Below are 121,283 nucleotides of genomic sequence, written 5' to 3'. Positions count from 1 at the left end.
TACCTCTTACTTATTTTACTGTCTTTTATGTAACTTTTAGTGATATATTTCACAATTTCTACTTACCTTATATAACTAATTACTTCTGTTCTCTTACTTTTTCTATTTATTTAAAGGGGCGGCAAAATTTTTTTTCGAAAATTAATCTGTTATATTTTACATTACATGCCGAAAATGGGAAAACGTGAAAATATGGTTCTCTTAGAATTTAATTATTAGACTGTCATATAGTGTTTTTTTTTCGAAACATCGAACATGCAATTCAGCTAAATTGATATTAAATTATCAATTTCACCAATATAGAATTCACCATAACTTACACATTCTTAAAGCTATATTACGATCTTAGAATTGCTATTAAATCAACTATTAATTAAAAAATTCTTTTTTTGTATTCTTTATTGTTTTGGTTATGTCCAGGTAACCTAATTTAAGTAAAGTCCAGTTCTTAAACAACTGGAAATACATTATTTAGAAAAATAAATTTATTTAGGTTTATTCAATAATCTATACAAATTTTATGTCCTCTTAATGATAAGGTAATTTTATTAGCTTTGAATAAATCATTTTTTTGTTTTTTTACCTACAATTTGTTTTAATTGTGTATTAACAAATGAAATATCTATTATATATTTATGTATTATAAATCACAAGAAAAGGTATAATATTCTATTGAGGTTTAGTAATCTCTCTGTTTTAATGTTTTTTTTAAGCAAATTTTATTCTTAGTAATTTCAAAAGTTTCTAATATAACCTTTTCCAGGTTGTGATATTGTACTAAAACGTTTCTTAGCTCTAATAATCTGTTATCCCTCGTTTTTATCATTGGAAATCAAACAATATGATACATTTGCAAGGTTTAAAAGAACATTCTTGGGAGGGTTACCAAAATAGTCTACATATTAATGTGAAATTGTGGGTTTATAAAATATCTCACACTTTCCTTCTCTGTCGAAACACTTATCAAGCAATCCAAAAAGGACATAGCTTTATTATTTATTTCAAAGGTAAACTTAATATCCTTGTTTATTTAATTTAAAGTTCAAAAACTTGTTACTATCATGAGTAGACTTCCATGTTACAAAACAATCGTCTAAAAGTATTTTCCAAAAATGTTTTATCTTCAAAATTATTAGGTAGTACATTAAATAACTGTTTTTCGAAAAATCACAGAATGGTATTAACATAACTTGGGTCCAGTATTACGAGGTGGTTAGGGTGTTCGACTCGTGATTTGATGAGGGTCACGGGCTCAAAACAAACAAACATAAACTGGAGCAACTTTAATGCCCATTGCTGTACCATAAATAGTTGTTCCTCATAAGTAAAAAGAAAAAACAAAAATAAATTTAGACAATATCTATACACACATGCATAAATATACAGATGAATAAACGGTTGTGAACATGTTTTGGTTGTTTTGTATTTCGCACAAAGCTACATGATAGTTATCTGCTCTAGACGTCCCTAATTTAGCAGTGAAAGGATAGAGGGAAGGCAGTTAGTCATCATCATTCACCACCAATTCTTAGGCTATTATTTTGCTAATGAATAATGAGATTCACCGTCACATTATAACGCCAAACGGCTGAAAGAGCGAGCATATTTGTAAGAGGGACTGGAACCTACAACCCTCAGATATGTTAATACCTCTGTTTCATTAAATTAAAAACACCTATTTTCTCATTCTTACTATATTGTGAGTTTACAGTTTAATATATGAGGAGTTACATCCTGTATTCCATTTCAAGCATGTAATTTGTAAATTGCAATTTGTTTAAATTGAATATATTAATTATAATTGTACTGGGTCTCAATTGTGAAAAAGCCGTACAGTACATGACATAAAATGTCTTTATAAATGCATATGAATAAAATAGTGAGGAGGAAATTTATTAATTTCTTATCAATTCTATTACAGAATAAAATTCTATAAAAAACATTTTTAGGTTTAGGGCATTTTCTCTATCATATTGAGGAAATATATGAAGGAGATAATTATAAAATTTAAAACTAACAATACATAATTTTTCATTTGTTTGACTAGTAGTGTCATCTTTCGAGATGTTTGTGAACGACATGATCATAAATGCATATGCACACACACCATGTATGTTGAAAATTACTGTTTGTTGTCCTCTTTCATCTTATAAGGGTGTGATGAAATACAAAATATACGTATATATATAATGCAAGTGTATAAAATGAAATGGTTGAGCTATGTAGTTATCTCATTCATGGTACAACTGCTTATAATACTGTTTTATTATTTTGGTATTATAAAAATTAGCATGTTTCTTCTAAAAATGCTCCCTAGTGGCATAGTGGCATGTCTGCGGACTTACACCATTAAAAACCGGGTTTTGATACCTGTGATGGGCAAAACATAGATAGTCCATTGTGTGGCTTTATGCTAAAAAATAAACAAAATCTTCTATAAAAGTAAGAAAACTGAAAAAAAACATTTTGAAAACCATTGTATAATCTTTTAATAAACACAATATGAAACGTCTAATTAATAATAAATATTATTTGTTCCCTTCAAATGTACCTTACTGTATCAATTAATATAAAAGGAGTACAATTATATATTCATATTTTTATACGTATAATTTAAGTTCAACAATGGACTTGTTAGTCCATATAGGACACACATCATCCATTAAACTGAGATTTCAACTAAAAATAAAAAAATGAAAGCCAGATTTTACTATGAAAATACTTATTAAACCTTCTCTTAAAATTCGTTAAATTAACAGTCTCTACTACATTTGAGGTAGAACAGTTCAAAATGCCAAACACGTTGTTAGAAAAATAAAGTTGTCTCAGCTCGAGATGGTTCCTATCATGACTAAATAGAAGTTTGTGTCTCCTTTTCTTACCTTTCTCACCACTAAATGTGAAAACATGATGATGCACCAATTCTCTTAACAATCTTAAACACCTCAATCGGATCGCCTATAACTATTCCTTTTTCCAAGAGAAAACAATTTTAGATATCTTAAGTTGTCCTTGTGTGACAAGCCTTCCATCCCGTGTATAATCCTGGTAACCCTCATCTGTATCCTTCCCAACAGTTCAACGCCCATCCAAAAGGTAAGGAACCCCAGGCTGAATACAATATTTCAAATTTAGTCCAACTATTATCCCATACAAAGGAACTGGAAAAATATTTAGACTTGTATTCAACATTTATGTAAGTACGCCCTAATTTCCTATTTGTCTTGCTGCCAGCAAGGGAACATTGTTTGAATGGCTTAAGTAAATGATCAATTAGACCACAGTATCTTTTTCCATAATACTATTAAATTTGTTTTTATTAAAATTAAAATGAAATTAAGATGTCCCACGTTCATTACTTTCCATTCATTATAATTAAAGGTCATCTGTAATTTCTTCACCAAATCAAACAATTCAAATATTTTTTGTAAGACAACAGTATCCTCCTAATAGCTAACAACATTTAAGACCTTGATATGATCAACAAGTGTAAATACTTTATTGACCTTGATATGATCAACAAGTGTAAATACTTTATTGACCATTTATACCATCGTTGTAAAATAAACAAACCACAAAGTTGAATATAATTCATAAACTGTTTATTTTTGCGAATGTGAAATGATTTTGAAATATATTTGGGTGCTTATGTACGGGTAGTTCACACACAGTAAAACTAACCACAGAAAGAAACAGTTAATATCAGTGGAACTACAAGAAGTTGGTATTATTAGAAATACTCCATACATTAAACAGTAATTTTTTACAAAATTTCTATAGAGAAGGAACTGTAATTTGTAACTTATTTACATAATATAAAGTCAGATGAAATAACATATAACTTCTAAGCTGAGAAACTTGGAATACATTGATGAAAATGGTCTGAACCAAACGTAATCATCAAAAGGAAAACAATGCTATGAAATGAAAAACAAAGTTATATAACTATATCATATCTTCTGCGGGATAACGTGTTAAAGATAAGCCTTGGAGCTTTATCGAAATTTCCTGTTTTACTTATGCAGCTGTCTATCGTTTTTGACCACTATAAATTTGAAACAAGGCATCACAGCACAAACTATGATTTTATATGTACCAGAGTTACGTTCCCTATTATCCCAGAAAATTCAAAGAAGGTAATATCGGAGACGTACCAAAATCAACGTTTTTCAATACTGGATATCCATTAAGTAAGTATTCACTACATGTATCAGTAAGAATAAATTATGCAACTTAAAGAATTGGTCCTAAAATTCTCAAGCGGTTTTTGAGAGCTTTCGAAACATGAATGGCGTCATAAAACAAAGGTATATATTATGAAATCGTAAACAGTTTCTTTTAATGACTATAAAACTATACAACAGAAACCACAGAATTATAACAAAATTACTCCTCCCTAAAAAAATCTGTGGAGGGAATAGAGATTGATACTGCAGTGAAGAAACTAACATATAAAATTCTAAAAGTAAAAGCGATCGTGCATTTTACCAACAAACTGTTTCTATTCATGTATTTATTATTGTTTAAGGATAAGTATGTAAACTATCAACTGACGAAGTGACACTTGATTTGATGCTCTTCACAGAACCTGCTAAATATCAACCTTCAATGAGGTTACAACATCTAAGGCAGTGGTTCCCAACTTTTTTTATGCCTCGCACTCCTAAAAAATTTTAATATGTTCTCGCACCCCTCAGTAATTATTTATTTAAGAATAAAGGTGAAAGTGGCCAAAACAAATGTTATCTCGCACCCCCTGGAACGCTATCTTGCACCTCAGGTTGGGAACCACTGATTTAAAATTGCATATACTAGCGTAAAATACCAAAGGTACTCTGTGGAGTTCGAAGGAGTCTTCATGAATCACAAAATCTCCAACGTAGCGATCAAATTCACCCATTGTTCCCACGCACCCCTATAATTACTCCAAGAAAGATTTGTATTCACCCTAAAAACCCTGTTAGGACACCCATCCATGACACCTTTGGTTCCGCTACTTCGTGGGTGGGGATGTAAAGTAAGTTTGGAACATTCCGGGATCCCGAGGGACACAAAACTTAAAGATAGGATCCCGAGGGAGGCTAGGGACACAAAACTTAAAGATATATTCGGGCTCAGCAACCGTAGAAACTCATTTTAGACGTCATAATACCTGGATAATCTCGGGGGCAAATTTTATCTTCCCTTACTTAAGTAAATGATAAATTTGCTTATTTTGCTTAAGTAAATATAGATAGAAAGTCCGCCTACCAAATTTGGTCCTTCTGCTCCAAAGTTGTGAGATGAGTTAACTGCACATTCATACAAAGCTACAAGCTGAATTAATTTAGAACTGAGCATTTAATTTGAATATGAAAGAGGTTGACAATATAAACTTGTGACATACTTGAATGCACCATGTTTTTCTATCTTCTTGTAGTGATATAGTATTTATTCTTTTTTCTGTATATTTGCAGGTTTTCGTAACATATCGTTGAGAAAACCTTTCATTGATTTCATTTTCGGCTTCCTTTGCCCCTTTATTGTTATTAGAAATGGATAATAATGTCCAGAAAAGGTGTAAAAATGTCAGTAACGTACCCTTCAATGGTTGTTCAAGTGATATCTGAAGATGACAACCCCATTTATGTTGTAACCAAAATGTCACATAAATGGAACCCCATTTATGTTGTAACCAAAATGTCACATGGATGGAACCCCATTTATGTTGTAACCAAAATGTTACATGGATGGAACCCCATTTATGTTGTAACCAAAATATCACATGGATGGAACCCCATTTATGTTGTAACCTGAATGTCACATGGATGGAACCCCATTTATGTTGTAACCAAAATGTCACATGGATGGAACCCCATTTATGTTGTAACCTGAATGTCACATGGATGGTGCAAGTTTTACATCTGGAAGATTTTTTGGTTAGTATTATCGAGAACTTTATTTTAGTAATCAATCCTGTGGTACAGTAAAGGTAATTCTCCTTTGTAAATAGCAGCATGTACTCACACTTTGTGTCTAGTGTTGAATAGAAATTATTTATTTTGTGTTGCACTTTTGTTCAAGTCTTGTTACTTTAGTTTACATCGACTTACTTAGTAAGAGAGTTGGTACTACTTTTAGTGAATATTCTATTATCTAGATGTTATATCACCTGAATATACCACAGAGTAGAGAAATAAGAGAAAATGCTGGTGCCAAGACCACAAGATATTGTTATTGCAGTGTTTTCTCTATATACTGAATGAACTGTTTAAAGTACCATACCATTCTACCACCTTGAATCAAAGACCTAGTGTTCATCACAGTTTTAAGGTCCCTAATGTTAAAAACATCTCAGTGAAGTGATGGACAGGAAGTCAAGGAGGAAATTATTTGGCTGTGGTCATGGTTCCTCATAGTGAGGCAAAACAGATCACTCCATGAACACTTAGAGACACAAAAAAGGAAGATTTAGGCCATTTCCTGAAATGTTTCAGGTAGTTAACTGTATGGAATTGCTGGACTACGGGATATGCTGTGCAATGTCTAGTTCTGCATTTAGATTGTCTGGCTCTAGACTGAATCGAGCACTTCATCAAGGAACAGCTCGTGTATTGCAAGAAAATCGTTGGTGAGTTACGCTGGAGGTTTAAAACAATAGAAAACAACGTAATCTATCAGAGCACTGCAGAAAACTCGGCTGTTTAACTACATCCATACGAGCTGAGTCAGTTTGACTAATATTGGAACCACCATGTAATTGTGAAATTATATATATATATCTTATATAGCTCTGGGTGTACTTTCACGAAATTTGTCAAGCTTTTAGTAAACATTACGATTCTGTTGTACACAAAAGTTAAATTTTTATAAAATATTTTACTAAAGATTTATCTGTGATTTATAAAACCTTTAAATTATTTCTTTTATTCTTAAAGTTTTCGTATTTCAATTGTATTGCCTCTAGAATTTTCGAAATGAATAACAATAATTTTTGATGCATCTTTATATTCTATATCTTATTTTCTTTACCCTAACACTAACTGCAGTAAAATCATCGAATAACCAGACAAAGCCCCTGTGGTGAAGGGCGATATTGCCTGCTGCACTGCCTCTCTTGATTTTTTTCAAAGTTAGAGACGGTCATACCTAATCATAGGGGTCTCTGACCTAACTATCGGACTCGCGTATGCATAACGTTGAAAATTTTTTTACAACTCGAAGCTCTTTCCTTAATTTACGATTCATTTCAAGCAACGTAAGTAGGTGTTATTCCTCAGTTATGAATTTGTATCATAAATCAGTAAGCTTCTACAATCAGTTGGCTAGTTGCGTTGAAAAACAATTATATAAAGTATATACTGATCATGTGCATATCGTTTCAAGAAGTTGCGCCAGTTAGCACAGTACTCTTTATTTGTCAACATTGTGTCATGGAGGTTAATTTGATGTTTTCCTTCCCTTTCGTTTTATTTACAGTGTACAAGTTGAAATGGTTAATGGACTGACCAATGATTCCTAACAGATTGTACGAATATGTGCGTACCAAACCATCTTATACGAAAAGTAATCTACGTACACTCCTTTATGACGTTTCAACCTACTTTCAGTTAGTTGGATAAGTACGTTCATTGATATATTCAATTAATGAGTAACACATATAAAATCAACATAATTTAATGTAACTATGGTATAGATCAATTTGTACATATTTATACGATAATAACACGGCCAATGTGGTTGTGATATGTATATGAATTCAAATTTTTTAATTTTTCCATTCGAAGACTCTGATAGTTCTTTCCATTTGTTTATATTATTAAACTTGTAAATAAATGTTTGTTGTTCTATCTTTCTCGCCCCACGCTAGTACAGCGGTATGTCTTCGGATTTACAACGCAAAATCAGGGGTTCGATTCCCCTCGGTGGGCTCAGCAGATACCCCCGACGTAGCTTTGCTATAAGAAAACAAACAAATCTATCTATCTGCTTATCACATAACTGAATATATAAATGTACGCGAGCGTGCGTGTGTTGCGTTTTTACAAGTAAAACAAATCGTCTAAATGATATAAGAGAAATTTGACAGAAAACTGTGTCACTAAAATAATTTAAAAAATAGTTCGTTGTTGGCAAGGGAACGACCCCAATTTTGCGAAAGCGTTATCAGTGTTGAAATAAACTGCTAATCTGGAGTTAATGCCATTTTATTTAGTGATCGTATTTAATTGTTAAGTGGACTTTAACCCACACTTTAAATCTGGCTGTATATACACTGTTCTTCAGATTTGAAATAATATTATTGTAATTTTTTTTAGAAACACTATTTCAGCAAAAATTTTATTCATCGTTTGCCCACAAAGAATCTTAGTAACTTATGTAACTTCGATGAAATAGATAATATAAACCCGTGTGTGTATATGCACAAATATACATATATATATGTAAGCAAATGTGTTTATCTATAAGATTACAAATGTTGACTATGCCTCCAGTAAGCTAAAATGGAACAGTCTTAGAATTTGAGAAGAAACTGAAAATATCAAGTAATGTTGGTTTAGGGCCGGTGTTTGATCTATGATTCTGTCTTCAAGAATAGCTCAGCACGTGCTCTCAGAGCGTGATGTCGCAGCCAGTCCTGACAGTTTCTGTATCGTCGTGAGCAGAAATAAAAGAAAGGAGCAGCTCGTCAGAGTGTCGTAAATGTAAAGGTTCGACTTTTTTTTTCTCCCCGAGCAATGAAACAGTTTCAGTTTTTTTCCTCACTAAAAACAAAATAAATAAGATATGACTTAAACGAGGCATTTCTTCAGAATTGATCAATGCCATAAATGAATTTCAGAAATGAACTGAGACATTCTTATGATTGCATACCTTTTTTGAGTCATCATTTGAGCTTTCAACATCAATAAGTGGTCATTTTAAATGTTTTGACAAAGTTTCTGCGCAAATTCTTATTTCTATTTCCCATCAAGTGGTTCCAACGTTATTGATCTAATGAGTACACTTTTTTCTTTCGCTTTTTCTTTTGGCTTTGTTTATCCGAGTGGCCGTCAAACGTCACATCCTGACGTAAAGGTCTCTTGCTATAGTCTCGAGAATGCAACGCTGGCGTCTTGTAGCGTTTGATGGATGACGGGATTAATTAAATTTACGTAAACACCAGAAATAGGGATGCCACCCCTAACCGCGAGTTCTCACAGTGGGTCACAACCATACTGTAGCATTACACTAATCCACGGTTCATCCCGTCCCGTCCTGCTACCAGATACCGTACAGCTGACTGTTCCACGCCTCGTTCGTGCACATGAATGCTTGAGATTCACTTGTTTCTTTAACAAATAAACATACTCGCACAAGGCCTAAGACAAACAGATTAGAATTAAGCGTGATGCTCTAGGAAACAGCGAATGAACAGACTCTGTGGTTGTCTGTTACTTCTTCAAAGTGTCATTTATCTTTCTTCTTTTGTACTTTAACACTATCCTTTTCTGACTTTACTAAGTCTAGTTTAGGTTAGTTAATTTATACATTCAAAACAAGCTCTGTATTCATCAGAAACGTCGTTATTTTAGTGACATTTTCAAAGTTTATGTTTGGTTTCAAAACCAGCTCTGTTCACAACAAGATTCTTATGTAAATTCATGAAAGTATAGCAAAACAGAATACAGGAATATCAGTATTTGGTGATCTTGGATCAATAACTATCTCACAATTATAAACCAACTGGCTTCGTGTACCCTGTGATGTTCAATATAAGAAAAACCACTAGTACTTCTATCATTAGTCGAGTCTTCATCATTGTTCTAATTTGATACCATGATATTTATACTTGAAGAGCTTTCTTTTTTAGTAGCCATTGTTCTTGTGAATAATTTTATTTGTCGGTTTGGGTAGAAAAACCTACTATACATATATAAATAGATATGTGAACGACTTCTGACCACGCTCATTATACGTTAAAATGTATGTTTATATTACACTTTTAAGTTTATTACAGCTCAATTATACACGTACGTGGTTAGCATTTACAAGTCTTTAGTTAGGTTCTAAAGGTTTTGAGCGATATATTTCTAAGGTAGGAGTTTCTATACATACGAAACTTATTATTATTTGTTTTTTGTAAATGAAAAGTTAGACTTTCTCCACGTTCTGGTTAATTAAGGACAGCGAAATCAAGCACTAGCTTAAATGTCAGTAACGTACACAGAGAGATACAACCTACCTTTGTGACCTTATGCCTCAATGCCCTTTCTCCCAGTCATAAAATTATGTCCTAACTTACTCCTGATTACGTTATAATCAGGTTTTGTTCTGTTTGGACTAATGTACAAACATTTTTTCATATTTGAAAAATAATATATATACGTTCACTTTTGAGCAGAGATAATATGTGTTTTCTTATAGCAAAGCCACATCGGGCTATTTGCTGAGACCACCGAGTGGAATCAAACGCCTGATTTTAGCGTTGTAAATCCGTAGACTTACCGCTGTACTAGCGTACGGCGAGGAGACATAAACTTTGTTCCAATCTTTACTCGTAGAAGTGTGTAAGACATCGCTTGTGGGAATAAACATTGATGTACTTTTAACTTTCGAAGTGCCTTCATCATTTGTTTTCGATAAAAGAATGTAATGACGAGTTACACGACTTAAATTAACTTTAAACTTTTTTTTTTCGAACTTGAAAATTATACATCAGTTAAACTTATTTTATTTCACCAACGTTTACTTTCATGTTCCAAATACGATAGAATATCTTAACCGTATTTTACTCAGGGAATTATTTTAATCGACTGGTGGTGACCTCTGTGACAAGGAAAGTGTATGAAAATGTAAGTTTATGCTGTTTATAATTACACGTTTGTTTTATACTTGGCTTAGCAATAGCTTCAATTTCTTGTTTAGAGTTGTTCAAGTTTATCTCACTAGATAGCAGCACTAAGCAAAAGTTGTTCAGAGTTGAGTGTTTACACAGCGTAGTTAGTGTTAACCAGTTTGTGTGTGTTTTTCGCATAGCAAAGCCACAAAGGGCTATCTGCTCAGCCCATTGAGGGGAATCGAACCCCTGATTTTAGCGTTGTAAATCCGGAGACATACCGCTGTACTAGCGGGGGACTAACTAGTTTGAGCGAGTGCAATTATATTTTTTTCTAACATACATCAAAAGTTTATAAATCTGTTGGTATCTGGGTAGAAATGCCAGATAGTAAATAACAAGAGAAAAATAAAGTTTTTTTTTTTCCATTGGAAAACTTGTCTTAAGGTTGACATAGACCATAGGCGTATTATAGACTACAGGATTGGGTATGTTATATTGAAAAAACAACTTGAATATGCAAATAAACAGAGAACATGAAAACCAAATCGAGATAAAAACGCATTTGAACGTCACGTAGTATAACTACATCTTGATATTGCTTAGCGCACCATTCTTAGTGTGATGACATGAAAATGAATTGCTTTTTGGAAGGGTATGAACGCAAAATATTCATTCAATCAAATTATAAAGCTGCGTTTAGATTTTTAAATCGAGGATTCATAGTTTCCTTAACGGGGATATTGCTTGTGTTCAATGGCATTGTAAAACAAAGGAATGTGGGTAAAGTTGGGGATTGGGACCTTTCTGAAAGAGACCTTCAATAAGTCGAATATCTAGCGTGGTAAGTAAAGTTTAGCATCTAGTAAGATGCAAGAATCCACGAACATAGAGGTCAGTGGAAAAACCATCCACGTATCCAAGGCGACAGTACGTAATATCATGAGAAAGGATCTCTGTTGGAAGACGAAACAAACAGAATATGAGTTCATCAAAAAACGCCTTTTAATCATACTTCATGTTTAACTGTCACATATCTCATATAACTATAAAATGAAATGGGTGTAGGAGACACATCAGTTGAGACACCTGTGGATTTTTCTGGGATCGGAGTGTTGAAACAAGCACTGAAAAATCGTCGTCCTCGTACACTAGATGGATTATGAAAACCTAAGAGGGAGGTGTGATCTGTATAGTTTGTATACAGAGGTATGAAAGAAATAGATAAACAAAGTATTGCATATTTTTGTTTCTTTAAAATGACCTCTTATGGGTTAGTTGTACGCTAACAGATTTACAACGCTAAAAGCTGGGTTCGATGATAAACAACCTTAATTTTTTATAGTTAATTAAATTATCGTGACCAATAAAAAACAACAAACTAACAAATACACAAAACAAGTGTATTTGCTATCAAAGCCTTTGCCAGTGTCTAACTGTCTCAAAAATACCATCTGTTCTTTTGAGAATTTTATGCAAAATTTAATTAAACGCAGTTAATCACGAGAAAATACATATTTACACTTAAACGTTGAATTATAAGCGCTTTACGCTAACTCTTGTTGTATTGATGTTTTTTCACCAAAGTTATATAATCTATATACAAAAGCACAAAAACCTGTGCGTCTGTCTGTTTGTCTCTTGTCTAACTACTCCTAAGTCGCTGAGCCAATCTCAATCAAACTTTGTGTAATGATAGTCTGGAACAAGAAAAATGTTAATGAACAGTTTACAATCTTTTCCACCCCTACTATTGCTGTTATTGCGTGTTTATTATCTTTGACATAAATTAACGTTAAGTACATTCATATATATAGCGCCACGTTTTTACACCAAACAAAATAAATTGATTAAATTTTTCATCTCCTGGTGGGACAGCGGTAAGTCGTTGGATTTACAATGCTAAAACGAAGGGTTTGATTCATCTTGGTATTGACACAGCAATTAACTAGGTGTGATTTTGATATAGGAAAACTCATACACACACACTATTTACAATACAACATACACACAGTGTTGAGGTGTGGTAAACAAGGAATACAACTAAAACATGGTCACCACTATTGCAGTAATATATAAATTTAGATGAAGTTGATACGATAACAGCTACATAATGCTGATGATATGAAGATCCGTTTCTTGAATTATACCCACTTCCTACACTGATCCCTGACCTTATAACTTCATCCAATAACACACACTTGCGGCCAATGACCGTCAATGAATTAATAACGTGAAACAGTGTGAAAAAACATTAAGAGAAAGCACCTCTACTGCTACTCTCTTGACAACTACCTTTTTGTACAAAGACACACTGACACAGTGTATACCATGTTTTAAATATATACATACTTAGTTCTTAGAATTTTTATAAAACTTTACTTGATAATAATTAATACTGTAATAACATGTTATATTGTAAAAAAAACTATGTGAAGGTTAAATTTTTTGTATTATTTATCATAGCATCCAGTTACACATTTTTTACGCTTATAACTTAGTCAAAAGGCGGGTACACCAGCTTGTATAGTATAATGGCGTTTTTTAAGTATATGTTATAGTTTATTAGTGGATGTTTTTTTTAGTACAAAGCAGCAGAATGAGCTATTTTTGCTCATGGCCATGGCACGGAATCAAACCCCGGATTTTGACATTACATGTCCAGATATTTGCCACTGATTCATCGCAGAAGGACGTTATACCTAAAGATACAGTCCTTACTTTGATTGAGGTTCAAACCAGAATGAAACTAATAACATCCTTTTTGATTTTCAAAATGCTGATCTTTGAAATATAGAAGTGTTTAGCTTTAAAACTTATAACTAAAAGTGAAATATCTTCGTAGAAAGATATGCAGATCAGCCACAATCTTAAACCTATTACAACAGTACGTAATGTATGTTGATATATATAATTACTTAAAGTACACAGTTGAAATAAATACATCTAATCTGATTTTTTGTTGCAATTCAATATGTTATATATATTAAAATTAACAACACTGTAACTCTAAATAAGAGTGTGTGTGTATGTGTTTTTTTATAGCAAAGCCACATCAGGCTATCTGCTGAGCTCACCGAGGGGAATCTAACCCCTGATTTTAGCGTTGTAAACCCGTAGACTTACCGCTGTACTAGCGGAGGGCGTCTCTAAATAAGAAATGGTACTCAAAAGTTAGATGAGAAAGCCACATTGACTTCAAATAATCAAGGTTAGGCGTTTAAACAGCATATGGGCCTCGCATGACCAAGTGTGTTAAGGTGTTCGACTCGTAATACTAGGGTCGCGGTTTCGAATCCCCATCACACCAAACGTGTCTGCCCTTTCGGCCGAGGAGGGCGTTATAATGTTACGGTCAATCCCACTATTCGTTGGCAAAAGAGTAGCCCAAGAGTTGCCAGTGGCTGGTAATGACTAGCTGCCTTCCCTTGTACTGCTAAATTAGGAAAGGCTAACGTAGATAGTTCTAGTGTAGCTTTGCGCGAAATTCAAAACAAACCAAAGAGCGTACATAAAATAGTTATTTTGACCTCCAATGAAACTGTTATAAGATATCATATTTTGTAGATAAAGTAACAAATGTTATTAGTTTATTTAGTAATAAAGATTATAATTAGAAGAACCATACACAGATGAAATTCGACTCATGCTGTCTTATCTCTGAAGAATAGTTTCACAATAACTTTTCTGGAAATTCCACGTATAGTATTAGTATGTGTATTATTTTGTTGTTGACTATTGTAGTGGGTTTCAACAACATATGTTTAAAAATACAAACTCTAAATAAACTACTATTTTAAAGATAATTAAACTTATTAGAAATATGCCGGTTTAAAATCTCTAACTTAAATATCTTACCAATATTACATCGTAGATAAGAGTTAGATTTTGTAATGTTTTTAAGTAGGTTTCTTTGTTCGTAATTAATAATTATGCACAACTCTACACAATAGTTGCTTTGCCCACCACGTGTATCGAAACTCGGTTTCTAGCGTTGTAAGTTATTACAACGTTATTAAGTAGGATATGTTTTTGTTTGTTTGTTTAATTTCGTGCAATGTTACACGAGGGCTATCTACGCTAGCTGTCCCTAATGTTGCAGTGTAAGACTAGAGGGAAGGCAGCTAGTCTTCACCACCCACCGCCAACTCTTGGGCTACTCTTTTACCAACGAATAGTGAGATTGATTGTAACATTATAAGGCCTCCACGGCTGAAAGGGCAAGCATCTTTGGTGCGATGGGGATTCGAACACGTGACCCTCGGATTACGAGTCGAACGCCGAGCCTTAACTATTGAGTATGATAATTTAGATTGTTTTATTTTTGTTTCAGATGACCTCGCAAGAGTATGGAAAACTGAAAAAAAATCACTGTACCCTGATTCTGAACTTAAAGGAAAGACACCACAAAGAGAGTATCCCATAATATCCCCTTAAAAAAAATGACTAACCGCTGCGGACAGATAGACCATGCCGGATTTCATAAGGCTGGATTCTTTACACTAAGGGCATATAAGTTGTTGGCGATAAATTCCAACAGTAAATGGACAGCACACAAACCAGTTGATTCAGAATAATATATTCAAAACAAGTCAAATGCATGTACAAACAAAATTCGATACGCTATTGGTTATCACAGTTGTATCCAGAGCTTTAAATAATTGTTTTGCTTTCGTCAAGGTCAACACGTTCTGTTTGGATCAGTTTATAAAACTAATTAACAAGACAAATTCTTCTTCTTTATTTCTATTATTATAATACACACTGTGAAACTTTCAATTTAGAAATTTTTCGTTACGGATAAACTGACAATTACCCAGTCTAGTTTCAGTTTCACTAACTTAATACTTACTTGGTCGCTGTATCAGCACATATTTATGACACGCGATTGAAAAATTTAGAAGCTTCAAGTAAAATGACGTCAACAATATTACAAAATCCTAGTATAACAATTTCATACACAATATACGACTCGTACACAGTTATGTAACGAAACTCGTCATAACTATCGCTTTTAAATAAATTTACTTTCAACACTAAACTAAACGATCATTAGTTATTAAATCACTAAGTAAACTAAGTAATAACTCTTAAATTGAACAGTTTTGTATATTCAACAGACTATTGTGTAGCTTTGCGCTAAAAAAAAACACAGAATACTCTCTAACTGTCCGTATAAAATGTTGAAATCTATTGTAAGGAGAAGGAATTAAAATATTAAACTGTTGTACTGGAGACATTTATCTATTTCAAACAGACAAAGAGGGAAAAAATAGTCAACCTTTTGCTTAATAATATTAATTAGGTAAACAGAAAGAAAATAGCCAAAATTAGGCCTAATCATCTTCAATAGGTAGAGGAAGAAAAAATAATTAAAATTAACTTATATTATAATGTGACGGACGTTGGTAAAAGAGTAGCCCAAGAGTTGGCGTTTCTAGTCTTAGAGCAAATCCGATGAGTAGATCAAAACAAACAAACAAACCGTTTTCAGAGCAAATCCGATGAAGATCATCAGGGAAAGCTGGCTATCATCCGTCTCTTAACAACTGTAAATTTTAATTACATATTTTTAATATTGTCAGGTTATTATGCTTTAACAACATTTGTTCGTTGCATAAATTTCTAACAGTGTTTCGTGTATTATAAGTACAATAACAAAAGTTTGAAAAATTACTTAAACCACGCGTGAAATAAATTCCGAATAAATATGGAACCCAAGTACATATTTATTTATCTATATATGTAAAGACCCGAATATCATATAGAAAAAAAAACATAGCACCACAGCATCGAATAATGTATTACAATTATTAACATTAAAAAACAACAACTTTACATTAGTTTGATGAGAAAGCTTGTTGCTACTGTTTCGTACTGTGTCCTCTTATGGTAGTTCTAGTTTGTTGCTAATTAATTGGTTTAATGAACATAGCAGCTTTTTATTTTAGGAGATTGAAGAAATAGCATGATATGTAACAACAGAGTTAATACATGAAATATTTTATTACCCGCAAGTATCCTACATGGAAGTTAATCATAAATAGTCGCAAGGAAGTAAGATTGAGAGATAGATAAATTCTAACAGTTTCTAGAAAGAAGCTTAAATAATCACAGTAAGGTTGTTGCAATCGAACATCAATCATTAACACTGCTATAGGCCACATGATCACTTAAGCCTAACTATTACTTAACAAAGTTTTGTTATGCTAATTAGAAACTAGTTTAATCATACGTTTCGCTTGCTAATCTGCTGCTATATTCAGAAAAGGCTTAAGCGTGTACATCTATGTTATACTAGCTAGAATTTGGTCCCGAACCTTTATGAAGCATTATTCAATCAATTAGAATAATGAGATGCAAACCATGAATCCTCAGGTTCACATTTTAGGCACACTAAAGTCTTGACAACACCTTACACTTGCTAACAAATATATTTATCTCTGAAAAGATACAGAGGATATAAAGTCAGAAGCCACAATGCAGTACTATCACAGTCATTAAACACCAAACCACATAAAGATACAATAGGTAGGATAAATACTATCTATAGTATCTTCTGTGAATGTTTATTCCAGTATATTGGAGAAATAAAAAAGATCAACTTAATTTATATCCATAGTTATAATAAGACTCAACAGCCAATCATATCAGAGAAAAAGACCATACAATAAATTCGAATAGTACTAAAATAATAGATATTAACTACAAACTGAAAAAAATAAGAGAAAGCCTTCGGCCTAACACAATCAGATTAGCAAAGAATTCAGCAAAACGTCTTGAAAGCATTCAAATAGTTGAATTAAACTTTAATTTATTACAAACTAATGAATATATTTAGCTGATCGTACGGGATATTAGCCACGACAACGAAAGAAGCTTAATAAACGCACAACATTGCCTGGTAGTTAAATATACGGTTATAAGCAGATAAGCTTGATAGATAGACAAATTAAACAGCTACAAGCAGAGAAGCTTGATAGTGAATAAATAAAAGAGTCTCAATTTTAGAAACACGAATCCGCCCTGAAGTTGTGTAGTATTGCTATAAGAATAGAATTGAACGGATACAAGGAAGGCGGGATATTTTTCTAGCCTGGTACTATTAAACTGCTATTGGTTTCGTACGTCAGGGTGGAGCAATTGGGTTCGGTCACAGATAGAGGGCGTGGAATGTGAGCTTTCTGGTGATGACAAATTTGAGTCCCACCTGTCCTCTTAGTTGTATATAGCCCCACTAGGGGGCGTATGGTAAAGATTGCAGCTGACGCTATAACTTACCCTGTGGGAGGTAGGTGATGATAGGGAAAAGCCGGGAGCATATAAAGTACTTTTTAATGACTTTGTTATGGTTGACAGTAAACGAGCTAAAGTACAATACATTAACAGAAAGTATACATATCTCTGCCTACCTTCTTCGCATATTTTGTTTTAGGTACTTAAATAGGTGGTGGTGTTTTTTTAGATTAACTCTTAACTTTTACAGTTGTGATTAAGAAACTATGCTAGATGTAATCAGTACAAAACACAAAAAAAAGGCGTTAATTGAATATTCCACATCCTTTAGCTGAATCTTCTACATACCTAGAAGTAGAACTTTGAAATGTTTTGACATACTTCCATGTACCATGTTTTCAAGTTTCACTGATGTGTTATTTGGACTTATAAATGGAAACGATTCCGGAAGATTGATCACTGCAGAATTCTCGGTTTCTTTACAGGAAGCCGTTCGTTCCTTACATACCTGTAGCGTATTTTTAATGGGCGTTAAAAATAACCATCGAGTGTTGTTTATTTTCGAAAACTATGTCTTAGTCGTTTACTATTCCCTTGATTTCTTGACGTGATGAGTATTTTCTTGTCAAAGACAAACTTACTTCTCAGTTATCCTCTCAATAAAATGACTGCATATACCTTCATCTCTGAAACAGCAAGTCTATCTGTGTATCTACATTAATTTTACCACTGAATATCTACATTTAATAATAGAGGAGAAGACCACGTTATAATAATAATGAGACATATTTATATATTTTGTCTTCTAACATAACATCTAAACCTGAATATGGAATTTCGTAAGAATATTTCGTACAAACAGTGAGTCGAATAGAGTAACCCTTACCAAAAAGCTCGTGAAAGTGTAAATAAGGCTTACCGCTAGGATAAAAGTTTATGACTAAATCTTAAAGAAACTGACTCTGTTCATACAAATGTTTTCAACAGTATGTACGTATTATTTTTTAAGATTCCTAACGTAAATAAAGTCCGTATTTTAATCTACACGATAAGTAAGTTTTATTAAAATATTCTTTCAAAAAAAAGTATTTTTAAGATAAAACATTAAGAGAGTCTGCAGAAACTACTAGATTTAAACCAAGATGAACTTTAGAAACACTTCAACTGTAAGTGTTTCTGCACAAAATAGTTTTCATAAATATACAAGTAGTTTAACTGTATCGTGCAATGTTTTTTAAAATTGTGTACAAATATTTCGTCTGGACAGTATTTTGTCACATTACTTACAAGTCAAAAACCTGAGGCGTAAATTTTGTGTGCGCTTTTTTAATATTATTATTTTAAGTTAATAAACAACCGAAATACAGTAAAGACCTTCATTCAGAATCACATTAGACGTTTATATATAGTAAGAAAAAAAAGAGTTTATAAGCTTAATGTACTGAAAGAAAAATAGTAACATTTTCAGATAAAATATCACCACGATCACAAAGTCTGCAAGGTTTTATATTTTAAGGTTGATGATACAAAACTAAACCTTGTATTGTTTGTATTTTTGTGGAATAACAACAATTATAATTCCTACATGGAAACTATGGACTGTGGATGTTCAGACCTTTCACTTAGACATTAATCTTTCCGTTTTTTGTGTGTTTAAGTGTAAAGCTGTACAATTCGAGAACTTTTCGCTATATCTCAGGGTGGAACCTTTCTGTTGAGTGTAGTAATTCAATTTAAATTGATCCATACTAATAAAAATAACACGATTAAATATGAGTCCTCCAACCTTAATAATATTATAAAACCAGATTATTCTATTTTCCTATATTTTCAAGATATCCTTTTCAATTAGGCTACAAGGTAACTTCCTAATCTACCTCCTAAAATCAACAAACGTAGAATATACTTAGGACTTTATGAATGTCAGAACTAGATTTTTTGTTCAGTTTCTTCAATTAATTTCCAATCATATTTTTCTTGAGTGTAATAGAATTTTTGGATTCAAAATATCACAAAGCTTTGTTTCGTCTCATGAAGAATACTTTGTAATTTTTATAACAATATCATTTTATCTATTATTGACACATTTTGAAAAAGAAAGCAAAATGGTTGTTTTGTTTTGATTAAATACTTATCTATAGATATATACTTCTCTCTGGTTTATAATTAGGAAGAGAAAAACAACTTTGAGAATATAACAAAAATTCTAAATATTGTCATGGTTACGCTTGTGCTGATAATCAATTTTAGTGTTCATTTTCAAGACTTATTGCATGTTATATTTATCCCAAATGTTTCCTTAACTTTTCATAAGAGTAGTAGTCCATGGATGAGTTCATTATTAAATTCGACTTTCAGTAGTAATTGTACTGGTAAGATTGAAAGGAAATTTCGATTTCAGCTGCGATACCTTTGTACTGACTGACTATATTTGATTTTTATTTAACACTTCCTAACGTTTGTTTAGTACTGTATAGAAGAACTAAATAAACTATGATAGTAGCTAAACATGTTTGTTATGAAATCATAGTATTTATTGTAATTGCGTTATGTATTTTAACTAATTTTTAACAAACTTTCCAAATATGCAGTATTTCATATTGTCGTCAGTTTACTATTACACCTTAAATGAAACCACTGTGCATATCAGTTGTTAAGTGATTCTAAACGCATACGTGTTTGTAGCATTTACACAGTGTTTCTAATATGTGAGAACTGCAGACTGGCATGATGAAACCCAACATCGGAAGAACCCAACTCTGTCGTGAGAAGGCGTTCCTTCCCGCCCCCTTTGTTTCAGTTGCAGGAAGAAGAAGGTGACAAGACGGAGGTGTCGTGTAACAAGAGAGAGGAGCCTTTCTGTAGGCACCCTGCTGATACTTCTATAAGAAACTACGCAGTTTCGTTAGGGCTACAGCCCGATACAGATGGAGAGAAGTGTTGACTGTCCCAGCTAGAACTACACTTCCCGGAACTCTGTGGCCGGACACACTCGAGTTATGACGAGAAGTGAGCAGCTTGGCTGGCTCCTGTGTTGCGTGTAATTATCACTCCTACTGCAGTACGAGAGACAGTGTGTGGTCAGGGCCGATCGTCTACTGGTTTCACGTTCAGCTGACCTGTCAGCGCACATTCACCATTTAGATAGGTTCCAATCTGAGAGGGCGGAGCTTCGAGGTGCACTCGTGCGCTTCCTCCTCCTCCCTCTTGATACAGTCTGCGCGATGCACTTGAATCTTAAAACAGTCGTTTCTGATCTCTGGATAAATATGTATAACCCGTTAGCTTCGAGAACGTGTCCGTTCACCATCAGTTCCTTGATGACTACAACCGCTCCAGACTCCTACCTCACTATCACGAGTCAGCAGCCGAGCTTGACTCCGACAGGATCTGTACCGGGAGCTATTCCCCGAACATCAACTGGGGACTGTTGCTACGACTGGACCACTTCGCCTCTGCAGCCTTCGCCGACCAGCCATAACTCCACTTCTCCGGTCAAGGATATGGAAGGTAAAAAAAAAAAAAGTGTTATCTTTATCTTTTTTATTACAGATCTGTCTGTTTAACTTTATCGACAAACAAAACACCTCTTAAAATCAAAGCTACCGCAATCCGACACAACACTGACATCAAGAATTAACAAAGAACATTTATATGTATAGAGTATTTTTTATTTATACTCGCTGCCAACTTCTGTATATATGTTTCAGTTAATGGCTCTGGTTTTAATTTTTACAATTTTAATGTCTTACTACCTATTAAAAACACGTTTATTCTTTTATATTTTCATTGTAAAAACAAATAGTTATCTAATCAGAAGTTACTTACATACATCGTTAATATGACGTATCAAAGAAAACAGCAGTTGTTTAACCTCTGTAACAAATTTCATCTACTGCATAGTTTGTTTGCATTAGGGTCTTGCCAAGGGCTCTCGTTGTTAAAAGGGTTGTGTTCTTAACAGGATAGTTTAATTTGGTAACATACACACTTAGACCAACGTGAAGAAAATATCTAAATTTTCACAAACTAGGCAACAGTTAATTTATTTTGTCAAAAGCATGCACTTATAAAATGATTTTGTGAAACACTGAACATTATGTTGAAAGCATGCCTGTATTTTATCTTCACGTTTAGCAAGAAGAACAAACACTATGGATTACCAAAAGTTTTACTTCAAAACACGAGAAATTGTATGAGCATTGACTAATGTAAAGAGCAAGAAAGAAAGCAAACACTATACTTGCACTGGGATTCGCAACTTTTAAATACGTTTACAAAAGTTAGAAACTATTTTATTTTCTTCACGTAAATACAGGGTGATGCAAAAGTCGTACACCACTAAGATTTCTCGAAGCTTTCCGAGATATGCACCACTAATATGACGACACAAATATCACAAGAGAATCAGTTTCACATGTTTTTCCAGAACTTCTGACATTCCACACATAATTATTGAACATAAAAAGAGACATATGAAACACAAGCATGACTCAGTAAAATAATATAAATATGGAGCTGCCTAACTTTTGTATCACCAAGTTTCAAAGCATTTTACTTAACTTTCAACATTACATTGCCACTAAATTGTTTGACTTTTATTTCATTGGAATTATTCGATGTACAATATGCCTTTTTTTGAAGATATTTCGATATTCTGGGCTATCTGTACTTTGCCCATCACGAAATCCAGTTTTTAGCAGTATAAGTCTTCAGACGTTCCACTATTCCACTGTGGGGGGGATAGAAACTCTTTATCATGTCACACTTTTAACCATTGTCTTACAGTCTAACCTGTTATGACTACATTTCAGCCTATAAGAGTTCAAACAGTAACATTTCATGTAATTTTCTGTTTTGTTTTTTACTATTTGAATAGGTTCAATGTTTATTATTTCATTTCTAAGTTTTTGTTTTTTACTATTTGAATAGATTAAATATTTATTATTTCATTCCTAAGTTTTAGTTTTTTTTGTGAGTTAGGTGTGCCCTAAAGGTTAGCCTGCCCAGACTATGGATTATAGGGTTCATTGCCCGCGTGCCATTGCCGCAAAAACGCGTTTCGCACTTTAAGGTTGTGGGTGCGCTATACAAGTGACGATGAAACCTAACTGTCCTACCGGCTAAGAGTTTGGGGTGATGTTGACTAGCTGCCTTCTGTCTCATCCATCAGTTCAAAATTAGGGACAACTAGGCGTAGCTAACTGTTGTGTATAACTTGTGCGTTAAATTCTCTACCAAATCAAACGCATTTTTGTATTTTGACCAATTTTTGTTATTCGAACTGCAAAGAAAGCAAAACGAATATAGAGATGCTTCTAATTTACTACATAGGACATTTCCTTGTTCGTTGTTAAGCGCAAGATTGCATGATGCCTTATCTTCGCCGTGCCCACCTCAAGAATCAGAACCTTATAGGTTGTTTGCATTGTCCTGACATCAGAAATGCGACACAAATATTTAGCGTTAGAAGCAATTAAGCTTGCAGCCACCGAAGATGATATTTGTTACCTGCTTTCAGGGTTAACTCAGTTGTGACTATAGAGGTACTCGCGTTCTGAAATAAGATGATTATCAGCTGATTTACTGGTAGATAATCGAAATTTGAGAATGGCTATTATAAACTTGGTACTAATTAATACCACGAAGTTTATATACGTGAAAGAAAATTGCAATATATATTGTATTACCCGAACCATGAAAAAGAAACAACATTTTATCTTGTTTTGTGTCTTAAGAAGTTGAGACTTGATCTGATAATAAAAGACAACAATATTGAATCAATGTGTTTTTTTATTTAACTTTATCAGGACTAACATAAACGTCAATTTATCCTGAGTGAAACAGTAACTGTTTCCAATAAATTTATTATATCTTGAGCAACAGCCCTGATTTTATTTCAAATATAAAATTATAATGTCTCATTTGGTTCAAAACTTATGTTTAAACTTTTTAAAAATATTTTGTTAGTGTTCTGTCTGTGGCAATCATTATGGTTTATTCAAGTGAACATGTTATAGCTTCAAAAATGGTTGGATTTTTTAAACTTTAAAGTTTGGTTGGGCACACACACACATATATGCATGTGTGTCGCACGTATATGGTATTTAATATTCGTCCGTAGAATAAACCATCGTTAGATTTAAAGAAACTTCACATAAACACGAGATTGAGTAGTTTATACTTGTAGTTGAAACTATAGAAATTATGAATTCTGTAGTTTAGTGTTAATCAACTCTCAGACTAGAAACTGATTTTAGAGTTGAGTTGAAACCAAAATATAATTTCGCGCGTTAATTTGGAATCGTATATTTTGTAGTCTACGGTACAATTAAACATATTTCCTACAGTATCATATTTTTATATTTGGTAGAATGTTTTTACCTGTGTGATATCACACGTTCAGATTCTTATTGTTGAGCCACTAATGGGGAACATGTTTCTTAGAACAAGACATTGACAATGGTAACAATGTCATTTTGGGGCAATGTTCTATTCTGCCCTTTCTTTTTATACAAAATTAATTTAAAACTGGTTACTCTAACGGTATTTTTTGTTTTACAGTTATTGCTCTCTGACAAGTCTCGCTTACTTCTTTAACAAATATGCATTCTTCTATTATTGGATGTATTAAAAACTGATTCTCTCGAGTTTAAGCAGACATTCATCGCAGAAATATTACTTGAATAGATGATAATTATTCGATGTTTGGTGTCAAAAACCGCATTGGTTTAAAATTTTCAATATAATTGAATTTGAATCTTGGAAGTGACAATCTGTTCTGTACACCCACTTGTTATAATAAGACCATGATATCTTTTTTTTTTTTAAGTTTTCTTATAATATTGCGTTTATCTTGACATTGTGGAAGATGATATGTGTTAAATATTAACGCAGCTTTAAGTTTATCTTATAACGACCTGTCAGCGAGAATAGAAAAATTAGCAATGTTAATAAGTAATTTTGTCAACATAATAATTCTATGGCCGAACAGTTCCTTAAAGTTAATTATAAACTAGTTCTAAAAACAAAATAATTAAACTTAAATAATACTGGATATTACTCGCAGTTCGCGAACTCCAGGAGCACGAGTTTCATTGCCCCGTGTATCGATTGCAGAGGTTGTGTTAGTTTAATGAGTCCATTTGTCCTCAATTAGGCTTAGTTTGTATTAGTTTTTTGTTAAGGGTTAAGATCAAAGTTAACTAACATTTTTAAACAAAGTATTTTAAAGTATATCAGAGTCTGTTCAAATGAAAAAAGTAGATTTTTTTTTTCAAACAAGCTATGCTAATCAAGATACCTTTTCTGCAAGTGTAAGGACGGTAACTCTTATACCGATTTAATGAAAAAAATATAAGTAAAAAAATTTTGAATGTTGTCATTTCACAATGAATCAACGCTATGGAGTTAAGCATTGTTATGTTTAAAATCATAACTCGTTTACTGTAAAATGTACTCTTATTATATTTTTAAATTAATTATTTAGTTCATTTGGCTCCTCACTAACTATTTAAGTGCAATTGATGTTTCGAATACATATTATATTGATTCTATTACACAATAAAATTATGTGGAATTAAACATATCAGTCACTTTATAAAAGTCGTTTTCGCATCAAGAATCAAAATCTAAATTTATGCCCTCAGCGGTAAGTCAACAGACTTAAGATAATAAAATTTAGGTATCAATACCCATATGGGCACAGCACAGTTTGGTTTGTTTTGAATTTTGCGCAAAGTTACATGAGGGCTATCTGCGCTAGCTGTTCCTAATTTAGCATAGTGGAAGGCAGTTAGTCATCATCACTCACCGCCAATTCTTAGGCTATTATTTTGCTGATGAATAATGGGATTCACCGTCATTATATCACCAAACGGCTGAAAGGGCGAGCATATTTGTGACAGGGACTCGAACCTAAAACCCTCAGGTGTAAACATACGATATTTTTAAGCTTGTACGGCCACTAACTTTAACTGAGCGTTTACGAATGCGGTAACACATAACTTTAGAGTTGGGTGGTTATTTGTTTTTAGTACAAAACTGCACAATGGTCTATCTGTGCTGTGCCGGCCCAGCATGGCCATGTGGTTAGGGTGCTCGACACGTAATCTGAGGGTCGCGGGTTCGAATCTCTGTCACACCAAACAAACTCGTCTTTTCAGTTGCGTGGGCGTTATAATGTGATGAACGATCTCACTAGTCGTTTGTAAATGTGTAGCTCAAGTGTTGGTAGTGGGTGGTGATGATTAGTTGTCTTTCCTTTAGCCTTACGCTGCTAAATTAGGAACCGCTAGCGCAGACAACCCTTGTATAGCTTTGCGTGAAATCTGTAAACAAAATAAAACAAATCAGCTCTGATACTTTGGGAAAAAGGCCTCGTTAGTGCTGAGTATGACAGATGTAGCGATATATTATAACATTCTTACCTTTACGTTTACTCACGGATACTTAGCATTACTATCATTACAATGAACTAATTCAAGTTGAAAAGAAAAGCTATTATTACGCATATTTGACACTATGTCAAACACTGATAAAGTTTAAAAATATGATAGAAACGTCTCACTGGCAGTTGTGGTCGAAACGTTTGGTTTTAAGCTTTGATAAATGCATATTTTAAATAGCTTTAATTTGGTGCTTTCTATTTTTGAAATGAATCGTATTAACTGATATCTTACAATTTTTTCATGGAAGTATAATTCAGTTTTCAGTACGTGCTGTAAAAATACTTCGAAAGACCTCTTTATTTCTACTTTTTTGTTACCTATAAACTGAAATATTGTCATAATAATTATATCATATGACAATTATATAATGATTAACGAATAAAACGTAGTGCCTGAAAAAAACCAACTTGTAATAAGAAAATTACAAACAGTTATAGCACTTATGTGGTAAATGTTTTCCTTTATTATCCAACATTACGACCACTAACAATAAAAATAAAACTAAGTTTTCTTTATTTTAGTTTGCATTTTAGGTATTTGATGTTACCAAGGCTAAATGATAATAGTATTAATTTTTAATAATAAAGAAAAATATAGAGGGTTTAGTATAACATGAATCGCTTGATAATAAGATTTTTTTTTTCAAATTATGCTCGTAAACAATCGTAAACAAATGAAACTGTTGGCCATAAAGAGAAAATGTGTAAGCGATTGGTTTTTCAAGTGGTTCAACTGTTTACTTTGTAACCTGTATAAATAAGAAAATAGAGACGATTTCTACCGTTTATCAAAACTTTTATCGTATAGAAGAATGAGGTTAAAATAACATGTTATTTAAATAATTCACACCCACATATGAAGACGATGACGAAATCCTAGTATTACACCTTTTTCACGAGGAAAATTTTAGTATTGTAGGTAAATGATACAAACAAAATTTGAATACGTTAAAAATTAGTTTATTTTAGGTTATTGTATATGTACATATAATTGTGACTGTTAGGCAAAATTAAAATTAGATTTTAGCCCTAATTATTTTTTAATGTTATAATTGTTTGTAGTTATAACCCTAATTATCTCTTTTTTGAAAAATGTTTTAATTTTCTTGAAGACGACACTAAAATGTTTTTTTCCAAAAGTTAATTAGGGTTATAACTACAAACAACTATAATACATGTATGTTATACATATAGTTTATACACATGTATGTCTGTCTGCGTGCTCTATTTTCTGAGTGTGTTCTTGCCATCGCTATCAACTTAATATCCTGCCACGAAGCTATTTACCGATGGGTAACTGAATTGTAAATCACACTGGATTTTTCAAACCAGTGAATAAAATATCATACGAAGGTTAACAATTAGTTTGATCATGAACTTGGACAATGTTTCTTGTTTGTTTTTTTTTCTTTTTTCTCTCTCTTTGATCTAAACAGTATCGGAACAGTCCAATATGGCAATCAATACTGTTAAACGTTTTAATATGCCTGGAGAGAATACTATCACCAGTCATACAGCAGTTCTTTATTATTATCCAAGAGTACGAAACGTGTAGTAATATTCTATGAAATTCTTCGAGTTTTGTTTGCTGTTCATAGCTGGACAAATAGGAATTTCCAGATGATACCACATTAAGCACCATTACCACGATACCACTTTAAGCACAGTTACTATAAAGTAAAGTAATGATTTTTCAGATGTGAGTATGACGTTGGATCTTCTATTTCAGCATTTCTTCTAAACGCGAGCACGGAGAGACCAAGCTTAGCGGAAACCTATCGGGCAACCACGGCCGACACATTTGCCGTCCAGGATTACAAGGATTCAGGCAGTAGCTCACAGTCTCCGGTTCATCCTGACCCTTCGTACAGCCCGAACAAACCCCTACATCCGAAGTTGGTGAACGTGAACTGTAGCTTAGAAATGAAGTCTCTTTGGGAAGAATTTAATCAGCTTGAAACAGAAATGATTGTTACTAAAGCTGGAAGGTAAGGCAACTTAGTTTCAGTGTAAGAGGTGGAGGAATGTACGTTCATCTAGTAAAATTTGAAAATGTTTTAATATAATGCAGTAATGTTGACATAAAAAACTTCCAAAATGGCTACTTGCTTTTATGCATCAAACGACACACAGATTTGTTATTCTTACGTCTGTGCTACAGCGGTACATCTTCCTTGTAAATCTCCTGGTGGAACAGCGGTAAGTCTTCAGATTTACAATGCTACAATCAGGGGTTCGATTCCTCTCGTGAACACAGCAGCTAGTTTAAGGTGGCTTTGTTATATGAAAACACACACATATTTCCTTGTAAGCTGTATAGACCTATACAGAAGTCAGTGGTACACACTTCCTGTAAGCTTTATATAGAGACCATCCATGGGACTGTATTACACTTTTCTTGTTAGTTCTATAAGCAATCAAGGGGACATTGGTAAGTCTTTCTTATAAACTGTATATATCCTCTAGGGGACAGTATTTTGCCTTTATTTTAGGCTCTATAAACCATCCACAGGTAAGCTTTTCTTATAAACTCTATGAACTATCTTGGGGACAGTGGTACACCTTTATTGTAATCTCTATAGTCCATCTTGGGGACAGTGATAAACTTTTCTTGTAGCTTTATGGACCATATAGACAACAGTGGTAAACATCTCTTGTGGTTCTATAGAGCATCCGTGGGACAGTGACACACCTTTCTTGTAAACTCTAAATCATCCAGGGGACAGTGGTACACCTTTCATGTAAACTCTATAAATCATCCAGGGGACAGTGGTACACCTTTCATGTAAACTCTATATATCCTCTTGTGGATAGTGTTTCACCTTTATTTTAGGCTCTTTTGACCACCTTGGGGACAGCAGTACACTTTTCTTGTAGTTTTACAGACTATTTAGACGTCAATGGTACACCTTTCTTGTAAATTCTATAGATAATCTGGAGGACAACGGTACACCTTTCTATAGCTCTATAGACCATACATTGTACAAGGTGAATTTTCTTGTAAGATGTTTACATTAATCACAGTGTCTTTATTACCAAGACTATGTACCCTACCTTATCGCCATTCTTGTGAACTTTTTCCATTGGAGTATTTCATGAACCACGTTATAACTGTGGACTCTATAAACATGAAGATTTTTTAATGATTTATTTTTCTTGTAGATTCTATATTCTGATGTACTATCATTACATGAATTAACTGAGATGTGTTTAATTACCCATAATTAAGAGTGTTTTTTTTTATTCTTGTCAATTCTCGTAATCTCGGTGAATTTTGTACTGATGACAGAAATCACACATCTCGGTTCTTTTTCATTTTATATGTTGCTGATGCTGTAAACACATACCTCTACCATAGTTTATCGATAGTATCTTGAGAGATTCTAATATAGCAAAGGAAGAAGCAGAACAAATTTTTATATCATCTGCACAAAATACATGGTTCTGAATTAAAAGTTAATAGAACCTTGGACAGGGAATTTTTACACATATGGTAACAGCAGTTTTCATTTTCAACTGAAATCCTATTTTAGTTTATGGTTATACAAGTTATATTTGTATAGTCATTAAAATTTGTTGTTTATATTGAAGATGATGTGAAGCTTTTATGTATTTTTCATGAATAATTGGTTCGAAAATTAAGCCCAATTTTTGAGTTTTAAAAGTTTTTTTTTCTACAAAATGTACCGAAAACTTACCGCCATTTTTTTGACCGGTAGGTGGTTAACTAATTAAAAAAGTATTCTTCATTAAGCTTCTAGATTTTCCTAATCCGACGTTACAGTTTCTTTATTATAGCTATCATATAGGTAGCTGATTAGTGCGATGTAGACATTATCTGGTTTTTGATACAAAGCTTGAGATGTTTAAGCTTATATTGTTGTTTCACTTATGTTATACATACGAACAGGCTTAAAATTACAAATACATTGTTTCTTCCAGTGTAGTGCCATATAAATACCGCTATACTATCTTGTAATACTAGAAAACAAACAACCCAAAATTGTACCGATTAAAATTCCTGAACACAAAACCGATGAACGATCACCTGTATTTATTTCTTTGAGTATTATTTTGAATTTAAAAGGTGTTTGAAGAGACAACACTTTTCGATATTTGTTGTTAATATTTGGAAGGCTCTTTCATTTGCTTAACATTTAATATTATACTACTGATGTCAGAAGGAAGCCAACATGTAACATTATTCGCGCTCTCAGAAGGAAGTACCCATTTTACATTACATGTGTTGGTGTCAGAAGGAAGCCAACATGTAACATCACTCGCGTTCTAAGAAGGAAGTATCCACATGACATCACATATGTTGGTGTCAGAAGGAAGCCAACATGTAACATCACTCGCGTTCTAAGAAGGAAGTATCCACATGACATCACATATGTTGGTGTCAGAAGGAAGCTAACATGTAACACTACTCGCGCTCTCAGAAGAAAACACCCATTTAATATTACGTGTACTGGTGTCAGAAGGAAGCCAACATTTAATATTACACGTACTGGTGTCAGAAGGAAGCCAATATTTAATATTACACGTACTGGTGCCAGAAAAAAGTCAACTCTTAACATAATGCCCCCCAGTGGGTCAGCGGTATGTCTGCAGATTAATAACGCTAAAATCCGGGTTTCGATACCCGTTTTGGGCAGAGCACAACACAACAACTTAACATCATAATAATCAAATAAATAAAAACAAATAAATATATCATCACTTTTTAAATAAAGTAAACAATGTTGTGTTTTTATTTCGTATTCTATAAATCTTATTTGTAAATATTTTAAATAAACGACTAATAATTAGATGTAACTTGTTTAATCTGATTCACACCGTAATGTAAGTTGTTCACGAAAATTGATGATATATAAAAGTACACGATATTTCAAAAATACTCTCAGATTCATTTACTCAGGTTGTTGTGTCCCAACCAACTTAGTGGGTCCTGCTGCAGTGTGAAAGGTCTTGTCGGCATTAGCTTTCAAGGTATAATATGGTTAAAATGCTCCTTTGAATGTTTTCGTTCATATGTTTTGTTTTATAAACATACCTAAATTTATGCCAAAAGGAAAGCAACTTTTGGCACTGCCTGTACTGGTATTAAAAAGAGATGAAATTCATTTTCCATTTGTAAACAGCAGCACATTTTAAGTGTAAATTTCATTAACTAATTTCTCTCAAAGTACATGATATTTCAAAAATACTCTCATCTTCATTTACTTAGGTTGTTGCTGTTGGTTTAAATTAAGAGTGTTTGTTTGGTTTGAATTTCGCGCAAAGCTACACGAGGGATATCTGTAGCTATTTAGCAGTGTAAGACTAGAGGTAAGCAGCTAGCCATCACCACTCAACTCTTTGGCTACTCTTTTACCAACGAATAGTGGGATTGACCGTCAAATTATAACACCCACACGGTTGAAAGGGCAAGCATATTTGATATGACGGAGATTCGAACCTGCGACCCTCAGTTTACGAGTCAAGCGCATTAACCACCTTACAATACCGGGCCTAATTAAGAGCGACAGTAATATTAACCATAAACATAAATAAAATAATCATTAGTCAAATCAACAACTGAAGAATGATTAAATCAAACTCGGTAAGCTGCTGATTTAGCTTTGAATGTGAGAAGACAGCTTTTGGACAGTTAATTATAAATTAATATGTGTATACGGCATTAATAAACAAAATATAAGAATCGAATTACAGATACCGTCGGAATAATATTCACTTTAAATTGTAAATTGTGCCTGAAATAAAATAGGCAGTTAAACAGGCATGTAACTTACTAAAGATTAAAGCAAGAGGAAATTACTATTTTTAGAAAGAATTCCATGAAAAATTACTGAGTTTGGAGTAGGTTGGCTGTATTGTAGAATTCTGGATTTCGAATCTGGTGCGCTATAAGAGTACCAGCCAATCTCTTAACGTGGATTCTTGGTGCCTTACATCTGGACAGTGGCTCAAAATCAGAGACTGTAGCAGATAGCCTTAGTAACTTTTCCTTAAATTAGAGACGGTGGCAAATAGCCTTAGTAACTTTGTCGTAAATTAGAAACAATGGCATATAGTAACTTTGCCATAATTTAGAGACGTTACTGTGATATTTGTAACGGTCCGGTTTCACAGTCTGTTTTCTTGTTTGTTACAATAATTAATTTGGTTGTCATTATCTTGTTGTGTCGTGATCTTTAGTAATCAGACGTTCATTATAGAATATTATTAGAAAATGTGAATTTAAGTTGCAATTGAAAGGCCAATTTACCTTCATCATATTAGAAATAAAGTATAAGATATTCAAAATTTCAGAGTTAACAATTAGAACTATGTCTTACCGTAGGCATTTTTGTTCTTAAGAATGGCATACGGCATGTTAGTTTGTACCTTGGAAAGGGCAATGTTGTTTATCATTTTTTGATATTGGCCAATTTTTAAGGCTTGACATTCGAAATGTCGTTTATTTTTCTTGACATTTTATGATGTATTTCCTTTAAGAGAATTGTTACGTTTTATATTTTATCTCGGACGGATCTCTGATTTATTATATTACTTACGTTACGTATTACGATTTCAAATAAACGGAAATTTGAATTTGAATTTAGAATTTAATTAAATGTGAATATGTATTAAATGTACGATATTTGCCGACAAGATCGAAACAGACAACTTTCACTCCTAACACAAATATACTTTAATATGCAAATAACAATACAATTTATAATAACGGTTATTACAAACAATGATTTATATACAACAGTTTTACAAACCTACAGGCTATATCGAGTCTTATATCCGGTCTACAACTGAATATTTTATCGACAATCCAGATCCATGATGAGCAAATTAATTCTGAGTCGTCCATAAGACATGTTCCCAGCAACGGTCAGTTGCAAATTCTCTTTGTTATCATGAAGATGACCTAAGAGAGTTGAAACGTTGTTCTGTACTTTTTTCCATAAAGTTTTAATACCCATACCATCAGTCTTATGAATACTTAATTCTGATTTGATACTATCACACCTCGCTTGAGCTAGCTAGCTTGATTGGCCTCACACAACTGATTTTTTACCGAAGGAAATGTTTAATATCCTGGTCGAAATACTAACGTACGAATTTAGCTTTGTGAAATTGAACAGTGTGTAATGTTCGAAGTCTGCAAATATTTCTGGTCAAATTCATTAGTTTTCCGATTAATAAAAGTTAACCACAATTATAGCTTCCGAGGCCTATAGAACAGAGTGTAGCTGACTAATAATAATAACACTGTCTCTTGACGCGTTGGTTTATGTAGTTGAAGGCGAGATTCTAGAACGTTGAACAATGTTCAAACACGCTTGTGTTTACGTGAAACAAATATTGTTGATTCTTACTTTCAAGAATTTTCTACAAATTTAGAGAACAGGCGAGACTTGCGCAATACACTTTTAACGATATACGTCACCTGCATAAAAACTACTGAAAAAAACGTAGATATTAAACTAAACGAAAAACAGTAAATCCGTTACAAAATTTAAAATCGAGGAACCAAAAACGAAAAAAAAAAATACTATTCAAAACACTAATTGAATACTTTATTTTTGAAGAAATGGTTGATATTTGTTTCTTTTGTATTTATAAGTAGCTAAATGAAGCTTTTTGAGAACAATCAGTTGTTAACACAATGCTTTTACTTGTAGTATTTTTTTAGATGGATTAAAATTCTCAAAAACTCGGGTATTAGTGAGTGAAAAGATTAATAAGAAAATTGCATTTGGCCAACAGCCAAGATTAAAAAAAACAAAAAACTCTAGAAATGTTTTGTCTGTATAAATATGAAGCACTGCTAGCGTTTGAAAAAATATACGACATAATTGAAATTGTTGATATTATTAATTTAATTAAAGTGTATGTTGAAAATTATTTTTTTAAAGTTAATGAATAGTATTATGAACAAAATATTGGAGTAGCCATAGGTTCCCCTCATCTATTCGATCTCTATATGTGTAGTTTTGAGCATACTACTTTCGATAATACAGGGTGTTCCAAAAGTCACTGTGCAGTTTTGTAATCATATGTCTATTCAGTCTATTTCAAGCCAGCAACTGATAGCGGTGTTTAGAAACAAAATAAGAAGGATCCAAGCCTGTATTGATGACAACAGGGGTCACTTTCAATCTTGTTTATAATTGACATTCATATTTAGCTCCTGTATTCTATATGGAAACATGTCTGTTAATAAATATATAAGTGCACAGTGACTTTCCGAACACCCTGTGCTTTTTTAAAAGCCTTATTTTTGTGCTGATGACAAGTTCTTGGTCTGGAGGTATGGGAATATTGAGTTTAAAACATCTGTCGATTATCTAAATAGTGCTGATTCTTCTAAGTATATTCAGTTTATGTATGAGATGGAACAAGATAATTGTTTACCTTTTTGTTGAAATAAATAATAATGGAACTATTTCCACAGCTGTTTATTTGAAACCACATTTAGTCTCCACACCGCCTCATCAAAGATTATGTCATCCACTTTCTCAAAAATTAGAAACTTTTCGTACTTATATAGTTTGTTTCTTTGCTTGTTTTTGAATTTAGCGCAAAGCTACACGAGGGCTTTCTGTGCTAGCCGTCCCTAATTTAGCAGTGTAAGACTAGAGGGAAGGCAGCTAGTCATCACCACCTACCGTCAACTCTTGGGCTATTCTTTTACCAACGAATAGTGGGATTTACCGTCACATTATAAAGCTCCCACGTCTGAAAGCGCAAGCATATTTCGTGTGACCGGAATTTGAACCAGCAACCCTCAGATTACGAGTCAAGCGCCTTAACCAACTTGCTATAGCAGACTAATTTTAATTTGAGGTAGAAATACCACGTTTATTCGTTATAATTTCAACTTCATACACTAAAGCTAACCTAACATGGCGAACTCCTTGTTGTAATAAACACGTTGGTCTACTTCCTATGATTTGTTTGGTTGGAATTTCGCGAAAAGCTACACGAGGGCTATCTGCGCTAGCCGTCCCTATTATTCCAATATAATACTAGAGGGAAGACAGCTAGTCATCACTACCCACCGTCAACTCTCGGGATACTCTTTTTACTAACGAATAGTGGGATTAACTGTCACACTAACGACAGAGTTTATAATGTTCATATAATTAAACGTACAATACAAAGAAAATACAATTCAGTTTTTATCAAACAATCTACTAGATTAAAATGTGTCTATAATAATAACATTGACAATGAGTAATATTACGATATATATATACAAGGTATAACTTGCCAATGTTTTCATAAGAAATACTTTTATTCATATTTCAAATCCATTTAACAAAATTAAAATATACTTCCTAGTGTCAAAGATAAAAAAAGACATTCTAGACAAAAAAAAGGTATATAACAAATTAGGTGTGAATGCAACAGAAAATATATTGAAATATCATCTTAATGAACAGTTATGTGAATAATAAAATTATGCTAATTGTCCCCTTACTGAATATGTTGTTCAAACAGGTCATGTGGTACAATGGCAAGAAAGAATGACTTTAAATTAACCTAACAGCCCAACTTAACTAAGTATTAGAAAATCAATATACATTTTGTGATGTAAATTTCTCCTGATGATATTAGCTTGTAGCTAACGAAACATGTATTGTTTTTAATTTTGGCCGTCGGTCAGATAAATACTTTAATTTTAGTATTTATTAAACGAGTTGCCGTAATTGAATCTTCAGCATTAATAAGATTTCGGTATTTTTAATACATTCACTTCTAACTTCTCTAGTAAAGAACGTCTTGGGATTGTTCAGTATTTAATTGGTTCAACTAGTTATTTTTTAACAGTTTTACACGCGTTGTTTATCCGAAGAATCATATAGAGATCATATTATATTGGCATCATTTTTATCTAAAGCATCAGGATAGAATATCCGTCTAAAAACCCTCAAGTTTCTGATGTTGGATTTGTTCTATTATGAATACATGTTTAAAATGATCTGTTAATAGTTTTGTTATTGTAATTACGATAACAAAGTATTTTTTAAATTATTGGTTGAATGTGTATTCATTCTCCTTAATTCACCCATTCTCGTTAGATAGCATGGGGATTACGGACAAAAGCACCCAACACCCAACTGATATTTCAATTCGATCTTACTGTTGTAGTTTTTAATTGTAGTATTGATTTATGACATTAAGCATTTGTAATCAACCTATTGTACCGAACTGTCTTCATTGATGTATGTGCCACTTTTCGATGACTATATTTTATTTTTATGTGTATAGCCAACTTGTCTTTGATTAATTCTTAATAATTACTTTACAATATTGCACACTTCATATTACGTGTTTCTCATTTTTGTAGAACTGTAATAGAAACGAAGTGTTTAATCTGAGTTAATATGCTGGGCACGCGAATAATTTTGTTTCTTTGTGAAGTTTCGATTCCTCTCGGTGGAATTAACAGATAGCCCGATGTGGCTTTGCTATAGCAAAATACACACACACACACTCGTTGTGAAGTAACAAAAAGAAAAAAAGTGGGTCAGAGACGTACAAAGATGGACAGAATAGAAAAGAGTGACCAGAGAGTGAATGAATCCCAAATTTTGTAACGACGTAGAGGTAACATATCACCAACAAGAAAATGTATGTTGTATAGGTGTTTTATTTAAGAATAAACACACGGTAAAACTGTAAACACCTCATAATGTGTGCTACATTTATTTATTTATTTTCTAAATAAAAAATATCTGCTCTAATTTCAGAGTCAGTTTGTCATAACTGTGTGTTTTATAATGTAAACATAAGTTAGTTATTGACTAAGAACCGGTGGGAAGGCTAAAAAATATGTGATTTATCACTGTAAATCAACAGACGGGTATACGCTTCTTAAAATACAACTTGGACATTACTTACTCTGCAGATGTTTGTGTGCAGGACGTGTATACATCAGAAGTAATAAATTAAAACTTGATACTTGAAGAACCTGTGTTACATTTATAGGAACTACATGTTTTGTTTAGATTACGTCCTTCAAAACAAAAATGAAATTCTTGGATTGCTAGAGAACACCCACCCTGAAAATAGTCTGCTCCAATAAACAGTTTAAACTTTCAGTTGACACAAGAAGAAACTCACATCATTATAAGTAGATTAGTTTGGACATTATATTTTATTAGCCATACTCATTAGTAGGTAAATGTTCCCCGATGGGACAACGGTAAATCTGCGCATTTACAATGGTAAAATCCTGGATTTGATTCTCAGTGGAGTACAATACAGATAGCTCGATGTGGATTTTCTCTGAAACAAACTACAACTACCAGATTTATGGTTTTAGTTCTGATACGTTTCTTTGATCAGAGGTTAATATAAATTGTAATATTGTTCACAAATATAAATATGTCACTAAGCACAGAGTTTATAATTTTTCACAAAACAAATGTTTATAAACAACAGGCGTGCACTTTAAATGCAAGGGACACGTGTTGTGACGTAAAAAGGATGTTTCTCATTCATCTGAAACTGTTTTTTATTCACTTACTACAATCTAACTTTTCTATATATCGTGTTGGTGTCTATATGTTTTAAGACGTTAATAGGTCGTTGTTTATTAAGTAAAACCTACGATAAAAGTTGCCACGCTCTATTAAATACTGAAGTAATATAATTAGCGGACAAACCACCTGAAGTTATTTGTTAGATATTTAACCACACCTGTTCGATATAGCATCAAGCAAATTGGGAAACCGGTAAACATGAATATGAAAACAAATGTTATTCAAAGCTTTATTTCAACTTAGTAACAGTCAGAAAATAATTCTTATCACATTCGTTTTGTCCACTTTCCCTACGTGGTTCAGTGGTAAGGTTTAAGGTATATAACGTTAAATCTGGGGAGTGGGGGCCCTATTACTGTGATGGACGTAGTGCAACTTCGAACTCGGTAATAAACGGGTATTTAGCTTATCGATGAGCAAGCGTTATCCTTATTCACCGGGAAACTCAAGATCTTTGGAGACGATCCAGATGTTGAAACACTAATATTAAGACTATTCCTTTAAACATTACTTTTCTGTGAATGAACAGTAATTGTTCTATGGATGATGAAACTAAAAACAAACTGGGTGTGGTACGTACATAGAATGTTTTTGTAAAAATAAACAAAGGAACAACAAAAACGATATTGTCGTTGCTTTCTAAATTAAAGTTCTATTTTACGTTATCCCCTCATAAATCAGTGGTAATTTTATTTCACGATTTACAATGTTAAAGTTCAGAGTTCGATTCCACGCTGTGGTCAGAGCGCAAATAGACCACAGTGTAGTTCTGTGTTAGAAAAAATAATCTCAACATTGTGAAACTGTTCAATTCATATTATCGTAATTAAAATAAGATACACAGGGAGTGAAAAAGTGCCCCTTCAAATTGCTGTTAATTTGTTATATCTTTTATTAGATAACAGAAAAATGTATAAAACTATGTTGGAATAAGGAGATCTAAGAAACTACAACTGGTGTATTGTTATACACCAGTTGTTTTATGTAAATATACAACTGATATCATGAAAGTTCAAGTATTTACAAAAGCTAATGTTAAAATTAAGATTTGAGATAATATTGGAACAGATCTCATATATTGAATTTTAAAAATATATAGTTTTATATATGTTTCTGTTAACTAATAAAAAATATAGCAAATTAACAACATTTTCTTATCGACCTATTCTGTTTCATGTCAGTTTGTCTTCATATCACTTCACTATAATCAACGACCATATTAAACTGTATGCGATGTATCATAAAAATAAGATTTGTTCTGTAAAACATGACATATATTCATTGCAGATGTAAACGCCATTGTGGGATTTAGTTGCAGTGATGTCCGCCATGTTACTAAAAGTATCCGTACGAACTTTGATTCCGTAAATATACCGGATAGAATAAATAATTTCAAACACGGATAGAAAAGGAAACACACATGAATAAGTATAACAACATATTTTTTTATGCTAAATATGCTCATATAAGATTTTACTTTCCTCGTTAGTTTCTATATTCAGTAATAACTATACCAGCTGTTGGGGTGGATGGAAGCTTTCCAAGTATTGATACATATCAAATAATACAAATAATTAAGGTATATATATATATATTTTACTTTTGAACTAGACAAATGGTCCAAGTGCGATATCCCATGATCCAAAGCTACGTTCATCAACGACTATTTTAAATATCATATACAAAAGAGAAACCCAAACTCATGAAAAATTGTACAGGTATCCATGCCACCTTTTGAGATTATATAGTTCTATCAATAGTGCGTATATATGGTAGAACCGATACCAACTCCTAACCATTGCCCAGGTAGAATGATTAACACATGTTTTCGATCTTTCGGCATCAAGTTAACGAAAATGTCATAATTACATGAAGAACACATGCACCAAAATTTAGAATATACCTGACTAAAAATAGACTTTATACGACTTATTGACGGGTGAAATTAGTAGCTATAACACCATTTAATAAGATTCAATAATGTTACTACCATTAAAAAATTGGCGATTTTGTACGTTGATTCTATTAACAAATCAGGCGCCATTTTTTTCTGAATGATGAGTAAAGTTATTTAAAGTAATAATAAATAATTAATGAAATCAATAATGTTGTGTTATTCATTTTATCCTGGTTCTGATTTGTAAGTAGCTCATATAGAAATTACGTGCTTTCAAGACGTATTAGCATTTTAATTGAAATAAAGCACAGAACAACGTTTCAACTTTCTTAGATAATCTTCAGGTTATTTTAATTAAAGTCCTAGTACCCATATCAACCATCCTGAGAATACATTTTTACTATAAGTGGGTTTCTCGTCATCACCAATGATAGAAATTACAATTCATCAAAGCAATCAAACTCACGCTATAATACATGCACTTTTATAATTAAAAAACTCACAGCCACTGCTATGTCGGTTGCATCCCAACCGGTTGATGAACCCTGGTATTGGAAAGGAAAGCTTCAGTAGCACTGGTTATTTTTATCTTTACTTTCACGCGTGAGTATTTAGAATTACAATTTATAGCACTAGTTTATTATATAATTTAATAAATTATTGAACCAGCAACATTTTCTTGACCTGGCAGTCGAAATATTTTCAGTTAAAAAAAATTAAAACAATAAAACAACAAATAAGTGTTTGTTCTCATATTTGTACAGAATAACATTTATTATGGGGAGAAAATTTCTGAAACAGGTCATTGGCATGGAAGTATGGCGGGACGATATCTCTTGAAATGTTCGCATCGTTCATTTGAAGTCATTTTTTAATTATACGGATTGGTATTATAATAGTTTCTTTACACAATTAACAATAAAGCATTAAAACACCAAAATTTACTTCCAGAAATGTACCGAACGTTAAGCAGGCCGTCTCTAAATAAATATTTATAAGGTTATACGAAAATTCAGAGCTTTAAACACAGACACAGACACACGCACACGAACATGTGCATATACGTGCACAAGTCAGACATGTATATATACTCTAAACTACGATTTGTTTGTTAAGAGTAGTGCAACGCATAATTTTTACACAAAAACTTAATCATTTCCAGAGGTTCTAAGTAGAGTCAGCTGTCGATTAATTAATCTTTCAAGAGCCATCTGGTGGCAAAATCTTCAGAGGTGCTAAATATTACAACATACTCTACCAAAAAATATCCAAATTACAAAAAGAAAACTTTACATTATTGTTTCTTGTAATGTTTCTATAGAGCACTGTTAAGCCTTTACAAACAATACTAATTTTGCAGTTAGAGGAAGCAGTTCGATGTAATATTGGCCTCTGCTTTATGTCAGATTAAAACGGATGTATTTGTTTATTCTTGTTACATCTTGGCGGAAACACGTATTAAGTGAAGTCATTTTAAACAGTGTGCTGAAACAGTTACTGTGTTTATCGTCAAAACATTGCTATTATTGTATCTCAGAACGGCTGGTATGGGTGTTAACACATTTATTTATAAGGAGAGAACAACGTTTCGACCTTCCTAGGTCATCTTTAGGTTAAGAATATTGCTATTATTACGAGTATTTCCTTATTCTATAGGCCCGGCATGGCCAAGGGTTAAGGCGTGCGACTCGTAATCTGAGGGTCGCGGGTTTGCATCCCGGTCGCGCCAAACATGCTCGCCCTCCCAGCCATGGGGGCGTTATATTGTGACGGTCAATCCCACTATTCGTTGGTAAAAGAGTAGCCCAAGAGTTGGCGGTGGGTGGTGATGACTAGCTGCCTTCCCTCTAGTCTTACACTGCTAAATTAGGGACAGCTAGCACAGATAGCCCTCGAGTAGTTTTATGCGAAATTCCAAAACAAACAAACAAACAAACAAATCCTTATTCTATAAATGTCCTATGTTGCTGATGAAACCTCTATATATTTTTGGCTAATTTACAACTGTTTTGACAGTAGTGTTCCATATAAATAAGTTTAGTTGAAGAAAATTATACTCGAATTATTGCACAATTTTACAGTTTCATACAGATAAAATAGGTGAAAACACTTACTATGATTAGAATGATGAAAATCCAGTTTGCTCTAGAGCAGTGTCTTGCTTGACCTTGAGCAAGAAGCGGTGGATTTGGGCTTGAATCAGTGCTTTGCTTGACCATAAGCAAGTAGTGATGATATTTGGTCTAAAATTAATATCTTTCTTGCTTAATTATGCAGAAGTAATAGTCATATTTGAATTATAGCAGTTTTTGCTTGACGCAAGCGACAGTGCAATTCGTACGTTGTAATTAACACCTTTCTTTACCTGGAGCATCTGCTAGTCAGATTTGGATTGCACCGAATGCCTAGCTAATTTTTCAGGAAACAGTGGTTGTTTTTTGACCTTGTTTGGTTCTGTTTATATTTGCAAAAGTAGTGTTCAAGTTGGGAATCTAAACAATAACTTTCTTTCTTATATAAGCTTTGCGTATATCATGTAACTCAGCTTTAGACCACTTTTACAAAATAAAGTAGAATTTGTATCGAAGAAAAACTAATTAGTTAAGCGTTAGTCACGCTGGCGCAGGAATAGAAAATACGCTTGAAACGAATTTTCTTCATAAAGTTTGGGAGAAACTGAAACAAACATGAAATCCTACAACACCGTTTGAAAAGAAAAAAAAATCAAAAGAAAAAAATTGGAGAAACTGTAACTTTAAAATTTATGGTAATAGATATAACAAATAATGGTTGATATACAAATCTAACACAAACTTACAAAGAATGTTGAGTCTTCTATCTGGTCTGGAACTGAATATTTTTTCGACGGTTTACGATGAACGAATTAATTCTGAGTTGTAATAGATACCGTTCACTTAAAGGGTGAGCTAGCTAGCTTTTCACACGTGAATTATTTTTCTGCTAAAGTTACACAATGTCTTTGTAGAAATACTAACGTCCAGTTGTTTAGTTTCTTTTGAATTTTGCACAAAGCTACACGAGGGATATCTGTGCTAGCCGTCCCTAATTTTACAGTGTAAGACTAGAGGGAAGGCAGCTAGTCATCACCACCCACTGCTAACTCTTGGGCTATTCTTTTACCAACAAATAGTGGGATCGACCATCACATTATAACGCCCCCACGGCTTAAGGGGTAAGCACGTTTATTGTAATGGGGATTCGAACCCGCGACCCTCAGATTACGCGTCGAGCGCCTTAGCTACCTGGCCACTAACGTCCAAAGTTAATTCACTGAAGTTTAACGGTTTATAATATTCTAAATCTATTAAAATTTGTTGTCAGATATCTGTAGTTTCCCGATTAGTTAGTGTTTATCGCAGTTCTAGTTTCTGAGGTTTATAGTATACTAACTGGAGCAAACCAACAATATAAAAACTGTCTCTCTGCGTGTTGCTTTATAAACGTTAAGGCAAGGTTCTAGAATGTAAAACATATATTATTGATATTAACACTCGAGAATCTTCTACAAATTTGGAGAATAGGCAAGAATTTCGTAACACATATTTGATACTATAAGCTAAATGCATTCCTAAATATATGTTTAACTAAAACAAACATTGATATTAAAATAAATATACATAAGTAAATATGTTACATACATCACTGAAAACAGATTTCCTTCAAATGTCTCTGCGTGGAAATTAAATGAATTTTTTAAAGCCCACATTTCTCCTTGGAGCTTTTCGGTTATTATTTTTTCTAAGATTCTATAATTGTAACTACAAGCTATAGTTAAACAGAGTGATTAAGAAAAACTCAGAATGTATGTACTGCAAAGTATTTTGCACGTTGGGCTATCTGATGTGTCCACCGCGAAGAATCGAACCCGAGATTTAGCCTTATAAGTCCATGAACTTACCTTGTCTCCTATCTGAGGACCATGTAAAATAAAACTAAGGTTAGATTAAGTACCCTGACCGTATTATGCATCGATGTGAAGTCGGTCACTTGAGGTGATTTGGTGGCTCGGACTAACCCAATAACTTGGAAAATGTTATTTCTTAAAGGATAGATGTCAGCCGCAGTCGAACTAAGTATAACAGAGGGTTGAGTATGTTATATTATCACTATACTGAGCATACAAAATAGAAAGTCAAGTGACAACTACTGCTTATATAAAGTCCCAATTAAACGGATGTATCAGAACTATTTATTGACATTGTTTGGTGTTTCATAGATGGTATGATACTGCTTAGAAATGATCGCTTTTGGGAAGGGTGTTCAACAGCCCTTTCCGATATAAAAAACTCATACACTCAGATCATGAGGATACGTTAAGGTCAAGAGTTTAGGATATTCAAGATGGAGAGAGACCTTGTACTTAACGAAACTGGTAAACAAAAATATGTGGGATAATAAAACAATTAGAAATAAACTTACAACCAATCGTACCCCAGCCATGATGAGCAAAATTCGATATTTTATAACATATGAGAAAACACGAACACAAAGGTCGATAGGAAAAGCCATGCAGTGCTTCAGGCAAGATTACATGACGTATATAATCAAGAAGAATCTCAGTCTTGGAACGCGACGAAAGTCGCGTGCATACAGGCTGCTTCCATGACATATCCTTTTAATTGTCGCTGTTGGTGAATGAAATGAGTATTTATGTTTTTCATACAAATATATAATTATAAGTTCACCAGGTACAGCGAATATGGATTTCTGTTCAAATGCAGTGTTGAAATTGACGCTGTAAAACTGTCGTCCTCGTACATAAAATGGTTTATGGAAAGCATGCAGGGAGGAATTTGTTTTGTACATTATAGCATTACAAAGAAGTCGTTTGCAACAGAAACTTTACTGCACTAGTACTATAAAAATTTACATTCGCAAGATAATTCATAACCTGTTATCATCACATAAACTTTAAAGACATGGTTAGGCTCCAAACTCGTTTTAATACATTATACTTAATTTCTGTGTGCAATGAATCACTGAGTCTAAAGCACCGGAAATTACGTCACATGTTTCTGAAGTACTTATTCCTGCTATACAACATATGACTAAAACGAAGAAACAGATGTCATGCATGTCAAAAGAGATTAATTTCAATACATGTCATACCAGGAAATGCCAATAGTGATATATTTAGTATTAGAAGATATTAGTTTGGTATATGGTATGGTATGGTATAAGTGTCATAACTGACTTCATTTCAGATTTCTAAATAATCGAGACTTACACCAAGTGGTTAATTCTAATGTTAGTTAGACAGTTGGCTCATTTTGTTGCGAAATTTATTGCTTTTCGGTATTGTAGGCTGTTTCTTGTTTTCTTGTAGTTAGGTGTCGCTTTATACCATACAAGCACACATGGAAGTAAACTCTGTGATATATGATAATATGTATTTGATTTGAAAAACAAAACATCACTGTCTCATCTAAGATATATAAGTATGTTTACACACTGAGTCAGCTAATTGTTGTTATAAGTATTGTGTGTTGTTTATATAGAATTCATACACGTCAAGGACGTTTTGCTAGCGAGTAGATTTTTAATAGTAATTTCACATATATATTACTCTCAAAATCATGCTATTTCTTCATATTTTGTGGTTCATTTACAGCTTTAAGCATGTTGTCAATGTAGTTTCTTTGTTCAAACCTTTATTTACGGGTCCTGGTTTGGGTAAGTCACGTGTATATATACAGTCTTGGTCTTAGAATGATTCTCATTGTGTGAACATGTTGACAGATTTTGGATGGTAGTATTCTATCTCGATACAGGAGCGATCAACTGCTTTTGTAAAAGTCCTCGTTCGACAGCAGCAAAACGATAAGCCTTGTTGAAAAAAAGCAGTAATTCCCTCCCCCCACCTGTCTCAATGGCACCAACAGTCGGGTTGGTTATTGGCTTCTGTCACCCACTTGTTTCTTTCTCTCCCACACTTTAAGGGACTGTTCTCTTTTCCATTGACAGAAATGTTTAGTTTGGTTGGACAGTTATGGATGGAGAAGATCTCGACCTCACTGCTCACGAGCAGTCATGAAAGATCACGCGACGCACGAGTGTTTATGTGGCTGCTGGTGATAAATGTTTTTTCCATGGTGTGTTTTTTATGGATTGCCATAGAGTTTTAGAATGAAAGTTATACAGATAACTAGATATCCATCTTCCTTTTTTTTTTGTTTTCTCTTTCTATCTACATTAATTATAGCTTTTGGGATATTGAAGTGGTAGGGACCACACGCATTGGTACACAGGTCCACCGTCGAAACACGTAGGTGAAAAATCGCATGTGCTGAACTGACTTGTTTATCTCCACACAATTAACTTGGAGAGAAAAAACACAGAAGACTTGTATTGTGGAAAGTTCAGTTTTTCAAAGTAACAATATTACGTAGTTTAACACTGATCAGTTATCTGTTTCTCTGTCTGTAACAAGTACTTGTTTGTTGAACTTCGCATAGGACTACACGAGGACTATCTGCACTACTTGTTCTTAATTTTGAAGTGATAGACTGGAGGAAAGGCAGCTAGTCAAACAGCACCCACTAGCTCTTGGGTTACTTTTGTCAGACCTAACAGTGGGGTTTGACAGTTTCCCTTATAACGCATACAAGCTTTCATGGCTCCAATGCGCACCGGAGCGCTATTATTATTATTTTAGTGGTAACAGGTTGGGAACCATGGAACCTTATTTCCATATTTTGGAATCCTCGACTTAGTATAACAAGCAAATAACTAGTAAATGTATCAGTGTATCCGCTAAACTTAATGTCAAACTATTAGTAATACGAAGATTTGTATTAGTAGTTTTCAGATTTATTTGCGAAGACTTTAATAGTTTCAAGCAGTGATTATTGTAACCATATAGTTGAAGTTAATAATTTCGAAGATGTGAATAATAAAGAAGCAGAAGAGTTGATAGGGAAGAAACTCAATTTACTTTACACTGGACTTATTTACACTGGGCCATTAGAAGTCAGTCAAAATCTATGATGCTCGTGAGCATGCAACTGCAGGTTATACAGTTCAAACTGGTGTTAGAAGTTATTATGCTTGCAACAACAGTGATGTTGTTTGTTTCTTCCTGAATTTTGTACTGCGCTAGCCGTTCTTAACCTAACAATGAAAGAATAGAGAGAATGCAGCTAGTCATATCCACTCATCTCCAACGCTTAGGCTACTCTTTTACCAAAGAATAGAGGGATTGACCATCACATTATAACGCCATCACAACTGAAATGGTGAGCATATTTTGCGGAACTTGGATTCAAACCAGCAATCCACATATTGAGAATCGAACGCCCTAACAACTTGGCCATGCCAAGCCGTCAGTAGTGATATGATATTATGAAAGGGTGGGATTTTGATAAGGTTTTTCACAGCTTTGTACAGTGGATGTTGTATTTTGAGAAAAACGAAGAGATAGTTATTTGTTTTCGTACATATCTACACGAGGGCTATCTGCGCTAGCCGTCCCCAATTTTGCAGTGTAAGACCAGAGGGAAGACAGCTAGTCATCAGTACCCACAGCCAACTCTTTTACCAACGAATAGTGGGATTGATCGTAACATTATAACGCACTCACGGTTGAAAGGACGAGCATGTTTGGTGCGAGCGGAATTCGAACCCGCGACCCTCAGATTACGAGTCGAACACCTTAATCCACCTGACCATGCTGGGCCGCAAGAGATGCTTAAACGACCTAAGCAAATGGTAGGTATTCATGTCGCAATGTCATGTAGTAGAAATGTCACGTTATTGCTTCTTACTTATCATTAAAAATTTAGTGAATATATTTTGTGATTATATTTTTTTCATGTAGTGTGTAATTGATTTTTACGAAAATTTATTTGGTTTTATAAACAAGCAAAACTTTCAATTAAATGTTTACTACTGGAAATATGCATAACTGACATTGTACTGCATATCTATGTATAGATTTGTCTACTCATATTTATATGACTTTAAAAATGTTTTAGAAATAATAAAGATAGAAGTAAAGAAAAAACAGTCGGACACTATTACATAACGCTTACTATAGTTTAATGGTGTATTGTTTAATGAATGTATTTTCGCAGTGTCCCCAAAAGTGTTCTTTTTCAAGAGTAAATAAAATCAAAATTAAGAGTAACAAATGTTCTTATTTCTTTTTTTTTTGACATTCATATCTAATGCTCAGTCGAAACTTATTGAATACATAATTCTTCTCGTGATTCATGCCGTGCGCACATTTTACTAACGTTACTATAGTACATTTTGCAACATTAAGCCTTCCTTATGTGACGCCCCCCAGTAGCACAGTGGTATGTCTGCGGACTTGGTGGGCAGAGCACAGATAACCCATTGTGTAGCTTTGTGCTTAATTCAAACCAAACAATCAATCCTTATGCGACAATTTTAGTGTCTACTGACTCACTGGCAGACAACTCACTACTGTGCGAGTGGTTACAACACGTAACCTCTCCAGGTGACCTGCTGCCAACTTTCGGGTTAACTAATTTATATTGTGTTTTAGTGTATGCGTAAAGAAAGAAACAGTTTAACCCATATATATGCCGAGTGCCAGTAAGTTTCCAGGGGAAAGTCAGTTTAGCCTGTTAAAATAAATAATTTAAGTTTCGCTGTAAGATAATGTTCTGTCTGTATCACCTTTTTGTAGGTTCAAGCTATTGAATTTCGTGTTTCGCTGTTTGTCACGTGCTAATTTTCATTCCTTTTTTATTATTATTATCATCTTCAACGTCCTGTCATGGTTACGTTTGTTGTTGAAACAAAACCTACTTTCATGAATTATTATGGCGTCAATTGCGAATTGTGGTCGCCATCTGACGGTGATAACTCATATAAGATGCACAAAGAGAAAAATATATTGTGTAATGTGCTATCACCAGAAGCATATGGTATTCGGTACATTAAACTGCCGTGGGTTTAATGTCACCATGGCTGAAAAGCTTAGAATAAAAAAGAAAAACCAAACAACTTTGTGTTCATAACACATCCATATGTTGGATTAGAGACTTAAATAATTGTAACTCGCATGATGACATTAGATATACCAAACAGTGAAATACAACCGAATCTGATTTGCAACGTTGATCATCTTCAGACTATAAAAGTAATTGTAGTTAATTAAAATCTGTAAAACGTTCCCTTACCTATCGCTGAAAACAAAGTGAATTGGTTTGATTTTTTGAATTTCGCGCAAAGCTACTCGAGGGCTATCTGCGCTAGCCGTACCTAATTTAGCAGTGTAAGACTAGAGAAAAGACAGCTAATCACCACCACCCACCGCCAACTCTTGGGCTACTATTTTACTAATGAATAGTGGGATTGACCATAACATTATAACGCTCCCACGGCCAAAAGGACGAGCATGTTTGGTATGACGGAGATTCGAACCCGCGACTCTCGGATTACGAGTCGAGTGCCTAAACAAAGTGGAATAGTAAATATACAGTGTTAAGTAGGAAGTGTAGATACACTATTTATCTACCTAACCGTTTTTTTTTTCTGTCTGAAGCCGTATCACCGTAAAACAATTTCAAAAAACACCTTGTCAGTTACAAAACAATGTACTCGATTAAGTAAAATGTAGAATTAACTGATTAGACTGTTGCCTAAAATCGCTGGTAGGGCTGTAAAGTGAACACTAAAAATGTATATTAAAGTGCTAACTATTATTGTACAACTATATTCTTCTCCTCCAGGTTTAGTAAACTCAGCGTAAAACTACAGCATGGAACACTAATCCTGTTGGTCTCGTTCATACTGTTAAAAAATTCGCAGTTGCAATTGCTTCCCGTTAGTTTCTTCTAATACGACGACCCTTCTAATCGAGAAAAGCTAACCTGAACTGTAGGAGATTCATTTAGATTAGTAAACAAATAGTTATTATATGGGTCTTAAGAAAAAAAAAGAAGGGATTAAATAACAGAATTGTCTCTTATTCCGTCTCATTTGAGAGTGATAGTTAGGTACTATAACTTTGTCTATGAAAATTTGTAACTGGAAAGACAATATCTCTTAGATTTGTAAGAGGTAAAATATATGTGATTTCACATACACCAGCTTAGGTATTTTTCAAGTTACAATTTGAAAAAATCAAATATTAAAAGTCAACTAACTATTCTACTCCAGCATTGTGATAATTCAGTGTGTATAGACATACAAAATTGAATGGGCCGACAGAGTATATGAACCATTAGGTATAGTACTCCAGCCATTGTACATTCCCTTTATATTTGTCACGTGTCAAATGGAGGCGATAATGCTTGACAAATGGACTGGGGGCGGAAAGGTCTGAAATGGAAACCAGCTGGATGTTGAGCACAGTCTGTAAGTATCTTGTATTGTATTGGGCTCACTTGGTTGTATACAGTGTAGCTGCATATTCTCTTTAGTTCGCAGTAACTGGTTAGTGTCCGATGTTAAGATTAGGGATAATCTTTGACGTTAATGAGTTGACCACTCAGTTAAAATTCTATCACAGTAACAGGTAATTTTTGATTGGATGATCGCTATAAAATTATATAGTCCGTCAACGAGGTTGAAAGGCAAGATTCGCAAATAGAAGGAGCGGAGGCTTATTCAAATAATACGGGGCGGGGGAATGATAACCTTCATTATGTACAGTACTTCTGTACACGTCAGCGAGTACGTGTGTAAGAGAAATACGCTGGTTGTAGATTGACACATTTATCAATTTTTTTGACCAGTCACTTTGAAAGAAAAACGCATTAATTAGGTTTTAAAAAAATTGCTTGTTAGCGCGAAGACAGGGTAAATAACCACCAGGACTGATGCTTGAAATAACAAGTACTAATTAAGTGAGAGAAAGAAATTTTGCTTGTTGTTAAAGTATGCATGTTCACTATATAGATGGCGTACCGTAAACCTCTCATACAGGTGCTGAGCTATTTTCGTCAACTGTGCATAAAACACACAAACATGTATACCAGTGTTCGTAAATCTTGGTTCTTGTTATCAACAATGTCTAAAATTCGTAATTAGTAAACAAGGAAGTATAATTTGATTAAACCATCGTATTAACTACCAGAAAGTTATAGTTTAAATTTTTCTTTTGGGAAAATTCGATTCAGCGTGTAGTTTGGCCATCAAAAATGACGGAGCAAATACTGTCACCCAATAGTATAATCGAACTTCACATTTCAAGTCTAACTGAAATAAATAAATTTTGCGAAATCAACCTTGACCAACAAAAACGCAGAAAATTGAAGTCAAGACAGTGAAACATCCATAAATTCCTCTGTGAACCAATCAAAATTGATTCTCTAAGATCATTAGTGAATTCTTGGCGTATTTATAAAATAATTATTGGAAAAAAATCAGTTATATTAACAACTTCTAATACATAGAAAAACCAGCAAGGTTTGGCAATATTTCGTTCCAATAATGACTTCTATGTCATGTTGCGTATCAACAAAAGTGCTGCATAACCTAATATTGTTGTCAGTCTATGGACTGAAAGCATAATATGGAACATACAGGTAACAAAACTGGAACAAAAATATTTTTTTATTTCTTAACTTATATTATCCACTGATTAAAGAGGAGAGGTTTTTCTTTGATTTAAAACGTTGGTGATATAACAGAAAATAGTTTAACTCAGAAATTAATTAAAGTAAAATTGAATCGCTATGTTTACTTTCGTGATACACATTATACACTTGTTTCTAGGTAAGAGGACCTCACACTACGCTTTACTTCAGACTTAGTATGTCACCATCCACTACATTTGTAACGTTTCACTCTCCTCTCATTACGGCTCTCTTGAGCCCTCATAACTAAAATTGTAACAGGCAAAATCTCTCAGACATTATCCTGTTATCACTACTGTTTTTTTTTTAAATTTTTGTTGAGACTATTTTCCTCTTTTAAAACCAAGAAATGTGTCAGATTAATGTACTTCAAATATTCACTACCATTGGTTTTCACTTACAGAGGGCCTGGCATGGCCAGGCGGGCAAGGCACTCGATTCATAATACAAGGGTCGTGGATTGAAATCCCCGTCTCACCAAACATGCTCGTCCTTTCAGCCGTGAGAGCGTTATAATGTTACGGTCAATCTCACTATTCGTTGGTAAAAGAGTAGCCCAAGAGTTGGCGGTAGGTGGTGATGACTAGCTGCCTTCCCTCTAGTCTTCTACTGGTAAATTAGGGACGGCTAGCCCAGATAGCCCGCGTGTAGCTTTGCGCAAAATTAAAAAATAATTATATAGAGCTGCCAATTTAAACTTTATGAAATATATTTTGGTTTTGATAACGCATTTTTCATAATTAAGCTACGCAGATTTAGAGAATAATGAGTATTATTTTCTATCACGTAAGTATTTCTTACAAATTGGGAAGAAAAAGTTATATCAAATTTTTATTTCGTTTACCACAATGAACATTTTTTAAAATTATTATGTTTGCTATGTTTTTGTTCTAGAACGATCGATAAGACTCACGTCGCGATTGGTCAAGAGAAATCTGTAGTCAGTGGTTGCTAACATTTTATGCAAAAAAAATGTGATTAGATTTCAATGAAAATGATTCACTTATGTAAAAGTGCATATAACGTTTTGTGAAAAATCTGTACGTGATGGAGAAAAATTGATATCATTTTCGAATTAAGTGTACAGGAATTACTGTAGAACATATAAAAATCTCCAGACAATAAAACCATCGCAGGCTCGTGTTATTAGTTATCATAATCAGATAGGTATACCAGATTTTTCATTCTATCGTAGGAGATTATCTTGCTTCATTCCTTCACCAGAAAAATACAAATGATATAAATTAACCCTCTTTTTACCACTCAGTTTTTATTGAACTTTACTCAAGAAGATATGACATTTGTTATGGTGATATATTTAATAGAGAAGAAATTACATAGTACGCAACAAAATCTGTAGGGGATTTTTTTCTCGTATTTAAACTGTAAAATCAGTTACTTCACGAGCTAATGATTGCAATTAACATTCATGATGTCAGAGAAGGGTGTAATTTTATGCTATTTGGATTCGGCAATAATAAACATTAAAATATGAATATACACCACACATGACGGTAAAAGGCAATTATAATATTGAAGCTATTAAACCATGTAAACGGTTGCATTGTGAGCCTTCGCCAGTTTCAAATCGTTATTCATTATCTAGTTAATGATGATACAGAGAGAACGCCCAGCTTCATTGTAATGAAGGTTTGGGTTGGAGGGTTCTCTTTCGTGGCCATATCCTTCACTTTGCGAATGAGAAAGTTGTTTCGGATTGGATTGGGATATGGTTTCAGAGCCCATTTTTTGTCCTAAAATCTCTGTTGTGTAGAAGATTCTGCTCCCATGGAAAACGTTAAGGACTGGCGTCTTCAAAATGTTGTGTATCTTGGATTTATCTCATTTAACAAACTCAATGTATATAATGTTTCTAAAGAAACGTAACATCCCAACCATAAGTTCACCTATATATAAATATGTATGACATCAGCAAAGGGGGTTAAAAGAAGTAGAATCGAAGAGTAGTCAAGCGTACGAAAGCCGTTATTTATAGATGATATAATTTTAAACATTTTAGAATATACATACATATATATACCCTAATTATTAAAAAACAAAAACATGTTTAAAATTTGCGTTGAAAAGTCATCGCTGTTTATTTTTCTTGGTGTGGTTATCAAAGAGTGGAATTAAATATGTGATATGTCGTGTGGATATACAGAAGAAGAACTGAAGAAGGTTTTATACACCCGATTTTATTGAGACACCAAATTTTTATAGTTGTAACTTTATAGTAAACACCAAATGTTTATATTAGTAACTTTACAGTGAACACCAAATGTTTATAGTAAACACTAAGTGTTTATAGTAGTAACTTTATAGTGAACACCAAATGTTTATAGTAGTAACTTTACAGTGAACACCAAATGTTTATAGTAGTAACTTTACAGTGAACACCAAATATTTATAGTAGTAACTTTATAGTAAACAACAAATGTTTATAGTAGTAACTTTATAGTAAACACCAAGTGATTATAGTATTAACTTTATAGTTAATACCAAATGTTTATAGTAGTAACTTTATAGTAAACACCAAGTGTTTATAGTAGTAACTTTATAATTAACACAAATGTTTGTAGTAAACACCAAATATTTATAGTAGTAACTTTATAGTAAACAACAAATGTTTATAGTAGTAACTTTATAGTAAACACCAAGTGATTATAGTATTAACTTTATAGTGAACACCAAATGTTTATAGTAGTAACTTTATAGTAAACACCAAGTGTTTATAGTAGTAACTTTATAATTAACACCAAATGTTTATAGTAGTAACTTTATAGTAAACACCAAGTGTTTATAGTAGTAACTTTATAATTAACACCAAATGTTTATAGTAGTAACTTTATAGTAAACACCAAGTGTTTATAGTAGTAACTTTATAATTAACACCAAATATTTATAGTAGTAACTTTATAGTAAACAACAAATGTTTATAGTAGTAACTTTATAGTAAACACCAAGTGATTATAGTATTAACTTTATAGTAAACACCAAGTGTTTATAGTAGTAACTTTATAATTAACACCAAATGTTTATAATAGTAACTTTATAGTAAACAACAAATGTTTATAGTAGTAACTTTATAGTAAACACCAAGTGATTATAGTATTAACTTTATAGTTAATACCAAATGTTTATAGTAGTAACTTTATAGTAAACACCAAGTGTTTATAGTAGTAACTTTATAATTAACACCAAATATTTATAGTAGTAACTTTATAGTAAACACCAAGTGATTATAGTATTAACTTTATAGTGAACACCAAATGTTTATAGTAGTAACTTTATAGTAAACACCAAGTGTTTATAGTAGTAACTTTATAATTAACACCAAATGTTTATAGTAGTAACTTTATAGTAAACACCAAATGTTTATAGTAGTAACTTTATAATTAACACCAAATGTTTATAGTAGTAACTTTATAGTTAACACCAAATGTTTATAGTAGTAACTGTTTTAAATTTGTCTCAGCTCAAACGTACACCCACTCAACCACCAGGGGCTGCATTTTTTCCATAGATCAAGAAGCGATAAGGCTTCAAAATTTAAAGTGCATTTAAACATAGAGAAAAGCAAAAGTTTCAAACTTAAAATAAGTATTTTGTTATTTATTAAAATAAAATACTGCCGCAATAACAGAAGAAATTAATAGCGCAAGACATAAGCTAGGCGTTAGACATTGTATGTAATATACAATCAAGGATCACAGTCTGTCTTACATATCACTATTAATTATAAATGCCTAATCATATCAAATGACTCTTCTTTGTTCAGGATGGTTTCTATACAATCACAGTCATTCTGTCTGGAACACCAAGATATATACCAGACATATACGTTTTTTATAATATCAGATATTTTTCCTTTTGTTTCTATTAAATAACCATCTTTGAAACATCATTACAAACGTTGTCTTAATAACACTAAGATATTTTGCTTATATTATTTCCCTTGATGCACAATTTATTTGGAGTATCATTATAGATCCGGCCTGGCACGGCCGAGCGCGTAAGGCGTGCGACTCGTAATCCGAGGGTCGCGGGTTCGCGCTAAACATGCTCGCCCTCCCAGCCGTGGGGGTGTATAATGTGACGGTCAATCCCACTATTCGTTGGTAAAAGAGTAGCCCAAGAGTTGGCGGTGGGTGGTGATGACTAGCTGCCTTCCCTCTAGTCTTACACTGCTAAATTAGGGACGGCTAGCACAGATAGCCCTCGAGTAGCTTTGTGCGAAATTCCAAAACAAACAAACAAAATCATTATAGATAATAGACACGATTCTAACCATACTAAATGATATTTCGTTTTGTTCAGATTGGTTTTTGTTAAATCAATCACAATTTCATTCAAGCGTCAGTATAAATGATGACAGAAATTAATTCATATCAAATATATATATTTTTTACATTGAGGTGATTTTACCTTTCAAACATCAATATATTTAACGTACACAGTTCAAATTACATATTGAATCCCACTTTTCTTTAATAACATCAACTGTGTGTCTTTTTAAGTTCGTTTCATTGTACAGTTCTGTAACGTTCTTATGCCAATCTATTTCCTATCACATCTTGAAGAAATATTTTACGAGTACTAGTTCCATTTATAATGATCTGAGAAGCTCCCGTATGTTCAGTGATTTTTTTTTCTTTTCTTTCAGACGAATGTTTCCGTCCTTTCAAGTGCGAGTATATGGTATGGACGCACTGACGGAATATATGATGATGATGGATTTTGTTCCAGTGGATGACAAGAGGTACAGATATTCCTTCCAAAGGTAGGATTTCTTGCATAGCAAATTTATAAACTTGCACATTAAAAACGTTTAATAAGTGGTTTATTCCAATTACTTGCAAATCCTACTTCGAAAGATACAGGTGTGACTCACGGATAATCTGCCTGGGCTGTAAATCAGAGGGTTCCTGATTTGCCTTTAGTTTTCGTAGAAAAATGCCCGCATTTTAAGCCGTCAGTACGCTATAGGAGTGGCAGTCAAATCCAATAGTTCAGTCGGAAAAGAGTAGTCCAAGGGTTAGCGGTGAGTGCTATTGATTAGGTGCTACCCTTCTAGTTAATCTTGCTTAAAATTAGGGAAAGTTATGTGCAGATAGCTGTTCATGTAACTTTGGTTGAAACTTAAGATAAACTATATAGGTTAAAAATACCTACAGTTAAATATTCATTTGTCCTGTGAAAAATGTATCATCGCTAATTCATACATTTTTTGTCAAACGTGATTCTCCACTTTTCCAAGAATTATGAAATTGATTTTTATTATACCGAATTGATCGTAAAATTATGTCTGAGTGATCCTCAAAAAGTGACGAAATTCGCTCGTATAGGAATTAGGATTTTTATTATGGTTAGTAGGAATGTTTTGTCTGTTTTTTTAATTTCGCGCAAAGCTACACGAGGGTTATCTGCGCTAGCCGTCCCTAATTTAGCAGTGTAAGACTATAGAGAAGCAGCTAGTCGTCACCACCCACCCCAACACTTGGGCTAACCTTTTACCAACGAATAGTGGGATTGACCGTAAATTACAACGTCCCCGTGGCTGAAAGGACGAGCATGTTTGATGTGACGTGGATTGAAACCCGCGACCTCCAAATTACGAGTCGAACCCCTTATCCACCTGGCTATGTCGGGTTAGTAGGAATATAACTGTATATTTTACATTCATTAATAAAATTAAACAGCGCAAAGAAGTAGATAAAAGTTCTTTCAACATTCTTAATAAATGCATTCATTTAGTTTCGTCCTTAGGCCGAAACTTTGTAAAATAAATCCATTTAGTAAAAGTGTATAAAATATTTTTATCTATTTTAAGTTGTTTAATTTAGTAATGAATCTCATTCTTAAAATAATATTATTTTTGACGAAATTTCTTATTTAGCTCAATAAATTTTATTCACGTGCTAGATAATATAATGTATTGTAAATAAGTAATATTTTAAACTATAGTCAATCTAGCATGTGAAACGAATACACAAAAAAAATGAAAAAAAGATAGTGTTTATCCAGATTGTATATCTTCTAAGAGAAGGTCAGGTGGATAAGTCGTTGGACTTGTAATCTGAAGGTCGAGGGTTCGAATCCCCATCGCACCAAAAATTTTCGCCCTTTCAGTCATGGGGACGTTATTATGTTACGATCGATCCAACTATTCGTTTTTCTGGTAAAAGAGTAGCCCAAGAGTTGGTGGTGGGTGGTGATGACTAGCTGCCTTCCTTCTAGTCTTACACTGCTAAATTAGGGACGGCTAGCGCAGATTGCCCTCATGCAGCTTTGTGTGAACTTCAAAAAACAAACAAACTCTAAGAGAAAAAAAGTGTTAATAATTAGAAAATAAAAACAAATATATGTAGGCGTGTGTGTAAATATTTATACAATTTATATTTCATGAAGTATTGTTTCTTTGTACGCCTTATACTTTGTCTTAATATTTTTGTGAATTTACTCATAATGAAGTTCTAACAATAATTTTAATGTTGAAAGCATAGACCTACATGTGTGATCAGCTTTGGATCAATTAGTTCTATTCGTTCAACAATAAAAAAGTTTAAATAAAAATAATTATACATCAAGCAAAAATATTGTAAACGTTCAAGTGTATTACTGTATCTTACGTTATCGGGTGTTATACTGAAATATTGTATTAAAACTCTTTACGTTAACTGGGACATTCAAACTTTGCCTAAATACTCACCAATAAAGATAAGTTCATATTTTCTATGGTTTATCGTAGTATACGTTACAAGCCCATTCCCAGTTATCAACACGTGATTCAGTTAATCTTACCATAAACCACAGACGAGATATTCCGACCTCTTTCGATATATATACAGGATGTGAAACGATTTAATTTAACAACGTGTAACACAAACACTTACAAAATTAATTTAATGTATTGTGCTTATCATTAACTCTTGATCAAAACAAGTGTCTACTCCCCGCCAGTACAGCAGTAAGCCTACGGATTTACATCGCTAAAATCAAGGGTTCGATTTCCCTGGGTGGACTTAGCAGGTAGCCCGATGTGGCTTTGTTATAAAAAAACACACACAAAGCAAGTTGTCTACATAGGTCATAACTAAAAATTAACCCGTTCATTCATATGAAATATTAATTATTATAGATACCAAATATCTAAATGTATACACATGAACATTTATGTGATCATGAAAAGTAGGCGTTTCGGTATAGAATGTTAAATCACAACATGATACATAGAGGTTGGAATATGTAGAATATATATATAAACGTAGTTATACATATATTATAAATATAATTAAAAGCATACATAAATACTTTTTATTTAACATAATCTTACCAAAATATTTAAATAAAATTAGTTTGAATATGGTTGATTTAGTTATTCATATTAAAACCATCCCATTATTTAACGGACAATGCTGTAAAATATTTTATTGTTTTCATTTCCTAGCTCAACGTGGGTTGTATCCGGTAAGGCAGATCCGGTCATGCCTCCACGAATCCATGTTCACCCTGATTCTCCTGCTAAAGGTAGCCAGTGGATGAAACAAGTTGTTTCATTTGATCGATTAAAGTTGACAAACAATCAGATGGACGATAATGGTCACGTAAGTTTTTTTTAATAAGCAATTCATAAACATAAGCTACTTAAGTGAATATGCAAACTGTATAAAGAATAACGCTTCAGTTTGTGTTTACATGGAAGTAGTTAGACTCGGGCCAGATATTATATTTGTTTTTACAAACATGGTCGAACCTTAAATGATTTCTTTGTAATTGCGATTAGTAGGGCCTATAAAGGTTAGGTTCTATTCGAAATTGGATTCGGTCGGATCTGTAGGTGAAAAACTCTTACAATTAGCATTAAAAATTTAATTTTGAACTTATTTCTACATTCTTGGTTTGAAAAAAGCGCTTTCACTGCTTGTGGTTTACAGTCAGCTTCATGTTTAGTCTAATTTTCACAGACAGGCAGTTAAAGTACAGTTAATAACCATCGTATGCGTAACTAGAATATTTTGAGCCTGTTTTATTTGTATTTTCAAACTGAAGGGTATTTTATGAGCGCATGAGTCAATAGCAAGGTCAGAGACCCCTAGGATTCACATATAGCTGTTCCTAATTCTGAACCACTGGTCAGAGGGAAGAGACCTAATTACATGATCTTTGTCAGGTTTTCAAAAGAACAGTTGGACTTATTGTCATTTTAGTAACGCACCCACAGCTGAATGTGCAGAAAGTGTTCTCGGCACAAACCACGTGTTTGATTTTGTTAAAAAAAATACAACTATTTTATGTATATATATATATATATATTGTACACGAAAATATTGCAGCTATTTTATGGATGTATTGTACACCTAAAAATTACGCTTATTTTGGATGTATTGTACATGCAAGGATTGTAGCTACTTTACGGATAAATTGTTTATCTTTGATGTATGTAAGTCTTAATATAATACATTCAACCATCATGAAACCCACTGAACCCTTGTAAAATTCGATTCCTTCACCAAGAATATAATATCTTGCACAAATTTGATTGTATAGAAAGATATAAAAACAAAAGGAAATTGGAAGATTTGTCAAACATACTAAAATTTTAAAATCAATTATTAAATTTGGTAATTCAAGGATTATAAGGCGTGTGTGTGTTTTCTTATAGCAAAGCCACATCGGGCTATCTGCTGATCCCACCGAGAGGAATCGAACCTTTGATTTTAGCCTTGTAAATCCGTAGATATACCGCTATACTAGCGAGGGGGGGGGAAGTGATAAGGCAATATGTCACCTTGTTCATTAACAACCCTTATTCTTTCGTGTTTACAGATCAAATTGTACAGATTCCATCTTATTATATGAACAAATGGATGTACAACTTAATGTTTTGTAATTCGGTGAGCCAGCATATTTGAAACTGATTCTCTTTACATATAGATCATTCTTAATTCCATGCATCGCTACCAGCCAAGGTTTCACGTTCTATACCGTAACTCTAAAGACGAGGATCCCAGTCGAACTCAAAACTTCAAAACGTTTGTTTTTCCAGAAACCAAATTTATAGCAGTTACAGCCTACCAGAACCATAGGGTAAGTTAAAATGGTTTTGATTTTAAATCTGAATTTATTATTCTGAAAACATAATTGATAATAGAATTATATTGTTTCAAATATATAGCAGCTGTATATTGTAGGTAGGTGTTGTTGGCTTTTTAAAACTTGATCTAACGTCTAGGGAATGTATTAGCAGCACTCTACGTTTCTGTGTAATCTGGGAATAAACAGCTTGCAAAAAGTTCACTTCTATTGGAAATAATAATATAAACTTAATAAAAGTTTTGCAAAGTTTCTAGCAGTGTACTATTCTGCAGCACGGGAAGTAAGTATAATTTTCTATGATTAGAATTTCGATTATTTACTGCTTTTAGTGTTACACTAGTATATTCACAACTTTTACATTTAAAAAGTGGAATATTTGCACCAGAACCACGTGAAAGTTGACAATTCTATGAGATGTTTATGTTCGTAATCTTTACATGTCGTGTCTCTTTCAGATAACACAACTTAAGATAGCCAGTAATCCATTTGCCAAAGGTTTCAGAGAAGGAGAAAGCCAAAGTTGGTAAGTTGTCTCACGTCTGACAAAGAAGAACTTAATGCTGGTTTTCTAGAGTTTCGCGAGGCTTCTGGATGCGAGTCTTAAAGGTTATTTATTATAAGCGCATAGAATTATATCGAAGCGTTAATTATACAGTCACAATCAGATATAGAGTGGTTAGTCGTGATACTCGAAGTTGAGCACTCTTTAAGTTAAAATCTCTAATGCCAACCACTTCCTGGCTGAATCTAATATAGTATAATAACTTTTTTCTCAGTTTTGTAATACCTAGCAGCAGAAACTAGAAAACTAATACTAAAGAAGACGAATTTTATTTCGTCGAACGTGAATTTATAAGTTTTCATTATTACTTAACGAATTCACCTTGTATGACAAAATTGAAATAAAGCAACCCAGCTGGTTGAGAAGGTTATATTAAAATGTTTTTAGAGCCTCACCACGTCGGTACAGTCCATGTCATCACGTCTGGTTATGCTCTTTCTGATGACAATGCTTTTGATAATAATCCTGCAGTGTAGCTTCCGTTACAATAAGGCCACATCTGAGACATACTACTATTTCCTGCAGGCTTCCATAATTATTCTTGTATGCGATGATAGTAGTTTCTCAGCGGTTTCTTTAACAGTTTGATCACGTAGAAATCCATAGGTGGTGTGTTCGGCACATTGACTGGTATTTGTTCGTGTCATGGAATAGCGTGTATACACATTACATTTTCAAACTGCTTGAGGTTTGTAATAGTTGAATGGAAGTTAGAGTAGAATACGTATCTTTGGGAATCCATACCCTGTTCGTCTCATTTTACAGAGTTCCTCCTTGATTATGATGTGTACTGGACACGTGGATAGTTTTTGTTATTGGTTTTTGTGTTCGTGGTTTTTTGCCTGTTACATACGACACATGGTGTTTACCTCAGTTGGGATACTATTTGTTTGAAATCTACTTCTAAATGGTCTCGGTACCTCAAGTTGATCTATATTCTTTGTTTTTCTAATGCCATTACATAAAAGGAATAACATTGTTTTGTAAATTATAAATCCCCGATCAAAACACATCTTTGAGATTGAGTGTATAAATATTTTGCGTCGAAAAGAGCGTTACATACCCTTCCCAAACACGATACTTTCTTATAGCATCACACTGTAAATCATACTTTTGATACATTCCGTTCCATTGAAACTTTATATCGGCTGTTTGTCACCTGATTTGCTGATTTTCGTAATTAAAATCAATTTAATATAACGTATTCAACCCTCTGTAATTGTTTTAATCAAATTTTCGAACAGCCTAAATCATGCATTATATGTGAAATATAAATATGAAATGTGCATTAGGGAAAACATATGGATAAATGCTTATTAAAATTATCGTCGAAAATGACCTGTACGTATTTATAAAAGTATAATTTATTTTAACTCTCACTTTAAATCGATAATTTTGTGACTTAGCTTCAGTGTATCATCTAGAAGTAAACAGAAAGACAAGATAAGGTTTTTTTTCATTTAATGGGTTCGCATCCCCGTCGCGCCAAACATGCTCGCCCTTTCAGCCGTGGGGGCGTTATAATGTGACGGTCAATCCCACTATTCGTTGGTAAAAGAGTAGCCCAAGAGTTGGCGGTGGGTGGTAATGACTAACTGCCTTCCCTCTAGTCTTACACTACTAAATTAGGGACGGTTAGCACAGATAGATCTCGAGTAGCTTTGTGCGAAATTAAAAAAAAAAAAAAAAAAACGAACAATCTATTTAATATTTTGATTAACATATATGCATACTTTACATTTCTATTCCCATTAACCATAAGAACATTCTTATGATTTAGTAAATCAATAAAATATAATTGTTTTAATATATTTCGTGAAATTTGCAAATTTTCCTGGTGACTAGGAAAAAAAAATGACTGGTCGCGAATGGATAAACTGTACTTTCCACATTTTTCAATACTACCAGTTCTTTATATCAATGCTTTTATAATTACCATCCGGTAAACTTTTTATTTGCCATGTTTGAAAAAGAACAACAAACATTTTTAAACAAATGGTTTAACTCTGAGGTCTTTGTTTATACATTTAAATTATGATTTAATCATTTAATTAATTACAGTATGTAACAAATTTTGTTCTTGGATAGTTTGTCTTATTTCTTAATAGAATATGTTGTAAAAGTACAGAAAATGTCCATTATTCCCTTCAAACTTTGCTTTTGTGACCTGGATAATAAAATTTAGAAATTAACTTATTTTCTGTGTAAAAACGGGCAAATCTGCACATTTTCATTTACATAAGGTCTAAATAAAACAACATACGAATCAAGATTTACATGTATTTATACTAAAGTTACACAAAAATGAACAAAAATGTTTAGAAGTGAGTAGTTTTTCAAGAGTTGCGACTGTAATGTAAATAACTTTCACGTATCAGCCCCCAAATATAGTCTCCCATCATGTTTTCGTTATACGCTCCCAGATAGCAAAGTTTGAAGATAAAAATAGGTTTTTTTCCATTTACTTTAGGCATAAGCAATTGGGAAATAACACTTTCTGCCCAGGAACAAGAAAAAGTAAAAATTTTGTTACACAGTGTTATCTGAAGCCCAGTAGCCACGCGCTAGTAATTGCGACGCTTTTGTTTTAAAATTACGTGTTCGTTTGCAACGAAATTCTAAAGGGATCTCTTTAAGACTTGATATCTACCAAAGTAAGCTTAGAGTAAAAATAACATTTGAAATATTGCAAAACGTACGTAATTTTATAAAGCTAATGCATTTTCATAGAAGAAGCTGAATTCGAATTAAATCCCATAAAAAAAAATATTACCCCCCGCTAGTACAGCGGTATGTCTCCAGATTTACAACGCTAAAATCAGCGGTTCGATTCCCCTCGGTGGGCTGAGCAGATAGCCCTTTGTGGCTTTACTGTAAGAAAACATACAAACACACTAAAAAATATTTCTGCTTATTCTTAGAAATCCATTAAACACTTTGGTTTAACTTCATTCAAACGTAGCTTCAACAACAGAAAAAAGGGAATTTTATATATTACGGGAAACTGAATCTAATTACTCTAACGATGTTAATCAAAACTAAAGTTTACTAAATTCTTTGTAGGTCTGCTTCTTCAGCCTTATCTGATATTCTAGCCAGAATTCCACCCATCCAGAGACCTCCAAATCCCCAAAGACCAAGCTCTCTGAAACTCTTAGGTCTCTCTCAAGCTTCACCAGTGGCGAAAGCTGAAAAAGGTAAGTGGTTTGATAACCTTAATTTGACATTTTGTCACCTACAGCTTTACCGCTACAAATGAACTCATCTAATTAAAAAAATGAGTCAGCAGATGATCCAATATGATTCGGCATCCGCTGATGGATCATTCATAATTGGAGATAATACCCTGTATTAACCTTGTACATTTTTTTTTGTTTTTTACAGAAAGTCACTTGGTATGTTAAATAACACCATGCTAATTAGTTGTGACAGAATTCAACACGCTGTGAATCATTAGTGACATTTTTTAAACGACGTTACGGTGAACTGCATTAATCACCTCTTCTTTTGACCATTTAGAGTAAAAAGGTCATCATAAATGCTGTCACTTGTGCTAAAGAACATTAATTCGACTGCCTACTGCTTTATTTTGGTCTTTGTTTTCATAAGAACATGTATTAATTGTAAAATTCAATACTCTAATTGATTTTGTTTCGATTTATTTTCTGTTAAAAGGTAATTTTTATATTTTCTTATGGTCAAAGTTTTATACTTTAAAAGCTTACTGTCTCTTAAGGGATTCGTTTTATATTTTCCTAGTATTTATTTAATACCAACGTCATTAGAATTGGAATCGGAGAAACATTTCCTTAGGGATTTTGTTTTCGATCTTCCAAATCCATTTTAAAATCAAATCCAGTCACATCTGAAGTTATAAAAACCCTGTTTATGATCAATACTGCAAACATATTTGAAGTCAGTTTTACATATTTTAAAGCAAATATCTACCCGTTCATTGATTATTTTAAACTACTTAGAGCCGAGCGTGGCCTAATGGCTAGAGTGATGGACTATGAAACCGAGGTCCAGTAGTTCTCATCCCTTTACTTTTAACGTTATAAGAGTGACGGTTAAATCCACTATTCGTTCTGACAAGAGTAGTCCAAAATTTGGCGGTGGGTACTTTTGACTAGCTGCCTTCCTTCTAGTCTATACAACCAAATTGGAAACTGCTATTGCAGATAACTCATGGGCCGGCATAACCATGTGGTTATGGTAGTCGACTCATAATCTGAGGGTCGTGGGTTCGAATCTTAGTTACATCAAATATACTCGCCCTTTCAGCCGTGGTGCCATTATAATGCTCGTAGTGACGATCAGTGCTACTATTCATTGATAAAAGAGTAGCCCAAGTTTTGGCTGTGGGTGATGATTACTTGCTGCCTTCTCTCTAATCTTTCACTGCTAGTTTACGAACGGCTAGCGCAGATAGACCTCATATAGTCCACTGCTGGTTCAGCGGTAAGTCTACGGATTTACAACGCTAAAATCAGGGGTTCGATTCCCCTCGGGGACTCAGTAGATAGCCTGATATAGCTTTGGTATAAGAAAACACACACAGAGACCTCGTGTAAGGGTCTCTTTTGAAACTGTGCTATTTGTGCACAGATCTGTCTCTAATTTTGAACTGATACAGAAGATGGAAGGCAGTTGGTCAACAACACTTACCACCAACTCTTGTATTTCCGTTGTCAGATCAAATAAAGGATTCGACCATTACTTTTACAGTACACCCAGATCTCACACTATAAATTGTTTTGCGGCAATGGGTCGTGGACTATTAATAATCAAGACGCACAAGTCGGGCATGCTAACAATTATATGCAAAAACGGCTCGTGAACCTGACGATGACCGAAGAAGGTCGAAACGTTGTTCGCTCTTCTATGTAAAATATTTTCTCAACCCAAACGAGCCGTTTTTGCATATAAATTTCTCAACAAGTGGGTTTCTCGACATCACTGATTATGCTAACAATTAGACCTCACTCGCCACGAATGTGTAATAGAAACAAAAATTTCAGGTTCTAGCAATAATTGATTTCGTATAGTTAACACTCTTCTGTAGTTTGTAAACACCAGTATCAATGTAGAATTTAGAGAAATATTTCGTTCCTCTTTGTGAACGTATAAAAAAAGACAAAACTTTCAAGGAAAGATTCACTTTAATGGACTTAATATTATCTATCTTTTAATAAGTCACTATACATTCTGATTTTATGCAATCCTGAAAGGATATTCTAATTATGCTCAAAATTCGTAGTCTCAGAAATATCAGTTAAAAAAATATTCGTTTCACCAGAAAAGATGGAAAGTAGTAAACGAACGAATATGATCAAAGGATAGGGGTTAACAAGTAAAAAAGGGTTCTTTCAAATGACTTCCTGCATTACAACTAACCTTACCACCATGATTTATATCGCTGTTACTCTGCCTGATGATTGTTGTCAAATTTAGAAGCCTAGAAGTTAGTAAACAAGAAACTTGGTTTCTGAATAAAATTGCTGTCAAAAAACACTTTAGGATATTAAAATAGCGTTAAGTTTCCATGATCTAACACACAGGAACTTTAGTCAAGCCACTTGAGGCATAGCACATATCTACTACTGCATAGGAATCTTGGCAAAGTTTCCTGTCCCATAACATTTATTTATTTCTGTGTAAAAACGCAAGCCATACTCCTGTGATATAACATCTATCAATCACTATAAAAATGTGGACCACGTCTCGTGCAACACAACATGTATCTGGTACTGTGTAGAAACTTGGGCCACGTATCGTGTACCACAACACATATCTATTAATGTATAGAAACCTGGGCCACGTCTACTGTACCACAACATGTATCTATTACTGTGTAGAAATCTGGGCCACGTCTTGTGTACCATAGCATGTATCTACTACTGTATAGAAACTTGGGTCTCTTGCTTTCTGTACTATAACATGTATCGACTACTCATGTTTTTTTTTTCTGTTTTTTCTCCATTAACATCGTGCATTCTAGAGCATGTTTGAAGCAGGCTTAACGTAAAAACACAAACAAAAAAAGCAGTTTTGACACGTGAGTTAACCCATTAATCATGATGTCTGTTCCAAGCCATGCTAGTGAAAACTTAAGTCCTTCATTTGTTTAGAGATCGCCTATAAAAGTATTCGACGAGTGAATATGATATTACTTCAACGCCAGATCCAATAACGATTATGAAATATATACGAAGGTTAATTATATTTGCTTAAGATGCAACTTGATATATTCTAGAAAATGAGATTTATATTTTATTGGGTTTGCCGTCACTCGACACACGCAAGACATAACAGACGTTATCACAACCTGTTGCTTCCATCTAGAATCTAGACCTTTATACTGACAGTAAACACAACGAAACCTCTTTCCTTATGACGACTCTGGTGTCTCACAATCGAAATTTTCTAAAGGAGTTCAGACCATGGATCTCTAAATGCGATTGCACTAACATCTATAATAAATGAAAGATAGTTACAGCTTATTGTCCTAAACACTACAATAGACCTACAGTCCTCACCATTGGTCCTTTTAATAAATTGAATGTATTCTGATGAAGAAATACTGAATTATACTGGAAAGACTGTATTAAAGATAATGTATTTTTAACAGGATGTAAACGTTGCGCTTTAAAGTACATTTAATGGATCAACTGTTAGGACAAAAACAACATTAGATTTCAGGCCCATACGCAAAATGTTTGAAAGAGTTCTTCTAATTTTTTAGATAAACAGCCAACATATATTGCGAAATGCACAATCAGCATGCAAATTATTCTAATGCTAAGTGGGGTATAAAGGCATTTCACCTCAGAAAAGTAAGAAAACAAAAGTGCTACGAGATTAAGTCTAGAAGCAATTTTACATTAAATAAAGCTTCAACAATTGTATGGTTGTTCACATAAAATCCACAAATATCCAATGAAAAAGTCAACAAATATTTTTATATACGTTCGACTTGTTTTAATATATCGTTTGAAAAACAACAAAAACAAGTGTATTGTGTTATGTTTCTTTTCTGTTGAAATTTATCGTCAATAAGTCTTTGGCACCTACTGTAAATAATCCGGCTTACAAAACTTAACACTAGCACCATGGCTTTGGACTTTCAATATAAATTGTTGACGGAACTATTTCAAGCTGAAAAATGCTTATGCTTCATCAGTAGAATGTAGATTATAAAGACAACGTTAAATACCATAAGAAGCTACGACATATCTATATAAACATAATCTTTCTTAGATCGCAAAAATAAGGGGTTCGACTAAATCACCTCGAACTCCCTGCTTACGTCTGTAGATTTAGTGTTCCAATTGTTAATACTACCAAAAACGCTGTGTTTTAGGCTTATGAGGCAAAAACAGGCCTCTGATGTTTAACGTTTAAATTAAAGTTTCATCCGGGATAACTTCTTAAGTATATATATATATTTCTTTCTTTGCACTTTGATCTCAAAATTTCACTCTTATCATTTTCGAAGAGTATGTTGTTATTTTTAGCCGCCAGATTCATATAATAGCTGTGAGTTGTTGTTTTTCTCCGAGTATAAACTTTTAGCTCATAACTCCGTCATTTCTTGACCAATTTGAGATGTTCTTGTAGTTTTGGATTCAAGAGGTCAAATCTTTTCCATTGATGCATTTAATAACTCCCAAGGTCTCATAGATTATTTTTCTCTGATTCTGCCTAAAATAATTTCAATTTGAGAGCAGGCTTGTAGAGATCCTGATTAGTAATAACATCGAATCGAATATACATGCACCCCACGTTCTGTATTACTGGCGCACAGAAATATAGATAACTAGCAGCGTTACCCGGCCTTGCTCGGGTTTTTGAAAAAAACAACAACAATTCTGCCTTCTCTATTTCTTCATTCCATATTTCAGTAGGTCATAAATATATATAATTTATGAGTAAAAAATACTTAAATTTGATTTTTGAAAATAAACTACGAACCTGTTTAAAATCAGGTAAATATGTTCTTATGGAGGACATTTAGATTATTTTATACATGTATGAGTACCCGTTTTGGCGAATAAGCTAAGCCTAGCGCTATTTCCCCAACCTGGGTTATTCCTTTACAAATATTAAATTTGTAAATGCAAATATTTATGTATTACTCTGTTCATTTTGCTTTAATTTAAATTTAATATATTGTTGTGACAGTGATACGATTTTCTTATTATGTAATTAATTTGTGAAATATACTACAAAAATGCAATATTGTACTTTATAATGTATTAAAAAAAATCCACTTCCAAGTATCAAACCATCAGGAGAAGAAAAATAGAATAAAATACATTCGCTGACTTGACTTTGACCTAATTTTATACAAGAAGTATTATAATATAAGCCTTACTCTTTTAATGTAGTCTATGGTAGACAACATAATTTTGTTTTATTGGCTAGGCTTACTGTTTGCTTTTTTACCTATGGCGTTATAATATTTTAATTCTTAATACATTTATTTTATGCGTGAGGTTATATATATTTTTTTTGTATGAATAGATGTATAGTTAACTAAGTAGACATAAAATACCATATTGTAAGTTAAATGTTAACTAAGGTTTACCAAAAAAAATGTGAAGTATGCGTAGAATTTACTTGTGTAACTTACATGTTGAAGATAAAATTATCGGTTCGGGTAGCAGACGATAGATGCGCATCATCGTTAAGTTCCGTGCTTTATAGCGCATATTAGCGAAAAATTGTTGTTTTGCACACTTTCCTGTGAAGAAAGTGCGAGCTGTGCAGTGAACACGGCGACAAACAAGCAAATAAAGATATTTTGAGTTGTATATATAAATTAAAAATTAAGATAAAGGACCCATGGATTAATTTACTTTAATTCTACCTAAAAGACCTTCGAGTGCCGCGGTCATTGAGAAAAAAAATGTTACTTCATACTCGCTTTTGACTTTTCCAGCTTATCATTTAATTAGGATAGATTCTGTAGTTTTCTAAGATTAATATATTTACTGATTCACACTGCCTCTGACGATTAGATTGTTTCTTCATAACAATAATATGTATGAATAAAATCCAAAACCAAAACCTTACGTAATTCACACTCATCCCCGACAATTCGTTTTATTTTTGTTAAGATAGTTTTTTTTTTTTTTTTTACATTTTCTCTTATAATGTAGAAGATTTATCTTCTTTTAAGGGTAAGTATTGGTATAGTTTAATAATCTCTTGAATATAAATATTTTGCATAATCTAACTAGTAACAACTCTGTTGTCACATTATTGTCTAATGATGTTTTTATAAATCATTGAGTTATTGCATCAGATATTTTCTTCCTCCACAGAAGACCAAAACGACGAATTGTCTGGTGGGAGTCTTTTATCTCGGGTTATCGGATCTAGCATACAGCTAACTGGAGGACTTCATGTACCTTCACAACTACCCCGTGGGGACCAAGGGGGATGTCCTGTTGGGCAACCATATGCAGATGATGTTTGTAACTATGGTCCTGTCTACGACAATTACATGTATCCAATGAAGAATAACAACTCTCCATACTCCAGACCTGCAGTTCACTATCCTGGATACCAAAGCACACAAAGGTATAATGGCCTGTACCCTTCGTGACCAGCATGAGATTTAAAATCAGTCGAGCCTTGGTGAAAATGGAGACTAAAGACTGTGGTGTTTAATTTGTATATAGAAGAAGACTGGTAGTTACAAGCATTCCTGAAAAATAACGTGAAAGGCAAATTTATAGACAGTTGGTATTGTAACTAAAGGCAGAGCGTAATATTTTCTTCCTTTTTATAAATGTTTGTTTGGCCTTAATCAAATGTTAAGTCTTCTTTATAAATCAAATGTTAAGTCTTCTCTATAAAAGAGATGAGAACGTTTATATTTATCTTTAAAAGGTGTTGTCAGGATTAATAATATATTTGTTCTAACGAAAATTACAATTAAAGATATAATTTAGAGCATAATTAAATATTCATGAAACCTGATATTATTAAAATATTGAAAGAAAATTTGAAACGTAAAGACCATTGTAAACTCTCTCATGGTCCCCAGTGGTACAGTGGTATTTCTGCAGACTCACACCGTTAGAAACCGGGTTTCGACATCCGTGTTGGGCAGAGTACAAATAGCCCATTGTGTAACTTTGTGCTTAATTCTAAACAACAAAAACACTGTCATTTAACCAACCACCATAACGATATATACTATATAATAACGACATCACCCCGGTGGATTATTGTATCATATGTTTTGATGTTTAAACTTGTATTTATCACGACGTAAACGGAATGTTTCTCGTTGTAAGCATTTCAAATTGCAACTCATAGTAAAATAAAATACAATGATGCTCATACAATCCCGAGAACTTTCAAAGAAATTATTTTTTTTAAAGTTTGTATATTAAAATTCTCACGTCTAATAATTCTGTTTTATCTACGTTTATTTAAAAATTTTAAAAGTCGTTTATGATAACAAGAATTATACCAGCAACTCCTTTCAATTGCTTGGGAAAATCAACTATTTGATTTATTCACAATAAAAATTTGTTTCAAACAAGACAGGTTTACTTTTGTTTTGTTTGTTTGTTTGTCAAATAGATGCATGCAGCAAATCACTATAGATACCAGAAAGGATCATACAAAGTAAGGTTATATTTATAACAAAAGGGAACTACTTTATACAAATTATGACTCATTCAGATAATATTATTTTTCTATTGAAAGTTTCCCGTTAGAAAACAAAATTAACTGCTAGAAGTCAAATATACTTAATCGGTCATTGGATAATTTATTTACTTGATTCTATAGAATAAGATCCTAAGATACTTAATAACATATAAAAGTCTCACGCTTCTGAAATTAGAGTTATTAAAAAGAGCTAAAAGTGAGAGAAAAGATCACATGAAAAGTTCCACTACTGTTTGACATGTTGAAACATGTCTCAAATATAAGATTTGTTTTTGTATGCTTTCCACGTTAACGGCCGTAAACATGATGAATCATTCTGTAAAATTAAGGTTCTATATTTATGCTCTTCATATAATAGCAAGCTATCACAATGAATCATTATACGAAAACTAGGATTATCTTTGTATGCTTTACATGTTAGTGCTCGTAAACGTGAGGATTCATTCTGTGGAAATAAGAATATTTTTGTATGCTCTTCATGACGGTACCCATAAACATAACAAATCATTATTTGAAAACTGAAAATTGCATGCTCTTCATGACGGTACCCATAAACATAACAAATCATTATTTGAAAACTAAGAATTGCATACTCTTCATGACAGTACCCATAAACATAACAAATCATTATTTGAAAACTGAAAATTGCATGCTCTTCATGACGGTACCCACAAACATAAATCATTATTTGAAAACTAAGAATTGCATGCTCTTCATGACGTTACCCATAAACATAACAAATCATTATTTGAAAACTAAGAATTGCATGCTCTTCATGACGGTACCCATAAACAAGATAAATCATTATTTGAAAACTAAGAATTGCATGCTCTTCATGATGGTACCCATAGACATAATAAATCATTATTTGAAAACTAAGAATTGCATGCTCTTCATGACGGTACCCATAAACATAACAAATCATTATTTGAAAACTAAGAATTGCATACTCTTCATGACAGTACCCATAAACATAACAAATCATTATTTGAAAACTGAAAATTGCATGCTCTTCATGACGGTACCCACAAACATAAATCATTATTTGAAAACTAAGAATTGCATGCTCTTCATGACGGTACCCATAAACAAGATAAATCATTATTTGAAAACTAAGAATTGCATGCTCTTCATGATGGTACCCATAGACATAATAAATCATTATTTGAAAACTAAGAATTGCATGCTCTTCATGACGGTACCCATAAACAAGATAAATCATTATTTGAAAACTAAGAATTGCATGCTCTTCATGATGGTATCCATAGACATAATAAATCATTATTTGAAAACTAAGAATTGAATGCTCTTCATGATGGTACCCATAAAAAAAGATAAATCATTATTTGAAAACTAAGAATTATATGCTCTCTATGATGGTGCCAATAAACACGATAAGTCATTCTGTGAAAACTAAAATTCCTTTTGTATGGTCTCCACGTTGATGTAATTTTAACATGGTGACTCGTCGTGCGAAAATTAAAACTTCCTTTCAATGCTTACGACAAGTTTTAGTAATCAGCTACGATAAATTTTGTTAAAGCAAACTTTAAGCTCAAATTTCTTTTGTGTGAAAACATTGGACTGAAAGGTGAGGATGTGACATATAAAGTATACAAGAAAAATTAATTTTAAATATAATCACCGTGACTGAATGCAACCACTGGACTTGTGTATTGGTAATGTAGAACCCCACTAATGCTTCTTGCACTTAATGGTCAGTCCTTAATCATTATTGGGTAATGGGAAATTAATCAGTTGTTCCTCATGATTATGTATGGATAACTCTATAATTGTTTCCCGATTAGTAGAATGAAAACGTGGTTAAACAACAAGGCAAACTGTAAACGTGATGAATGTAAGAGTTGTATAATCTCGATGATGGCACTCGCTTTAATAACGTTAACGTTATTAAATTATAGATTACTGAAAGAAAATCACAGTTTTTTATTGAAAAGATAAAACAGCATATTTATAAAGAAAAATCTCAAAAGATGAAGGACTGGAAAAGAGAGGACATTTTTACACTACTGAAGCAGCCAACAAACTTATACGTAAACCCACAAATGTTAATAGCACTTGACTGATAACTTGGTAATGAAAAAAATGTTTTGTACCTAAAAGTGCTTCCCGTCTAATAGCTGATAATGACAAGTAGTGGAGATTTAAAGTTAGCTTAAATATTTGTCTTACTTTAATATATATTATGCTACACCTTATTTCTTGGAATAATTAGCGTATTATGTAGATAATGAAATATATTGTACATGTGAAATGTGATCTACGTGGAGTCGTTAATATTGTTAAGCATGGTTATGACTTGTAGAATTCATTTTAACGTCCTAACAACTTAGAAAAATTATAGTTAAATATAATGAGTATTAATAACTGTATTGAAAAGAACGCTACATTTAACTTTCACCAAGTAAATAAATAAATGAAATATGAACGAGTGTAAACTTAGTTAAACTCTACATACTGACAGTTAAATAAAGTTTTACGCAAACAATTAATAAGCATAAACCATTTATCATTCTCATAATATGAATAACAATTCAAAAAAAGTTTAACTTTAGCGAAGAAAGAGTGGCAGGACCCTCTCTCGGGGTTCTCCTGCATAAGGTAGTCTTGAGTTTCAGCTTAAAGCGTTACAGTTTTCCCTAAACAAATGCACGTGTTTACAAGGCTTCCAATTTCCAAGTCATCTCACTAAATCCGCTGACAAAGTCTTTTCAAACCAAACTGTATCAGTTGTACTTGTAAAGTGTCAATCTGTGGAAGGGTGATAAACGACCTACAGGAGGAACCGTCGTGAAATCGAAACCAGATGGACAATAGCTGTGGCCAGTACTTTCAGTAGGTTTAAAATATATCGCCACCCATGTACCACGGGTGGTTGGAATTGGGAGGAAGTGGAGTTCAGGAAAGGTGGCCAGTATCACTTTTATGATGTCCTGAAACTTAGACAGGACAAACGACGCTGACCATCAGTAACCACCTTGAATAATAAATCACTGTCTGTCTGGTTGTATAGGATGTCAAATCTGTTCAGCTTCAAATTCCAAAACAAGATAACAGATGAACAATATACTTTATTTTTGCTCTTGCACACATAGCTGTTAATAATAACATTTATATATTTTTTTCATTTATACTTGGATTGGGAAAGAAAAAAAAAAGAGTATTTTAAAAATAAATCGCGTTTTCTATAATTGATTAATGTTTCCATTTTAAACGATTTTAGAAGCGTGCTTAATAAGTGTTACACACAGAAAACAAATTCAATACTGTCAGTCAGGTCTTAGCACAGTGGAGTTCAGCACTGTGTTAAATAATGTGATCTTTAGTATTATTCATGAGCACAGTACTTGTGATAGAAAGGTATTTCTGAGTGAAAAGGCTCATATGTGCAATCTATAAATTATTGTCATAAGTCCTGGGAGTTAACCATAAAATACAGTTTGGCTCTGATTATCGAGAAAGATCTGGAATTTAAACATTGTTTCATTAATGCTTATCGGTTATTCTAAATGACAATATTCTCACGACTAGCTGGAGATGGAAGAAAAAAAACATACATTCCATTCCTAGGATGAAAAATCCCCATTGTAACACGTGAATTAAATCGTTATCTATTTATTTTCCAGCCGTATTAATAGCGCAAAGTTTTTGTATTTCCATTCAAAGACTCACATCTGAAATAAAGAACTTTAACTGCAACAAAAGAGATAGTAAACATTAGCACGTGTTCGAATTACAGATTACCCAAAGAATAAATATCACTGACATTTTTTAAGCATTATTTTATTGAAAAGATTTTACAGGATACATATCAAATAAATAAAAACCACAAAAGATGGAGTGGAAGAGAGAGGGTGTGTTTACACTACGGAAGTAGACAACAAATTGACCAGGTTTACGATTAATTTTATACGTTACAAACATTACAAAGATCCAGGATAAGTTTGTTTGCTTGTTTTGAATTTTGCTCAAAGGTACATGAAGGCTACCTGCATTAACCGTCCCTAATTTAGCTAGTCATCACCACCCACCGCCAACTCTTGGGCTACTCTTTTACCAATAAAGAGTGGGATTGATCGTAACATTATAACGCCCCTACGGCTGAAAGGGTGAGCCTGTTTGGTGCGACGGGGATTTAAACCCGCGACCCTCAGATTACGATTCGAGTGACCTAACCACCATGGCGGGCCTACCAGGATAAGATTTAAATCGCTACTTTTATTAGTCTTAAAGTGAAAATACAAAAATGTTTACACTGCTGTGTAAGCTTCTAAGCTAGGAAATACTGAAAGAAAAAAACCATAAATTTTCTTACCATTCTAGCTGTTTAAAGGACAAGACTGTCAAATCGAAGCAGTAGAAAATCTAATTCTTACGGGGACGTTTCAATGCTTTATGTATTAGATAGCATAATTTTTGTGTAGTGCGAAATTTCACAATGGATGTTGTTTCTCAATGACATTTTTTATAATACTGTCCAGTTGTTTAGCTTTTGTTTTTGATGTTGAATGGAAGTACGTAGATAAACATCACAGTATAGTCAGAAAAGAGAAACTTTCCATTAAATACCCCTGAACATGGAAGGGGGTGTTTTTGTTGGAAATTACAAACATAAAATTATTTTCTGCTGTGAAACTTTATTAACTCTATTTGCTTCTATTTTAGCACATATCTGCACTATGGACTATCTACACTGTGTATGCTACAGGGTCGAACCATGTGTTTTACTGTTATAAGCTTTCAGTCTCATCATTTGATGTACCTGAGGACTAAACTCATTACAGGTTTGTATTGCGTTCAAAATTTATTTTGTCCTATTTTTTACATGTTACTCATTCCCTTTTCCGACGTTGAATTAAACGATGTAACACAATGCCGTAGTCACTTATCTTGGTGAAAGTTTAAATTTTCAGATGTATAACTCTACTTCTGTGAGGAACAAACTCAAAGAAACAATAACAAAAGTTGTACATATTTGTGACTATAAACAAATGTTTGTAAATACATTTAGTAACTAAAAAATATATATATTTCCTAATTGTAAACACTTACATTCGTTGGCTAAAACATTAGAAAACCCAACCTATCAACATGGTGCATGATACCATGTGCTTCGTTTACAGTCTGGATGCTAAGTGTAATTGATTCCACTAGTGTCTGAAAGATACCCCCTCCAATCTTTGATCATTCCTCAACAAATAGTGATTCTAATTCTGGTAAAGTTTATGGTAATTGACTAAGTACTACTGATAGCTCGTTGTTAAACGTTTCATAAGATCTCGCTTTCGTTGAGATCAGGGGAATACGCAAGCCAGGATAGATGTTGAACTAATTTATCATTCTCACTGAATGAATCAGAACGATTTTATGTCTATTGCTTGTGACATATGTAAATAATCTTTTTGAGCAAACGTAGAGCATTGCATGACGCACCAGGCCAGGTATAGTGGCCAAATAATAGTAAATAGAAATATGTCCATTCAGAAGAACCAGGAGACGTAACCCATGCAACGTAAGTTAATCTCAGAACATTAAATCACTTCCAAAACCTTGTGCAGTGGAAACTAAGTAAGAAGGTCCTGTGACTTTTATAGCTGTCAAAATCCTACCATTATTGTAAAGCACAATTTATCTAACAACATTAGATATTTACAGTGGAAAACAAACCAATACCTATGTTCTATGTACCACTGGAGATGTTTATGTCGATTGTTGATAGAAAGGAATAATTTAGGAAGGAGACACGCTTATCGGAATTAGTATCTCACACCTTCTTTAGGTACTGTTTTGATGGAAATCGATGTTTCTTAGACCCTGATTTAAGTTATAATCGTCTGTTAGCCAGATCAGGTTTTGATATTTGTATCCTATTCTCGTTTGATAATTCTTTTTTTTGTGTTTCTACAGTTTACCTTATGAAACATGGTTTGTAAACTGATAATCATATAGTGTGGACTCAGGACACACTGTCCTTCGATTTGCCAGTCAGCTTGACCATTCTTGTAATTAAGACAATCGTCACGAGAACACCGACAATGATACCTCATTTAGAATTTGATAAATATTTCATCTTTCCCATTACACCTGCCTCATAGAATGTACTTCCATAAACCACATCATCCTTACAAAGGAAAAAAAAGTTATGTAAACTGGGAAGAACATTTCTGGTCTCTGTGAATTTTACAATATTCGAACAGTTAGTCTTAAGCATTGAAATATAATGCAGAACAGTTTCTAAGTGCGGTGTATAAACAGTAACCGCATACTATGGTTCTTAATGCAAATGGATTCCAAAAGAGATTTGTATATATCTCCTCTATTTGGATATGACATGATCAGGTGGTTAAGGCATTCAACTCGTAATCTGAGGGTCGCGGGTTCGAATCTGCGTCACACCAAACATGCTCTACTTTCAGCCGTGGGGGCGTTATAAAATTACGGTCAATCCTACTATTCGTTGGTAGATGAGTACCCCAAGTGTTGGCGGTGGGTGGTGATAATTAGCTGTCTTCCTCTAGTCTATCGCTGCTAAATTAGAGACAGCTAGAGCAAATATCTCTCGCGTAACTATGCGCGAAATTAAAAACGAAACAAAATATTACTTACTCTCGAGACAAAAAAAAGTCATAATATTACCTGTCGTGAAATTTAATCTCTACGGCTTAAATAATTTACGAGTGAACGTGGCTTAATTTATGAAAGACCCCTTACAGTACAGTCAACATTGATCTTCCGGGTATGCAAAGTTGGTTTTAACTGAAGATTTTAAATGTTATGACGTCAGTATTTTGACTTAATTTAGTTTCCTTTTTTCTCAAGTATTGATTTTGATTGACAAAGAATTTAACAAAGGTGCTTCAGTCAGACAACCGTTAAAAGGGCTTCTTTGTTTTAGATATATAACAGACCACTAGACTTGCGGCAAAAGGCCTGATATAACTTTATAACTTAAGACGGTGCCAGTTTGAGACGCCATACAATGCCTGAGCAGACTTCATATCCTTGTGTAAGTGCCTCGTAATCTGTAGTGTATTAAATTATTCGAATCGTAATGCTATAGCAAATGATACCTTTTATCATCCTTACTGTTGTTAAAACGTTAAGTTATACTCGCATAGATGTGTATAAGACAAAGACATTCTGCTACTACAGCGGTAAGTCTACGGATTTACAACGTGGGCTTAGCATATAGCCCGATGTGGCTTTACTATAAGAAAACACACACAAAGGCTTCCCAGAGGCGCAGTAGTATGATTGCGGACTTACAATGGTCGAAACCGGGTTTAGATACCCGTGGTGGGAAGAGCACAAGTAGACTATTGTGTAGCTTTATGATTATTTACAAATAAGCAAAACATATGATTTTGTATTTATGTAATAAAGAGTTCAAAAAATAAACTTCAAAAACATTTCTCAAAATTACTTTTTACAGCACTTTAACTCTCAAGAACTTTATATTATAACACAGCGACATATATATATATATATATACTTACGCTTATGTATGTTTATATAACTATATATATATATAAAGAATAAAGAACTGTCTACGGTTCTCAGTGTGTGTGTGTGTGTGCAGACTATACTTGTACCTCCGGTTACATCATCCTGTAGCTCTGACATAGAGAAAACAAGATAGAGATTACGTACAAACTTGATATAACTCTGGAACGGGTGAAATATAAACTCCACTAGGGTGGGCTAATACGAGGGAAATGTTTCGAAAATAGGATTTATTAACATATATATGGTTGGCTATATACCGTTACTTATATACAAGTAGTGTTGGTTCGCATACAAAACTAGACATTGGTGGCACAAAGGACCATTCACGGCTTTGATGAATACTGTGTTGATGTGTGTTGAGTAATAACATGCACAGTTTGATGACCTTGGCGTTTCGAGTTTATGGGCCTAAAATTGCGCTTCTCTGAAAACTTTATGCGGACAGTTGATTCTTAATAAACATATATTACTGTGATTGCGATGTTTATAGTTTGTATCTAATGGATGTATTTCATGCTATAAAAAACCTTACATTTAACATGCTAAATAACATGTTTTACTTAAAGCTTACCCCCAATAAATGCCAAAAACATACACATATTATTTTAATTAAACAGTAAAGCAATAAAAAGTAAAGGCAGATATGAGAAAACTAATACTTTGAATAATTTACTAAGTGTCTTTTTTTTTTAATTATTCTTAGTTGTCCGTAACTCAAAGCACGCGTGTTTCGGTATCCAAATGGTGAGTGTGTGTGTAATTTATTAAAACATAAACAATTCCTAAGAAAAACATTTCGATACTGTATAAGAAGTATCAAAATTTATTGTTTTAATCGGTATTTTACGGTGAAAGAAAATACGTTGAGAAATAAAAAAAGGCACTCACACACAATTAATTGAAAATATAAATCCAGTTTTTAGTTTGTTTGTTTTGAATTTCGCGCAAAGCTACTCGAAAGCTATTTGCACTAGCCGTCCCTAAGTTAGAAGTGTAAGACGAGAGGGAAGGCAGCTAGTCATCACAACCCATCACCAACTCTTGGGCTACTCTTTTACCAACGAATAGTGGGATTGACCGTCACATTATAACGTCCCCACGGCTGAAAGGGCGAACATGTTTGGTGCGACCGGGATTCGCACCCGCGACCCTCGGATTACGAATCGAACGCCTTAACACGCTTGGCCATGTCGGGCCTTTTTAAGTTTTACCAGTTAATTAAAAGTTAAGGCATGAGAAACTTGTTATAAGTAGGTATATATGAAAACTACATAATCATAATGTTATTTTAAGAAGTTTTTGAGTTATTGCGCTTTACCAAATCTTGATCATATGTGTGTGTGCCTATATATACAATTATTAATATATGATTAAATTTAGTACCAGTTCATATGAAGTCACTATAGATCAAGGTAACCTTATGAATACAGTTTATAATCTAGTCAGTGAAATAAGTCATTTATGTTAATATTACTATTTGATGTTTCTTAGAAGAAACTTGCCCATGTGTAAGATATCAATGGTGAAGTACCAAAGATGTGGTACATTGTACTTCCGTTTACAACCACACTTCCTTGAAGGCTTAAATGACATATTACACCCTACACCTTTTATTTGAAACTAGAAATAACTAACTTATAAAGAGACAAGTAGAACATCTAGTGGAATAACATGAACAAGAGTTGTTATTTTTTTTTTATATGAATAGTTTGTTTTTCGTGTTTGTAGGTTTGTTTTGTTTCGTCTGTGGTCTTGCGGGACAGCTTTGAGTTCTGACTACATAGTGTCAACTAGTGACCATAAATATCTTTATATTCTTATTCACAAAGCTAGATAATGTACTGTCCATGTTGTACCCACAACCAGTATCAAAACACTGTGATATCGTAAGATTTACTTTATTAGTATAGACACACATATAGTGTATATGTAGTTTTCATATTATACATGCTAATGGAACCAAGGTTTTAACGCGCTTTAAACGCACGTAATATTATGCGTTTTAAAGAGAAAATACCAGCGTTTATTATTAACGCACTTGCATTCTGTATATAAAGTGACAAGGTTTAATCGTGCTATAAAAATATGCAGTTATATCATGTAGTATTTTGAATAGAAAGATTTGATCATGCCATAAAACACATAATTATTTCATTATGTAATGAATTTTGCCATAATGAAGTTGTTTATGATAATCTAGTCAATTACATTAATGCTGTTATTCATTAAAATACATGGACAGGAATGTTATTGTAAAGTTTATTGAAGTATTTCAATTTAACAATTAATTACAAACTTCCGTATCACAATGGGATAATATATTTTTAATTACACAATATATCTGAAAGTTTCTTATCAGTCTGACATCTTACGCTATATTCAGCTTTAGGGAAAACAATGGTGCGTAGAATACGAAATAACGTAGTTGCACAACAAATTATCAAAAGTTCGAATTGTTTTTAACTGTTATTGAAGACACGTTAACTGAAATAGAAAAGTTTAATCAGGAACAAGTAAATGTATTGGGAGGGTGGAGGGTCATTTGGCCCGTGCTCGAGCTCAGAGAAGTCCTCAAGTTTAGACATTTGTTAGGTGTTTGCATTGTTAAATTTCATGACTTGTTTTTATGCACAGTTAAAGGTTAGAAAAGTTGGCTGATTATTTGCAGTTAAGCACAAAACTACCAAGTGGGATATCTGTGCTCTGCGCACCACGGGTGTTGAAACTTGGTTTTTAGCAGCGTAAGTCCGCAGACATACCGCTGTGTCATTACATATTTATTTTAATACCGATATTTGTTTCAGTTAAATATATATTTAGAAATGCGTGTTCCTTGTACTGTTAAATATGTATTGCGAAATTCCCACCTATTTTCCAACTTTGTAGAAGATTTTCGAGTGTAAGAATCAACAATATATATTGTGCGAAAGCTGGCGTATCGTCAGCATTATTGTGCAAGCTAAAATGTCTTAAAATTTGCCTCACGTTTATAAAAGGTATCCAATGCATTGCGTCTAGAGACAGTAGATATGATTGATTTGCCGGTTGGTATAATATAAACCTACGAAACTATAACTGTGGTTAACGCTATTAATCGGGAACTTCAGATATTTGACTTGGAACGTTTATAGATTTCAAATATTACAAACGTTTAACTTCAGCAGATTAATTCGGAGATTAGTATTTTCACAAAGACATTATATAACTTCAGCTGTGAAAAACTTACATGTGATCAGCGAAGAGCTAGCTAGTTCCTCGTTAAGTGGATTGAAGCGATATCACCCCTAAATTAATTCACGAACTTCTGAATTTAAATTACAATTTAACTCAGTTATAGGTTCTTTAACTGTAGTACATAATATTCCTTACCTTGCTTTTGTTAAGAGAAAATAAGTTAAACGTTTTAACCTATCTTTATAATATAATCATTCCCACTAGGTTTCCTTTTAACTCTTTAGAATAAGTAATTATCTTTTCATTGGGATACCAGAACCATATACAGTCTTCAAAGTGAGACCTAATTAACGACTTGCATAAAGATATAATTATGTCTTTTGATTTGCAGTCAACATGTCTAAAATACATCATCAAATTCTATTATATTTACTAATAGAAACAGGGAAATGCCTCGATGGTTTATGTCACTCATTATCTGATGCTGGGCCATGATTTGTCTTTTGTATAACGCTAACGAGTTAGTTTTCGTTTGTTTTACATACGTGACCGAGGTTACGATAGTCCAAATACATTACCTTGCATTTACTATAGTTAAAGGCCGTTTGCCAACTATATGTGCAATTTTTCCAATCGATCCAAGCTATTCTATAACACCTTAACATTTTCAATACAAATAGAAATAACGAACAACTTAATGTCATTAGTAAATTTTATTAATTATGCTTAGGTCAATATCATGAAAACAAGTAAGAGAAAAACAAAATTCAGATTGACTGAGCTTTACTTATCATAACTTCTAATATTCTCTCTCCACTCACCTAGCGGTACAAATTGACTAGTATATCCACAACAATCTGAAATGTGATTTTCGGAGTTAATATTACATATATGATCAACAGCTTCTTGAAAACCTATACACGTAAAAGTCATTTCCATCACCTAGATAATAAGTAACATTCTAAAAAACAAAACAAAATGAATCAGAAGGTCATCATTTTACTTTTTGTTGCTCTGCGTTGGCTATTTTTGTCATATCATAATTCACTAACTGAATCTATAAAAAGTATTTGTAATACGTATTTTACCGTAATCTACATTTGTTTCCCACCACAAAAGTCAGACTAACAGCCCTATGATTTCCAAGGCAACTTATATCATTGTATTTTAAAAACAGAGGTATCATTCTGTCCAGTCTTTTGGCATTTGTTCTATGTATACTGACCTACTAAAAATGAAAGGGAGAAAGACTTGTATATTTGATCGTCTTTGAAGCCTTGAGAAAAACTGTGTCCCGGGTGCTTTATCTATTTTAATTTTTCTATCTTTCAGTCTGTCACCGTTGGGTTAATATTCACACTATTCACCAGAGACATTAATTTAGTAGCTTGAAATGTGAATAACATTTTAGAAAGTTGGGAATATATCTGTATGAATAACAACTAAAAATATGTTTAAAACAACGATACATCAAGTTCTTCAAATAACATAACAGCTGTAGTTTTCCTTCCTTCGTTCGGAGATTTGTTTCAATTACTTGGACTAAATTTCATGCTCTGAGTACATTAAAACAATAATAAAATCTCTTGTTACGTTTAATAATGGGCTTTCTTTTATTATGTGCTAGATTCTGAATAATTCGTTTTAATTTTATGTGGTGAAATCACCATTTTGAAATGGTAATATATGGATCTCTATTTTGTTAACGAATGGGGACATCCGTTATGAAACACACACATATAAGAACGTTATTTTGAATATCAATAAGTTAAAAGCTGTATTGGCAATACGTCGTTTCGGGTCGAAAGGTCCTTTCTAATGTACAATGGCAAATCTCCTTTGAAAGTTAACTACAAAACAACTATTTACGAAACTATTGCAAAGAGACGAACACATACATTTATTTGATTTATCTCGTGGTGATATAAATTTTATCCAGCTGTACAATCATTTTTTTTATTATTCCTGGTAAACCTGGAACACTTATAAGTAGAAAGGAACACTTATCCTAATCTTTTATAAAACTGGTTCTCATCAAATTATTTAAGACATCGGATCGTAAAGGAACCTGGAAAATATAATAATAAAGTTATATGATTGTTTCCTTGCAACGTACCTGATTCACTAAAACAGTTCATGATGAGCTGACATCACAGAATACTACCGAAAATTAATAAAAATTTGATGTTTCCTTAATTACCATGATGTATGAAACTAATAGAATCTTGCATGGAAACTATTCTGGTATTAATCGAAAAAATGATACAAAAATGATTAACTTTAAAACATTCGTTGACAAAAATATTTTACTTGAGATAATTTTATAGACATGAGACAGGGAAGGCACTTGCAAACAGAATTGCCTACGACAATTAGGATGATTTTTTTGCGTAACAAAGTAGAGACTGTTAGGAACCAGTTTCACTCTCCAGCATTCGAGTCTCTAAAAGAACGCGGAAAGTGGCAAGCAGGTGCTCACGCGGAATTATTTATCTGTCTCTAGTTTCGTTTAGTGTCTGTGGCTCTTTATCCCTCCTACGTCAAAGTTGAAAAAAAATTAAATTAATGAGGTTAAGCATAATCAAAACCATGTGTTGTTTCAGAGTTTAAAATGGCTTTTGGATGAAATCCGGTAGCCAAGTTATATCCAAATATACAAGACGTTACTCTAGAAAACACTGTAAATTAATTTATAAGATATCTATGTAAATTAGATATATGGCAAGGCAAATAATAAAACTGACTATAACTTTTATAACTTGTTCATGTTTCTGAAAATGCGGATCATTTCAGCAGCAGTACGTTTTGAACCTCGGGCTCTTCGATCTAAAGTCCAACGCGTAAACCACAAGGGCATTTTCAGCTCTAATAACTTCAATATTTTAACTCTTTCTATTAATAACAACGAGGTTTATATAGTCCACCACGTGAATACTTAAAGAATTGCTTACTTTTGTTTTTGATGAAAAGCTAGTTTCTAATACATTTTGGTTCTAAAATGCACGAAAGTTTGTGTTTATCATATCTGTTTATATCTAAGTAAAGTTTATTTTGAAAAAAACTATATTTCAAATATTTACACTTATCTTCTATAGTTTCGTTATTTACTAACCCCCCCCCCAAAGTAGCACAGCGACAGGTCTGTGGACTTATATTGCTAGAAATCGGGTTTCAATTCCTGTGATGGGCAGAGCATAGATAGCCATTTATGTAGCTTTTTGCGTAACAAAACAAACGTTTACCAACACTGCATTAATAAAATAAAAAATCATAAGAAATTAGCTTACAAATCACATTTGTTAAAACTTTACTTCTGACGAATTGATTTCGAATTGGATTCGCGATAACTTTACTGACTTAGAACACTAAAATCAAGGGTTTGGTTCCCTACGGTGCAGGCAACCTATTGTGTGGGTGGGTTTACACTAACAAACAAAATTAATGTTTTCATCTACTTCACGTTTATTTTTTTCTGTTACGTATACCAGTTTTACCTCGCAGGTGATGGTGAAATGCACATTCTTAGCTATCATTTACTTAAGAATAATATTGATGTAACTTTTAAAAAGTTATATTTAATTACTTTTATATGATGAGCTATCAATTAATGAGAGCTACACGGTAGCGGAGCATAACTTTTTAAAGGTGTTATAGGAATAATTATATAAATACAAATACTGTACACCAACCGTGCTAGAGATATTAGAGTAATAGAACAGCTGAGCCTCCTTAGTTTATTATATGGATTTAGGACTAACACTAAGCCCTCTTGTTGGAAGAATCTAGCTTATGGTTAAAAGTACCATTAACAGCAAAAGTATCCAAAAGACGAAATAATGCATTTAATTCATTATTAGCAGAAAATAATTTCAGACATTATGTTTAATTGGCTATTTTTCACAATAGGTAAACATTTCTGGTTCTGATTTTGGCAGATAGAGTTAGTTAAATTGAAAGCTAGTAATGCTTTCTACTTGATAATTTACGCTTTTAAAATGACACCATTGTTTCACAGTAAAAATATCGCTCTACAGTAAGGTAGGTCAATACAGTGAATTGTGAGGTACTATGTACCTTCTTTAGGTATTATGTTGAAGCATAACTTTAGTTCTGCGCAATAACTAGAAGTAACATTTTTGAATGGCCAGGTGGTTAGGGTGTTCGACTCACAATTTGAGAATCGCGGGTTTGAATCCCCGTTCCACCAAACATGGTCGTGAGGTAGTACAATGTTACAGTCAGTCTCACTATTCTTTAGTAAAAGAGTAGCCCAAGAGTTGGCACCAGATGGTGATGAGTAGCTGTCTTCCCTTTAATCTTTTACTGTTAAATTCGGGACAGCTTACGCAGATAGTCCAAATTTTGCGCCAAATTAACAAACAAAACCACTCATTTTTCGGTGCCGTAGAATTTTTTTTTTAGTTTACGGTTTATGTTTAGAAAATAAAAACGTTTTCAACCATGTTGAAAGAATTAGCACGAATGATCGCCCAATATAAACGAGTATATCTGAGAAGACCCAGAAATGCAGGCACTTTTGAACAACTGACTACTGTTTTTCAAGAGCAAAACTTCGCCTAAACGATCTATTTGTGAAGAATACTGATCAAATTTCACTATCTTTGGAAGTCTATCAAATATTTTTGATATTTTACGTTTCGGTTTTGTAAATTAAAAAAAATGATTGCTTGCTTGTGCATGCACTGAATTCTGTGCAAAGTTGCACGAGGGTTACGTGCGCTTGCAGTGTAAGACTAAAGGAAAGACAGGTAGTCATCACAACATATCGCCAACTCTCGGGCTACTAGTTTACAAATGAATAGTGGAATTGCTCGTAATATTATAACACCTCCACGGCTGAAAGGATGAGCACGTGCAGTAGAATGCGGATTCAAGCGCCCCAACCACTTGGCCATGTTGGACCTGTGTGTGATTTTCATTTGATAGTTTTCTCTATTCTTTATTTGAAATTTAAATGAAGATAGTTGAATCGTTTAGATTGGAGTTATTATATACCTTATTTCGAATGTTTCGTGTTATAAAAGTACTAGAAACAAAATTAACACTGTGAAAATTTACCATATTAAATACCACCTGGTGACTGCAACAGAAAATATCTATTGCTCTTAATGTGCCATTTTTCTAGAGTAAAACTATAAATCACGTATAATAATTGCCACCAGCTAGTACAGCGGTAATTCTATGGATTTACAACGCTAAAATCAGGGCTTCGATTCCCCTCGGTGGGCTCAGCAGATAGCCTGCTGTGGCTTTGCTATAAGAAAAACACACACATACATATAATAATTATAACGCAACTAAGTTGACTATTTTCTTAGTAAGTACGTACGTAAGTTTAACTTAAAACAGAAAATAAGGCCTAAAGTTTTGTGAATTTATTATCATCTCGTTGTATTTACAAATAGAAGTATATCAATTCAATAATAGTCGAATAAAATGGTGAAGCAAATGACAAAAACAAAGAAAGGAAATACAAGTTCCAAATAAACTACATTTTTCTCTTTTTTTTTCGTGTTAGCTACACAATAGACTATCTACACTTTGCCACTTCGTGGAATTGAACGCCGGATTTTAGCGTTGGAAATTTAAAACATTCTTTCACCCACCGAAGGACATAAGTTTCTTGTTGTTTTTTGTTTCTTATTAAATAGTGATGTAATTTGCGAATTTCAACCGTAGATGTTCGTTCTTAAATAAACAGTTATTATTTATTTTAATGTTGTAGCTGCAGTGAAGGTTAATCTTCCATATGTATATATTTCATTTTGGAAGTTAACAACCAAACCTTCTGTTCGTTTCAAGCTTCAACAAATCTTGTCATGTCACCAAATGAGTTCAATTAAGCTTGTGGTAAATGGCTAACGGTGCGAATGTCGACATTCGAAACGCCAAGTACGAAACCAAACAGTTTCAAATCACATAGTTCTCTGTCATTGTCATTCTTGGATTCTTGATTTATAGTTTAAAATAATGACGAAAAGTATCGTTATATCGTATCACAAACACACCTCTTAGATCTTTGAAATTAGTGGTAGACCTTGTAAGTGTTAGGTTAGAAGATTAATAGAGTTATTGTGGTCTTAGCTGAAGAGGAAGACAGATGAGGATCTTAACGTCTGAGCTGGATCATCCATCGTGACTCACCAAACAACCCCTAATCAAACCTTGGATGCTGAAGTTTCTCTTTACTAAAAGTAATTTTTCTTGTTCTAATCACGCAGATCTTCTGATTAACAATAAATACTTATATCAGTTTTTGGAGTTCGAATTTGATTCTTTTTATCTTGACGTCACTGTCAGCTCTACAGATGAGTAGATTTTAGACTTTAGAGGAAAAAAAACAAATCAACCTTTTGTTCTTTTCTAACATAGAAAAACAGGTGCCATAGCTGTTCAACAATACACAAACTGCAGGTTTGTTTGTTTATTTTTTAATTTCGCCAAAGCTACACGAGAGCTATCTGCGCTAGCCATCCCTAATTTAGCAGTGTAAGATTAGAGGGAAGTCTAGTCATCACCACCCACCACCAACTCTCGGACTCCTATTTTATCAACGAATAGTGGGATTGACCAAACCATTACAACGCCCACGCAGCTGAAAGGCCGAGCATGTTTGGTGTGACGGGGATTCGAACACGCGACCCTCGGATTACGAGTCGAGCGCCTTAACCACCTGGCTATGCTGGACCTCATACATTAGAGGCTCTAAAGAGATATTTTATGACGCTATGTGATATTGGACGTTAAGATAGATTTTGTTATACATTAATTTTCAATTATTTTAACGTTTTATGATAAACCTTCAAATTTTAAAACTTATACATTATGAAATAATATTCATTTTCTTTCTACACAATAAGGGGTTTGCTATATAATTTAATAACTGATACTCATTTTATTTGGTTTTGAGTGCTGTGTGCGATAAGAGAATAAATTTCGTATTTTAATTACATAAAACCATTTATACACGACATTTATCATCAGCTCAATGTAATAGCTATTTACCGTCTCTTGTGGATATTCAATAGTTCATAAGTAAGGGTTCTTTTTTTTATCCACTGTCATTCCTTGCCATAAGGTAAGGCGTGACATTTTTGTTTTTCACTGCCACATCTTGTGTAGATCTATTGTTTAGTACCGGCATGGTCAGATGGGTTAAGGCTTACGACTCGTAAGCTGAAGGTCGCGGGTTCGAATCCTCGTCGCACCAAAAATGCTCGCCCTTTCGGCCATGAGAGCGTTATAATGTAACGGTAAATCCCACTATTCATTGGTAAAAGAGTAGCCCAAGAGTTGGCGGTGGGTGGTGATGACTAGCTGCCTTCCCTCTAGTCTTACACTACTAAATTGGGGACTGCTAGCGCAGATAGCCCTCGTGTAGCTTTACGCGAAATTCAAAAGACGAACAAAACAAAGAAACCTATAGTTTAATTCACAAGGTAAGATCGCCATCTTTATTTATTTTACAGGCCTGGCATGGCCTAGCGCGTTAAGGCGTGCGCTTGGTAATCTGAGGGTCGCGGGTTCGCGCCCGAGTCGCGCCAAAACATGCTCGCCCTCCCAGCCATGGGGGCGTTATAATGTTACGGTCAATCCCACTATTCGTTGGTAAAAGAGTAGCCCAAGAGTTGGCGGTGGGTGGTGATGACTAGCTGCCTTCCCTCTAGTCTTACACTGCTAAATTAGGGACGGCTAGCACAGATAGCCCTCGAGTTGGTTTGTGCGAAATTTCAAAACAATTATTTATTTTATTATCACGTTTCTTCTGAAAGCTTTGTAATTTGATTTACAAGTAAGATATGTTTTCATTCCTTCGTTTCCTGTCGCTTTTTGTATAATACTTACAATTTAATGTATATTTATTTCTCCTTTTCATCATATTTTGTTTGTAGGCCCTTGGATTTAAACATGTTACATTTTATAATTACATACCTTCTTTCGAAAATAGCAATAATACATGTTAACACTTGATTAGCGCCAACGAAATATCTTGAAAATCAGAAATCGCAGCCCTTGTTTATCAAGATGGTGGGCCCTCCGCTAGTACAGTGGTACGTCTACGGATTTACAACGCTAAAATCAGGGGTTCGATCCCCCCGGTGAGCTTAGCAGATAGCCCAATGTGGCTTTGCAATTAGAAAACACACAAACAAGTTGGTGTTGCCAGAATGTTCGAATTAAAGACATCGATATCAACAAAGATCCATTAATGTTATGACGCAAAACGTCGTCCCAGCGGTAAAGTCTAGGGATTTACAACGCTAAAATCAGAAATTCGATTTCCCTAGGTAAACTCAGTGCATAGCCCGATATGGTTTTCCTATGAGAAAAACACACATACATAGAACGTCATGGATCACGATTGAACGTTTTTGTTTGTAGACATCTGTTTCTCTTAAAATTATTAAAGTGTTGTTTTAAAGAAATCTATCCCAGATAGAGTTTTCATTTCCTTTTGTGAGATACTATTCTCAGTAAGTACTTAATGACAGGTTAGCTTCTTCTAGACATAATGAATTTAGTTTACAATAATAAACTATTTTACATAAGAATTATCAGATAAATATTTGAAAGTCTATTTGAATTGGTTTTTGTAAATATTTACTTTCGATTGGTGAATCTTTATTCCTCGTGCTCAAACCACATTACTTCATTAAAAATTATTTTATCCACAAGCATGTCGTTAATTTACAAATAACGTACAAGAATGATTGTTTCTTTTCAGTTACACTCAAAATAAGAACATTTATGAAAAAATGACATGTCTATTCGAATTTTAAATGTAATAATATGAAATAGAAATGTTACATAGTGCTTTAAGTGAGATACGTAAACGTGCATTTAAAATCTAAGCAAATACAGATATTTAACCTCAGACAGTTTACAATTTATTATGTTACTTCATCATACAACAACTGCTTAATGATTTATGTTAAAAGTTGTATTTAAATCTATGCAGAAAAAGTAAGTTTGGTCATCTCGTCACACACGCATACACACATTGTCTTCCTCAGATTTACAAGGGAAGAGAGAGCACGACTTTCTCAGATCTACACTGTTGATGTATAGTTATATTATTATATGACACATATTATCACTAGATTTTCTTATTTATTTACATCACCTCCTTTAACGAATTGACCAGATGTGCACGACCGAGATGAGCACGTTCACTCATGCAGTGAGGCTCCTGAAACTTTTTATCTTCTTTCCTGAAGTCAGAATGCGTTTATTACCCGCTCAATTAACGAATTAATTGGCCAAGGGCGGGAAAAGAAAAACAAAGATACTCTAGTAAGGTGCGTATATAAACGTCAAATGTGAAATGCTAGAACGACTCTTGGTGATCATTAGTGCTCGAAGGGGACGCCCTCTGCCCCATTACCACACGAGCAAGAAGCTTAATGAAGTTGCTTACAGTTTTTAGCTTGAAAACCAATTCATTATGTGTCACCTTCTGTTGATTCCCAGTTCGACGCCAGGAGGTGTAGCTATATTATTTACAACTAGAAAGTGTGAAGGATAAATAAGACATCGTGAAAGAATAAAATATTTATTTCGAATCGCCGTATTTCTTGAAAAGTTAGAGTTAACAAACTTAAAAATTACGGAAAACAACAACAAATTAAAGCGCCCCCTCAGGAAAAAATATACAAGAAGATGATATTTTTATTTTTTTTTTGCGACCTTTAACCTAGTTTCTATTGTGAGACATTCGTAAAATCATCGCTTATTTTTCATTGTAATTAAATACAACTATACACAATGGGCTATCTGTGCTGTGCCCACTGCGGTTATTGAAATCTTACATTCACCATTATAAACCCATAGATTTACAGCTGAGACACTGGGAAAGAAGGTACATGCAACATGTACCACGATCCCGTATTAAAAAAACATAACTTAAAAGTAACTCACTTTCTCTTTATCACACATACACGTCTTTTGTGATCCTGTAGTAAGCTATAGGTGATTATGAACCTATCAATGCGCTATAAACTATACGTGATTATGAACATTTTAATCTGTTGTAAACTTACAAGTGATTATAAATTAATTGTTACAGTTTCAATAGTTTGTGAATACCAATCAAAACGTTTATTTTTTACAGCATACTGAATTGCATTGTGATAATTTACAGAAAACATTATTTGGTTAACCCTTTATAACTTGTTACATATAATTTATTTCGGACGAGTCTCGATTTATTATGTTACGTTCGTTATGTATTATTATTTCAAATAATCGGAAACTTGAATTTGAATTTAAAAGTTAATGAAATGTTAATATGTATTAAATTTATTATATTTGTCAACAAGATTGATACATATAATTTTCTTGCTTAACATAAATATATTTTAACACACAAACAACAATACCGTCTATAATAACGGTTATTACTAATAGTTATTACAAATAATGGTTTATATACAAGAGTTTTACAAAGTTACAAACAATACTAAGTCTTATATCTGACCAGAAATTGAATCTTTTATTGACGTTAACGGATAGCAAATTAATTCTTTGTTGATACACCTGTACACTTCTTTTAACGGCTGGCTAGCTTGAAGCACCCGGATATTCCAGCCGACGGTAATATGAAATGTCCTCATAGAAATATTAAAGTCTGAAGCTAATTCACTAAAATTAAATGGTTTGTAATGTTCGAAATCTATAAACATTCCTGGTCAAATTCTGTAGTTTTACGATTAATAAGCGTTAATCATAATTATAGTTTCCGAGACCTATAGCATACTAACTGCAACTGACCAACAATAACTGTCTTTCTCAGCGAGCCAGTTTTATATACAAATAATGAGAGATTCTCGAACTTTTAACACTGTTTGAAATGCGTTAGCGTTTTCGTAAAACAAATATTACTGATTCTTACTCTCAAGAATATTCTACAAATTTAGAGAACAGACAGGACTTGCGCAATACACATCCGACAATATACATCACATGCATAAAAAAGAAATAATTATACTGAAACAAATGTAGGTAGTAAACTAAACGTATAACAGTAAATCCGTTACAAACTATATACTTTAAAGTGTTTTTTATTTTTTGTAACATTTCTAGTTGACTTGATCAATTTTCGATTTTGTTTTGAACTTCGCACAAAGCTACACAAGGGATATATGCGCTAGCCGTCCGTAATTTAGCACTGTAAGACTAGAGGAAAGGCAGCTAGTCATCTTCACCCAACGCCAACTCTTGGGCTATTATTTTATCAATGAATAGTGGAATTGACCGTCACATTATAATGCCCCACAAATGAAAAGTACGTTTGATTGTATGAGAATTCTAACCTGCAACCCTCAGATTGCGAGTCGAGCGTTGTAATCACCTGGTCATGTCGGACCCATGAAGAAATTAGAAGCGTAGTTCTTTTACTTACAAGACGTACAACGATTTGAGGCTTAAATTTAAGAAATGCAGAAATAAAAACTCTCAGATTAAATATTCTCTTTTAAGTATTTGTGAGGTAAAATTTTGTCGGGCCAACTTGGTCAGTAAATGAAGAAATGTATTGAAATTCATCTTATTATTATTAACTAGTGTATCTGGATTAGCAGGTAAACAATTATAGGAATTAATTGGCAGATATATATATATATTACTTTAAATATAAAGTAAATACAGGAGACAATGTCTCTTGTTGTATATTGTAAAATGAAGTCAAATATCACTTTTGTTTTTATAATTGTACTTCTTCCCACTGGTTTCATTACATATCCAATTTTTTATAAATCCCCCTGATTTGTTTTCTGAACATTCGTAATTCATTGAAACCATTTCTTAAATTTATCTCTAAAATTACCGATTAGTTTTGGTAACGTGAACTAGGCATTTCATATTGAGAAAATTTATGTTTAAGTCTGTTATTAAAGCACCATATGTAAAGAACTATTCCTCTCGCCAAAAAAAAAAAAAAAGAGCGAAATTGATTAACTTCTATGTAAGACACATAAACTATTTCTTGCAGTAAATAATTAATTAAATGTAACCTTGGTAAAAGTGCTTCTTTTGAGATTCTATATCTTTTCTGTTTATGGTTATAAAGCCTCTCTTGTCACAGAAATCACGCGTACACACACACCACTTTATTTTTATTTAAATTTTTTTAGCAAAACTACATAAAGCTATCTTCGATGTCCACAGAAGCAAGTCGAACCCGTAAACTTACCGCTTTGTCACCAGGATTTTAGTACTCATCAGGATCCCTTCCAAGTCAGCCTCTAATTAAAATACTTTTAAAGTAAGTGAACCTATGAGATCTTGGGTGTGTTCAAATACGTTAATCAAAAGGATTTCGTTTCCTGAGTCCAAAACTGTAATCAGATATCAAATCGGTCAAGAGATGACGGAGATATGAGGTAAAGGTTTGTACTTAAATTTAATTTGTAGATATTTTATGCCCTGCTATGCCTGCCGCTAGAAATGTACAAAATAACTCAGATTCAGTAAATTATTTATATATATATATATATTTATGTATTAGAATTCCTTTAATCAAATATTGATATGCAATTGGATATGAAAGTAATCTCTCTCTTTTAAGCACCACGATTGGTCCACAGTTACAGAACTTATAGGACTGAAAGTGAGTGCAGTGCAGATAGCCTGTTGTGTAATTTTTGCAAAAACGAACAATTACATGAAACCAAATTCGTTAAACCAATTCCTATAAGCATTCGTTTGTTTTTTGTTTTAGGTTTGGTTTGAATTTCGCGCAAAGCTACACGAGGGCTATCTGCGCTAGCTGTCTCTAATTTAGCAGTGTAAGACTATAGGGAAGGCAGCTAGTCATCACCACCCACCGCCAACTCTTGGGCTACTCTTTTACTAACGACTAGTGGGATTGAACGCCCCCACGGCTGAAAGGACGAACATGTTTGGTGCGATGGGGATTCGAACCCGCGACCCTCAGACCGCGAGTCGAGTGTCCTAACCATCTGGACATGTCGGACCATAAGCGTTCGTAATTCCAAGAAAAATGTTTATCCGTTGGCTAAACTTAATACACCTTGCAAAAAGTTATTCGTAAAAATTTTTTTTAAAAACCCAGGATGGCTTAAACCTATTTACCTAGCATTTATTTCTCTTCGATATGGATAGTTTGCTTGTAATTAAGCACAAAGCTAAACAATGAGCTATCTATTGTCTGCTCACAACGGGAATCAAAACTCTGTTCCTAGCACTGTAATCGATGTGGACAGAGTCGAAATACATATCCATATTTCATTAGTTTTGTCAGTCTATATCAAATTCATGTGCACTGTAGACATATACGGAGGGTTAATTACATTTTATAAGGACGAATTGAATACTTTAATACAGTGATAGATACAAGGTGTGGCGTCCCTGGTTACACCTTCAATATCAACAGATATTCAATTAATGAGAAGGCTATAAATGTTAGCATTTTAATGCCATCATGATTTTCGTATGGTTGGAGGATAATATCACAGCTATTCCAATATAACGAGATTGTCAAACGAAAAGACATCGCGGTGCAGGTCGAAATTTTTCATCGTACCACTAAAAAAAGAGATAAAAAACATGAATATTAAGTTGATAAAGGCTCAAAAGTTAGAGGTTTACAAAATCCAGTCACACCTCGAAATCAACGACTATTTTATTTCGCAAGCTGGCAGAAGAAACTGGAATCATAACAACCCTAATTTATAGTACACCTATCCAAACTTACGATGCTGTTTCTTTGGACTTCTGTGCATTTGGTCTTATAAAATATGGTCTTGAGAGTGGTCTTACAGGTTCCGTGACAAAAACCAAAGGACATGTGGAAAATTTGTCAAAATCATTATGGTCTGAACTTGACCACACAGTGAAAATTGAGATGTCCGGCAACAGTACGTAATCGATTCTATCGTGCAGACTGAGCAACAGTGGTAGGTTAAACTTTAATAAATTTCCCCTTCTGCAGTATATCTAGTTTGTTAGAAAAGTACTTTTATTCTGGGTCTTATTTTCCCACACCCAGCATGCATGTATCCTAAAAGAAAAGTTTTACACTTTTAAAATTAATTTTGCAATACTTCTTCATACGAATACAAAACGAAAGATATTGTAATAATTACAATTTACATAGAGGTAATTTTGAGTTATAAATGAAAAATAGAAATTAGGTCAGTCGACTTTTTTTTTAGTGTATTAAGGTGTGTGTTTCTATGGGTAGTTTTAGAGAAACTCGAGTAATTTTTCTGGCTATAAAAAATAACGTTCTGAACGTACAGTTCAAAACACGCAAGTTGGTAACATCAGCTATTCTTCAATCATCCTTACTTTTTGCACAGGTGTTTTGGGTTGGTTTATTTTAAATTTCGCGCAAAAGTATACAAAAATTATCTGCGCTAGCGGTCCCTACTTTAGCAGTGTAAGACTCGAGGGAAGGCAGTTAGTTATTACCATCCACCACCAACTGTTGGGTTACTCTTTTATCAATGAATACAGGGTTTGATCGCAATATAATACCTCTCCCCACTCACAGATGAAAGGGTCAGCATGTTTGGTGGGACTGGGATCTAACCCGCGACCCTCAGATTGCTAGGCGAGCGCCCTAAACACCTGGCCATGCCGAACCATTCAGCCTTGATAGACCAGAGGGAAGGCGGCTAGCCAACGTCACCCACGCGCAACTCTTGGGCTACGCTTTTACCAACGAATAGTGGGTACAGGTATTTAAATATTTCATGGTTAGTATTAACTTTTAAAATAATAAAACTGTCTTCAAGTTTCTTGGTAAGATTTAGTTACTCATGATTAACTTGGACATTTTATTAAATAGTAAGGCCCTTTTATAAGCACTTATAATAAAAGATGTGTATCTGTTTTTTAATAATGTGATAGTTTATTACAAACAATTAATATATATATTTTTCAACTACCATGTGACAAACAGTCCTCATTAGGTATCCTTGGCTGAAATTATCCGTGCAATTTGTTTTGTCTCTTAAAGTTGTAATATTACAATAAAAAAGCATGAAAATAGAAATACAGATAAATCATTTAGTTGTTGTTGTTTTGAATTAAGCACAAAGCTACGCAATGGGCAATCTGCGCTCTGCCCACCACGGGTATCGAAACTTGGTTTTAAAGCGTTGGAAGTCCGCGGACATACCGCTGAGCCACTAGGGGGCAAATCATTTAGTTATTTGTTGTTAAGTGAAAGATTCCCGTAGGTTACTGTGTTATACTCATCATAGGATGAAATTTTTTGTGTGTTATAGTGTTGTAAGTCCTCAAGCTTACTACTGAATCAGAAGGGGGGAGAGAAGTGAACTCAAACAAACAGTTTTATAATAACAGTTAAAAAGTTATTCTGGAAGAATAAAATAGAAATCATTTTTGAAGGCACTTCAGTTTTCAGTATGTACTCAGATATTAAATCTAATATCTGATTATGCAAAGGATGGTTTGTTTGTTTGTAGTTAAGCACAAAGCTACACAAAGGGCTATCTGTGCTCTGTCTACCACGAGTATCGAAGACCGGTTTTGAGCGTTATAAGTCCGTGGGCATGCCGCTGAGCAGATTAGAACCATTTTCAGAAACGTCTTCTTTATCTGACAAATATTTAAAATTGTTTTAAAACAAAAATAATCAGGTACAAAAGAAATTTGTTATAAAAATGCAGTGAGAACGACAAAAATCTGGTTTAACAATTCTGGTTTTGGTTTGATTTGTTTCGAGTTTCACACAAAGCTATTCGAGGGCTATCTGCGCTAACCGTTTATAAACTAGCAGTGAAAGACTACAGAGAAGGCAGCTAGTCATCACCACCTACCGCCAACTCTTAGGCTACTCTTTTACCAACGAATAGTGTGATTGATAACGCCCCCACAGCTGAAAGGGCGAGCATATTTTGTGTGACGGGGATTCGAACCCGTTACCCTCAGATTACGAGTCGAGTGTCTTAATCACTTGGTCATGCCGTGTTCCCCTCGATAGTCAGAGTGAAGATAGCTCATCGAATCATCGTATAGCTTTGGGCTAAAACAAATGAACAAATGATAGCAGATTAAAATATATATAACCATTTTATGTATTATTGAGCGAAATGACGTTTCATAAATCGTTCTTAAACAAATTATTAGAGCTACTTCGTTCTTTAAAGTAGGTATGTGCGGAAAATGGATAAAAGCTAATTTTCTAGTACAACCACAAACTGCGAGAAAAGGTCTTAAAATCCTAGAAATTAAAGACCTTCTGTTTTTGGGCCACAGTTATGGCTTCACGTTTGATTACAAAAAAAAGAAACAAGTTAAATTAAAGATTTCCGCTTACTTTGTGACCGTGGAATGCTTTTAGCCTTATTGACAAGTCATTACTTTCAATGGTGCCTCTGCTCACGAAAGAAAAAAATGTAATATGTTGCTTACTGATTCAATGTCCATAAAACCAGACAATTAGCATGAGCAGTTATTTCCAATAATAATTTTACGACGGAATGAAGTGGTAACTTGTATTTTCAAACTTTTTTTGACCTCAACATTCAGGGTGAGTGTTGGCCAGTGGCTAATGATCCAAAGTATGGAGTTGCATCCTGTTTCTATAATAGTCACATGCCTAAATTCGCTTTCCTTAGTTTAGGGACTAGATGCTTTACAAGGATGACGGGATTGGGCAAAAGTGACCCAAAAGTTGGCTATGGAACTGTTGACCAGCTGCTTTCCGACTAACCAATAAATTAAAATTACAGACAGTTAGCGCAAATAACCCTCGAGTAGCTTTGCGCGAATATTTAAAACCAATCAAATGACCGACCTCGACATCAGCGGGAACAGTTAACCCTAACGCAAAAACACGTACTTCTGAAAATTCAAGCATAGTTTACAATAAAGTCTGGGAAAGGTCTCCGTAGCTGACATTCAATGTACACAAACTAGTTCGAGAAACTTTCCAAATATAAATACAATGTCAATAAAGGGTGGGTTGACAGAAAAAAAAAGGAAGATTAACCTAAAACAAGGACATTCAAACTGTCAATAAATATGTAAGTGATTAAAAGTGAGAGACAAGATATCTTCGTTTTTTATATGTTTAATTCATTCCATTTCATGTTTGGATAGAGAAACATGTAGAGAGTTTTCATCACTTCGTCTAACCTTTTCCCTACAGTTTGGCAAAAGGTTATGCTGTTATCGTGATACCAAGGTCTTCACACTAAGTTACTGAAGCAAACATGAGTAAATACTATAACACTAGTTTGTCCAAGTAGCTTCAATGCACAGTGCAGTTTATTCCATGATCTTTGATTCAAGTCACTTATACTATAGGAAAATCATTAGAAATGTTCCTTTGCAACAAGTAACGACAGCAGTGAAGTACTTGTGTTGTAAATTTATGGTAAGACTGCTAAGCCGCCGTAATAAGGCAAGACACATACTCGATAGCACCTCAATAACGCTTATCATTCACAGTAAGGAATCGACTGTTACTCTCATAACACATCCACATCTCTCAAGAGCGGGGAATTTTTTGTTGTACTGCAAAGATTAGAAAACAGTTTTCTACCTTCGAAATCTATAACTTTAGCTATCCGACAGCAGAAACAACTGATTCGAATTTGATCGTTTCGACATTTTTTGGAAGTGGTAAAGCTGTGGTTTGTAGGATTATATGTTGTAAGAAAACACACATTCAAAGTAATGCCACCAATACTCAGCACAGTCTAGTGAATAACTGTATTTACTGCAAAACCCCATCAAATACAGTTGTTTTAATGATTAAACTGGCGAACACTATGTGAGTATATAGAATGTTAGGTGAATAAAAAAGAATCATTCTTGACGTTATGAATAGAGAACTCAGCGTTATTATTGTAACTGATTTTACAATGGCCTTAAGGAAAGAAAATATCTTCCTTTAGTCTAAATTATGCGGTTATAATATGTACTATGTTTTTCACGGTAATCAGCTAAGGCAACTTGCAACATTTGCTAAGCTCGTAGGCGTCTTAATATCAACTTCAATAGTTTGACTAAAGATATAACTTTGAAGAGGATCTTGTTTATCAGATCAGTTGACGATAGTGTATTATTCTTACACCAGTCTAATGGGGAGGCTCTTCTAGAAACTAAACCAAATGTTTACTAACTAATAATATTTATTATAACTTTTCAATTAACCACTAGTCTCTAAATATTCAAATGGAAGTAATAATTAAAAAAATTATGAAGGTTATTGTGAATCTGAGGTTCCCTGGTTCGTGTCTTGTTGCATCCAAAAACACACTCTTTTTCTAAGATCACAGGTACGCTATATGAATAACAGTTAAATCCCACTATTTAGTCAGACAAGAGTAACACAAGAATTAGCAGCGAGTACTGTTGATTTGTTACCTTTAGCTAGTGAACTCAGATCAATAGATAGACAAGATTATAGATACAAAAGTCCGGAGAGATTTTGATGAAATGGAAGTTTCTTGTATATAATTACTTTGCTATCTGGCTCAAACTCTGGGATTTTTACCTCTGAAACAAGGAAACGGAAAATTTGGCTGTAAAAACCCTTTGGTGATCAGCAATTATCCTTGCAAATAATATCTTGAAAACGTTTCTTGTCACTAGATGGCAGGACCTTTACAACGCAAAAGGTAGATTACGTTAACATGAGAATATTAAACAAACTGAGATATATTTTTTAAATAGAGAACTAGAGTTCCAATACTAAGTTATTCTTGTAGTTTAAGCAAAATAAAGTAAAGCGAGATTAAACTGTTTCTAAGTAGTTTGAAAAAGTATAAAAACGAGTGTTTTGTAACATTCGCATTAATTTATTATCTCCTGGACCTAAAAGTACACTGGATATCACAACACAGTTTGGGTACAGTTTGAATGGGTAATGAAAAAACTTTAACACAACAATGACGTTTAGACAAGGTTTTTACAAATACGTGATGATGACAAAAATCTCTTCGAAACATTGTACATTTGTTACTGTATTAAAATTGTAATAAGTACAACGTTTTGACAATGTTTTTGATAGTATCTGATGGTTACAAAAATCTTTTCGAAATTTTGTATATTCGTTACTCTGTTAAACTTGTAATAAGTACAACGGTTTCAATTTGCGAAGTACAATTTTCCAAAAGCCTAACTTAAAATTCACACAATTTTTTAAACAGACAAGAAAGAATCCTCAATAGCTGCGGCACTTGAAATTTTTTTAGGCCGAATTAAAGTAAATTATTTGTTTGATTTTGTCACATATTGAAAACATCTAAAGGCCTGAGAACGAAGGTATGAAATAAAATGAAATAGTTTCAGAGATGATGTTTTTTTTTTTCAGATTACATCTTCTCCAAGTCTTCTAGCAAGAAGGATAACATCAACAACAACAAAAATAGCAGTAAAAAAATTAAAAAAGACAAAAAATGGAGACGTTTGAGAATGTTTATGTTAAGAAACTGTCAGAAATAATTAATATTTAAGGAAGAATTGTATTCCTTAGATTTAGAAATAAGGGACGGCTTGTGGAGGAGGTTAAATTTTAAAACAATTTATTCCATATTCGTGATTCTACAATAGTAACTCATTATCAAGTATACAGAGAGAATTTAACTGAAGCAATATGTTTACAATTATGTTAATTAACGTACAATTTACAACACAACAATTTGTATAAATGTGTTTGTGTTTTCTCATAGCAAAGCCACGTCGGGCTATCTGCTGAGCCCACCAAGGGGAATCGAACACCTAATTTTAGCGTTGTAAATCCGGAGACATACCGCTGTACTAGCGGGGGGCCCAATTCGTATAAAATCAGTTGCATTTGTTCGACACGTAAGCGCAGTATATGATTCGGTGACTGATTTAAAAAATAACAAATCATAATATACAGTAAAATACGATTATAAATACTATTTATATATAGTAGGTGGCTACTATTTAAAACATTCACCGGTAGGTGGCACTATTTTAAAAATTCACCAGTAGGTGGTTACTATTTAAAACATTCACCAGTAGGTGATTATATAAAATATAATTATATAAAATACGATTATATAGAGAATAAAAGAAAGTCTGTTGAAAGCTAGCATCCTCTCATCATTTTCAAATGATTTTACCACTTAAAACATTCACCAAGTGGTGACTACTATTTCAAATATTCACCAGCAGGAGACTACTATTTCAAACATTCACCAACAGGTGACTACTATTTCAAACATTCACTCACAGCAGCCTTTGTTATTTAAAGCTTTCGTTAACAGATGACTTTACTACATAAAACCTTCACTAATAGATGTTTATAGTGTTTAAAACATTAACTAACAGAATACCTTGCTATTTAGAACATGTACCAATATATGTCTTCACTACTATAAAAAACATCACCAACAGTTGAATTTGTTATTTACATCATTTACTAACATATGATTTTTCTATTTAAGTCATTCAATAACGGATGAAGGAATATGATGAATATCATATAAACAAGAACGACAGTGAAGAGTTGAATTCACTTCTTAAGCATCATCACGTTATTAATGCAAAATGTCATGTCTTCGTTACATGCCACAATATATCATTTATCGTTCAGATGACTAGAAACCCATTCATGGCGAACTGATGAGCGGGATGCCACTGTCAAATTTAAATACGATACTGACAGATACAGAGATACAGTTTTTAAAGTGTCCGTATCGGAAGACTGAAGCTGTTAGAGGTTTTACAGCTGTGAGAATCACAAACTCTAATTTTGTTTATTTCGACTCTTTAGTTAATCATCTTTTAACATTTATTTCCGTGAAACACTGTGTATCTATAGTAGTACGTGTTGATAGGCCTCAGTCGTTATTCTTTCGTAGTGAAGAGTTCTTTGTTTACTGCAATACCTTTTAGTCCATTAACGTCAGCAGCACTGTTTTGTCGTTTACACTCGGATATAATCATTGTCATCACTGTTCAATTATATACACAGGGATTGTGTGTAAATCAGTCACCTATTGCTTACAAAAACAAAACACAGACCCTAACATCGGAGCAGCTGCAGGCGAGACGTCCGCACGTGACGACAAAAATTAAGTGACGACATTATAAGAATACACACACAACTTGACGTTGTCGCAACGTTAATATTGCCACGGCTTTGGCGGAGCTGTTGGAACGAATCAAGTACTAGTTTTGGTGAGCGACTTCTCTTTGGTCCTCTTGCCATAATATAGCAGCTGTCGTCATAGGCTTTTAGGCTAAGCTGTTGCTTTGTTCCAATTTTTAACACATGCGTTAAAAAAAGCATCGTCTTAAGTACCTATTGACAGAAACTGCAAATCCCGTATGTGTAGCCACAATACTTTCTACTGGGAGAGATGAATGGTTATAGAGCGTTTTATTTCTTGAAAGATGGAATTTCATTGCCTGGCAATTGTAAAAGAACGAAAGACAACTCAAGTTCAAATCTCAGAAGAAAGGGATCTGCTGATAAAAATGTTTATGTAGCGCTGATACGTTTCTCTTTCCTCCTAAATATTTCTTTCCAACCAGTTTACTAGTTTTTACTTCCATAATTGTCAAAACTCCCGGTGTTATAAGCAATCTATTCAGTTGTGTCTGCGTACTTGCGAGGAAGATTTTAAGACAATTTCCACAAATTCCATGTGGATTTACTAAGAAACATTGGTTAGGATCGAAAGGTTTGGATCAAGTTAAGTTAAAAACGCTCTGTAAGAACTTTCTGTAGTTTGCTTAGTTTTTCAACAATGTAAAATTTGGATTCGTTTATATCATTATTCTGAAGGTGAATTAATATATTTATAGTGAATAGAAAACCTGGATTTATTTGAAACGTTTTGCTGCTTAATTTTCTGAAGAAAGAGAAAATGCAGGTTTACACGTATCGTCTTTCTTAAGGATAATTAATATTTGGAACAAATTGATAAAGTGGGATTTATTTATAATATTTTCCTATAGATTATTTAACCTTTAGAGCGAATGCAAAACCGAGGTTTATTTGTAACATTTTTTTCTGTGGGTTGCTTAAATACATAATTTTTTTAGAGCGGATGCAATACCTGGATTTGTTTGTGAGTAACTTATTTGATAACTCTAACATACTGCAGATGAGAATACCATTTATAGAGGTTTGTGAGTGTTTATAATTATGTACAAAGCAACACAAAAGGCTATGGGTAGTGGGTACTCTGCCCACCACGGATATCGAAATCTGGTTTCTAAAGGTGTGAGTCCATAGACACACCACTGTGCCACTGGGAGGCTTCTAATCTTTTATGATCTATTGCAAACATTATTTATTTAGTGCGTTTCTCTCAACATTTCAGCATCAACAGTCATGAATGTAGTAAATATGTTCGCCATTTAATTAACGCTGAACTATATTTTTTAGTTCTGTACAACAGCATACACTCACTGTATATTTTTTTAGCCTTCTCATCGTGGTCTGTGGCAAAACACAGTGGGTACGAAGACAAGAAATCTACTAAGAGTTGGGTTATCAAGTAACAAAATGTACGAATAAAAGCTACATGCTATGAATACTCATAAACTTTAGAGTAGAAAGTGAAGGTTAGAATCGACACTTAAACAGTTTTCGTTCAGTAATCAACAAAATTTCTGGAGTGAATTTTATTTTATACACTTCTTACTTCGTAATCGACTAAGGTGTTCTGTAAATGTTCACGTGGCTCACACTACGAGTGTGTGTGTGGGTTTTTATAGCAAAGAGATATCGGGCCATCTGCTGAGCTCCCCGAGGTGAATCGAACCCCTCATTTTAGCGTTGTAAATCCGTAGACTTACCGCTGTACTAGTTGGGGGCTCTCATACTTCAAAGTTATTTGTGTAAATTCTTAAAAGCTTTTTGTGTATATATGAAGTATCAAAACGTAAGGATATTTTTATTATTGCGATGTTTGTTGTTCATCGAAAAATCGTGCCTTTTAACGACAAAACCCCAACATTTCTAAAACAATATGTACATATTTATACAGTTACTGTAACGTTCTTCTTACATGTAAAACATTGTTTACGCAGTCTTCATCAGCTGAATTGGGTTGTTTGTAGGCTATCTTTGCTCTGCCCCCCCCATGGGTATTGAAACCCGGTTTCTAACGTTATAAGTCCGCAAACATCCTGCTGTGCTACTGAGGGGTAAAGTATTGTAGATCCAATATATTTTAAATACCTCAAGAATACCATATCTTTAAAAGTATACTTTTCATCCAGTAGGAAGGATGGATCTTTAAAAAAATACTACACACATAGTGGAGATTATCTACATTGAAAAGTACTATACATGTAGTCAGAATGATTTACATTGAAAAGTACTATACATGTAGTCAGAATGATCTACATTGAAAAGTACTATACATGTAGTCAGAATGATCTATATTGAAAGGCACTATACATGTAGTCAGAATGATCTATATTGAAAGGCATTACACTTAAGACGGTGTGTTTGGGATTAAGTCCAAAGCTATCTGTGTTCTGCCCCTCACGGGTATCAAAACCCGGTTTCTAACGGTGTGAGTCCGCAGACATGCCGCTGTACCACTCTGGGGGCTCCTAAGTAGGAAGTGTTTATATTGACAAGTACTATGCATATAGTTACGATGATCTAGTTACAAGTATTACACGCATTCTGAAGAATGTATTGTAAAAAATACTATACATCTAATCGAAAGGTTCTATACTAAAAAGTACTACACCTGTAATTTGTTTTTTTGGAATTTAGCGCAAAGCTACACGAGGGTTATCTGCGCTAGCCGTCCCTAATTTAGCAGTGTAAGACTAGAGGGAAGGCAGCTAGTCATCACCACCTACCGCCAACTCTTGGGCTACTCTGTTTACCAATGAATAGTGAGATTGACCATCACTTTATAATGCTTCCACGGCTGAAAAGGCGAGCATGTTTGTTTCAACGGGGATGCGAACCCGCGACCCTCAGATTACGAGTCGCACGTCTTAACCCACCTGGCCATGCCGGGCAAGACAATTTTAAAACTCTTGTATTGTGATCAATTTTTCAACGAGAAAACACAATTTAGGATTTTCATGAGCTGTTGGTGTTTTGAATTAAGCACAAAGTGCTATCTATGCTCTACCTACCATAGGTATCGAAACTCGCTTTTTAGCGTTGAAAGTCTGCAGATCTACTGCTGTGCCACTGGGGGGGGCTTTTCATGAGCTATTCATGTGCATGTGAACTGACTTACAAATTCTCAATTTTTCTGGAGCTAGAATTGGCCATGATAAGGTTGCGTTGCGTTGCGGAAAGATATTGAATTCGACTGCGGATATTTAAGTATATCAATTTATACAATTTATTAGGTACTGTGAACAGTAATGGAAACGTTATTTTTAATTAGCACAATGAGAGTTTCCATTAAAACTAAGAAAGTATATAGTTTTATCTATCTTGTCAATTGCATAGAATGATTCCATTGATTTACCTTTTAATTGTAGTGTCAGTTTCATAAAATTATTCCGTTCACACCTTCTCTAATTCTGTCAAATGGACTACAACATCCAAAATAATTAATTGTTTTGTTTTCTCACGACTATCTTTATACGAAATTCGACAGACAAACCTAAATAACCGTTGGGCACAAAATAACTAGCTAGTGTATGAACTGATCAAATTTAACCAAAGCATTTAATAAACTTTAAACTAATGTTATATTATATTAATTATTTTCATATACATAGAACATGTTAGTGTCACTATTACTGGAATTTTGACATTCTGCTGTTATGCGTGAGTTCTTATACTTAAGCTGTATTACAGGTTTTGTTATCAATTCTGAACAATATCAATAAACAGTTTCATTAACATGCTAAGACTTTCTTTTAAATAACCTTTAAAATACTAGCGCTACATTTGTTTTGTCAGAAGATAATGTAATTTTTTATAGAGTTTTTTGCAATCTAATCACAAAGCTATTCAATGGGCTATCTGTGCTTTGCCCACCACGGGTAACTTTTTTAAGGAGAAAAGCTTTATTGAGTATTTAGGAGATACATTTTCCAGATCATTAAAGATATGAAATAATAAAAACTGATATTGGACAAGGAACACACTATTCAAATGTTGTATTTTTTAATGAAACAGACTGCATATTTAATGCAAGTAACTAAGGTACGGAAATGAGTTCATATTTGGAATATTTATGCAAATATTATTTTCTGTTAAGAGAGAACTACCTAGTTCTTATAAAAACACATCAGAGGATAAAGAGGGAAGTTTTAATGTTTTGACTAGTATTACTAAAAAAATATCTTTCAGTTTTTGTAACTAAAATATATTTTTAGATTATGTAATTTAGTTATATTTTTACTTTAAGTAAAACTACGATATGATTACTTATTTGTTTAAAATGAAAGAAAACATATTTTAATTGTTTTTATGTAGGTTTGATTCGGAAATGTTTAATTTATATTATTAAACAGTAGACTTTATTCCGAAATATGTTTAATTTGTATGATTGAACAGTAGGCTTGATTCGGAAATGTGTTTAATTTGTATGATTGAACACTAGGCTTGATTCGAAAATGTGTATAATTTGTATGATTGAACAGTATGTTTGATTCGGAAATATGTTTAATTTATATGATTGAACAGTAGGCTTGATTCGGAAATATGTTTAATTTGTATGATTGAACAGTAGGCTTGATTCGAAAATGTGTTTAATTTGTATGATTGAACAGTAGGCTTGATTCGAAAATGTGTTTAATTTGTATGACTGAACAGTAGGTTTGATTCGGAAGTATGTTTAATTTATATGATTGAAAAGTAGACTTGATTCGAAAGTTGTTCAATCATATAAGTTAAACATATTTCCGAATCAAACCTACTGTTCAATCATATAAATTAAAATATTTCTGAACCAAACCTACTGTTCAATCATATAAATTAAACATATGAAATATTTTATCTTGGTATTACTTCTGAACAAAGCAGTTGTAATTCATGATCTTTGTGTTATATAATGTTATAACACAAGTAATATAATTCTGATTTACTTGTGAAGACAAGAACTATCTTAGTTTTTCTTATTCATAGTATGTTCAACTTGAATCTAGACGCATGTTGAAAGTTAAGAACAATAAAGTTTGAAAGTTTTAATATTAGAAGTTTTGTTCTCTGTTTGTAGAGTAATTGATTGAAAGTACGGTTTTGACAGGTTTTATTGTTTTTACAGTTGTTAATAGTATTTTCACTCGTTGGACCTGGATCTCATCTTCACGATAACTAGAAAACGGTGTATTTGTGAGATGGCTGAACTTACTCACCACTGAATTTCGAAGTGTCCGGAATGGCCAGGAGTCTGGTTAAGGTAGACAGACGTGTGTGCATTGTCATGTAGGAAGCTATATAGATTACACATTCCCTAATGTTCAGAATAAACGTGTTCTTGGGTCACAATGGGGAGTGCATTCGCCACTAAAGTGGCAAATTCCAGTACGTGGACTATGTCCATATTCAGACGGCCTTTTCTAAGAAAAGATCGGATTGTGGCCAGTGTGGTAGTGACAGCTGAACTTTTAACCTTTCATAGGTTGAGGTAACTTGAAGTTTTTAAAACTTGACGTTTCATAGTAGCTATGCCTTGTGCAGTGCTCACAATGTATTACATTCACGAACTGACTGCTCGAACGATACCTGTCGTACGTTGGAAGTAACTTCACAAAATTATCTACCTACTAGTTCCTGACGAGGAGTTACCGTGATTGTGATGAACCAATGTCCGACGAGATTCAGGGAAGAAACACAATCAGCCCATTTCTACTGCACGAGCAATGATACGTACATAGCAAATATCCTTCAATTTGTTACTTTGTGTTTTCGACTTAAGAGTTTTGGTATTTGATTTTCGCCTTATACATTGTAATATGTTTAACCTTCACACATTGAACAAATGCCAGTCTTATCCTTAATTATGTTTGTTTCCAAATCGAAGACACTTTTTCATTTTTAATGTATTTAATTTAGTATTTATGTTTTGTTTGTTGTTATAATTACTATTTATAATTTATGGGTATCTCTCCGTTTTTCTTATTTCTTTACGATTTTATGTTGCGTTTTATTTCAAATTGTATTTGAGGGTGGTTTGGTTTTGTATTGTATTTTCCTGATTGGTTGCTGGAATGTATACTTTTAATCTTTGGTGTTTTCTATTATGAGTTATGACGTTTGTTACACGAAGGAAATGATTACAGCATTTTGTGACTTGCATTTGATTCTCTAATATCACCGTTAATTGTTTTTTTGTTTGTTTTTGAATTTCACACAAAGTTACTCGAGGGTTATCTGTGCTGGCCGTCCCTAATTTAGCAGTGTAAGACTAGAGGGAAGGCAGCTAGTCATCACCACCCACCGCCTACTCTTGGGCTACTCTTTTACCAACGAATAGTGGGATTGATCGTCACATTATAACGCCCCCACGGCTGAAAGGGCGAGCATGTTTAGCGCGACGGGGTTGCGAACCCGCGACCCTCAGATTACGAGTCGCACGCCTTAACACGCTTGGCCATGCCGGGCAATCACCGTTAATATTTAAAGTTCCAGTCAAGGATGTCATAGTTTAGTTTACATTTCTAGTCGGATATTGTAAAGTAATTTTTCTACATTTCTTTGCAGTTCTAGCATGTAATTAATAGTGTACTTGCCAAATGAATGTTGAAAGGTTCTTTTTTACTAGGAAAAGTTGCATAGAAAATTATATGTTCCAACCTTTGTCTGAGACCCGTGTGAAGGACTGCGTCTATCAAAACGTACGATTGTGCAATCTGATAGGAATCAGGGGTTTTCATCCTTATAAATATTGTCAGGAATATATCGTATGCAGCATTTGATTCCAGTATTCCGCATTTTTAATATGTTTTAAAATCTAAATTTCAGAAGTAAACTACAATTTATGTTTTTATGTGTGTTTGTGACGGATGTGCCAAAAACACATCTCCAGCTCCAACAACCACTTAGAGGACAATAGAAACAAAAGCTGACCAGTAAGTGGAATATATTAGGCTACATAGTATTCAATGAGAATAAAGGTTTAGTTTATTTGTTCATTTGTGTTCCTCTCTTTTGCTGTGCAATTGGTTTATTATTCTCTTAGTCCTTCTGATTTTGTGTTTCGTGGATAATTTTTAACTCTTTCTGCTGGACATTAGTGAACAAGAACACCGACGTTAGAGGTTATGCTCTCAAAGAAAGGAAAAATGTTACAGAAATTTCGTTGGTAAAAGAGTAGCCCAAGAGTTGGCGGTGGGTGATGATGACGAGCTGTCTTCCCTCTAGTCTTACACTACTAAATTAGGGACGGCTAACGCAAGGAACATAGCAGAGAGACCGTCATGACTTTGTTCTAAAGTGAACAAAGAAGTAAAAAAAGGTGGTGATAAATATTACATTATTAATTATACATATATATATTATATAATTCATATTTATGTATTTATACCCTTCATTTCAAGGTTAGTTTGCACCATTTGGTATTGTTACCACAGAACAATGATAGGTTTTAGCAGTAACGTAAAAAAAAAAGGCCTAGTTTTAATACATTGCATATTTACGTGACTACAAAACTGCTAAATAAAACAACAAGTCTTTATTACATGATTTGATAAACCAAACATATTAGGACTGTTTACTGTTCGTGATGAAAACATTTCGTCGGTACAACCGCTAAATAATGTTTTTATACATGTGAAATGTGTAACTTCTGTGTTCTCCCATTGGCGTGTTTCTCACACTGGTACGTGCAACTGAGCCGGTATAAATTTCTTTTAAGTAACAGCACGATAGGTTTGTGTTATGGAGGTTACTCACTGAAGGCCACATTGACGGTATATCAGATGGTCACTGAAAAAAAATGAAAAGGTCACGAACGGAGTTCATGCTACGTGATCACTTTGTTCTGTGTAGGGTCTCAATTCTCCCAGAAAGACCGTGTAATGCGTCACCTCAGATGAGGAAAGGCTATACTTGTTTAAATGTATCTGATACAAACATCAGACCACATATTGCTGAACGTATAAACAGCCACCTATCGTGAGTTCATCAAGTTCAGCTAGTGTAGAAGGGCGAATGTGTATGTGTGATAGGATTTGCCGCAAACAAAAAAGTGGACTTTACTACCAATGCAAGCAAAAGTTGTTTCTCACAGACTTTCGCACTTGCTGGAATTAAGATTTTGAAAAATCTTAAAGTACCAGCTTTACCAATGGTTAACATTCTCGTCTGATGAAAAGAAATATTAAAAGGCGTACCATAAACACATATGATACTGAAAAACAACATAACAAGAAAAACGTTAAAGTCAAGCTACTAATGTGATAAGTACTAGCTAGATTTAAAAAACAACAACTCTAACCAACAGCAGAGAAGCATTGTTGGTGACCGAGCCCCCCGCTCCACAGTGGCACTGTGGTGGTTCTGGTTTCGATACCCGTGGTGAACAGAATACAGATAACCCTTTGAGCAGCTTTTTGCATAATAACAAACAACAACAGCTAACCGAGGCGATATATATAATTTTTCTAAACATTTTATACCTTTTTACAAATTTAATGATTAGTTCGTGTCATTACAGATTTTGTTGAAGGTAGGCTTCAATCATAATTAAATATTAATACTTTATTTTAATTACTAGCTTTCTATGGAACGTTAGTTAATTACTAGCTTTATTATTTGAAACCTTAGTTAAACACTAGCTCTATATAAAATCACAGTTAATTACTAACCTTATATAAAATCACAGTTAATCACCAGCTCTATATAAAATCACAGTTACTAATTAGATATACAATTGTAGTTACTCACTAACTTGATCGTAACTTTGTTATGCGAAGATTTCGCTGATTCTAATTGGCAAGACTTGGCGATCGACATTACAGAACAAACAGGGTTTAACACGAAGTCATAGTTTTCAGAACCGCTAGATGGCTTCAAACTGTAGCGAGAGCAGTTTTTCAAACACTTTAGAGTAAAATACCACTCCAGACTTAACATAGAAAACTAGAATGTGATAGACCACAGAACAAATATATTATTAAATGTTCTCTGTTGTTTCTGATTAACAAGTGTCATTTCAAAGTTAGCTTGCACCATTCGGCATTGTTCCCACAGAACAAAGCTATTATTGAATCTTTAATGTTGTTTCTGATTGATACATGTCATTTCAAGGTCAGCTTGCACCATTCACCATTGTTACCACAAAATAAAGATATTATTATATTAAATATTTTCTGCTGTTTCTGATTAATAAGAGTCATGTTAAACTTTAAATTTTCATAAACATTATTTAAAAACAAGGAATATAATATACTAAAATATACATATTAATTAATATTCTCTATTAATTACGAGGAAAAATCCACAAGTAATTAATAATCCTGACTGGGAAAAGGTTTTTTAGCATAGCTTTCCTAGAAGCACGTTTATAGCTAGTCTAATTTTTCGAACTCCTTTCAGTTCGATATGTATTTCAGAATTTTACTATCCCTTGTATTAATTGTTATGGGCCCGGCATGGCCAGGTGGGTTAAGGCGTGCGACTCGTAATCTGAATTCGCGGGGTTCGAATCCCCGTAGCACTAAACACTCTCACCCATTCAGCCGTGGGGGAGTTATAACGTGACGGTCAATCCCACTATACGTTGGTAAAAGAGTAGCCCAAGAGTTGGCGGTGGGTGGTGATAACTAGCTGCCTTCCCTCTGGTCTTACACTGCTAAATTAGGGACGGCTAGTGCAGATAGCCCTCCAGTAGCTTTGCGCGAAATCCAAAAACAAAACAAACAATTAATTGTTATTGTAATATGTTTGACTAACGCTCAGTTTTGGAGTTCGGAATTACTGGACAGGCAGAGAAGTCAGCACAAAAGCATTCAAGCTATTCTTTAGAAACTTTTAAAATAATTTACAGTTGTTGAATATACAGTTTGTAGAAACTGGTGGATATATAATCTAAGTTACCATATATAATTCTTGCCCTCTGTCTTTCACTCTAAGAACCTCCCGCCCATAAAACTAAGTAGCTAAATGCTATATTACACTTACCCACAGGCTCAGCATTCATGAGGTGAGTATGTTTGTTTTTGAATTTCGCGCAAAGCTACACGAGGGTTATTTGCGTTACCATTCCCTAATTTAGCAGTGTAAGACTAGAGGGAAAGCAGCTAGTCATTACAACCCACCGTCAACTCTTGGGCTACTCTTTTACCAACGAATAGTGGGATTGATCGTCACGTTATAACACCCTTACGACTGAAAGAGCGAGCATGTTTGGTGTGACGGGGATTCAAACCTGCGACCCTTGAATTACGAGTCGAGTGCCTTAACCACATGGCCATATCGGGCCTAACCGTCCCTAATTTAGTAGCGTAAGATTAGAGGGAAGGCGCCGCTAGTCAACAACGCCCATCGCCAACTCTTGGATTATTGTTTTATCAATAAATAATAGGATTGAGCAGAACTTTATAACGCCCAAACGGCGGATTATGGGTCTACCACCATAGCCAGCTGGCCATGCTAGGCTTAATAATGTGAAACAGATCCGGTAAAAAAATAATACAAATCTTTGCGGTTGGGACTATAGTTTGTGTGTGATCAGGACAACTATAACTTTTGCATGCATCTCTCATGTCTTGAATCACATACTTCATGAGTATTAATAATGTCTAGTTTGATTCGAAACGTTATGTTTGCCTGTGGGTTTTAAATGTTTGGTAATTGTTGTAGCTTTCAGTTTAACTATAATTTTTAAATTCATTTCTTAATTCATGTTTTGCAGATCAGTTTTAAATACATCGATTTTACTATATTTATCATCAAAGGTTTTTCTAACCTAAAAATATACTTGTTTATTTGTAGTTAAGCCCAAAACCACACAATGGGCTCTTCGTGCTCTGCCCAAAACAAGTATCGTTACCAGGATATTAGCTCTATAAACTGTCATACTTACCGCTGAGCCACTGAGTGATCCTAACCAAAAGAAAAACTTCTTCAATCTGATATCCGTTTAAAGGCGATGTATCAAATATATTAGAAATTATCCAGCATTCATTTTTATTACAGAAACTAATTACTAATTTGGTGAACTAATTCAGTACAAACGTAAAATTGGATGTTCTGATTAATAAAACAAAACTTCTAACTTTCGCACAATATATTCATAATATAGAGTATTATCACAGTATTCAATATTACCTCACTCTAGTCGAGCGTAGCCTACTGGTTAGCTTGCAGGATCACACGTCGAAAGGTCCAAGATTAGTGTCGCGATATGCGGGAAAGGTATAATTGATTAGTTACTCTCTCTGTGACCAAGCTATGCCTGATATATAGGGGTATCTGACATGGACACTAATGTTACGTGTCCTACAGGTTATGACTCAAGTTCAGCAGTGACAATTAACAACAGGTTGTGTATCTGATTATCCTGCTATGGTAGCGTACAACCATGAAATAGTAATTCTTTATTGTTACCTTGTTTAAATTATCATGACTCTAAAGTTGGCGAAACGTAATTTCTTTTCAGAATAACTATTATAATGATAAACGACAGATAGATTGATGATAAAAGGTTTAAGAAATCGGATTTAACTGGTCCATTAGGGGTCTTCCTTGAAATAGAGATATAATAATTGTATTGAGGACATAACTCCATTCTTATGATGTCAAGTAATGTGTTTAGTCTCAATACGACAGCTAACGTTATTATTAAAAACCTGGACTGAAAGAATAAAGAGTCACAATGAACAAAATTAATTTTTATTAAATGTTTAACCTTAACGTGCATAAACATTATTTTAATAGTTCTAAATAATATTCCATAAATTCTATGTTCTCAATTGTCATGAAGAATTGATTCATTTTACATACTGAGTAATACATAATAAACTTATTATTTTACATACTGAGTAATACATAATAAACTTATTATTTTACATACTGAGTAATACATAATAAACTTATTATTATACATACTGAGTAATACATTATAAACTTATTATTTTAAGTTCTACTGAATAATCTGTTTATTATCTACTTATTAGAGACAAAACAACAACTAAGACTAATTCTACGATGTCAAAAGCCTATCAAACATTACGAATGTTCTTCATAAAATTTCCCTTACCTAAGTTTTCAAATTAGAATTATATGAAAATAACATTTCCATTTATGCCAAACGTGGAGGTAAGGGACGGTGTAAGACATGCTTACTTGAACACTTGCTTCATTATCTTCTGATTGTCACAGCATGTCATGACCTGTTCCATCCATTACGTTGGTCATGCTACGTGTTTTGAAACCTTTAAGGAGTTTTGGTAGTAGTGTTTTGTAAACCACTCCAAAAAGTTGAATTTGTATGAATATCACGTACAATCAATTTTTTGAGAGATATTTGGAGAAAATAAAATAAGAATTATATTTGAACAAATATGATGACGTTTTCATGGACCGTTATCAACAACAGAGTCTTGTTAATATCATCAGTCACCTAAGGTTTAACTTTGTCTGCTGTAAAAGTCAAATTACAAGTACTACTAGATACAGTGTTGACAGTAAACCAGTCGGAAACAAGCTTGTTAAAATTAATAACTTTCTATATGGATACGATTCTATTATCTACTTACAGTTGCAACTTAATATAAGTCAGTAAAAGTATTAGGTAAACCCTTTATTCTAAATTAGCTCAAGGACTGGTTAAACATCAAAGTTCATATACTCTACGAGGAACAGAATTAACTAATCAACTATTTTAACGTCATTTCAAAGAATAAGACATTTACTTCTTTACTACATATAATGAAACAAAAGTATCTATAATTAAATGTTTAATCGAACTCTGAAAACTAAAACGTGGTGCTATTTTAATCACCATAGAACTCACGTGTACTTCAGAGTGTTGAAAAATAGTTCATATCATCACGATATTAAAATGAGATTAATAACCTTGGAGAAAATTAGATAGAACAGTTTATGAATGTGAATTATAATGTATTATCAAGTCTCCCAATGATGTGTATGCTGTGAAAGAATTAGGAAATTAGGCAAGGATATAAACAATCAGTACTTTGTTAATTGGAAAATTAGCCAGATAAGTTTAACAGCCGGGTCTCTCAAGTCAAGATGATCTGAATAAACTGCCATCATAAAATGTATAATTCTGTATGGATAAGTTGTATGTGATCTTTACCAAGCAATAGTTTTGTGTACTACTTTCCCAGAAGTTCTCTGACGAATTATATCACACATCTGAGATTTGGTAACCTTGAAGGTTCGTGGGAAGTGACCTTGGCTGATCTACAATATCTGCATAGTTGGGATAATGTACTCGGTAGTACAGGATGGATCAACTTCTTTCTTGCCTCTGAAGATCGTAATAACATCATTTATATCAGACCAAGTCACTACAAACAGCCTGAATATTTAATTACAATCCTATACCAAATAGTAGAATGATTTCATAAAGTTAATAAAAGTTCTATATTTAGCTACAATTTATTCACATGAAAAATAAGTGTGCATTCCCTGTATTATTTGATCCTGTGTTACTCGCATTATTCAATTTTGAGATTAATTGTCTGATATCGGAGTCCATATAGTTCCATATGCTGTTAATATGCTTGGAGGATTTTATTCACTATATCTTTACTCAGATATTATGGAAAATATTATTGTCTGTGGTGGACATGTTCCACTGTCAAGGATTGCAGTCGGTACTAATACTGGTACGGATCGTCAGTACCGATGATAATGGTTTATAATATATAATATATTCAGAATAATATCTATTATAACATGCCTTATGTTCGGAGTTTTAACTGAACGCCTTTTCTGGTAATTCAGCTTTTGTTTTTTCACAGAATTCCTTGTTCCACCCTATAAAGTACAAAATGTAAAGCAGAATATTCTTTATAATTTTGTCATCGATATTCTGAAGATATATTTTTATATTATTCAATCATATGAGGTTAAAGAGTAATTAATGAAAATTCAGAAACTACTTTCGATGCTTACGTCTGCCATGCTGTAATTTACAATTTACAATTTGGTAATGCATTTTTGTGAGGCCGATTCCCATTCAATTTATGACCAATAGAAAGTCTAGATTTCAACGGACTATTTGTTTGTTTTGAATTTCGCGCAAAGCTACACGAAGGCTATCTGCACTAGCTGTCCCTAATTTAGCAGTGTAAGGCTAGAGAGAAGATAGTTAGTTACCATCATCCACCGTCAACTCTTGGGTTACTCTTTTACCAACAAATAGTGGGATTGACCGTCACATTATAAAGCCTCAAAGACTGAAAGGGCGAGCATGTTTGTTGTGATGGAGACTCGAACCTGCGACCCTCGGATTACGAGCCGAGTGCCTTAACCACCTGGCCATGCCGGGCCACGGACTCATTGCCATAGTCATTATACCATGTGGGCTTACAGATAATTTATAATTTGGTTTGATGTGAAAAAATTTTCCCACGAGAACACTAGGAAGAATAATTGAATTTCTAACTGCTCAAATCACATGATTGGAGATGTTCGAAAACTGGCACTGATATAAGCGGTACCCCGTTAGTACCAGTACTAGCAAGCTGGTACTGCTGGTACTATTTCAAATCCTGGCCTTTGTTTACATTTTCCCTATTAAATGCTGAAAAAGTGTTTTTTTTTTAAATTTTCCCTTTTCTTATTTTCACCTTTCGAAGCTCTACTCAAATAAATGGTTGAGTCTAACAACGCAAAATACATATTTTTTCTTTATGTTCATGGGCCTTAAGATTTTGGCCAGCAGTGTATCTAAAGGACTGTTTTTATTCAGAGCAGTCCTCAGATATTTTGTTTGTTTTTGAATTTCGCGCAAAGCTACACGAGAGCTATCTGCGCTAGCCGTCCCTAATTTAGCAATGTAAGACTAGAGGGAAATTAGTCATCACCACCCACCGCCAACTCTTGGGCTACTCGTTTATTAAGGAATAGTGGGATTAACCTTGACATTATAACGCCCACACGGCTGAAAGGGCGAGCATGTTTGGTGTGACGGGGATTTGAATCCGTGATCCTTAGATTACGAGCCTTCAGATATAACAAGCTATAACATTAAATTCATATGAACAGCTTGATAGGATCATCGAGTTCACAATTCTCATTTCTAAGTGTTTCTAAGACAAATAGTATATGTCCAGTATAAACTACAAATAACAATTTTGTAACATTATCATTAATGCAATTAGATGTACTTTTTATTCAGTTTGTTTTAATTAATGTAAGTATTAATCGATAAAACCAATGCGTTCTGATAACCAATACCATCAATATTTTAAAAACGTTATAGGACTTTAAATATGAAATGACTAACATTCTTTTGGGATGTAAATACATAACTACATTTCTTGACTGGCCATATACAACCAAATAATACGTTTACGATGACCCAGACCAAAGTCCTCGCAGGATTTTAGATTTGTAACCCTAGTCACTGACGATGTCAATTGTTTATGTTCCTGCCATTACACCTTCTTTAGTAGGACATAATGTGTCATTTCCATAGTTTCTATATTGACAAATGTGTACCTCTACTTCATCATTAAAGAGAACAGTTGGAATATGTGCACGAGAATATTCTGATGGTTCATCTCTTCAAAAGAGAGATGATGTTGTTGCACCATTTGTAAGGAAGTTTACTAGATGCCTATTACAAAAAGTAATAATGAAGTTGAAACATGTATTAGCCATAATTAATATCGTTATTTGTCGACAATAAGAATGTAATATGTACAAAACATCAGAAATAACAGTGAAGAAAGAAGATATTTTTAACAAATGTTAACCTTAACTTTGTGTTTCCCATAATGTAAGAGATACACAAAGTTAACTCTCTCTTGTACTGGTCGTAGATAGAATGAATGAAACTCCTGTACGAGTATTTCTATACTTCTCTCACGTGGAGTTGACAAAAGCACGTCCTGTATTTATTCTGTCATAACATAAATATTTGTTGTTCCTTCAAACTATAATTGTGTTATAGCCACGCTGGTTTTAAACTAAAATTACCTCAATTATTTTTTGATAACTAGTGTCAAGCAACGAGAAACTGTCATTATATACTGTAATTAGATGATCAATTCAGGCAACATATAATTATTGGAAATAAGTATGATTTAAAATACCAATTATGGCACTCTGGTAACAGAAATAACGTCACTGTTCGAGAGCATAAAAGGCAGAACAGTTAATTAACAATAACAGTCAACTGTAGTACAATAAAAGGTTAAATAAATAACAGATAACTGCTATTGTTAATTAATAGTTCCGCCTTTTATGCTCTTGAGTAGTGACGTCACTTCCGTTACCAGAGTGCCATAATAACTACGAGTTTAAATGGAAATGAATATATATACACCTTCATGTGCTACTTTTTCCAATTATCCAACCTTATGCTATTAAAATTTCCCTAAAAGTTTGGGGTTTTATGAAACATAATAGAAAGTTGCGAAAGTGTCACAGAAAAGTAAAGAAATATGTTGTACATGCAGAAAGTTCAGAGGTTTATCACCGAAAGTCCACATCTTTACCTAACCGTAACATAATTGATTGGTAGTTGTGACTTTAATCAGAGGTCTCAGATGGTTCATACTCGGTACTATAAAAAGCACATTTGTAGGAAAATCATTATTAGCACCACAGAAATCTGTTTATTCTTTTCTGCCAATAATCAATATTTTAAAGGCTTTCAGTTTACCGCCATCTAGTGAGAAAGATATAAAACTAAAATAACTGTCTTTGATTTTTTTTTTTTTTTTTAAATTCAGTAACCAGTTGTCTAAAGTCCTTCATTGTAGGGAAGTAGTTTCTAGGCACAACCAGATGAATGTACGTGATCACAGGCTGACGTTAAGAAAGATAACGTATTTCATTATCACATACGGTCTTTGTCTTCTTATAACATTTAAAATAAGCATATGCTAACAAACAGATACACATGTAGTTGTATACGTAAAACATGAGTAACAATGAATTTTTTTTCAGTATTTATCAGCATTATTTGAATAAATGAGCCCTCGAATATTTTTTCTTCATCTATCTTGGTTGTGTTATGGTAGTTACTATTTATGTCAAACACAGTAATTAACGGTTGTAGGAGAGGTCCCAGTTTCACGCTTGTCAGAAAATACATAGCACGTGGCCTCTCTGCTCTCTCTCTCTCTCTTTTTAAGTTGTCAAGATTATGGAGAAAGGCCATATCTCATGCACCATCTCTGCTGTAGAAATAGAAAAAAACAACTTGTTATACATAGAGTGCCTGCACAGTTTATGTGGAGTTTGACTAATTAATTAGTTCGACGTTTTGTTTAGATGAATTAGCTGAGAAAACGTACAAAATGTTTACCTTTCACGTGGGATAACGTGTGGGGGTTAGGACGGTTAGGGAAATAGTTGAAATGTCTGAAGATTTTACTACTTTAAAAATGTATTATTTCAATAAAGTTCTTGACACTTTTTAAAAATTATAATAATATGGCCAGTCACCAAAAAAAATATATTTTATTATTAACCTTTTGCTACATGGGCTTCAGCAAGGGCGGCAAAAGGTTTTCTGGTGTATATATATATATATAAGAAAATACATATTATCATTGGAAAAGTAAAGTCTTTATTGTGTTTTTCTTTTTCTCTTTCTAGAAATATTCACTATTTATTATCAAACACGAATTTTT

The 121,283-nt window shown here is 33.5% G+C and overlaps 1 protein-coding gene across 1 annotated transcript; it reads left to right on the top strand.

Moving 5' to 3' along the window:
• The first annotated feature begins 20,865 nt into the window (after positions 1-20,865).
• LOC143237310 (T-box transcription factor TBX1-like) lies at positions 20,866-71,727 on the top strand. Its single transcript, XM_076476413.1, has 8 exons — positions 20,866-21,544; positions 28,213-28,471; positions 56,172-56,288; positions 58,956-59,112; positions 60,443-60,595; positions 61,060-61,127; positions 64,230-64,363; positions 70,496-71,727. Exons 1-8 carry the CDS (start codon positions 21,259-21,261, stop codon positions 70,777-70,779), a joined length of 1,458 nt encoding a protein of 485 aa, XP_076332528.1. The 5' UTR covers positions 20,866-21,258; the 3' UTR covers positions 70,780-71,727.
• The last annotated feature ends 49,556 nt before the right edge of the window (positions 71,728-121,283 follow it).

Source organism: Tachypleus tridentatus, chromosome 13 (assembly GCF_004210375.1).
Source record: "Tachypleus tridentatus isolate NWPU-2018 chromosome 13, ASM421037v1, whole genome shotgun sequence".
NCBI lineage: Eukaryota > Metazoa > Arthropoda > Merostomata > Xiphosura > Limulidae > Tachypleus > Tachypleus tridentatus.
This window is presented reverse-complemented; position numbering and strand designations above follow the sequence as displayed.

Excerpts from the sequence above, each read along its gene's own strand:
- LOC143237310 (XM_076476413.1), top strand. The coding sequence starts at position 21,259 with ATGCACTTGAATCTTAAAACAGTCGTTTCTGATCTCTGGATAAATATG. Across the intron at positions 59,113-60,442 it reads AGATGGACGATAATGGTCAC|ATCATTCTTAATTCCATGCA; the intron begins GTAAGTTTTTTT and ends CTTTACATATAG. Across the intron at positions 60,596-61,059 it reads CAGCCTACCAGAACCATAGG|ATAACACAACTTAAGATAGC; the intron begins GTAAGTTAAAAT and ends TGTCTCTTTCAG.